We start from the raw sequence: 144179 nt of genomic DNA, 5'->3' as shown, positions 1-144179 counted from the left end.
AGACACAGATTGGCTGAATGGATACAAAAACAAGACCCTTATATATGCTGTCTACAAGAGACCCACTTCAGAACTAGAGACACATACAGACTGAAAGTAAGGGGATGGAAAAAGATATTCCATGCAAATGGAAACCAAAAGAAAGCTGGAGTAGCAATTCTCATATCAGACAAAATAGACTTTAAAATAAGGACTATTAAAAGGGACAAAGAAGGACACTACATAATGATCAAGGGATCGATCCAAGAAGAAGATATAACAATTGTAAATATTTATGCACCCAACATAGGAGCACCTCAATACATAAGGCAAATACTAACAACCATAAAAGGGGGAGATCAACAGTAACACATTCATAGTAGGGGACTTTAACACCCCACTTTCACCCATGGACAGATCATCCAAAATGAAAATAAATAAGGAAACACAAGCTTTAAATGATACATTAAACAAGATGGACTTAATTGATATTTATAGGACACTCCATCCAAAAACAACAGAATACACATTTTTCTCAGTGCTCATGGAACATTCTCCAGGATAGATCATATCTTGGGTCACAAATCAAGCCTTGGTAAATTTAAGAAAACTGAAATTGTATCAAGTATCTTTTCCGACCACAACGCCATGAGACTAGATATCAATTACAGGAAAAGATCTTTAAAAAATACAAACACATGGAGGCTAAACAATACACTACTTAATAATGAAGTGATCACTGAAGAAATCAAGAGGAAATAAAAAAATACCTAGAAACAAATGACAATGGAGACACAACGACCCAAAACCTATGGGATGCAGCAAAAGCAGTTCTAAGGGGGAAGTTTATAGCAATACAAGCCCACCTTAAGAAGCAGGAAACATCTCGAATAAACAACCTAACCTTGCACCTCAAGCAATTAGAGAAAGAAGAACAAAAAACCCCAAAGCTAGCAGAAGGAAAGAAATCATAAAAATCAGATCAGAAATAAATGAAAAAGAAATGAAGGAAACAATAGCAAAGATCAATAAAACTAAAAGCTGGTTCTTTGAGAAGATAAACAAAATAGATAAACCACTAGCCAGACTCATCAAGAAAAAAAGGGAGAAGACTCAAATCAATAGAATTAGAAATGAAAAAGGAGAAGTAACAACTGACACTGCAGAAATAAAAAAAATCATGAGAGATTACTACAAGCAACTCTATGCCAATAAAATGGACAATCTGGAAGAAATGGACAAATTCTTAGAAATGCACAACCTGCCAAGACTGAATCAGGAAGAAATAGAAAATATGAACAGACCAATCACAAGCACTGAAATTGAAACTGTGATTAAAAACCTTCCAACAAACAAAAGCCCAGGACCAGATGGCTTCACAGGTGAATTCTATCAAACGTTTAGAGAAGAGCTAACACCTATCCTTCTCAAACTCTTCCAAAATATAGCAGAGGGAGGAACACTCCCAAATTCCTTCTACGAAGCCACCATCACCTTGATACCAAAACCAGACAAGGATGTCACAAAGAAAGAAAACTAGTGGCCAATATCACTAATGAACATAGATGCAAAAATCCTCAACAAAATACTAGCAAACAGAATCCAACAGCACATTAAAAGGATCATACACCATGATCAAGTGGGGTTTATCCCAGGAATGCAAGGATTCTTCAATATACGCAAATCTATCAATGTGATAAACCATATTAACAAATTGAAGGGGAAAAACCATATGATCATCTCAATAGATGCAGAGAAAGCTTTTGACAAAATTCAACACCCATTTATGATAAAAACCCTCCAGAAAGTAGGCATAGAGGGAACTTTCCTAAACATAATAAAGGCCATATATGACAAGCCCACAGCAAACATCATCCTCAATGGTGAAAAACTGAAAGCATTTCACTAAGATCAGGAACAAGACAAGGTTGCCCACTCTCACCACTCTTATTCAACATAGTTTTGGAAGTTTTAGCCACAGCAATCAGAGAAGAAAAGGAAATAAAAGGAATCCAAATCGGAAAAGAAGAAGTAAAGCTGTCACTGTTTGCAGATGACATGATACTATACATAGAGAATCCTAAAGATGCTACCAGAAAACTACTAGAGCTAATCAATGAATTTGGTAAAGTAGCAGGATACAAAATTAATGCACAGAAATCTCTGGCATTCCTATATACTAATGATGAAAAATCTGAAGTGAAATCAAGAAAACACTCCCATTTACCATTGCAACAAAAAGAATAAAATATCTAGGAATAAACCTACCTAAGGATACGAAAGACCTGTATGCAGAAAATTATAAGACACTGATGAAAGAAATTAAAGATGATACAAATAGATGGAGAGATATACCATGTTCTTGGATGGGAAGAATCAACATTGTGAAAATGACTCTACTACCCAAAGCAATCTACAGATTCAATGCAATCCCTATCAAACTACCACTGGCATTTTTCACAGAACTAGAACAAAAAATTTCACAATTTGTATGGAAACACAAAAGACCCCGAATAGCCAAAGCAATCTTGAGAACGAAAAAAGGAGCTGGAGGAATAAGGCTCCCTGACTTCAGACTATATTACAAAGCAACAGTAATCAAGACAGTATGGTACTGGCACAAAAACAGAAAGATAGATCAGTGGAACAGGATAGAAAGCCCAGAGATAAACCCACGCACATATGGACACCTTATCTTTGATAAAGGAGGCAGGAATGTACAGTGGAGAAAGGACAGCCTCTTCAATAAATGGTGCTGGGAAAACTGGACAGGTACATGTAAAAGTATGAGATTAGATCACTCCCTAACACCATACACAAAATAAGCTCAAAATGGATTAAAGACCTAAATGTAAGGCCAGAAACTATCAAACTCTTAGAAGAAAACATAGGAAGGACATTCTATGACATAAATCACAGCAAGATCCTTTCTGACCCACCTCCTAGAGTAATGGAAATAAAAACAAAAATACACAAATGGGACCTAATGAAACTTCAAAGCTTTTGCACAGCAAAGGAAACCATAACCAAGACCAAAAGACAACCCTCAGAATGGGAGAAAACATTTGCAAATGAAGCAACTGACAAAGGATTAATCTCCAAAATTTACAAGCAGCTCATGCAGCTCAATAACAAAAAAAACAAACAACCCCATCCAAAAATGGGCAGAAGACCTAAATAGACATTTCTCCAAAGAAGATATACAGAATGCCAACAAACACATGAAAGAATGCTCAACATCATTAATCATTAGAGAAATGCAAATCAAAACTACAATGAGATATCATCTCACACCAGTCAGAATGGCCATCATCAAAAAATCTAGAAACAATAAATGCTGGAGAGGGTGTGGAGAAAAGGGGACACTCTTGCACTGCTGGTGGGAATGTGAATTGGTTCAGCCACTGTGGAGAACAGTATGGAGGTTCCTTAAAAAACTACAAATAGAATTACCATATGACCCAGCAATCCCACTACTTGGCATATACCCTGAGAAAAACCAAAATTCAAAAAGAGTCATGTACCAAAATGTTCATTGCAGCTCTATTTACAATAGCCAGGACATGGAAACAACCTAAGCGCCCATCATCGGACGAATGGATAAAGAAGATGTGGCACATATACACAATGGAATATTACTCAGCCTTAAAAAGAAATGAAATTGAGCTATTTGTAATGAGATGGATAGACCTAGAGTCTGTCATACAGAGTGAAGTAAGTCAGAAAGAAAAAGACAAATACCGTATGCTAACACATATATATGGAATTTAAGGGAAAAAAATGTCATGAAGAACCTAGGGGTAAGATAGGAATAAGACGCAGACCTACTGGAGAACGGACTTGAGGGTATGGGGAGGGGGAGGGGTGAGTTTTGACAGGGCGAGAGAGAGTCATGGACATATACACACTAACAAACGTAGTAAGGTAGATAGCTGGGGGGAAGCAGCCGCAAGGCACAGGGATATTAGCTCGGTGCTTTGTGACAGCCTGGAAGGGTGGGATGGGGAGAGTGGGAGGGAGGGAGACGCAAGAGGGAAGAGATATGGGAACATATGTATATGTATAGCTGATTCACTTTGTTATAAAGCAGAAACTAACACACCATTGTAAAGCAATTATACCCCAATAAAGATGTTAAAAAAAAAAAAAAAAAAAAACTGTATAATGTGAATCAGATCATAAGAAACCATCATTAAAAAAAAACAAATTAGTAACATTTCACAAATTAATTGGCTTATATTCTTCATAAATGGAGTTACAAAAAAATATGTATAAGTTTTGGAAAACCTGAAAAGTGACCAAAAGGAGTTATTTTATTTTTTTATTTTTCCCTTAGAAATTGTTAGTTTTTATATTTCCAGATTTCATAGCTCTTAATTGCATATATTTTTCACTAAATCCAATGTATGCAAGAGCAAGTGTAATGAAAAAACATTACTTCTACTGAAGACATTATGATTTGTACTTCTTACGGAAAAATTGAATTATAGTTGAAGAACATATGGTTTAACAAATAATATTCTGAAGCGTATATGAGAGATAGTGAAACATTTGTTATATATACTGAATCAACAGATTTTTAAGACAACTAAATGCATTTTAATTTTTTTGGTTTTCAGATGTACTTTTATGTTTTTTTAAAGTTAAAATTCATACTGACATGATTTTAAATTCACGTGCAGTTATAAGAAACAGAGAACCCATGTATAATTTATCCAGTTCCCCCCAATGGTAATATTTTGCAAAACTATAGTATAGTATTAAAACCAGGATATTTACTTTGGTACAGTCCATCAGTCTTATTCTGATTCCCCCAGTTTTACTTCTTCTCATTTGTGTATGTGTATTTATTTCTACACTAAAATTATACAGGCAAGACATTAAACAGTTTCAATATCACAAGGATCCTTCTACTGCCCTTCTTTAATCACCCCCATGTTCCTCCTGCTTGTTCCTACCCACTGGAGACCACTAAGTTGTCCTCCACTTCTAAAAGTTTTCCTTTCAAAAATGTTATATAAGTGGAATCACACATTATATATCTTTTGAGTTCTGTACTTTTCACTCAGCATAATTCCCTAGAGATTCATTCAAGTTGTTACATATATCTAGTTTATTCCTTTTATTGCTGAGTTGTATTAAGTGGTTTATGTACATATACATACAAATACACAGTTTGATTAACCATTCACCTATTGAAGAACATCTAGGAATATTACAGTTTCTTGGCTGTTACAAATGAAATTGCTATGAACACCTGTGTATGAGATTTGGTGTAAACAAAAATTTTATTTCTCTAGGATGAATACCGAAGAGGACAATTGTTGTGTAGTATAGCAGTTGCATATCTAGTTTTGGAAAAAAGTGACAAACTATTTGTAGATTGGCTATACCATTTTCATTCCCACAAGCAATGTATGAATGATACAATTTTTCCATGTTCTCATGAGTGTTTGTTTTTATCACTGTTTTTTTAAATTTATTCTTGGAAGTATGTAGTGATATCTCATTATAGCTTTAATTTTCCTTTTCCTGGTGGCTACTGATGCTAAATATCTTCTTCAGTGAAATGTCTGTTCATGTGTTTTGTCTATTTCTAAATTGAGTTTTTGTTTATTTTTCACTGTTGAATTTTTAGAGTTCTTTGTGTATTATAAATACTAATCCTATGGCAGATATGTAGTTCATAAATATTTTTCCCCAGAATGTACTTTATCTTTTCTTCTTCCTCACATTGGTTTTTTTAAAGCATCTACTGAGGTATAGTTGTTTACAATGAACTAATATATTTAATGTGTAAAATTTAATGAGTTTGGACAAGTACAAACACTCATGATGCTATCACCAAAATCAACGTAATACACAGAGCCAACACCTCTTACCTGTGTATGGTAAGAACATTTAACATGAGCTCCACCCTCCTAACAAATTTTAAAGTGTGCAATTCTGTACTGTTAATTATAGGCATTACATTGTATCGCAGATCTCTAAAACTTAGTCATTTGCATAAATAAAACATATCCATGGAACAACAACTCTCCATTTTCCTACTCCCAACACCTCACAACCATTATTGTATTCTTTGCTTCTATGAGTTTTAATTATTGCGATAATGTACTATTTGCCCTTCTGTGACTAGCTTCTTTTACTTAGTATAATCTCTTTAGATTCATCTATGTTGTTGAAAAATGGCAGAATTTCCTTCCTTTTTAAAGCTGAATAATACTCCATCATATGTATATACCATTTTCTTCATCCATTCATCTTGCAATGGACACTTAGGTAGTTGCCATATCTTGGCCATTGTGAATAATGATGCAATGAAAATATTTTTTTGAGATCCTCATTTCAATTCCTTTGGGTGTATATGCCCAGACATGGGATTGTTGGATTCATATAGAGGTTCTATTTTAATTTTTGAAGAAGTTCCATACTGTTTTCCATAGCTGCTAAGCCATTTTACGTTCCCATAAACAATGTTCAAAGGTTCCCCTTTCTCCATATCCTTGCCAACACTTGTTTGCTTTGGTTTTTTGATAACAGCCATCCTAACAGGTGTGAGGTGATATCTCAATGTAGTTTTGATTTGCATTTCATGATAATTAATGATGTTGAGCAGCTTTTTATTTCTTTCACAATGACCTGTTGGCCATTTTGTATGTCTTCTTTGGAGAATTGTCTGTTCAAGTTTTTGTTCATTTTTAATCAAGCTATTCGTCTTTTTTTGTTGCTTTTTGTTTGATTTTTCTCTTAAGCTGTAGGACGTTCACATGGGCCTTTCCAGAGGAAATGTTTTTAATTTTGATGAGATGCAACTAATATATATTTGTCTTTTATAGATTGTGCTTTCATGCCAAGACTATGAATTGTCCCTAGCCATGGTCCCCTGATATGTTCTCCCTTTTTTGTTTTTAAGTTGTATAGCTTTATGTTTTACATTTATATCTGTATCCCATTTGAGTTAATTATTTTAATAATGTATGAAGTTTATTATTTAATAATGTATGAAGTTTATTTTTAATTTTTAATAATGTATGAAGTTAGGTTTAAGGGTTTTTTTTACCTATTTTTTTAAATAAAAAATATAACTTATTCAATAGATAGTGCTGGAGAAATTGGTTATCTATGGATAACCAATTTCTCCAGCACTATCTATTGAATAAGTTATCTTTCCTCTACTGAATTCTTTTGTACCTTGTCAAGAATCAGTTGGGCACATTTGTATGGTTATATATCTGATTCCATTGTTCTATGTGTTTATTACCTTACTAAGAGCAACTCTCTTAATTACTGTAGCTACATAGTAAAACTTAATATTCAGTAGAATGATTATTCCACTTCATTCTTTGTCAAGAGTGTCTTAGCTATTCTAGTTTCTTTACATTTTTATATACATTTGAAAACAATTTTGTCTGGATTTATAAAACACTTTGTAGGAATTTTGATATCAATTGCATTAAAATCTATAGATCTGAATGACATATTTGCTATCTTGAGTCTTCTACTCCATGAACATGGTATACCTCCCTATGTATTTAGGTCTATCCTAATTTTCAACATACATTTCCTATACATGATTTGTAAATGTATATTTAAGTATTTCATTTTCTTTGACATAGTTGTGAATGGTTTTGTGCTTTTAATTTAGTTTTGGAATGTTCACTGCTAGTATAAAAAATGTAATTGATTTTTTTAAATGTTTGGTCTTTTTATGATCATCTGCAGAAGTGGATGAACCCCACATAAAGTCTGGGTCAGTTACTGAGACTGACAATATCAAATATACACCAAGAGGGTATGAAAAGGTTTATTATCACTGAAGACTCTGGGGGATCAGGCCAGGCATCTCAAGTAGGTCCAAAATGGCTTGAGAGATCAAGGAAAGAAGACTGGCCTGCATTTATATTGTGATTAGGGGATGGGGTCAGGGTAAGCATTGCTGAACACTGGAAGGGACTTGCATGGTTAGAATTCCCCACAGGCACCAAAGGAAAATCCACCTTGGCTTTCTCATCAGCTTATACAGATGTGGCTCACACAGAAAAAGGAGGGATGAGACTTAAAAGATGCTGCAGTCAAACATCAAAAATAAAGTCAGACTCCTCATTACAGTCATTATATCATCCAATATTAATATGCTCACTTTTAATTCTCCAAGTGTTTCTTTAGATTCCTTGGGCTATTCTACTTATACAATCATGTCACCTGCAAATAGAGACAGTTTTATTTTTTCTTTTCCATTATACATGCTTTTATTTATTTTCTTGACTTGTTGCAGTGGCTAGAATTTCCAGTGCTATTTTGAAAAAAGCCTTGCTTCCAATCCTAGGGGAATGATATTCACCACTACATATGATGTTAGCTGGTGTTGTAATGGATTAGAATGGATGATTTGTCAAATGCTTTTTCTGTCAATTAATATAATCATATGATTTTTCTTCTTTAGCCTGCCAATATTAAATGCCATTATAAATGTCAAAAAATCAAATATTTAAGTTTTTAATTCATAAAAATAATTTGTTGCCCAACCAGCTTGTCTCGAAATCACTTTGATTTCTTATTGAAGCTGTTAGGGCAAAACAAATGTTTATTCTTATTCTGACTTTGTATGATTCTTTTTTATCCAAGTATATTTCCTTCTTTACTTGGGTATATTTATGAAATTGTTGTATATTTGCCTTCAATATCTCTGTAAACATGTTATAACCTGTGCATATTGTAAAGCATAGTATCTCTTTGAATTGTTTTATTTCACCACAGTGTAGTCAAGGTCTTTTCAGAGTTAGTCTCCTTAAAAAAATTTGCATTATAAATAATAATAATGCAAGTGATGTTTTCACAAACCTAAAGATGGGCCATGCAAAGCTATTCACAAAATTATAAATAAATCTGATGGCATGCTTTTCCTGATTTTCTTAGTGGTATTTTAAAGTCATAAAATAGGTTTTATTTATAGTTCTACATATTACACTAACTGGAAGTTAAGTGAGTAATGGCTTACCTAGCTCTTTTACTAGTTATCAGCCCTGTTTCCTATCTTCTCTTCATATACAATCACTTATTAATGAGAAAAACAAAAAACTTTCCTTGGAAAAATTCTCTCCCAACCCTTCCTACAATTTAGGACTAAGTTGCTCAAGTTACGGTTTTTTATGGTGAGGTCTTTTTTCTGATAAAAATAAAAGCTTGCATTTAGTCAATATTCTTCTTGGAGGTGGATAAGACAGAAATTACTGCTATTTGGAACAAGCATTTCCTACCTTGGCTTCAGTTGACAAATGCTAAATCATTGATGAACACTGTGTAGGTGACTGTGTTGGCCTTTAGCAGCAGTGGTCTCCTGTGTGGTAGAGACAAGGAAGACAAACTTCTTACACTTAGTCTAAGGAAAAAAAGGGCAAATAAAGCATTGTTGTGTGTCTTCACTCCCTCTGATGTTTATACATATTTACAGATGGTTAAATATTGTAAATTTCTTCTCAGAACTGTCATGTACAATACCATTAGGTGACAAGTAGTCTCCCAAGTATGAACTGAAATTCCTGGAGCACTTCCATGCTAAATAAAGCTTTGTGTCAATGTCAGCTGTTCAAATTGTACTTAAATCTTTCCAGAAAGCAGAAAGATGATAATGTGAAATCATGTAAGTGCTCAGGGATCTCCCATAGTAATAAATCATAACTGGAAAACAAAGCAAACCCAGGGCAAAAATTGCAAAATAAAGGAAAGTGTGTCTTTGGTTTTCCCCCACTTTCTCAGAGTGTCTCTCTTCCATTTCTGGGTTTCTGTGTAGTCTAACTAGCTCATTTTTTTTTAATAGAACAGGGACCCAACTCTAGTACCCATGTGTATAGTGCTACTGACCAACAGGCCTTTCACCTTTTCTGTAGAGCAACGGTAATTTGCTTAACTTTAGTTAAATTTCCTCAGGGGAATATGCAGCTAAAATGAAAACATATATATACAATAATCACTGAATAAGTATTATAAACCTAGCAATACTAAAGTACATCTAATAATTGCTGATGAATAGCTTTATACATTTAAAACATAAAATGAGCATCTACAAGGTGCCAGGAACTGTTAGAGTTATTACCAATTAAATAGATAAATGTTTGAATTTATTGTTGATGGGACATTAAGAAAAAAATGTGTCTGTTTGCCCATCCATCTTTATATCTATCATCTATCTATATAGAGTCTTCTCTTTTCTATGTAATACATAAGGATGTTTTCTTAAGTTTCAACAGAATATGGTTTCTCTGATACCTTCAGACAATGAATGCAGAAACAACCTGGGATCATGTGAAAATCACTGTTGTTAATGAAAAAAAAAATGTTGATTCTGACAAGTAACATGTAGTAGTGATTCTTTAAAAATATAATTGTTTCTGCTTTTGCCCCTTAGTTTGTCTCTAAAGTTTAAAAGTTTTATAAAAGATTAAAAGGGCTGAACTCTGTCTAAGAATTCTAAGTTCTAATTTTACATTCTAAATGTATATTCACTACTCAGGCTGTACAGAAATGATAACATTATTTTCATTATTATAACATTATTATAACGTTATAATATTATACATGTTATAACATTATTTATATAACATTATAACAATGTTATCATTTGTTCATAACAATGTTATAACATTATTTTCTATAACAAATTCATCTTAGCTGAGAAGCACCTAATTCTGCTGATATCTGAAAATTCTTAATCTTAGCCCTTCTTTATCTCTAGAAGTAAGTTCTGTGAGAGCAGGGACATTATTTTGTTTCTAATAACATTGTAGAGGCTCAATAAATATCTGTATAATAAACTATTAAATTTGCCATTTTATAATAATCTTTACTATTAGATATGGACTCATTTATGCTTACAAACTTAGACTGTTTTGAGTATATATTTATTAAAAAGCCAGATTTAACCTGTGGCTTCTCCATTTTCATGAAAGATGGTCTCTTGTTGGGTCTCTAAATGGCAGGCAGAGAACAAGCCATCAGACATTGAATTTCCTCTCAACATATCTAGAATTTATGTTGCCATGACCCTCATTTCCCAGGCTTAACCTGTGCCATTCCCTACTCTACAGTTTACTTTCATTAGATCTATTCCCCAATGATCTATGCTCTAGCATTGTAAAGCCTGGCTGAGTATTCCAATTGAGCCTTTGGAAATGTAATATGTCTATGTCTATATGAAGTGTTCATCTCAAAACTGTTGATTTCAAATCAAGTACCTACTATAAGCTAACACATCACTTCATTAATTGACTTTTACTCTAGGTTCTATCCACTACTTCCCCAAGGGGAGGGAAATATCATTGTTCAAAGGCAAGAAACATTTGGAAAAATAAAAATATATTGATTAAAAGTTTTCAAATATAATCACATGATAATATTTAATGGAACATTGTAGTAGTTATCAAAAAGACTATAAGACATAAACTTTCAAATGACAAAGAGATACAGAGACTTTTGAAAAGAAAGAAAGTGAGAATTTTAACACTATGAGGTTCTTCAGATACAGGTATCTGATGCAAACAATCAACAAGATGTAATATATTTGAAAGAAGGCAACTTAACCAATAAAACCCACAACTATTAGCACTTGAATATTGATCTTATACTTTTGACTTTCTATTCCACCTAAAATGAATATGCCTCTCACATTAAAACACACACAAACACACACACATACACACACAGTTTCTTCTAATATTAGCTTTTTGCAATAATCATCTTTAAGCCACTGAAACAGACTTTTGAGACAATCTGATTTTATCTTCTGAAACACTGATTTCATGGACTGCTGCAGCGTTGCCCGCCCCCCACCCCTTTTAAGAGCAAGGTCACTATCTCATTTTTTATTATTTTGAAGAAGAATGAGAGTGCTGTTTTTGTTTGTTTTAGATATACATGTAATGAAGTCAAATGTCTTACAATTTTATACACAACTATTAGGAATTGTAAGCATAGTTTGATCATTGGGTCTATCTACTCATATGCTAATTGAAAGTGTGATTAACATTTCAATTTCCGTTACATACAGCTAGACAAAATACCCTAGGATGGGGAGGTCTCTTACTAATTCTAAATCGCACTGAATTGTTGAACACCTACTGGCCTCCTTAAATAATCTGTAATCACTCTTCTTATATTTTACAGAAAATAATGTTTATGATGCATTCCTGGTTTTTTAAGATGTATTTAACTAACCCACCCTTAACAAAGACCTATTAACAGAAATAGCTGGATAATACAACACATTAGCATTTTGTTCCAACTCCTCCTAAGTCATAAATTCCTTTCCAAAAAAGGGGAAAAAAAATGAAAACTTTCAATAAAAATGTGCTTCGACTTGCATAAGACCATTGTGTGGTCCATTGCAATGATTAAAGCAAAGTTACGTGGAAGGAATCAACACAGCATAAAAAGAGCAAAGTATGAAAAGTGCAGTTACTTATTCTGCTGCCAAATATATCCTGGCTGAGAAAGTACCAAAACCTAAAATTCTACATTGATTCTTAAAAGTATCACAACTTTCATTAGGCAAATGACCCATGCAAAATAAATCTTTAAAACAAATTCTGAACCAGCAATAGGCAATGGTCATGACAAGTGTGTTTTTTGATTTAAGTCCTCTTTTATCTATTTCATCATTTTTCTGATTGCTGGATGTGACCAGAAATTTGGGGAATACTTAATCACTGACAATGAGGAAAGGCAACAACCAAATAAATGCAAAGAGAAAACTAATATATGAAAAAGTGATACTTTCCTCTATGTGACTAATTCACTAATTATGAAAGTTCCCTAAGATTTTAAAGACCAAGAGTCAATTTTCTCATTTTTCAGGACTTATTTAACAAGGCTGATTTGCTGCCTGTTATAGGGTGCACCTCATTATCTTCCAAATTTGCATAATCACAGAATGCTTGATTAAGGAATGGAAGCTTTGAGTGTAATGGATATGCATGCATGATTAGCTGTAGGAGGGTATCTGTAATTATGTGGTGTATAAATATACATCTATATACTTTAAACCTTCACGATAAACACAACAAAATCTTGACATTTATTTTAAAATTCTTTTAGTCATAACTTAAAAGAGAAAAGCAATAGTATGTTTAAAAGAACCACTAGAATTCTTGATCACACTCTTCCAGAAGAAAAATTCGCATTATGATATAAAATTAATATTTACTGTCTTAAAATATTGGTGATTTTTGGAAAGTTATACGGAGCCTTTGTTTCCCAAGTTATTTTTGTGCTATGAGGCTAATGCAAATGAATATCCTAATTCATTAGGCATGCAGAGAGAGTACTGATAGGATGTGTATCTTAAATTTCTGTACTTCATATCTGTTTAACTAAATCCCAAAGTGGCACATAATACACTTGACCCCTCCATCACTCCCTGCCCTCTTATACAAATGCCCATAAATATATACCACACCATGACTGCTTCCAAATATCAGTGTGAACATCAAAACTCGCCAATTGGTAAGAAATAAATTGCCAATTGGCATATATTCATAAAAGAAGAATGATAGGGCTTCCCTGGTGGCGCAGTGGTTGAGAGTCCGCCTGCCGATGCAGGGGACGCGGGTTCATGCCCCGGTCCGGGAAGATCCCACATGCCGCGGAGCGGCTGGGCCCGTGAGCCATGGCCGCTGAGCCTGCGCATCCGGAGCCTGTGCTCCGCAACGGGAGAGGCCACGACAGTGAGAGGCCCGCGTACCGCAAAAAAAAAAAAAAAAAAAAAAAAAGAAGAATGATAAACTGCTATTAAATCTATTTCCATAAGTAGACTTAAAAAAGTCAATTAACTAAGACAAAAGAGGGAGGAGATATGGGGATATATGTATATGTATAGCTGATTTACTTTGTTATAAAGCAGAAACTAACACATTACTGTAAAACAATTATACTCCAATAAAGATGTGAAAAAATAGTCAATTAACTAAACTCAAATTTCAGCCGAACTCTAAATACTCTAATAATCATATTATAACAGAATTAGAAATTTATTTTTATGAGTTGAACTTTTTTCTATGTACTAGATGACTAGTATTTATCTATTTATTTGGATTCAGTCCATAAAAATATTTTATATTTATGAATATTTGTTTCCACAAAACATGTGATGTAGCATTTATCTTTGTTTCCTTTTCTATTATATATGTTGATAAAGAAAACTGACAACTACTAATAATGAAAGTTTTTTCTTTTTCCTAAATTATTATGAGGCATTTCACCTGTGATAGTTTAAAAAATACATTTTAAATAAATTTATCATTTTAAGAGCAATGTAAAAAATATTTAATGAAATTATTTCTTATATTTCTTTATATAGATTTCATTCTGAAGAAAGGAAAGTTACTCTACACATTTAATTAACTCACTTGCTGCCCTCTCTATTATCATGAACCACATACGACTTAGTTTCTAGCAGTCTTATATTTTACTGAAGAAAACCTAATAGGAAGTCAACCGTACATGTCATCTTAATTAGTCACCTCACTAAAGGGCTCTTATAATTCGCAAAACTGATAGTGAATTTCTTCCTAGGTCATTAATGTCATTTTTCTGGAGTGAGTTGATTCCTATGGTTTATGAATAGCTTTATGTGCAGAATTCAGAAAATGAAGGAAAGGAAGAATAAAACACTTTGAGTTACCAAATGCAATGCTAACTAGATCTATGATCTTACACAGTACTCTAATACCGATCTAGTTGAAGGAAAAATATTATAAAATAATAAGCAGTGAATCAACTTAGTTTTATTACATCTGTAGTAATTACATTTCTAATATTAATGTGAATACTGAGAATAAGAAGAAGAAGGAGGAGAAGGAGAAGTGGAACTACTAGGTAAAGGAGGAGGAGGAAAAGTAGAAGGAAAAGATGAAGGAGAAAGTAAAAGTGAATGAGAAGGTTAGCACTAACAAGCACAAAAATAAGTATGAAACACAAAAGCTTCAGTTTCCCTAGTGTATATTTTCTTATCATTGGATAATAATTTTGTCAGGTACTATGTAAAATCCCCTTTATACATGAAGCCATTGAATCCTCATGTCATCTATATATGGAACCATTGTTATCACTGTATTACAATAAGAAAACTGTGGCTTTGGTGAGAAAACTTACAGCTACTCAGCTGATCTTATTGCCGAATTTGAATTAATACCTATTTTTGTCAGACTCTAATGTTTGTGCTCTTTAACTATATTTTTTTTGTACATTCTTGGATTGTATTAGCCCATTAAAATTTATTTTGGTAAAATAAATCATAGATTGTTTATGAGGTTACTACTTGTCCATTTCACTTCCAGATAAAACTTGAGAACATTTATTCAGCTGTTTTTCTTCCTCAGATATCAAACATGCATAAAAATAAAATAAGAAAGAATTAAAAGTGAATAACAAATTACAGAAAGTTGTTTTTACTTTGATAATACAAATGTTTTATCAAGTATTACTTTTGTTTAATATCATTTTATTATATCAGCACTGCAAAACTATCTTCTGTCTAAATTAGTGGGCTTTTAAAATTTCTTATGATATTCTTGCTAATAAACCTCAGATCCCTTAAAAGAGTGATAACTGAAGGAAAAAGCAATATTATAATTAAAAGTCCTTTATTTGGGGGGAGCTAAAATTCCAAATAAAAGTAGTTACCTCTTAAGACCATATGCTACATAAGTTGTTCCTGTTGATGTCAACAGGAATTCTAATGAGGAAGTGGGTAACATATGGACGTGGCATTTTGTTAGCTAAAAAAAAAAAAATGTTTTTCTACATTGATGTTTGTTCAGAAGAGGGATTCCTAAAGCATAACACCAAGTTGCTGAATTTACTATTTTAAGATATCAGTGGTTAGACGGTTCAGTGTTAGATTTGAAACACAGAGATGTAACTTTACTGTTGCTCACCTTGTGACATTAGCATCCAAACTTTCTATTTTTAAGAATGATAATAAAAAGTTTAGTTGAATTTTTTATTGAGATAACTGGAATTAATTTTAAATAATTTCCTAGTCTACTGAAAACTGAATACTAAAGATTATAAACAAGGACTGAACATTTATAGTAGACATTTTTATATCTGTTAAAGTATATGTAGGATTCCTTGTGGTAGATTGATTGAAAAAAATCGTCCAATTCTCCTTGTCTCTTACTATCCATAATTGAGTTGATTCCACAAGAAGAATCTATGTCTCTACACAGTGACTCTGAGATAAACCTTTGACTTGCTTTGGCTAATAGAGTATGGCAGAAGTGATGATTTTCCAGTATCAAATTTTGGTCTAATGACATCATTGCTTTTTACTTCTCTTGGACTCCTGCCTACACTGCTGGAAAGAATATATGGAGCAGATCCAAGTCAATCTATTTGTCTCAGCTGAAACCCCAGAAACAGGAAAAAGCCTAGGGAAGATCAGCAAAGCTTCATTACTAACTTGCAGAAGCATGAGTGAGAACAAACTAGAAATATGGCCCAGCAAGCCTGTAAGCTTGTGAGCAAAATTGCAAATGCTTACTGTTTTAGCCACTGAATTTTGAGGTGGTATTGTTAGGTAGTACTATTTTGACAGTATGTTTCTACAACATTGCTTCCTCCCCCTCAAATAAATGATCCATCACTTCTTGAGTTAGCATCAGTTTTCAAAAGCCAGAGAATGGCAATGCACAAAAAGGACTAATCATATAGAATCCAAAGCAAGGAAATATGGCCCATAGAGCTAACATGTGTTACTATGAGGCAGCAAAATACAGTTGCTTATAGTATGTATAAGTTTTATACTCAGATAGATCTAGGTTCCAATCTGAGCATCGACATTTATAGACTGTCTATCTGTGTATGCCAAAAGGCCCTTCTGCTCCCTCTTGAGATAGAACCTGATTGCTTTCATGACTTCTGTTACTGTTGAACATTTTTCAAAGAGAAACTGATGCTTAAATAACTCACTTTGGGTTCTGAAGTTTTCCAATATAGAGTATTGATCCTGAAGCCAAAAAACATCTTGTTTACTCCTTCTTAACTTTTCGGTACTACTGCAAAGAGAAAATACATGAGTGAAAGACATGTCTTGTGTTGTATTTGATAAAAGCCATTGTAGAAAATACACATTTTAAAAAAGCTTTGACTACATATGAATGTGGAATGTCATTAAAATTATTGTAATTAGAAAAAAAATCTGTATCTCATCAGAAAAAAAATAGGTACAACACATATATCAAAAGAAATTGCTTTTGCTCTTATAGTAACTTAAGCCAATCAATGATAACACTTTCTATTCTCTGTAGATGCATAAGTATCATTCGTTTGTATTAAAGCAGGCCTTAGAAGACTGCATGATTTAAGTATACTAATTTTTTAGATGTTATAAATGGAAAGTTCATGTGAATTACTATACTTTGTGGTGTGTAACTTTTGCTAAAATTCACTGACACCTAGACAGGTGATCTGTGTAACAGCAGGGATATAACTCTTTGACACTGTATAGAAAAGAAACGTTGGCACTTTTGTCCCTTAAAACTTCTAGTTGTTTGGTGCAAGATTCTGAATGCATCAAAATTTAGAAAGAATAAGAATCTGAAACAAAGTTGTATCAAAATCATATATGCCTATAACAAAAAAGTCAGCACAGACTGAGAATCAAAGTGAAGGGGGATCAAAGGTATAATAATAGATGAAAAACTGTTTGAAAGTCAAAGCAGAAAAGATTTGTTGGACTACTTCTAGAAATCAAAATTAGCAATATATATCAAGGCACAATTTTTTCTAGTTATTCTGGATTGATCAAATGACCTATATGCTTCTTTCTTTACTTTCTTTCTCTCTCCTTTATTTCCTACTTTCCTTCCCTTTCCCTTTCCTTTCCTCTTCCTTTACTTGTTTGTTTTTGAACAGAAAATTTTCATACGATGGCTCATGTACCAGTTATCTGGAGTTTAACAAGGAGGGAGCCACTTTCTTCCATATCATGTAGCCCAGCTCCCCAGATGTTGTTTAGATCAGAAAGTTTAAAGAATAATTAAATTTTTTTTTTCTAAAACATTTGCCAATATGTATTCATCTCTAACTGACCCTCAATCTCCGGTGGACTACAGAACTTTCTTGGCATGATGAGTTCCTGGACTCCACGCCATTGTCACAGTTCAGCATACAGGAAGAAATTGCAGGTACAGCTGGCATGCACCCAGTACAAAAACAAGTCTTCTGGGAGCACTCAAATATAGTCTTGGAAGAGAGCTATTACTTTTTCTTAGGAAATTCCTAACTTAAAACTGCTTTTTTTGGATATCTTTGTTTCTTGTGACTTTGTTGAGAAACTAGATGTCAGCAAACCCTGGCTATTGTGGTTACCTGTGCTGAGTAAAAGTATGTTTGTTCCAGAGTGTAGAATTCATTACTTTCTATTTATTAATATACAAAACACACATGTACTTCACATCCTTCAACTGTAAATCTAACCAAATTTTAGTGATCTTCTTATTATAATTGTGATTATTTTTTCTCTCATATAATTGAATTAGTGAAATGTGGAATATATGTTAATACCAACATCTATCTTTTCTAGGTGCAGATTATGTATGTTGAACACTTTAACTCTCCTGTAGGAGAATATAATGCCTGCCGAAAGGCACAATAAATGAGTTAAGATGCTCATTTTACGCTTTAAACCTATTCCTTATGCTTTGTAAAAGAAAAGTAAATATATATCCTTAAGCATATAAAAAAAATCTATACAACAATTTTTCATGGAATCAAAAGTTCTATAACTTACTTTCATAGAATTAATAAGGCAGAACCATCTTTTCTTTTACACATCTCCATTTGATTTCAACAAATGCATAAATTTTGACTTAGCCAAATACAAGTGTTTCAAACTATAAAAGTCAGTCTTATACTATCAAACAAATGTTTATATCAAACCGTTCATTCAGTGATGTGAAATTTAGTTCCATGTACTCAGCACATTCGTGTTTACTTGAAACAGGTGACAAATGTATTAGAAAGAGCGTAGGCTTGTGATTGAAATTCTGGCTTCAATTCTCAAAACTCTGAATTCTTCAGCAAGTTTCTAAATTGCTCTGAGTCTCAGATACTTGGGGAAAATCTTAACCTCAAAATGTAAATTTCTGAGTATGTGTTGTGTGGCTAGCATAACTGAATAATCCATAGAAATTGATTGACACTCAGTAGGGAATCAATAAATGTTAGTTTCCCTCCTTCTTTCCCAATTAGAAATTTCTAAGTAGAAATTATAAGAAATCTATCTAAAACAATACCGTTATCCAGAAACACATGGAAAATCTAGAAATCCAAGACTAAATATAATGGCAAAAAAATCTGAGAAATGAGTTGCAGATAAATAGCATTATTTGCATGCCTAGTTTAATACATCAAGTGACTGCAATTTGAAGGAAGAACCATAAAAAGTGTTACTTCAGAAGGAAAGTGTGCACTTAGGAAAGTGTCTTGGAATAAGCATCTAAAAAAACTTTCCATCTTTTTTTATTATAATTTCTTTTGTTATATATTTATGTATTTAATCTCAGCTCTATAACTATGTTAAGAACAAAAATTATATGTAAATTTCCTTAATAAATCACTCACATTTATATTATAGGGCTTACAACAAATTTATTTTATTCTGGAAATTGTAGTAAGATTCATAATATTTCTTTGCTGCTCTTTATTTTTTAACATTATTATTTTTAATTTTGAATGTTAAATTTATGAGCCATTCAGTTTACACTAAAGTAAAACATGTTCTTTTTTTCTCTTCTTGAATCTGATAATATTTTTTTTCAGATGATCATCTAGAAGTATGTTAAGATTTGAAGATGCTAACATTATTTATAAAATGAATTGGTTCTCATATTTTGTGGGTCAGAATAAGTAAAACCACCCAATAATATGTATGCATGTATATATATATATATATATATATGTATATATGAGAGCAGTATACTGTATCATGCACCTCTTGTATATTTACTCTTAGATATAATATTTGACAAATATCTAAAAGCATAATTAACCTATAAACTAAACTATTTTTCAAAGGAACATAATTTAAAATCACAGTGAACAAGAAATATTGCAGGCACCATAGTATTTTAAAATATCAGTAAAGAACACAAATACAGTCCTTCACAAAAGAAGGACTGTGGTTCTAAAATTTTATTATTTATTAACGTTTTGAACTCAGAACTCATTTGACCACAGAGGTGTGCAACATGTTCTTTATGTTTCTCACCTTAGCTTATAAAACCAGTTTAACTGTCCATTTGTGATAAGAAACACAAAGATAATATTATATTGATTCAGTTTTTTTGATTGAAAGAAATAGGATCCCATTGAATTCATTTATTACAAAAGGAGGCATTGTTTAACTGTTACTTCCCACACCCTAGTGCAGGAGTAAATACTAACATCAGCAGTAAATTAGAACCAGGACTAAAATAGCATCAAGTTTCTCTCTCCCCATCTCTATCTTCTGCAACTCTCTGGGTACTTTTTTACTTTTCTGTCTCTGAGGAGCAAAGTTTTATGATTCCCAGTTTACACAACAAGACACAACTGGCCCAGCTTCCAAGTTTACATCTCTTCCATTCCATAGATACACTAGCCTATGGTATGAATATCTTTGTTCTAATTCCCAGGACAGGGAATTGGATTGGCGTTGGATGATGCCTGGCCTAGTCAGCCATATCCATTAGAGCAGTGTCATATTTTATGGATCTGGTGTCTCTAGATTTAATTCCGGATGTGCTTGGAGTATACAGAGCTGCTGGTGGTGTTTGTGGGAGGGATTAGAACTGGGAAGTCCCCTGAATATCTAGTCAACGCAACCTGAAAGAACCTTGGAGGGCAAAAGGGATGAGAATAGCCAGGTATTTGGTGGCAGTGGCCCAGTCAAGAAAAGAATTCATGACAGGAAAACCACAGCAGAAGGAGAACAGAAGAGAAGAGACGGAAAAGGAAATGAAGAGGAAAGGAAGGTTTACAGAATGTCAGCCCCTCACTTGTGCATTTCAGCTGAGGTCTTTTCATTGTGCTAAATAAAACCAGTGTTATAGCACCACACTTTGGTAAACACTGGCCCAGAATATGTCATCCTTATATTAAAAAATCAAATGATTTGCTTTCACAAATTTTCATAATAGCATAGGAGTTTTCCCATCATGAGCCTAGTAAAAATAGGTTGAAGAAAATTAATTTCTCATATATTACCTTTCCCAAATTGTGACTACAAAGAGACTGGATAAAAATTGGCTACATAGAATTTGTTTTATATGCTTTAGATGTAGATCTCAAACGGTGTCAGAACAGAATTCTCAGTATACCATTAGCATAACTTTCATTCCCCTGTAGGCTTCCAGCTGAAAATAAACTCCAGTCAGTTCCCTTATCTCTGTTCTCAATAGAAGGGAAAAGATAGCTAATCTTCAGTACAATTAGGTAAAGAGAAAAGATCAAGCCTTTTTCTAAAAGGACCGGATACCTCCTGCCAGAAAATTTATCTTTAAGTGTTATCAGGAGTTGTCTTAAAGTCAATCCCGAAATATAAGAATTAGAGGACTCTCTGGGCTGCATTGAGGAGACATAAATGGAGTGGCCTGACAATAGGATAAGTTGCGGAAAACAGCACTGGTCTTAGCACAATTATCTTGAATTACGAAAAGATAAATAAAATGTGTTAAATAGTATGTGCTTCATTTTCCCACTGAAGATCAACAAGGCTTGATGTAGGATATATCCTAAGGGATAAGTCAAATTATCCTACAACACTTGCCCTTAGCCCAATTATCCTACATTAGTGGCTCCCATAATTTGGCACGCATCCCAAGAACTTTGAAGCCTTATAAAAACTGAGCTTGCTCGGTGGTGCCACACCAGATTTTCTGATTTTAATAAGTTCCCAGGTAATAATGTTGCTTCTGGTTCTGAGTCCACACTTTGAGAACAACTGTCCTAAAGCCAAGTTGCTACTGAGTTCAAATATTAAAATTAAAATTTTAAGATTCATAGTGTGATACTTCCCTCATGTGACAAAGCTGAATGACAATTATAAGAAAAACAGTAATAATGATAATGGAGGAAAAATACTCTTTATTTAACCAGGGATCAAGATTTAAGTTGGTTCCTTTTGCACTGAGTGGTAATGCCCTATTATTTTAGTAGGTTATACTTTTCTGAAGAAAAATAAGGACTCTAAGAGATCTCTACTAATGCAAAAATATAAATGATACATAGAACTACTAATTTTCATATTATTCCTTAGAAATTATATGACAAATCTCAATCAAACTTTAGCAGGGGAATTCGTTAAAAATCAGGTTCTTGGTGCCCCTAGATGTAATTATATTAGTCACCTCTGGGCCCTGGAATCTATTTGCTTAGTAGGCAGCCAAGTGATTCCTGTGTATGGAGCTATCACACTATATTCTGGTTTATATCATCCCCAAATAACACTATGAGTTACATAGAAAGAGTCAGGTTATTCTTGTATTTTGTCGATAAGGAAATAGGAGCAGAATAATAATGCATTGTCCAATACCAAGGTTGTAATTGTTAGTTTCAGAACTCAAACTGAAGTCTTTTAACTTGGAGTTCCATGTTTCTATTCACCATACCACATCATGTTAAAACTATAGTGAGAATAGTATTCATAATGTCCAAGGGTATAAATAAATCCAACTGATATTTATACAGTGCTTTTATTTGTTGGTACATTTGTCAATATCATTTACTATTTTGGAATCCAAGATATTGCAAGTCTTCCCAAAGAGCTTATAATCAAAAGAGAGAGAATTTGAAGTTCATATGGAGTGTAACTGATTTTGTCTATATATTCTGAATAAAACCTCACAGGGAGGCTTCCCTGGTGGCGCAGTAGTTGACAGTACGCCTGCCGATGCAGGGGACACGGGTTCGTGCCCCGGTCCGGGAAGATCCCACGTGCCGCGGAGCGTCTGGGCCTGTGAGCCATGGCCGCTGAGCCTGTGTGTCCAGAGCCTGTGCTCCGCAACGGGAGAGGCCACAAATAGTGAGAGGCCCGCGTACCGCAAGAAAAAAAAACATAAAAACAAAAAAAATCCCAAAACCTCACAGGGAAACACATGGTTAAGCAAAGTCTTAAGACTAAAAGAAGAACTTAATAAAATGGCATGAAATGTGAGTTGTTTTCTATCTGCTCTGCTTAGAAAACTTTCTGTAAGTTATATGAAATAGATCTGGTAAAATGCCAGTGGAGAGTACTCAATTTACTTAATAAATACATATCACTTTCATCAAACTATTTTTTTTTTAAAGTTTGCAAAAATTTCTAGAGTTTTCATCAGTTCTCTATTTATAATTTGAAATATATTTCATCATATAAAATGTTTGGAAAATACAGTCATTTTATTCTAATATAGCATATTAAGTTTCGCCTGAAATTAATTCTAAATTTTAGTCCATTTGATCTCTTGACTCTTAGGAAAGAGGTTGATCTACATTTAACCTCATTCAGAAATAAACTTACTATTTTCTTTTCAGTAGCTTAGAGTTCAATGTCATGTGTATTCACTCATATACTAAGATTTTTGTTAACAATTGAAACTATGAGTGCAAGAGGACCACTTTCCAGTCCTCACCAAAGATAGGGGGTGGATCAAAAGGAGCTGTTAAATGATGATTAAACTCTTATATCCCTGCAAGCTCCCTCTGACTGGCTAATGGAAAAAAGCTGGTGAAAAACATTTTTCTCTGTTGTCAAGCCAACATTATATATTGTGAACACTATTTCAACTAGACTTCTTAGCAGTTTCATAAAAGAAGGCCATTAGGAATTTTTTCTCTGTGCCTTAGTCTATGTGCTGTTTAATTGCAATGTAACATTAAGAGTTTCCTTCTGCCTTGCTCAGTGATCTCCCTCTTTTTGAATTTATATTTCCCATATGTGTTTAATATTTCAAACAGTCGTAGGTAAAACCCAAAAACCATATTCATCACATGCAAAAAAATAATAATTATGTGCAGTCTCCAATCTATATCCATGGCTTGCACGCTAAGTATGGATTTTGTGTTTCACAATTCTAAGTAGACAAACTGGATATGCTTTAATCAATTTTGTTTTCATAGACTTTAGATCCTCTATTTTAATTAACATAATGAACAAATAATTTCTTCCATCTCATCCTTGTCTCCAAGAAGAGTTCATTAAACTGATTGCATTTATCTTCTTAAAGAGACACTTTCATTCCATCCTAACCCTGATTTAGTTTCATAAAGTTTAGTACTTAAGAAAGTAGAAGCATTGTAAAAATGTTCAGTTTTTGAACTTTTGATTCTAAATCCTTTAGTGAGCTAAAAAGAATTTTCCTTACTAAGCGATGCAGTGAGTCTCTATAAAAACCTCTGTGGAATAAAGTGTCAGTTTATAATTCCTTGGGCTTTCTAGTTTATGTGAAGCTCCTAGTCTTTCTGTTTCCATCCAGCAATAAGATTGTTACCTCCTGAAGTAGGTTGAATGGAATAAATTATTAGAAAACATTTCCTAGAATAAAGCCATGATTTTGTTTTCATTGTCATTAATCACAGAGTAATTAAAACTGTTCATCCCTACTCTCTATTAGTGTTACTTCATGATACCTAACGAATGCACGTACTAGTTTATATTACATGCTATAGTCATATGATTCCTAGACTCTGGCACTGACTTTACTGCTCACTGACATTTCTTACTTAACAAACAGCCTAAAATGCACCTTAATAACAACTTGTATTTTAACTTTAATTAGACAAAGTCATTTTTCTAAATACTTGGCAGTGTGGCTTAAGTCAACTTCTTAATTTGATGTAATACACAAAGCTATTGTGTAGCAAGAGAATTATCATTACACATTGACTCTTTCCTTGCTCTACTAGTAGGAATAAAGGGTTAGTAACCAAATATCTGTAATTAAGAAAATTCAGAATTTTAAAGGCTATCTATAATTACCTTTTCTAAAATTTGATTCATACAAGTTTTTTCTTTTGAAAATGTGGCAATATATACAGTTTATCCACATACAAAGATGATAAACTAAAGTGAAGTTTAAGGATGATTGTTTAGTGTCTGTATAAATTTGTGGGTTTTTGCTAAAAGCTTTTATTCTAGTCATAATCATTTTTGAAAATAATTTTGCAACCTTCTAGAATTTCATGTGAGTCCATTATAACATGAAAAATAGATTGCTTTTTGAGTTTAATAAATTTTATTTTTGGAGGGTTTGAAAATAAAATCATACCATCCATAATAGTGGCTTTCAGTTTATGCAGGAAATTTAATTTAATAAACATTTATGTTTAGATCATGACATTTAATGATGTAGGGAATCTCAATGTGTGAAAAGTATGACCCTGGGCTTCCCTGGTGGCGCAGTGGTTGAGAGTCCGCCTGCCGATGCAGGGGACACGGGTTCGTGCTCCGGTCCGGGAAGATCCCACGTGCCGCGGAGCGGCTGGGCCCGTGAGCCATGGCCACTGAACCTGCGCGCCCGGAGCCTGTGCTCCGCAACGGGAGAGGCCACAATAGTGAGAGGCCCGCGTACCGCAAAAAAAAAAAAAAAGTATGACCCTAATTTCAAGGAGTTTATAATCTTGGAAATAATTATAAATGTCTCACTGTAATGACAATGATAATGAGCAACAGTTAGAGATGGTTAGTTTGAACAACCTCACAATCACCTGACACGTAATTATCTATGTCACGGCCAATATTCAGAAAGTCATTGTAGGAAAGGCCTTCACTTGCGTTACATGTGAATAGCACAGACTTAGAGATTTTACTTAATTTATTATAAGTCATGAACACAGAAAGATTTTTTCCTTCCATGTTGAGAGTGTTTCTTCTATCTTGTTTAATATTCCTGTTTAATGTCCCTTGTAACAGTTCTCTTAAACATGTGGATCTTTTTAAGGAATTAATATACTTGCTTATACTGCATAGTGACAGTCTTGAAAGTCAACATGCTTTACTTTTGTGTGTGAGGATGGAGAGGGAATGAATTATTAGAAGCAACATTATTTTAAATTAACTTTTTAATTATTTTAGCTTGAAGCAGTGGTTTTATTTATTTTTTAAATTTATTTTTGGCTGCATTGGGTCTTCACTGCTGTGTGTGGGCTTTCTCTAGTTACAGTGAGTGGGGGTTACTCTTCATTGCAGTGCACGGGCTTCTCATTGCAGTGGCTTCTCATTGTGGAGCATGGGATCTAGGCATGCAGGCTTCAGTAGTTGCAGCTCATGGGCTCAGTAGTTGCAGCATGCAGGTCCTATAGCATGTGAGCTTCAGTAGTTGTGGCATGTGGGCTTAGTAGTTGCGTTGTGCAGGCTCAGTAGTTGTGGCTCATGGGCTCTAGAGTACAGGCTCAGTAGTTGTGGGGCATGGGCCTAGTTACTCTGTGGCATGTGGGATCTTCCTGGACCAGGGATTGAACCCATGTCCCCCACATTGGCAGGTGGATTCTTAAACACTTCACCACCAGGGAAGTCCAAAGCAGTAGTTTTAAAATGTGACACAAAGACAGCTACTGAGACACTTTCAGTAGGTCTAGAAGGTCAAAACTATGTTTATACACTACTAAGATGTCATTTGTCTTTTTCATTGCGTTGGCTTTGCCCTGATGTTAACAAAAGCGACAGAGGTTTAATAGGGTAAAGGTTAGGGTGAGGCAAGTGAGGCACTCTACTTGGATGCAAAATTTAAGGGAACACCAAAACACTCAGGGATCCATACAGATAATATTTTAGTGCAATATTTAAAAAATAAAAAATTATACAAAAATCTGTGACAAAAAAATAAAAATTTAAATAAACACCAATGCCATGATGAGTTTATACTGGGGTCTTAGGAAGAGTTTCAACGTTTCATTATTTTTAAACTACATTAATGTTCCGGAAAAAAATAATTATTAAGAATGCATAAGACATATATAAATACTTTAAAATATATAAAAACATACATAAAATTCATAAACACACAAACTTTTTCACTTTGCTTCAGGCTTCAATACAGCTTGTTCAGGCACTAGTGACTAAAATTGCTGGGTGTCTTTACCTGAATTGAGGTAGTGGCACAAAATTGTATTAGCAGTCATATTCTTCACCATCAGGTACTTGTAGAAAAAGAAAAACTGTATCTAAAAATGAGTTATCTTCAATGAGGCAGATTAAATCTTAATTCTTGAATACACGTTTTTAGTATCCTGCATGACAAACTGGGAGGTATGGTTAAAGCACTGCATACCAAATTATGATTGTTGTATCCAAGGGGGAAAATTTGAGTTGTAGGCCGAATTAGCTGCTTTTCTTGTTAAATACAATTTTTGCTCAAAAGGGTGGCCAATCAATAAACTAGAATGATTCAGAATTAAGCATTTAGCAAAATATTTCTTGAAGATTCAATACAGTGAGCCAGCCATGTGAAGGGAACCAAAATGACATAATTTGTTCTCAGTGATACACTTTAAGCCTCCATAAAAATATTAAAATATTTGGAAAAATTTTATGTGTCACTGTTTTGTAATAAATTACATCAGAATTTGAAAAAGTTGTGTAACTCAATGAGGCAATATTTTCTGAAGGACAAATGCATAATTTTGGATTAAACATATATTCAAAGTGTAAGATAGGCCAACGAATTTTAGTGTAACAGGGTATGGAAATTTCTTTCACATATTTTCAGATTCCATATTGTAACTAGCCTTTAAGAAACGACTACTTAGACAATTTGGGTACAATATCAAAGAAGAATTTCCATGATTATCTGGAAAGGTTATTAAACACTCTTCCTTCTCTAGTAATTTATCTATATGAGTCTACATCTTTACCATATACCTCAATAAAAACAAAACATCCCAATAGGTTGAATGTAGAAGTAAATAGAATAATCCAGTTCTCTATAAAACAAGACATGGAAGAAATTTGTAAAACTCCATGCTATCTTTTGTTATAAATTACTTTTTTGAAAATATGGTTAATTTTCATAAAACATTTAACATGTTTATGTTAATATGTAATCATTTATTATATGTAAAGCAATCAAATAAAGTATTAGAAATTTTCTGTTCTATTTTTTATTTTAAATTAAATCTTATACCTAACCATGTAGGACAGAATTGCATAGCCAAAGCACTGCAGTTGTGAGAAATCAAGATAAGTTGGTAGAATAAAGTTTACAAAGATGCTGTTACAAAGGTGCTGTTAAGAAATTTTGCTTAAGTCTTAAATAAAAAGTGACATATTCAGAAGTTTCAGGAATGTAACTCTCTTGGCCACTTGAGACATTAAAAGGGAGAAACTGGCAGCAGGGAAACAAGAAAATAACTGTGAGAATCTAGGTGAGTGATGACTGAGGCCTGGACAAAGTCAGTATCAGCAAGGAAGAGAGAAGTATTATACTAAAGGGATACTTATAAGATAAAGCCATCAGGAATGATTTAACACCAATTTGTGTATAGTTGATGAAGAAGAAGGGGGTTTGGTGACAAGCTTGATCAACTGCGTAGGTGGAGATAATATCTGAAATGTAAAATGTAAGATGTAGTCCAGTTTGGGTGGCTAAATAAAGTAAGCTTATGAATATGTTGAACTTGAAAAGACTATGGATAATCAGAAAAATAAAGCAGGTAAATACATATTTATATCTGATATTCCAAGACGAGATCTGGATTTGGAAGCAAGCAATTAGAAGTCATTAGGATTAAGTACAGTTGTAGGCATGGAAGTGATTAAGATTACCAAGGGGAAATTTGTAGATTAAGAAAAGCATTGAGGTCAAAACTCCAAACATTAATAGTATCTACACTCTTTACAAAGAAAAACAATAATTGTTCTCACTCTAAAATTCCAGAACTGATTTACACATAGTCCAACGGACATATACTAAAAAAGTTTACAGTATGAGGTGAACTTTTACAAGTCAATCTAATTCACTTCTTATTAAAGAAAAAAAAAAGGCTTTCTTTTTTAAACTGGGCCAATATAAATTTTGCTATGCAAAGTTGTATATCATCTCTTTGAAAAAAATTAACAAAATTTTTTTTCTCTCATGCACTTTTCTTGCTTTCTTTTTTTTAAACCTATTTCCTCTTTTACCTCAGCACTAAAGACACATAAATAGTGACTTCCCTGGTGGCGCAGTGGTTAAGAATCCTCCTGCCAATTCAGAGGACATGGGTTCGAGCGCTGGTTCGGGAAGATCCCACATGCCGCAGAGCAACTAAGCCCGTGTGCCGCAAGTACTGAGCCTGTGTCCCAGAGCCCGTAAGCCACAACTACTGAGGCCGTGTGCCATAACTATTAATGCCCGCACCTAGATTCCATGCTCCGCAACAAGAGAAGCCACCACAATGAGAAGCCCATGCACCGCAACAAAGTTTAGCCCCCACTCGCTGCATCTAGAGAACACCCGCGCACACCAGCAAAGACCCAACATAGCCAAAAATAAATAAATAAATAAATTTATTTTAAAAAATAAGACACATAAATAGATTTCACCTAAAGTTGATCTGAGCAATTCTTCTCGGAAGGCTATTAATATATGTTCTCTGCCCAGAATCTCCCTGTGTTCCTTGGTAAACACAGATTCCTGGGCCCTGCCTCAAACCAACTGAATTTTTTATAAGTTTTTAACACGATTCTTATATTGAATGAAGTTCCAGAACCACTGTTCCAGATAGTCACTGTTGTGTTTTTACCCACAGAGATCCTATTTGCATTTTAATACTTTGTGAGTAGGCTGGGTATAGATTTGAACCACTGGTTTATATGCTTCTCCTTTGTGACTTCTACAATGTTTTTAAACTTATTTCAGTTTATATGTCTTTTAACTTCCTCTGTAAGATATGATCCCAGTCTAACATGTTTTATTCTTTCTCTTAAGTCAGTTTCCCCTAGAAAATATAATCTGAGATGTATATATACATTTATGTGGTTTATTAGGGAGTGCTCTCAGGAACTATTCCTGTATGGAAAGGAGAAGCAGTTTTGAGTAGAGGGAGAAATTGAAATGCAATAAAGTTAAAACAAAGACCTCAGTCCATCCCATGAGATGCAAAGGAACTAGAAGGAACTTGCAGTTGTTTCAAATTGAAGCAATGAGACTGGTCGTTTGTACCTCCACATCACTAGTCATTGGATTTGAGAAACTCCCAGGAAAAGAGTATAACCTTGACTGAGGCAGCCTTTATCAGCAAAGGCCAACTTCTAGTGAGTGAATATGCTGTGAACTATCAATAGCTAAAAATCCTGGCAGTAGCTAAAAATGAGTGCCTCAGTCCTAAACGCAGGGTCTGGATGGAGAAGTACATAATCCACTACAGTATTAGCAGATAAAAGTTGATTTGTGAACTGTTTGTCCTCATAGACACACTCATTAATTTCTTATTAAAGTATTGCTCAAGAAATTCCTTCCTCATTAAGACAAGAAAAAAAAATAAAGATGTGAGAAGGGAAGAGTTTAGAGAGTAAAGGATATTTTAGAGAAAAAAGACTTCAGAAGAGAAAGACTCACAAAAGTTGTAAAACATATATAGAGTTTTCCTTTATCCATGATAGGATATATCGTGTATATACTGTGCCTTTTCTCATTCTTGTTTAGGGGTGGGAGGGGATGGTTTTTCACTGAAAAGGGGGATACACCTATGGCTTCTTTGATGTGGAATCATTCACTGTGTCCTGGATATAGGTTATTGAATAAACACAGATCGGTACTACCCAGAAAAAATAAATAAATAATAAACAAATAAATAAAAATTTCAAAACCTCCAACATTTTTTTTTTCTTTTGGCTGCGTTGCATCTTCATTGCTGCACTTGGGCTTTCTCCAGTTGTGGCAAGCAGGGGCTACTCTTCGTTGTGGTATATGGGCTTCTCATTGTTGTGGCTCCTCTTGCTGTGAAGCATGGGGTCTAGGCACAAGGGCTCAGTAGTTGTGGTGCACGGGCTAGTTGCCCCGCGGATATAAGAAAGTGTATATCTGGATAGTATATATGAAGGCACAGTATATACACTTTATATACAGAGTGTATATCTTTTGTCAATTAAAATGTTTAACATTCTTAAGATTTTGTAATTTCTGATAAAAACTGGTTAACCAAAAATATTGTAAATGATAACATTTCAGTGAAAAGAGGTGTTTCAAAATCTGGTTTTATTTAATATGAATATTTTGAGAGTAATATTTGCAACTGAGAAAGTTGTTAGCTGCTCCAAATATAGTGAATGCTTTTTCATGAGTATTATGTTTCATATTTCTTGCTTTTCAAGATTTGATGTGTTTGCTTCATTTAAGCACTGGTTATCAAATTTAAGTGAGGTTTGTGAATATAGTTATATTCATTAGTATTTTCATTCATTCAATAATAAATCAACAAACATATTGTAACTACAATGAGTAAAATTCTGTGTTGGGTTCAGCTGATATAATATTGCAATGAACAGACATAGGCCACAAAGACCTTGTTTCAATTGCAGTGATTTCCAAACTATCACTGACTGATATTTTTGTATGCCACAGTGAAAATGAATTACCAGAGAAGTGAAATAGAATACAAGGCCAAATTCTTTATTATTACATCCACCAAATATAAGATTACTCTGACAAATTGCTAAAAGACTTTCTAAACACTTACTTTCGATTTCTTTACCTATTTCATCTCAGATTAGTAAGAGTTTGTAGACTGGCAATGGGCCATGAATTACATTTAGAATAAGACTGTTCTATGAAACCTGACTTATTTGAGCACAGATGAGAATCCTGACCAATAAACTGCCAATTACAATAGAATGCTTTCAGTGTACTGAATAGATACCTAACCCAGACATTTGCATCAAAGGGAGTCTGCCTGGTATGAATGCTAAAGGTTACATGGGATTATGTATTGTCTGGAAGGAATGAATTGTCTGGAAGGAAGAGGAGGCAGAGTTTTCTGAGTAGAGGAAAACACTTGTGCATATATTGAGAAGAGAGGATTGAAGAAATTGGTAAGATGATATTAGTAAAGAATCTTACTAGCCCTGTTTTGAAATTTGGATTTGCCATCAGGTCAACGGAGAACTTTAAGGATGGTGCGATATAATATATGGGTATTCACTGGAAATATTTGGGGTAGTACATAGCATTTCTTGGAAGTACCATATTTCTGTTTTGATCAACAAGATGGATGATGGTACCAGTGACTGGAATAGAAAATTCAGAAGCAAACCATTCATAGAAGGAAGATGATGAGTTTTGTTTTGGACAGGTTGCGTTAGAACCACCTCTGGGATCTCCAAGCTGAGCTGTATAAAATTTGGTTTATAGTATATGTCTAAAGCTTAGGACATATTTAACCTAGAGTTACAGCTAGATATTTTGTCAACTTAAACTTGCTAAGGGAGTAGATGAGATTGCAAGAGTATACACAGTGAAATGGGGAAAGGGACAAAACACTGGACAAAGACCATTCAAAGTATTAGTACTTTTTACTTGAGAGGAACACAGTCAGTAACTACACACCCTGCATAGCAACAAACCATTACAATTCTGATAGGCCAACTCCAAATGCATGTTCTAGTAGTATTGGACTCATTTTCTTTCTGTAGTAATATCTTTGAAATAGCAATTTAATTTAATTGAAAATCTATGAATTTATTTATGTAACTTAACTTGTTTTCCTCAGTATCAGAGATATGAAGAGTAAAATACACTCTTGTTGAACTCACATAAATCAATAGAAGAAAAAACATATATATCTGATTTTAAAAATAGGCAAAATACATGAATAGACATTTTTCCAAAGAAAACATACAAGTGGCCAACAGGTACACGAAAACGATACTCAGCATTACTAATCACCAGAGAAATGAAAGTGAAAACCACAATGAGATATCACCTCACACTTGTTAGAATGGCTATTAATAAAAAGACATGAGATAACAAGTGCTGTTGAGAATATGCAGAAAAGGGAAACCTAGGTATTGCTGGTAGAAACGTAAATTGGTGTAGCCACTGTGGAAAACAGTATGGAGGTTTCTCAAAAGATAAAATTGGGACTAGCGTATGATCAGAAATCTCACTTCTGGTTATATATCCAAAGGAAAAGAAATCAGTATCACAGAGAGATACTTGCATCTCATTTTCATTGCAGCATTATTCATAATAGTCAAGACATGGGAGAAACCTAAATGTTCACTGATAGATGAAATTTTTAAAAAGTGGTATATATTTACAATGGAATATTAGTCAATGATAAAAATGGAAATCCTGTCACTTCTCATAAGACGTAAGAATCTTGAAGGCATTATGCTAAGTGAAATAAGTCAGAGAGAAGCAAATATTACACGATCTTACTTCTATGTGGAATCTAGAAGAGCCAGAGTCATAGAAACAGAGTAAATATGTGATTGCCAGGAGCTGGGGGCTGGGGAAATGGGGAGGTGTTGGTCACAGGGTACAAACTTCTCGTTAAAAGATTAATGAGTTCTGAGGATATAATGTATGGCATGGTGATTACCCTATTGTTGTTCACTTGAAAGCTTATAAGAGAGTAGCTCTTAAACATTCTCATCACCCCCTCCACACACACAAAATGGCAACTATGAGATAATGAATGTTTCGCGTAGAGTTATTGTGGTAATCATTTCAAAATACATACATTTCAAACCATCACCTGTACACCTTAAGTTATACAATGTTATACATCTATATATTTCAATAAGTCTGGGGAGAAAAGTCCTTGTCTTCCAGGGACTTCTTTTTTTCTTTTTGACATACTTATTTTATAAACAGAAAAAATGCAAGCACTAGAAATAACATAAATACTAACTTTGAAAGAGATATAGTGATAATATGTTGTTACTGGGGAGCAGAACAAGAGTATGAATCGGAAGATCAATTGTTTCTAGTTGTGATCCTGTTCCTCAGTAGTTTTATGAACTTGAAGAATTTACCTAATGTCTTGGGGTTCTAGGTTTCTTATATGTTAAAAAGAGTTGTTGGACTGTTTACCTTGTTTTTTTCTTTAAGGAGGACCTGGTAGGAGTAAAGTATACAGATTTTTAGATTCCACTTCAGAGCTACAGAACCATGTACAAGTCCCTGTGTCTTTGTCTTTTGAAGTAAAAGGCTGACTCAGGAATTAATGACTGGGAAATGTGAAGATGTAAAAACAAAGAATAGCTGTTGGGCTGGTAACAATTTAGACTATAAAGCTGCCACATAGAAGACACCAAACTCCCAGTACCCTGAAAGGTATAGATAAACGATTGACACACATTCCTGAGTTGGTTTTACAGGAAGCAGACCCCCATCAGATGAAAACTGCTGACAGCAAGAACATAGACCCTAAACTGGTTGGAACCAGAAGGGTGATGATGCTGACTCCCAGTTACCTCAACACCAACTAATCAGAAGAATGACCACAAGCTGATCATGCCCTGCTCCTTGAACCTTTACTATAAGACTCCTTACCACCCCCTCCAGATTGGGACACACTTTTGAGGGCATTAGCTCACTGTGGCTCCCTTTGCCTGGCAAAGTGATAAAGCTATTTCTTTATACTTCACCCAAAACTCTGTCTCTGAGATTTAATCTGGTTCCAGTGTACAGAGGCAGAATATCAGCAACACTACTAAGTATTCCCCATGATTGAGTCTCTCTAATTTTTTTCTTGAGGGGGTGCCTATACAACAAACACTGAAGTATTCCATTGCCCAGCATCTGGGGACATATGAAGTAAGTGACAACTGACATCATGTTTACTTAGTAGTCACTTCCATTATTCATAAATTAGAAAAAATGCAACTTCCTGAAATTTGAAAGAGATTATATAATTATATAAAATCCACCCTTTGTTTTATAATTGTGCTTCCAATTTTCTACACTGCTTTCAAAAGATTGTTATTTTTTAGTTTAATTGCTAATGAGTAATCCATATGGCCCATAAGGGTTGGAAACAAACTATAACTAAAATATTACTTTCCATTTTAATAATAAAGGGATATTTTGGTCAATTAACTTTTGATTACAAACTTTAATATATAGTATCTATATCAAGAAAATTTAGTTGCCTCTCTCCAAGGAAAAGTGGTCTCCACTCATGGATATTCCTACAAAATTTACACCATGTTAGCCATCCAAATTATTCAATCTTTCTTGATGTAAAGAAAAGGTATTATATGTAAAGCATTATGTTAATGGTTTTACCATCACTGATTACTCCCACCTTAGGAAGGAAATCTCCATTAATACAAAGCTTTACCCAAACTAAATTTAACCAATAAATTTGAAAACATGCTATTTGCGGACCTACAGGGAAATATGTGTCAGTAAAAACACAGTCTGAACAAGGCATTATTCTTCCAAGCAATTAATTTACAATAGAAACATAGATTCATTCATTCTATGAGAAATTATCTAATTGGAGAAGAAACTATTATCATAGGATTAGAATTACATACTTATATTTCTTGGACTTGATGTAGACTTTTATCGAAATATTTAAGAACATGTGTATGTGTGTATGCATGTGAGTGAATAAGAAATAGAAAAAGTGATAACTCTGCATTTATACCTGCCTGGCATGTGTATACTCTAAATCTTATTCATGGATCATCTAAAACCACTGGACCACTTTTGGAATATTCAAAAATTCTATGAATGATTAGCATCACTTCCCCACTGAAAAAATATGTTAACATCCATTTTATGAACACTAATTCAAAACAAAGGCAGAATCAAACCCAATTTATAAAATATATCAATTTTCTAATGCGGCATGACAAAAAGATTTTGGACTGAGCAGGAAGATGTATTCAATATTTTATTATATTTTGTTTTTAACATCTTTATTGGAGCATAATTGCTTTACAATGGTGTTTTAGTTTCTGTTTTATAACAAAGTGAATCAGTTATACATATACATATGTTCCCATATCTCTTCCCTCTTCCATCTCCCTCCCTCCCACCCTCCCTATCCCACCCCTCTAGGTGGTCACAAAGCACCGAGCTGATCTCCCTGTGCTATGCGGCTGCTTGCCACTAGCTATCTATTTTACACTTGGTAGTGTATATATATCCATGCCACTCTCTCACTTTGTCACAGCTTACCCTTCCCCCTCCCCATATATCCTCAAGTCCATTCTCTACTAGGTCTTTGCCTTTATTCCCATCTTGCCACTAGGTTCTTCATGACGATTTTTCTTTTTACTAGACTCCATATACATGTGTTAGAATACGGTATTTATTTTTCTCTTTCTGACTTACTTCACTCTGTATGAGACTCTAGGTCCATCCACCTCACTACAAATAACTCAATTTCATTTCTTTTTATGGCTGAGTAATATTCCATTGTATATATGTGCCACATCTTCTTTAGCCATTCATCTGTTGATGGACACTTAGGTTGCTTCCATGTCCTGGCTATTGTAAATAGAGCTGCAATGAACATTTTGATACATGACTCTTTTTGAATTATGGTTTTCTCAGGATATATGCCCAGTAGTGGGATTGCTGGGTTGTATGGTAGATCTATTTGTAGTTTTAAAGGAACCTCCATACTATTCTCCATAGTGGCTGTATCAATTTACATTCCCACCAAGAGTGCAAGAGGGATCCCTTTTCTCCACACCCTCTCCAGCCTTTATTGTTTATAGATTTTTTGATGATGACCATTCTGACTGGTGTGAGGTAATACCTCATCATAGCTTTCATTTGCCTTTCTCTAATGATTAACAATGTTGAGCATTCTTTCATGTGTTTGTTAGCAATCTGTATATCTTTGGAGAAATGTCTATTTAGGTCTTCTGCCCATTCTTGGATTGGTTTGTTTTGTTTTTTTGATATTGAGCTACATGAGATGCTTGTAAATTTCGGAGATTAATCCTTTGTCAGTTCCTTCATTTGCAAATATTTTCTCCCATTCTGAGTATTGTCTTTTGGTCTTGTTTATGGTTTCCTTTGCTGTGCAAAAGCTTTGAAGTTTCATTAGGTCCCATTTGAGTATTTTTGTTTTTATTTCCATTTCTCTAGGAGGTGGGTGAAAAAGAATCTTGCTGTGATTTATGTCATAGAGTGTTCTGCCTATGTTTTCCTCTAAGAGTTTGATACTGTCTGGCCTTACTTTTAGGTTTTTCATCAATTTTGAGTTTATTTTTGTGTATGGTATTAGTGAGAGTTCTAATTTCATACTTTTAAATGTACCTGTCCAGTTTTCCCAGCACCACTTATTGAAGAGTCTGTCCTTTCTCCACTGTATATTCTTGCCTCCTTTATCAAAGATAAGGTGACCATACGTATGTGAGTTTATCCCTGGGCTTTCTATCCTGTTCCATTGATCTATCTTTCTGTTTTTGTGCCAGTACCATACTGTCTTGATGACTGTAGCTTTGTAGTATAGTCTGAAGTCAGGGAACCTGATTCTTCCAGCTCCGTTTTTCTTTCCCAAGATTGATTTGGCTATTTGGGGTCTTTTGTGTTTCCATACAAATTGTGAATTATTTGTTCTAGTTCTATGAAAAAAGCCAGTGGTAGTTTGATAGGGATTGCATTGAATCTGTAGATTGCTTTGGGTAGTAGAGTCATGTTCACAATATTGATTCTTCCAATTCAAGAATATGGTGTATCTCTCCATCTATTTGTATCATCTTAAATTTCTTTCATAAGAGTCTTATAATTTTCTACATACAGGTCGTTTGTCTCCTTAGGTAGGTTTATTCCTAGGTATTTTATTCTTTTGGTTGCAATGGTAAATGGGAGTGTTTTCTTAATTTCACTTCCAGATTATTCATCATTAGTGTATAGGAGTGCAAGAGATTTCTGTGCATTAATTTTGTATCCTGCTACTTTACCAAACTCACTGATTAGCTCTAGTCATTTCCTGGTAGCATCTTTAGGATTCTCTATGTATAGTATCATGTCATTTGCAAACAGTGACAGCTTTACTTCTTCTTTTCTGATTAGGATCCCTTTTATTTCTTTTTCTTCTCTGATTGCTGTAGCTAAAACTTCCAAAACTATGTTGAAAAATAGTGGTGAGAGTGGGCAACCTTGTCTTGTTCCTGATCTTAGGGGAAATGATTTCACTTTTTCACCATTGAGGAAGATGTTGGCTGTGGGTTTGTCATATATGCCCTTTATTATGTTGAGGCAAGTTCCCTCTATGCCTACTTTCTGGAGGGTTCTTTATCATAAATGGGTGTTGTATTTTGTCGAACACTTTCTCTGCATCTATTGAGATGATCATATGGTTCTTCTCCTTTAATTTTTTAATACAGTGCATCACATTGGTTGATTTGCATATATTAAAGAATCCTTGCATTCCTGGGATAAACCCCACTTGATCATGGTGCATGACCCTTTTAATGTGCTGTGGAATTCTGTTTCCTAGTATTTTGCTGAGGATTTTGCATCTGTGTTCATCAGGGATATTGGCCTGTAGTTTGAGAGTGATAGATGTTATCTCTTCTCTAAATGTTTGATAGAATTCTACTGTGAAGACATCTGGTCCTGCGCTTTTGTTTGTTGGAAGACTTTTAATCACAGTTTCAGTTTCAGTGCTTGTGATTGGTTGTCCATATTTTCTATTTCTTCCTGGTTCAGTCTCAGAAGGTTGTGTATCTCTAAGAATTTGTCCATTTCTTCCAGGTTGTCCATTTTATTGGCATAGAGTTGCTTGTAGTAATCTCTCATGATCCTTTGTATTTCTGCAGTGTCAGTTGTTACTTCTCCTTCTTCATTTCTAATTCTATTGATTTGCGTCTTCTCCCTTTTTTTCTTCATGAGTAAGGCTAATGGTTTATCAATTTTGTCTGTCTTCTCAAAGAACCAGTCTTTAGCTTTATTGATCTTTGCTATCATTTGCTTCATTTCTTTTTCATTTATTTCTGATTTGATCTTTATGATTTCTTTCCTTCTGCTAACTTTGGGGGGTTTTTGTTCCTCTTTCTCTAATTGCTTTATGTGTAAGGATAGGTCCTTTATTTGAGATGTTTCTTGTTACTTAAGGTAGGATTGTATTGCTATAAACTTCCCTCTTAGAACTGCTTTTGCTGCATCCCATAGGTTTTGGCTTGTCGTGTTTTCATTGTCATTGTTTCTAGGTATTTTTTGATTTCCTCTTTGATTTTTTCCAGTTATCTCTTGGTTGTTAAGTAGTGTATTGTTTAGCCTCCGTGTGCTTGTATATTTTACAGATTTTTCCTGTAATTGATATCTAGCCTCATAGCGTTGTGGTCAGAATAGACACTTGATACGATTTCAATTTTCTTAAATCTATCAAGGCTTGATTTGTGACCCAAGATATGATCTATCCTGGAGAATGTTCCATGAGCACTTGAGAAGAATGTGTATTCTTTTGTTTCTGTATGGAATGTCCTATAAATATCAATTAAGTCAATCTTGTTTAATGTATCGTATCATTTAAAGCTTGCATTTCCTTATTTATTTTCATTTTGGATGATCTGCCCATTGGTGAAAGTGAGGTGTTAAAGTCCCCTACTGTGATTGTGTTACAGTTGATTTCCCCTTTTATGGCTGTTAGTATTTGCCTTAGGCATAGAGGTGCTTCGATGTTGGGTGCTTATTTACAATTGTTATAGCTTCTTCTTGGAGTGGTCCCTTGATCATTATGTAGTGTCCTTCTTTGTCTCTTGTAATAGTCTTTGTTTTAAAGTTTATTTTGTCTGATATGAGAATTGCTATTCCAGCTTTCTTTTGATTTCCATTTGCATGGAATATCTTTTTCCATCCCCTCACTTTCAGTCTGTATGTGTCCCTAGGTCTGAAGAGGGTCTCTTGTAGACAGCATATATATGGGTCTTGTTTATGTATCCATTCAGCCAGTCTATGTCTTCTGGTTGGAGAATTTATTCCACTTACATTTAAGGTAATTATCGATATGTATGTTTCTATTCCCATTTTCTTAATTGTTTTGTGTTTGTTATTGTATGTCCTTTCATTCTCTTGTGTTTCCTGCCTAGAGAAGTTCCTCTAGCATTTGTTGTAAAACTGGTTTCGTGGTGCTGAATTCTGTTAGCTTTTGCCTGTCTGTAAAGGTTTTAATTTCTCCATCAAATCTGAATGAGATCCTTGGTGAGTAGAGTAACCTCGGTTGTAGATTTTTCTCCTTCCTCACTTTAAATATGTCCTGCCTCTCCCTTCTGGCTTGCAGAAATCTGCTGAAAGATCAGCTGTTAACCTTATGGGGATTCCCTTGTGTGTTATTTTTTGTTTTTCCCTTGCTGCTTTTAATATGTTGTCTTTGTATTTAATTTTTGATAGCTTGATTAATATGTGTCTTGTCATGTTTCTCCTTGGATTCATCCTGTATGGCATTCTCTGTGCTTCCTGGACTTGATTAACTATTTCCTTTCTAATATTAGCTAAGTTTTCAACTATAATCTATTCAAATATTTTCCAAAAATGTGTATGAGACCTAGATAGACCTTTCTCCAAAGAAGATATCCATATTGCCAACAAACACATGAAAGAATGCTCAACGTCAATAATTATTAGAGAAATGCAAATCAAAACCACAATGAGATATCATCTCTTACCAGTCAGAATTGCCATCATAAAAAAATCTACAAACAATAAATGCTGGAGAGGGTGTGGAGAAAAAGGAACCTTCTTGCACTGTTGGTGGGAATGTAAATTGATACAGCCACTATGGAGAACAGTATGGAGGTTCCTTAAAAAACTAAAAGTAGAACTACCATACAACCCAGCAATCCCACTACTGGGGATACGCCCTGAGAAAACCATAATTCAAAAAGAGTCATGTACCACAATGTTCATTACAGCTTTATTTACAATAGCCAGGACATGGAGGCAATCTAAGTGTCCATCAACAGATGAATGGATAAAGAAGATATGGCACACATATACAATGGAATATTACTCAGCCATAAAAAGAAACAAAATTGTATTATTTGTAGTGAGGTGGATGGACCTAGAGTCTGTCATACACAGTGAAGTAAGTCAGAAAGAGAAAGACAAATACCATATGCTAACACATATATATGGAATCTAAAAAATAAAAAATGGTGAGGTAGAAACTAGGGGCAGGATGGGAATAAAGAGGCAGACCTCTAGAGAATGGACTTGAGGACATGGGGAGGGGAAAGGGTAAGCTGTGACAAAGTGAGAGAGTGGCACGGACATATATACACTACCAAATGTAAAATAGATAGCTAGTGGGAAGCAGTCACATAGCACAGGGAGATCAGCTTGGTGCTCTGTGTCCACCTAGAGGGGTAGGATAGGGAGGGTGGGAGGGAGGGAGATGCAAGAGGGAAGAGATATGGGGATTTATGTATAGCTGATTCACTTTGCTATAAAGCAGAAACTAACACACCATTGTAAAGCAATTATACTCCAATAAAGATGTTTAAAAAAAAAAGGAAAACAAAGCTGGAGGAGCAATACTCATATCAGACAAAGTGGACTTTAAAATAAAGTCTGTTGTAAGAGTTAAAGAGGGACACTACCTAATGATCAAGGGATCAATCCAAGAAGAAGATATACCAATTGTAAATATATATGCACTCAAGATAGGAGCACCTCAATATATAAGGCAAATACTAGAAGCCATAAAGGGAGAAATCAACAGTAACACAATAATTGTGGGGGACTTTAACACCCCGCTTTCATTAATGGACAATCATCCAGACAGAAAATCAATATGAACACACAGGCTTTAAATGACACATTAGAGCAGATGGACTTAATTGATATTTAAACAACATTCCATCCAAAGGCAGGAGAATACAAATTCTTCTCATGTGCACATGGATATTGTCCGGGACTGACCACATTCCAGGCCACAAAGCAAGCCTCACTTTCACTTTAAGAAAACTGAAATCATATGAAGCATCTTTTCTGACCACAACACAATGAGATTAGAAGTAAACTACAAGAAAAAAACCTGTAAAAAACGCAAACATGTGGAGGCTAAACAATATGCTGCTAAAAAACCAATGGATCACTGAAGAAATCAAAGAGGAAATCAAAAATTACCTAGAGACAAATGAAAATGAGAACACAATGATCAAAAACCAGTGGGATGCATCAAAAGAAGTTCTAAGAGGGAAGTTTATAGCAACACAATTTTACCTCAGGAAACAAGAAAAATTTCAAATAAACAACTTATCCTTACATCTTAAACAAGTAGAGAAAGAAGAACAAACGAAATCTAAAGTTAGTAGAAGGAAAGGAATCATAAAAATCAGAAATAAATGAAATAGAAATAAATGAATAGAAATAAATGAAAAGCAATAGCAAAGATCAATGAAAATAAAAGCTGGTTCTATGGAAAGATAAACAAAATTGATAAACTTTTAGCCAGACTCATCAGAAACAAAGGGAGAGGACTCAAATCAATAAAATTAGAAATGAAAAAGGAGAAGTTACAAAGACACCACAGAAATACAATGGATCATAAGAGACTACTACAAGCAACTATACACCAATAAAATGGACAACCTAAAAGAAATCGACAAATTCTAGGAGAGGTACAATCTCCCAGGACTAAACCAGGAAGAAATAGAAGATATGAACATAAAAATCACAAGTGGTGAAATTGAAACTGTGATTAAAAGACACCCAACAAACAAAAGTCCAGGACCAGATGGCTTCACAGGCGAATTCTATCAAACATTTAGAGAAGAATTAAGACTTATCCTTCTTAAACTGTCCAAAAAATTGCAGTGGAAGAAAAACTCCCAAACTCATTCTATGAGGCCATAATCACCCTGATACCAAAACCAGACAAAGACACCACAAAAAAAGAAAATTAAAGGCCAATATCATTGATGAACATAGACACAAAAATCCTCAACAAAATACTACCAATCCAAATCCAACAATATATTAAAAGGATCATACAACATGATCAAGTGGGATTTATCCCAGGGATGCAAGGATTTTTCATATCCACAAATTAATCAGTGTGATATACCACATCAACAAATTGAAGAATAAAAACCATATGATCATCTCAGTAGATTCAGAAAAAGCTGTTGACAAAAACTCTATAGAATGTGGGCATAGAGGGAATATAGCTCAACATAATAAAGGCCATATAAAACAAACATACAGCTAACATCATATTCAATGGTGAAAAGCTGAAAGCATTTCCTCTAAGATCAGGAACAAAACAAGAATGTACACTCTCATCACTATTATTCAATTTAGTTTTGGAGGTCTTAGCTGGCAATCAGAGAAGAAAAAGAAATAAAGTGAATCCAAATTGGAAAAGAAGAAGTAAAGCTGTCACTGTTTGAATATGACATGATACTATACAAAGAAAATCCTAAAGATGCCACCAGAAAACTACTAGAGCTCACCAGTGAATTTGGTAAAGTTGCAGATTACGAAATTAATACACAGAAATCTGTTGCATTTCTATACCCTAACAATGAAAGATCAGAAAGAGAAATTCAAGAAATATTTACCATTGCATCAAAAAGAATAAAATACCTAGGAATAAACCTACCTAAGGAGGTAAAACACCTGTACTCCGAAAACTATTATAAGATGCTGATGAAAGGAACTGAAGATGACACAAACAGATGGAAAGATATACCATGTTCTTGGATTGGAAGAATCAATATTGTCAAAATGACTAAACTACCCAAGGCAATCTACAGAATCAATGAAATCCCTATGAAATTACCAATGGCATTTTTCACAGAACTAGAACAAAAAAGCTTAAAATTTGTATGGAGACACAAAAGACCTCATAGCCAAAGCAATCTTGTGAAAGAAAAAAAGAGCTGGAGGAATCAGGTTCCCTGACTTCAGACTATATACTACAAAGCTATAGTCATCAAAACAGTATGGTACTGGCACAAAAGTAGAAATATAGATCAAGGGAACAGGATAGAAAGTCCAGAAATAAACCCACACACCTATGGTTAATTAATCTAAGACAAAGGAGGCAAGACTATACAATGGAGGAAAGACAGTCTCTTCAATAAATGGTCCTGAGAAAACTGGGCAGCTACATGTAAAAAAAATGAAATTAGAACATTCTTTAACATCATACACAAAAATAATCTCAAAATGGATTAAAGACCTAAATGTGAGACTGGATACTATAAAACTCTTAGAGGAAAACATAGGACTTCATTGAAAGAGATTATAACTTCCCTTAAAGTAGGTTTGGGGAGAAGGATGGCTATAAAAAGCTTTACAGAAATCAACGAACTTTAAGATACTGGTTATTTCATAATTATTTTTCATAATTCCTTTTGGAAAGGATCCTTGGTCACAGCATAATTCACTTTCCTAAAACCTAGCATATATTCATGGATAATTTTATTGATAATATCTTTTAGACAATTGAAGCATTAGAATTGAGAACACCTGGTATGATAGTTTGTGATACCAGCTGCAGCATATAGAAATACCTCTCTTTACAATATCACTGCACTAAAAATCTAGATTTCTAGTCATTCGTAATACACGTTTGTGTAATTATACTAAAATTATTAGATATTGTTAATGTTATGTCCCTGACACATTAAGAAATTTGTCTTTATTGGGTTTTGTTTTTACTTTGTTCAAAATTTGTATTAAAACATCACTTTCATACCGTAATACTAAGGTTTATGTCCTCTCAAGGAGATTCCACTATACTGAGCCCAGGATTTATGGAGCCAACTCCTTAACTATACTTGAGCATCACTGGGAGTGGTGAAAGATGTTACAGTTGCCTAGGCTGAGCTGTGTCAAAGCAAAAACAAGAGGAACAAATGGAACACTAGAGTATATGCTCAAAGAAGATTGAGAATTTTTAGTTTTCAATATTTTTCTAGAGGTTTTCTAAAATCACTATTTTTAAAAATATTTTCATTTTGGCTATAATATTCAAAATATGTTTTATAGGTTTGGTTTTTCCTGTTTAGTTGTCTTGGTATAAGCTAATTATATAAACAAATTGTTCTAAATTTTTAAATTCTTTGTTTTCTCTCTGGGATAGTTTCTGAAAGATGTTTTGCTTTAATTTCCCTGTGCCATAATATGTTAATTTTCTTCCTCTATTTCTTGTTGATGAATTGCTAAGGATTTTCCAAATTTATATAAGTGAAGACTAGTATTTACCAAATTCCTTATTAATTTTTATCTAAATGACATTGATGTGGTGTGGACATAATAAATCCCTGAAACACATCTACATTATATTCCTGCCTGCTTAGTAGATATCTATGGTCCACAAAATTCCATCTACATTCCTAATCTAATTGCACAGGATATGATCAAGACATATCTGCCTCTCAGAACTGTCCAAGTGTCTTGATGATTTTTATTTCTTGCTTACGATCACATTGTCAGTTCAAGGAATAGCATGTTTTCTTGATGAAGTTGAGTTATTTAGGGCATTATCAATTTTCATGAAAAGATCATTTTGGAGCTTCCCTGGTGGCTCAGTGGTTGAGAGTCTGCCTGCCGATGCAGGGGACACGGGTTCGTGCCCCGGCCCGGGAAGATCCTACATGCTGAGGAGCAGCTGGGCTCGTGAGCCATGGCCGCTGAGCCTGCGTGTCCGGAGCCTGTGCTCCACAACGGGAGAGGCCACAACAGTTAGTGGCCCACGTACCACAAAAAAAAAAAAAAGAAAAAGATCATTTTGAAACTTGAGCAATCAAACTTATTGTTATTTTAAAAATTCTGTCAAAGTATTACAGGGAAGATAATAAATACCTCTTATTTGCTGTAATATAATACTGTATAGAAAGAGGAAGTATAAAAATATAAATATATGTTGATAATTGTTGAGGTTAATGATGGATATGGTGAGGTTTTTTATACTCTTTTCTCTATTTTATATATGTTTGAATACTGTCATTATGAAAATAACAAAGGAAAAATTATCCAAATAAAATGGGGTTTATAGAAAATACTACAAATTAAATAAAATGAACATGAAAAATACCAAAAGCAAGCAGTAAAAATATTTGTAAACTTTGAATGCATTTATAGTATCCTACATACTAAATCTATGGGTTGTGTTATAGCAGACTTACTTCATTAATTAGGACTCAGTGTGAATAAGAGCTCCTTAAATATGTTCTCTACCAATAAGTTTTATAAGTAGCAATTATGTATTATTTGTGATTTTTGTTGTTATTTTTAAACGTTTTACCTGGTGTAAAAAGTCTTCTTCTCTGACCTACTCCACATGGAAAAGAGCTTTACTGAAATAAAGAAGGAGTAGACTTCTTTTCTTTCAAAGATGGACTGGGAGTTTTGGGTTGGTAGATGCAAACTATTACATTTAGACTGGATAAACAACAAGGTCCTAATGTACAGCACAAGGAACTATACTGAATATCCTGTGATAAACCATAAGGGAAAAGAATAAAAAAACAAAAGACCTCCCCAACCTAAAACACCAACACAATTATGACCAACACATTTTTTTTCTACCAAGCATTAGTGGGTCTTTCTTACGAAATGAATATGCCATTTTAACAGTAACATTATTTGAGCAGTTTAACTTAAGTATGCTAACGATTTAGTGTTTGGCTTTTTTAAATATTGAAATTATGTGGTTCTCTCCTACTTGACTACTTTAAAGTAATCTCTAGACCCGTGGTCAAAGATCTCCTTAAAGGGGGGCTGATTTGTTTCAGAAGCTTTTTGTTCATTTCTCCTAAAGGAAACTCAAGGCTTCAGAAAACCATATGGATTTCAACCATTTTAAATAGCCACAAGAAGAAGATTCAAAGGTTATGAGGGAAGCTAGGCATGATCTTCTCTGGGGGGGTTCTCAACAAACAGTATTGATTCTCATCTACTTCGATGATGTACTTCTGCCTCAAGGCAGAGGACTGGACCAGATGACATTGTAAGGTTCACTTCAACCCTACTGTTGGAAAAATAGCCTTGATCAAATAGCCTTGATCAGATAGTTATATCCTTTCCCACCCAGTCTCTATCTTCTATCAATATTTCTCCTTCTAATGAAAAATACTAGATTCATATTTGAAATAGAATATCCTTTGTTTCCACACATTTGCACTTTCTATGGTATAACTTGTGGATTTCACTACTTTTAAAGATAAGGAGAGGGCTGCTCTGGTGGCGCAGTGGTTGAGAGTCTGCCTGCCGATGCAGGGAACACGGGTTCGTGCCCTGGTCCAGGAAGATCCCACACGCCGCGGAGCAGCTAGGTTGGTGAGCCATGGCCGCTGAGTCTGCGCGTCCTGAGCCTGTGCTCTGCAACAGGAGAGGCCACAACAGTGAGAGGCCCACGTACCGCAAAATAAATAAGTAAATAAATAAAGATAAGGAGATAGATGTCTTGACTGAAATAATTATTGAAAGATTTACAGAATAAAATGCATATATGTGATGCTACAACACATTTCCAGACTACATTCAGTTTTAAAACACATTATTCTAAAAATGTATGAACTTAGAAGCAAAACTCTTTTTGACACCACTCTTGCTTTGAATGGAGAAAAATTGTAATTCTTATGAATTCAGCATTAATCTCAAAGTACATTCAACCAACACTTTATTCTCTCAAGCTAGTCAACAATTGTTTTAGCTAATTTTCTTTCTTTTTTACTTTATTGGGGAAGAAAATTAGTTTACCCACTGAATTACCTTCACAAATAGTCATTATTAAGGTACTTATTTCTGAATTCATTTTGAGCCTCTCCTTTAATCCTTACAAACTTCTACCCACAAATTCTTACAAGTCAGCTGGTATTCATCTTTCATTTTTGGTAATAAAAACAGTAATTTTTCTTGACATATTTTCTGAGAAGTTAAAATACAATGCAACTTAAATCTGAAAAGGCAATAACAACAGGAAGAGTTTGGAGTGTTTTCCACTAACAAATGCTAATGGTAAAGTGGATGGTTGATCTGCTCAATTGGAAAGTGAAAATTAAAGCAAAACATATATTTTTACATGGAACCTCCTGATATTTATCTCATTGCTATTGTCACTTGGCTATAGGTTGTAGATAGCATGTGTCATTTAATGCAGAGGCCTTACTTAATTGACTTATTGCCTAATTATAAGGTTAATTGGAAATATATTTTAGTGAAGAGTTCAAAACTTACTGTTGGATTACCAAATTTATATAATATTTCTGCCATTCAGTAGCTGGTGCCTTAGCCAACTCTGTTTATTATATTTAGAACTCATTCACAAACATACATTATGTGCCACATCCTATGCTAACCCCCAACAAGTCCCAATCAAAGCCCTTAAGAAAATCACAAAATGGGGCATTTAGCTATAGACATTACTATGTAATGGTATACTAAAAATAATAACACCCACTGGAATCAAGAGAGGATCAGAAAGCATGTTCAGTTTCTTTCATTGAAAACAGAAATAATCACAGCTACCCTGGAAAAAAGTTCCTAGAATTTTTATGGGTTTAAAAATGAAAATAGGGTTTATGTAAAAGCCCACTGTTAACTAAAAAGCACTGCCCACAAATTAAGACTTAGTAGCAATTCTTTTACAAATGAGTGTGAACTATTTACTATTAAGATAAAAGAATGAATTTAATTCACCTTGCATGAATCTTCATCTATATTTTTTATATTGTAAAGAGTAAATGGAGGGAGAGTTAAACTAACAAGCTGTAATGCTTCTGACCAAAAATCTGGTATTAACAAGCAAAGAAAGACTTGAAGAAGACCACTGCAAAACTTTGCTACATAATGAGGCTAATAGTTGAAAGAGAAGAAATGGATTAAAGAATGGTAGAAATTCCTGAAATTTTTCTTTTTTCTAGATCTGAGTCTCCTCACATAAATTCAGAAAATGCTACTTCTGAGAGCCTTACGCAGACAAGCTGTTATGCTTTCTTAGGTGACACTGTTGTAAATTGCTGGATTGAATGTTCCAGCACCAGAATCACACTTGTTTTATTACTCTGGATGGTGAGAACTGTCTCGAGGTGAAGAGAGTAAGCAAAAAAATCACATTAGTGCCCTCATTTTAAGTCTACTGTAGGCTCTAGCCTAGCTGTTGTGGGAGTTTTAGGCAGGCAGGGCAAGGGCACAAAACACATCTAGCAGAGTGGTCAGTAAATGTTAAAATGTTAACTTCTTTCCAGGGACATAATATAACAGGGTGAAATTTTAAAGCAGACAAAAAAAGAAAAAAGGAAGAAAATAATGTGCACTTTCCAGTGACATTCTATGAATGCTTAAAAAGACAAAATGTAGCTAAATGTTCACAGTGTCCAATTACTTTCAAAGCAGGGTTTAATTCACTAGTAAGAAGACATTTTTCACCAAGTCATATTATTCAGCTTGTAAATCTCCAGTGGGAATGACAACACTCAGGTGAGGGTGGGGATGGTGATAATAAAGTGCTACGGATGTGGGCACTAGGATTCTAGCATTCTGTGTCATTTAGGCAGTTGTGTCAGTACATTAACCTCTCAGGTCACCTGGCTGTTATCAAGAATTAATCAAAGGTCAAAGAGAGCATGAGTGTTTAAATCCAAAAGCAGAACTAACCTGTTTGGTTATATCTGGAAAAAGAGCAACTCCCGAATTCAAGCTGGGCCAAACTGGAAGGATGGAGACAATATCATACTGGCCTGGATAGGAAGAAGAGCGGAGGCCAGGAAAATCTTCTGAACACTGAGTTACTGAGTATGGATGCAAATTTTTCACCTCCAGTAACTAATGTATTTTACTATTGTGTATTAATATAGGTGAGACTATTTCCTCATGTAAAAATTTGGAACTTTGTAGAACATAAGGAAAAATATAAATTGATATGATAGGAATGCTTGTGACTTTCTCTATGTCCCAACTGAATAATTACACTCTTTTCTAAAAATTAAAATACTAAGCAATTCAAAACATACTTAGATATTTTCACAATAGCTGGACCAGAAAACAGTGTAAAAAATCATTTGCTAGAAGGTAGGCAATGCTCTTGCAGGGATTTCCTGAGCTCAGCATTTGTTTCACAACAATACACATTTCCCAAGTGAAAGGAAAAAAAAAAAAAACCAAAAACAGAAAGAGTCATATTAAAACTGATGATCTAATCTAGAAAATGCCTTTGAGCAATTTTAAGTCTGCCATTCACAACTGTATTATTTTAATTTACTTTATATGTACTAGGCTCTCACCATATGTTGTTGACTTCCAGTAAAAAAGTCAACCTTTAACTTCAATATAGGATGGAATCTTATATGGAGTCATTCGTTAGGAGTTTTGCTTCTTCAAATTAAAAAATATCATGTCTCGATTGAATTTTTTTTTTTTTTTTTTGCCGTACCTCTCACTGTTGTGGCCTCTCCCATTGCAGAACACAGGCTCCGGACGCTCAGGCTCAGCGGCCATGGCTCACGGGCCCAGCCGCTCCGCGGCATGTGGGATCATCCCGGACCGGGACACAAACCTGTGTGTCCTGCATCGGCAGGCGGACTCTCAACCACTGCGCCACCAGGGAAGCCCTTGATTGAACTTTTTACATTGTATCATTATGATATTTGGAGGACCTGAGTACATAGAAATATGGTCAAAATATGGACTACAGAGAAAATAACAGGAGGGAGCAAGGAAAAAAAATGAGCATCTATATTTTAAGAGGTCTCAAACTTTATTGAAAATAGGAATTGATTTAGGGTATATGACATACATTTTAAACTTTTTATTGAAGTAAAATATATGTGTAATAAAATACACATAAGTCCTGATGAATTTTTTGCAAATCAAACTTAACAGCTGTAACCAGCACAGAGATTAAGAACCCATCTCAGATTCCCTTACCTCCCTTCCGGGACCAGCACCACTAGCCTTATTTTTAATGCCATAAATTGGTTTTGCTTGCTTTTGTACTTTGTTTTAATAGAGTAATCCTCTCTTGTATCTGACTTCTTTTGTAAATTCATTCATATTGTGGTTTGTTGTTTTAGATCATTCATTCTCTTCGCTGGGTAGTATTCCATTCTACTTGAGATAAGTTACTTTGCTGGTTTCCAGATTTTTGCTATTGTGATTAAAGTTGCTGTGAAGATTCTGATCAATGACTTTGGTGAATATTTGGGTACAATTTTGCTTGAAATATAACTAGAAGTTGAATTGCTGCGTAATAGGGTACATGTATATTCAAATTTATAAGAAACTTCCATAAAGTTTTCCTGAGTGACTTTACCAAGTTGCACTTGTACGGTGTAACTTGTTTCACAGCCTCACTAATGCTTGATGCTTTCTATCTTTTAACTTTATTTATTCTGTTGAGTGTGTCGTGGTACCACATTGTATTTTTAATGGGAACTTCCATAATGAATGATGAAGATGAGCATCTTATAAATCTATTAGCCAGCTTGATTTTTCTTTTGTAAATTGTCTAGTCATGACATTAGTCCAGGCTCTATTCAACTGTTTTTTTTCTAATGATTTGTGTGATGTCTTTTCATAATCTAGATTTACATCCTTTGTGAGTTATATGTATTGTGGAAAGCTCTCCTCACTCCTGAGTTGCCTTTCCATTCCCATAATGATTACTTTGAAGAACAGAAGTTCTTTTGTTTATTACAGTCCAATCTATATACTTTTTCTTTTACAACTAGAGTTTTGGGACCTATTTAAGAAATATTTGCCTACTTCAATGCCGTGAAGTTGATTTCCTCTAAGCATTTTACTGTTCTAATTTACATATTTAGATCTGAAATTTTATTGAAATACGTTTTTCAAAAAAGGAAAAATTCCCTTCCATTACTTAATATAAATTTTTATATACACACATATACATACACATACACCCCATGCACATACACATCACACACTCATATGCATACATATTCATTCATTCCCTTAATAAAATCTTTACAGAGAGTCTACATTTATTTTGTTGTTATAAAATACACCTCTTCCTTTGGTATAGTATGCTTTTAATAGTTGTTCAATTTGCACAAGTCCAGTATAGAAAAGGCAAATAAGCATATCTCACCTTAGGTCTATTTTAAGAATCATCGATGAACTATTCAACTCATTAAAATTCACTATTAAATATCATATAACATGAAAACACATTGCCGTAATTTCTTAAAATTTTCTAATTAATTTTAAATAGTTAAAACTATTTGTTTTCACTAAGTTCTCACATTTGGCATGTAGACATGTTTATAAAATGATTAACAAAATGTAATATTTTCAATTGTTTAAATCAGCAGGTATTTTTCTACTAAAAAACAAAAGCATATTGATCCTACCCTCAATACTTTAAATTTTGTAAAATTTTAAATAAAAATATTTACTGTCATTTCAGACACTGGGATACTTATAAAGATTGAAAATAAGGAATGAGGTGAATTTTTGTTAATATAGCAACAGCTCTTCCCCTGAGAGATATTTTCTACATTAATTGTTTACATATATGTGAGCAACTAAAAACTGGTTCTTTGAAAAGATAAACAAAATTGATAAACCTTTACTCAGACTCATCAAGAAAAATGGGGAAAGGGCCCAAATCAATAAAATCAGAAATGAAAAAGTAGAAGTTACAACCAACACCACAGAAATACAAAGGTCCATAAAAGACTACTATGAGAAATTATATGCCAATAAAATAGACAACCTAGAAGAAATGGACAAATTCTTAGAAAGGTATAATCTCCCAAGACTGAACGAGGAAGAAATAGAAAATATGAACACACCAGTTATAAGTACAGAAATTGAATCTGTGATTTAAAAACTCCCAAGAAACAAAAGTCCAGGACTGGATGGCTTCACAGGTGAATTCTACCAAACATTTAGAGAAGAGATAACATCTATCCTTTTGAAACTACTGCAAAAAATTGTAAAGGAAGGAACACTTCCAAACTCATCCTATAAGGCCACCCTTAACCTGGTACCAAAACCAGACAAACATTCCATGCACAGAAAAGAAAATTACAGGCCAATATCACTGATGAACATGGATGCAAAAATCCTCAACAAAGTACTAGCAACCTGAATCCAATGATACATTAAAAGGATCATACACCATGATCAATAAAGTTGAATTTACCCCAGGGATGCAAGGATTTTTCAATATCCACAAATCAATCAGTGCAATACACCACATTAACAAATTGAAGAATAAAAGTCATATGATCATCTCAAAAGATGCAGAAAAACCTTTTGATAAGATTCAACACCAATTTATGATAAAAACTGTCCACAATGTGGACATAGAGGGAACCTACCTCTACATAATAAAGGTCATATATGACAAATACACAGCTAACATCATACTCAATGGTAAAAAGCTGAAAGCATTTCCTCTAAGGTCAGAAACAAGACAAGAATGCCCACTTTTTTATATATAGTTTAAGGAATTTAATGAAAAGTACAAAACCATCCTAATTAACATTGTTATAACATTTTAAGTCAATGATATCAAGGAGGAAAACTTTAAAATCAACTCAGAAAGTACTCTACAAAAATTCCAATGTCATAGTCTAATTCAAAGACTTCATTCGATTTAGAGAAACATTCATATATGATGTAAAAGCAAACTACCTGACTTTAAAAATAATGATTTACATGATTCTGCAAGGGTAAATTAAATGTATCTACTGAATGTTTTCTAACAAGTTTTAGTCTTTTAACACAGTCTTTAACTCTTTCAAGTTATTTAGTATTCCTATACAAGTTATCCTAAGAATCAAGATATGCCATGTATATATTTAAAATTGAATAACAAAAATAATATTTACTACTAATATGATGGAGAGACTGTCATTCAAAATCCAGCAACCCATCAAGGCAGCTTTGCTCTTTTACTATCAGCAAATTATAAGAATGCCCACTCTTGCCACTTTTATTCAACATAATTTTGGAAGTTCTAGATACAGCAATTAGAGAAGAAAAAGAAATAAAAGGAATCCAAACTGGAAAAGAAGAGGTAAAACTGTCACTGTTTTCAGATGACACAATACTATATATAGAAAATCCTAAAGATGCTACCAGAAAACTACTAGAGCTCATCAATGAATTCAGTAAAGTTGCAGGATACAAAATTAATGCACAGAAATCTGTTATATTTTTATACACTAACAAAGAAAGATCAGAAAGAGAAATTAAGGAAACAATCCCAGTTACCATTGCATCAAAAAGAAGAAAATACCTAAGAATAAGCCTACCCAAGGAGGCAAAACACTATTCCAAAAACTATAAAATGATAATGAAAGAAATTGAAGAAGACACAATCAGATGGAAAGAATACCATTTTTGGATTGGAGGAATCAATATTGTTGAAATGACTATACTACCCAAGGCAATCTACAGATTCAGTGCAATCCCTATCAAATTACTAATGCCATTTTTCACAGAACTAGAACAAATTTTAATTTTTTTAATTTGTATGGAAACACAAAAGACTCTGAATAGCCAAAGCAACCTTGAGAAAGAAAAATGAAGCTGGAGGAATCAGGCTCCCTGACTCCAGACTATACTACAAAGCTACAGTAATCAAAACAGTATGGTACTGGCACAGAAAGAGACATATAGAGCAATGGAACAGAATAGAAAGCCCAGAAATAAACCCACACACCTATAATCTATGACAAGGAGGCAAGACTATACAATGGAGAAAAGATAGTCTCTTCAATAAGTTGTGTTGGGCAAACAGGAGAGCTACATGTAAATAAATGAAATTAGAATATTCTTTAACACCATATGCAAAAATAAACTTGAAATGGATTAAAGATCTAAATGTAAGACCAGATACTATAAAACTCCTAGAGGAAAACGCAGGCAGAACAAATGAATGGATAAAGAAGATGCGGTACATATACACAATGGAACATTAGCCATAAAAAAGAACAAAATAATGCCATTTGCAGCAACATGGATGGATCTAGAGATTATCATACTAAGTGAAGTAAACCAGACTGTGTAAGACAAATATCATGATATCGCTTACATGCAGAATCTAAAAAAAAAAAAAAAAAAGCAGAATACAAATGAACTTACAAAACAGAAAGAGACTCAGTGATATAGAAAACAATCTTATGGTTACCAAAGGGGAAAGGATGAGGGGATATATTAGGAGTTTGGGATTAATATGTACACTACTATATATAAAATAGATAACCAACAATGACCTACTGTATAGCACAGGGAAATATAATCAATATTTTATAATAACCTATAAGGAAAAATAATCTTAAAAAGAATATATATATATATATGTATCTGAGTCTAAATCACTGTGCTGTACATCTAAAACTAACACGATACTGTAAATCAAGTATACTTCGATAAAAAGAAAATAATGTTTAAGGTAAGAAAGTAATGTTAAGGCATAAAAATAACAGAACTCTCAACAAAAAACTTAATGTATGTTCCTGAGATGTTTGCTTTTTCATTTTAAATGTTTTCATCATTTTTGTTGCTTATATCCTTGCTTTTGGTAGATTTAAAGCTCTTGCAAAATGTTAAAACAATAACATTTATTTCTTGTATTTTGTTTTCATTACCATTATTTCAAATATTATATTTGAATATTCTATTTCTAAGATAATTACATAATATTCTAAACTCCTAATAATAGTATAAGTCTGAACCTAGTTCTCATGTTCTTTAAATCACTTTTATGAACTTTATTTTAATTAAGAAATACTTTTTTATTGACTGATACCTGTATCAAATGTAACAAACTACCAAAAAGCATCAAGGCAATGCAAATATAAATAATAACAGAAATTTATTAATTTAAAAGGCAAAAGAAACACATTAAAAACATGAAGTAAAATAGAAAGAAAAGGAACGTTTTTAAAATCCTGTTTGAATACACCTAGAGATAGAAGAGTATACTCCTAGAGATAGAAGACTTTAAACCAGAGATAGAAGTTTATACTTCTAGGGGAGACGGGGGAAGATGGCGGAAGAGTAAGATGTGGAGATCGCCTTTTTCCTCACGGATACACCAGAAATACATCTACACGTGGAACAACTCCTACAGAACACCTACTGAAGGCTGGCAGAAGACCTCAGAGCTCCCAAAAGGCAAGAAACTCCCCACGTACCTGGGTAGGGCAAAAGAAAAAAAGAAAAAACAGAGACAAAAGAATAAGGACGGCACCTGCACCAGTGGGAGGGAGCTGTGAAGGAGGAAAAGTTTCCACACACTAGGAAGCCCCTCCGCGGGCGCAGACTGTGGGAGGTGGAGGGGGGAGCATCGGGACCGCGGAGTAGTGCACAGCGACGGGTGCGGAGGGCAAAGCGGGGAGATTCCTGCACAGACGATCCGTGCCGACCGGCACTCACCAACCCGAGAGGCTTGTCTGCTCACCCGCCGGGGCGGACGGGGCTGCGAGCTGAGGCTCGGTTTCGGTTTTGGACAGAGCGCAGGGAGAGGACTGGGGTTGGCGGCTTGAACATAGCCTGAAGGGGTTGGTGCGCCACGACTAGCCGGGAGGGAGTTCGGGGAAAAGCCTGCACCGGCCGAAGAGGCAAGAGACTTTTTCTTCCCTCTTTGTTTCCTGGTGCGCGAGGAGAGGGGTTTAAGAGAGCTGCTTAAAGGAACTCCAGAGACGGGCGCGAGCCGCGGCTAAAAGCGCGAACCCCAGAGACGGGCGCGAGCCGCGGCTGAGGGCGCGAGCCCCCGAGACGGGCGCAAGCCGCGGCGGGAAGCACGAACCCCAGAGACGGGCACGAGCCGCGGCTAAAACCGCGGACCCCAGAGACGGGCAGGAGACGCTGGGGCTGCTGCTGCCGCCACCAGGGGAGCTGTGTGTGAGCACAGGTCACTCTCCGCGCCCCTCTTACGCGGAGCCTGTGCAGGCCATCACTGCCAGGTTCCCGGGATCCAGGGACAACTTCCCCGGGAGTACGCACGGCGGGTCTCAGGCTGGTGCAACGTCACGCCGGCCTCTGCTGCAGCGTCACGCCGCCTCTGCCGCCGCAGGCCCGCCCCGCACGCAGTGCCCCTCCTTCCCCCATCCCCCAACCCCCGGCCTGAGTGAGCCGGAGCCCCCGAATCAGCGGCTCCTTTAACCCCGTCCTGTCTGAGCAAAAAACAGACGCCCTCCAGCGACCTGCGCGCAGGGGCAGGGCCGGGTACAAAGCTGAGCTCCTGTGAGCTGTGAGAGCAGGGAGGAGAGGGGGAGGTCTCTCCCGGCAGCCGCGGAGGCGGCGGATTGAAGCTCCACGATCAACTTGATGTGCCCTGCATTGTGGAATACCTGAATAGACAAGGAGTGATCCCAAATTGAAGAGGTGGAATTTAGGAGCGAGATCTGTGATTTTTTTCCCTTTTCCTCTTTTTGTGAATGTGTGCGTGTATGCTTCTGTGTGAGATCTTGTCTGTATACTCTTGCTTCCACCATTTGTCCTAGGGCTCTATCCATCCATGGTTTTTTTTTTTTTAAAAATTATTTTTCTTAATAATTAATTTTAATTGTAATAACTTTATTGTACTTTACCTTCGTTCTTTCTTTCTTTCTTTCCTTCCTTCCTTCCCTCCTTTAGATAGTGAATCACCCCAGGTTGAGGAGGTGGTCTCTGGGAGCAGGATTTATGATTTTTCCCCCTTTGCCTCTCTTTGTGAACGTGTATGTGTATGCTTCTGTGTAAGATTTTCTCTGTATAGCTTTGCTTCCAACATTTGTCCTAGGGTTCTATCCGTCCCTTTTTTTTTTTTTTCTAAATATTTTTTAGTACAATAACTATATTATACTTTATTTTATTTTTACTGTATCTTCTTTCTTTCTGTCTTTTTTCCTTCTTTCCCTCCTCCCGTCCTTCCTTCCTCCCTCCCTCCCTCCCTCCTTTCCTTCTTTGCTTCTTTCTTCCTTCCTTCCTTTCCTCCTTTCCTTCTGTCTTTCCTCATACTTCTACTAATTCTCTCTACATTTTCTCCTTCTTTCCCTCCTTCCTTCCTCCCTCCCTCCCTCCTTTCTTTCCTTCTTTGCTTCTTTCTTCCTTCCTTCCTTTCCTCCTTTCCTTCTTTCTTTCCTCATACTTCTACTAATTCTCTCTACATTTTCTCCTTCTTTCCTTCCTTCCTTCCTTCCTTCCTCCCTCCCTCCCTCCCTCCTTTCTTTCCTTCTTTGCTTCTTTCTTCCTTCCTTCCTTTCCTCCTTTCCCTCTTTCTTTCCTCATACTTCTACTAACACTCTCTACATTTTCTCCTTCTTTCCCTCCTTCCTTCCTTCCTTCCTCCCTCCCTCCCTCCTTTCTTTCCTTCCTTGCTTCTTTCTTCCTTCCTTCCTTTCCTCCTTTCCTTCTTTCTTTCCTCATACTTCTAATAATTCTCTCTACTTTTTCTCCCTTTTATTCTGAGCCGTGTGGATGAAAGGCTCTTGGTGCTCCAGCCCAGGAGGCAGGGCTCTGCCTCTGAGGTAGGAGAGCCAACTTCAGGACACTGGTCAATAAGAGACCTCCCAGCTCCACATAATTTTAAACGGTGGAAATCTCCCAGAGACCTCCATCTTAACACCAGCACCCAGCTTCACTCAACGACCAGCAAGCCACAGTGCTGGACAACCTATGCCAAACAACTAGCAAAACAGGAACACAACCCCACCCATTAGCAGAGAGGCTGCCTAAAATCATAACAAGGCCACAGACACCCCAAAACACACCACCAGACGTGAACCTGCCCACTAGAGAGACAAGATCCAGCCTCATCCAGCACAACACAGGCACTAGTCCCCTCCACCAGGAAGCCTACACAACCCACTGAAACAACCTTAGCCACAGGAGACAGACATCAAAAACAACGGGAACTACGAACATGCAGCCTGCAAAAAGGAGACCCCAAACACAGTAAGATAAGCAAAATGAGAAGACAGAAAAACACACAGCAGATGAAGGAGCAAGATAAAAACCCACCAGACCTAACAAATGAAGAGGAAATAGGCAATCTACCTGAAAAAGAATTCAGAATAATGATAGTAAGGATGATCCGAAATCTTGGAAGTAGAATGGACAAAATGCAAGAAACAGTTAACAAGGACCTACAAGAACTAAAAATGAAACAAGCAACGATGAACAATGCAATAAATGAAATTAAAAGTACTCTAGATAGGATCAATAGCAGAATAACTGAGGCAGAAGAACGGATAAGTGACCTGGAAGATAAAGTAGTGGAAATAACTACTGCAGAGCAGAATAAAGAAAAAAGAGTGAAAAGAACAGAGGACAGTCTCAGAGACCTCTGGGACAACATGAAACGCACCAACATTCGAATTATAGGGGTTCCAGAAGAAGAAGAAAAAAAGAAAGGGACTGAGAAAATATTTGAAGAGATTATAGTTGAAAACTTCCCTAATATGGGAAAGGAAATAGTTAATCAAGTCCAGGAAGCACAGAGAGTCCCATACAGAATAAATACAAGGAGAAATACGCCAAGACACATATTAATCAAACTATCAAAAATTAAATACAAAGAAAGCATATTAAAAACAGCAAGGGAAAAACAACAAATAACACACAAGGGAATCCTCATAAGGTTAACAGCTGATCTCTCAGCAGAAACCCTACAAGCCAGAAGGGAGTGGCAGGACATACTGAAAGTGATGAAGGAGAAAAACCTGCAACCAAGACTACTCTACCCAGCAAGGATCTCATTTAGATTTGATGGAGAAATTAAAACCTTTACAGACAAGCAAAAGCTGAGAGAGTTCAGCACCACCAAATCAGCTTTACAACAAATGCTAAAGGAACTTCTCTAGATAAGAAATGCAAGAGATGGAAACGACCTATAATAACGAACCCAAAACAATATAGAAAATGGGAATAGGAACATACATATCGATAATTACCTTAAATGTAAATGGACTAAATGCTCCCACCAAAAGACACAGATTGGCTGAATGGATACAAAAACAAGACCCTTATATATGCTGTCTACAAGAGACCCAACTCAGACCTAGAGACACATACAGACTGAAAGTAAGGGGATGGAAAAAGATATTCCATGCAAATGGAAACCAAAAGAAAGCTGGAGTAGCAATTCTCATATCAGACAAAATAGACTTTAAAATAAGGACTATTAAAAGGGACAAAGAAGGACACTACATAATGATCAAGGGATCGATCCAAGAAGAAGATATAACAATTGTAAATATTTATGCACCCAACATAGGAGCACCTCAATACATAAGGCAAATACTAACAACCATAAAAGGGGAGATCAACAGTAACACATTCATAGTAGGGGACTTTAACACCCCACTTTCACCCATGGACAGATCATCCAAAATGAAAATAAATAAGGAAACACAAGTTTTAAATGATACATTAAACAAGATGGACTTAATTGATATTTATAGGACACTCCATCCAAAAACAACAGAATACACATTTTTCTCAAGTGCTCATGGAACATTCTCCAGGATAGATCATCTCTTGGGTCAAAAATCAAGCCTTGGTAAATTTAAGAAAATTGAAATTGTATCAAGTATCTTTTCTGACCACAACGCCATGAGACTAGATATCAATTACAGGAAAAGATCTGTGAAAAATACAAACACATGGAGGCTAAACAATACACTACTTAATAATGAAGTGATCACTGAAGAAATCAAAGAGGAAATCAAAAAATACCTAGAAACAAATGACAATGGAGACACAACGACCCAAAACCTATGCGCTGCAGCAAAAGCAGTTCTAAGGGGGAAGTTTATAGCAATACAAGCCCACCTTAAGAGGCAGGAAACATCTCGAATAAACAACCTAACCTTGCACCTCAAGCAATTAGAGAAAGAAGAACTAAAAAGCCCCAAAGCTAGCAGAAGGAAAGAAATCATAAAAATCAGATCAGAAATAAATGAAAAAGAAATGAAGGAAATAATAGCAAAGCTCAATAAAACTAAAAGCTGGTTCTTTGAGAAGATAAACAAAATAGATAAACCACTAGCCAGACTCATCAAGAAAAAAAGGGAGAAGACTCAAATCAATAGAATTAGAAATGAAAAAGGAGAAGTAACAACTGACACTGCAGAAATAAAAAAGATCATGAGAGATTACTACAAGCAACTCTATGCCAATAAAATGGACAATCTGGAAGAAATGGACAAATTCTTAGAAATGCACAACCTGCCAAGACTGAATCAGGAAGAAATAGAAAATATGAACAGACCAATCACAAGCACTGAAATTGAAACTGTGATTAAAAATCTTCCAACAAACAAAAGCCCAGGACCAGATGGCTTCACAGGTGAATTCTATCAAACGTTTAGAGAAGAGCTAACACCTATCCTTCTCAAACTCTTCCAAAATATAGCAGAGGGAGGAACACTCCCAAATTCCTTCTACGAGGCCACCATCACCTTGATACCAAAACCAGACAAGGATGTCACAAAGAAAGAAAACTAGTGGCCAATATCACTAATGAACATAGATGCAAAAATCCTCAACAAAATACTAGCAAACAGAATCCAACAGCACATTAAAAGGATCATACACCATGATCAAGTGGGGTTTATTCCAGGAATGCAAGGATTCTTCAATATACGCAAATCTATCAATGTGATAAACCATATTAACAAATTGAAGGAGAGAAACCATATGATCATCTCAATAGATGCAGAGAAAGCTTTCGACAAAATTCAACACCAATTTATGATAAAAAACCCTCCAGAAAGTAGGCATAGAGGGAACTTTCCTTAACATAATAAAGGCCATATATGACAAGCCCACAGCAAACATCATCCTCAATGGTGAAAAACTGAAAGCATTTCCACTAAGATCAGGAACAAGACAAGGTTGCCCACTCTCACCACTCTTATTCAACATAGTTTTGGAAGTTTTAGCCACAGCAATCAGAGAAGAAAAGGAAATAAAAGGAATCCAAATCGGAAAAGAAGAAGTAAAGCTGTCACTGTTTGCAGATGACATGATACTATACATAGAGAATCCTAAAGATGCTACCAGAAAACTACTAGAGCTAATCAATGAATTTGGTAAAGTAGCAGGATACAAAATTAATGCACAGAAATCTCTGGCATTCCTATATACTAATGATGAAAAATCTGAAAGTGAAATCAAGAAAACACTCCCATTTACCATTGCAACAAAAAGAATAAAATATCTAGGAATAAACCTACCTAAGGATACGAAAGACCTGTATGCAGAAAATTATAAGACACTGATGAAAGAAATTAAAGATGATACAAATAGATGGAGAGATATACCATGTTCTTGGATGGGAAGAATCAACATTGTGAAAATGACTCTACTACCCAAAGCAATCTACAGATTCAATGCAATCCCTATCAAACTACCACTGGCATTTTTCACAGAACTAGAACAAAAAATTTCGCAATTTGTATGGAAACACAAAAGACCCCAAATAGCCAAAGCAATCTTGAGAACGAAAAAAGGAGCTGGAGGAATCAGGCTCCCTGACTTCAGACTATACTACAAAGCAACAGTAATCAAGACAGTATGGTACTGGCACAAAAACAGAAAGATAGATCAGTGGAACAGGATAGAAAGCCCAGAGATAAACCCACGCACATATGGACACCTTATCTTTGATAAAGGAGGCAGGAATGTACAGTGGAGAAAGGACAGCCTCTTCAATAAATGGTGCTGGGAAAACTGGACAGGTACATTTAAAAGTATGAGATTAGATCACTCCCTAACACCATACACAAAAATAAGCTCAAAATGGATTAAAGACCTAAATGTAAGGCCAGAAACTATCAAACTCTTAGCGGAAAACATAGGAAGAACACTCTATGACATAAATCACAGCAAGATCCTTTCTGACCCACCTCCTAGAGTAATGGAAATAAAAACAAAAATAAACAAATGGGACCTAATGAAACTTCAAAGCTTTTGCACAGCAAGGAAACCATAATCAAGACCAAAAGACAACCCTCAGAATGGGAGAAAACATTTGCAAATGAAGCAACTGACAAAGGATTAATCTCCAAAATTTACAAGCAGCTCATGCAGCTCAATAACAAAAAAACAAACAACCCCATCCAAAAATGGGCAGAAGACCTAAACAGACATTTCTCCAAAGATATAAAGAATGCCAACAAACACATGAAAGAATGCTCAACATCATTAATCATTAGAGAAATGCAAATCAAAACTACAATGAGGGCTTCCCTGGTGGCGCAGTGGTTGAGAGTCCGCCTGCCGATGCAGGGGACGTGGGTTCGCGCCCCGGTCCGGGAAGATCCCACATGCCGCGGAGCGGCTGGGCCCGTGAGCCACGGCCACTGAGCCTGCGCGTCCGGAGCCTGTGCTCCGCAACGGGAGAGGCCACGACAGTGAGAGGCCCGCGCACCACAAAAAAAAAAAAAAAAAAACTACAATGAGATATCATCTCACACCAGTCAGAATGGCCATCATCAAAAAATCTAGAAACAATAAATGCTGGAGAGGGTGTGGAGAAAAGGGGACACTCTTGCACTGCTGGTGGGAATGTGAATTGGTTCAGCCACTATGGAGAACAGTATAGAGGTTCCTTAAGAAACTACAAATAGAATTACCATATGACCCAGCAATCCCACTACTGGGCATATACCCTGAGAAAACCAAAATTCAAAAAGAGTCATGTACCAAAATGTTCATTGCAGCTCTATTTACAATAGCCCAGAGATGGAAAGAACCTAAGCGCCCATCATCGGACGAATGGATAAAGAAGATGTGGCACATATACACAATGGAATATTACTCAGCCTTAAAAAGAAATGAAATTGAGTTATTTGTAATGAGATGGATAGACCTAGAGTCTGTCATACAGAGTGAAGTAAGTCAGAAAGAAAAAGACAAATACCGTATGCTAACACATATATATGGAATTTAAGGGGAAAAAATGTCATGAAGAACCTAGGGATAAGACAGGAATAGAGGCGCAGACCTACTGGAGAACGGACTTGAGGATATGGGGAGGGGGAAGGGTGAGTTTTGACAGGGCGAGAGAGAGTCATGGACATATACACACTAACTAACGTAGTAAGGTAGATAGCTAGGGGGAAGCAGCCACAAGGCACAGGGATATTAGCTCGGGGCTTTGGGACAGCCTGGAGGGGTGGGATGGGGAGAGTGGGAGGGAGGGAGACGCAAGAGGGAAGACACATGGGAGCATATGTATATGTATAGCTGATTCACTTTGTTATAAAGCAGAAACTAACACACCATTGTAAAGCAATTATACCCCAATAAAGATGTTAAAAAAAAAAAAAAAAGAAGTTTATACTTCTAGAGATACAAGACTATACACCTAGAGATAGAAGAGTATATTCTTAGTGATACAAGACTTTACACCTAGATAGAAGATTATACTTCTAGAGATAGAAGACTGTACATCTAGAGATAGAAGAGTATACTCGTAGAGATAGAAGACTTTACACCTAGAGATAGATTATACTTCTAGAGATAGAAGACAATACCCCTCCCCCCCAAAAATAAAATAAAATCCTGTTTGAGGACTTTTACAGAAGTTAAAAAGTTGAATGAAATAGCAAGTTTTAGCTTTTCTTTGTGCAAACATTGAAGTGTCCATGGCAAAAAAAGAAACTCAGTATATTTGGAAACTCTTATATAATAGTAGCAAGTATGTCACTATTGGGAGAAAAAAATTTTATTTCTCACCCTGGGTTCTACATGGAAACTGGAATATATACACTTACACACAAAAACACTTATACACACACATTTACCTACATATACATATATTGTTGGATACGCACATATATAAATAGCAATATTTACATTCAAATGAAGAAAAATTGCACAATTATCTGAATCTTTGTATAAATAAGGTTTTCATATATATTGTACATGTAATAAAGTAATAATTCAACTAATATAGTAAGTAAATACAGTTTTTGCCAGTGTTCAAAGCCCCATTTCTGAGGGAAAAAGAGCTTTTTCTTTAAACTTAAATTTCAAAAGATCCTCCTGGTATCTTCCTCAAGTCTCCTTCTGGTGGGGAAAAAAGACTTTCTGACTAAATCTGTTTATCTACATTTGTTCAAATGTGTCTGGTGTGAATCTTATAGTGTAGGTACTTTGGTCAAAGTTTTATAGTAAAACATTAATTTTCCTTGTGATTTTTGACTTTCCAGTGAAATTGAACTTGGTGTTTATCCCCATGAGAACATTATTATGCTCTATTGTTGCTGCAGTCAATGTTCTCTGTTATTTCACAAACCATTCTTTAAGGAATATATTCTTTCCACTTACCCATAGTGATTTTTTTAAAAGGTAGTCAATTTAAATGTTTGGATGCAGTTTAAAAGATGAAATAATTTGATTGTGCCAGACTTGACCTTCAGTTCTACGCAAGTCAAATGTAATCTACCCTTCAAATGAAAACATAAATTTAACTACGTGGGATATTTCTCTTTAAGTTCATATCTTAATACACATTGTTATTTCCTTAAAATCATTCTTAGGAGTTGCTTACTTGGGTCACAGATTAGGTGCAAATACACACACACAGACACACACACATACCTCTTTGTTTTGTTATGATATACACATACAACTTTAAACAACGAATTTGGTTGGATAAAAATCTGTCATTCCTACTACATTATTTTATTAAGACAGTTGAGTATTGTTTTAGATTTTAGGAGACCTATTATTCTTTAGGTTAAGATTTAATCACTTCCTAACATGGGAGAACTGACAGATTACTTCTCAAGCAGTATTTCCAAGAGTAATCTTCAGTATAGATCAAACTCTTATATGAGAAAGCCAAGAGTCTGAATGACTAGCCAAGTATCCTCAGACAATAGCTTATATCAAGATCTTGAACATGTCTGTTCAAAAATATGTCTGATATATCTAATGAAAGAAGCCCTTTATGTATTTTGGAAATCTTACTCACAGTAGTTTGGGGCTTTTGGTTGCAGATTAGATAATAGTATCAATTTAATTTTGCAAATACAGATGAACTATTTACCACATACAATTTATTATGAATTGACCAAAAAGACACCTATCAAAATGTAAGATAATTTTTTTCCTTTTTCCTTTTTCTATATACAAGAAGTCCCCTTTAGAATGGCTGTCACAGCCCGTTAATATCAAGCACTCTATTCTTCCTGTTGCTATACAAGTAGTTTTATGTGTCCATTTCCAGAGGCAAATTTTAGCATTAGCAGACCCATCATTTGGTTCAAAAAAAAATTACCTCCAAACAAAAATAATTACTAGGTTTCCCATCTCAAATGAAAACCAAAATGATCTCTCTGATGAAACTTTAGGAAACATTACAAATATTTTGAAATGTTAAATTGAAAACTATAATCCAATAGTAGCTTAACTGAAAAATACTCTCATCAAATTTATGTATCACATATTGTTGACAGGGAGTTTTGCTTCAAATAGCTCACCTGATGAGATGGAAGAATTGTAAACTTGATATTTTAAATTTAACAGTGTGTTCTCATATGCATGAAGCTACAGTAAATAAAATAGTATAACTTATGATATGCATCAATGGTGAGAATTATAATGATAGTTTTAAATGTCAAAAGTAAATCTGAAGATTGAAAACAGATTTCCTGAAGAGAAAGTTACCAAGCATTTGTCACCCATTAAAGCAATGTAAAATGTACAAATCTGGTAGAAAATAGCAAAAGAGAAGACTATGTTATTTTGTTGAAGAGTTTGATAGTATTATATGATCTTGGTATTAAATGTTCTTTCTCGCTTATATTTTTATAGTTGTCAGTTTTTCAAACAATTTTTTTATCAAAGAAGTGTTTGGGTTTCAAGCCTCAGTGGCATTTAATTTTTTGTTGAAAATGAGTATGACAACTTTGCTAAACCCTAAGAAGAATAAGTCTCTTTTCGAATCCAGAGACATTTTTAAAAAGGAAGATCATGATTAGTTACTTCTACTCTGAAAACTGTTTTCATATTTATGGCATACTTGGATGTTTATATTGAGAGGATAAAGGAAATAAGACCATGTTTTATAGAATACAGGGTCTTGATTTTAATCAACTTTTTTTTTTTAAGCAGAAAGTGTTTATTTTTTTAAGTTGATCAAGAGCAGAGGAAGATAAGCCTTCTATTCTTTTGCATCCACAAAAAGGAACTATGTTGAATTCAACTAAGTCTCTAATGTAATTTTTCTTTCATTTGGCATTTCTGTATCATAGTCTAAAAAATAGGAAACGGCTATGATCATACTGTTAATAAACACTACTCCTAGTTAACCTCCTGTTGACCTATTACTAACACTACCCCTTAAACCCTTAAACAAATAAATGAAAGAACACCACAGACAAATTTGTAATGTCCTCCATAATTCACTTTGATTGACTACCTTTCCAATATATATTATTCACATGAACATTTGTTAGGGAGATTAAGTACATAATTATCCTGTATCAACTGGTAATTTATTATTTATATATAAATTTGTTAGGGGGATTAGCTATATAATTATCTTGTGTTAACTCGACTACATTTTTTTATACTATTCTTACTGAATTGTAAAGTAGCTTATAAATATGGATTTTGTTCAAATACTAGTTATGTGATCTTTGGCAAGTAATCTGACCCTTCTTACAGATGAGTTTCCTTATCTGTAAAATGGAAATAGACATAGTACCTTCCCAAAGGCTTAAGTAGATCAATATTTGTAAATTAGTTGGTTCTTTTGTCATTAGACTAGTAAGAAATTTACTTTGTAAATTAATTAATATGAGAAAATGGCACCTAATAATTTCCTCTAGAAATTGTCTAGGATGATATAATAGAATGATATAAAAATAATATTTAGGACATACAAAATAATGTGTAATAATGTCAAATTGATTTTGTTGCTGTGCAACTCTTGCCTGAAATCTTCCTTTGTTGTTTATACTTTATTCTTAATTTTCCAGGTTATTTTAGGTTTGTCTTCCTAGGATAAGTGGCTTTTAGAGCCACTGACAGATTGCTGCAGATGGAGAGGCAAATTACTACCACAATGTTGTTATCTCTTAATTGACCAGTAACAGGGGCTATATCATCATGTTCCTAGACACATGGCTTCTTCTGTGACCAGAATACAGTTGGCAATTGCAGCAGTGCCCTTACATAGAAAATATCCAATTAACTTTTCCATTCTATATCAGTTGTAAATTCTCTCTTCTGTCTGAACACTTTTGTTTCAGTCCTACTTGGCAATGGCAGGGGTGGTGCAGGCTGGGCAGGACAAATGACAAAAATAACTGGGAAGACTGCATCCTTGCTGAGATTGAACCAGACATTTTAAGGAACCTGGGTTGCATGGTAATAGTTGTCTTCTACCCTGCACAATGGCTCAGGTTTCTTTCTAGATTTACAAAGCAAATAAAATTACTATTGGTTCTCTGATGCAGTTTTGAAGCTAAACTTGTGGAAATGATAATCTCACTACGGCTCAGCCTTTTCTTTTACCTTTAGGCAGTCTCTTATCAATTTCCAAGACTTTATTCCTCAGGCCCATAAGAAGGAGCATTTTTATTAAATTAGTTAAAAGGTCCTTCAGTAAAAGCTCTAGGAATATGGTTTTAAATTTCACATTCATGAAACTTTCATCTATTTTTCCAAAACAGGGCTACAGTGATGGAATACTCATGCAGAGACTGTCAAGCCTCCACACTGGAGCCCCTGTTATGAACTTGATTTGTCAATCATTCATCTATAATTAACACAACTAATAACACTTAAATTGACAATTACAAGCTCACAATGTATTTCTGTATCCATAATGCAATTTTTCTGAGAGGGGCTACAGTTGATCACACATTGAAGAAGGTAAAAACTGGTTATTCTCTGGAATATTCAATTAGAAGAACAGCCAAAATAAGCCTCAAGCTGTCCGAAGTCTCTGGCATTAAGTCATAGAATAGTATTAAAGACTATAAATCAGCCTCATTCAGGAACAAGGAAAGCTGTTTTTATGTATGCTAGCATTTTTTTCCTAGAAACAATGACACAATTCTCACAGAGAACATCATTAATTTGTTTTACATATATGGTGAGTAAGTTCCCAGGCAAAATAATAATTTGTATTTGATTCTCTACTTCTATCAATTTATTACATTACTTTGAAAAATATTGAGTATTATACATAACTTTGAAGAAAAAACAATCATTCCAAAAAACTGTTTAAGGCAATCTCCAGTAATTTTTTTATGATACAAAGTCCAAAATAGATTTAATGAAAGTTTTGTTTGCTAGTACATATAATTATATGTTAATTATTGAGAAAGAAAAAAGTGATCACTGACATCCAGGAGCTATTCTGATAATATCAGCTAGGCTTTGGTGTTACTATGAACTGTCATGGCATTCACAGCTAAGTGTGAATGTTTTCCTCTTGAACATAAATAATTTGAAAGAACATCGACATCAGACCGATCCCTCTGACCGTGATGAAACAAAACAAAAATAATATCACTATGTAATCATGTCTGAATACAAATGAAACAAGAATATCATCAAGGAACAAAATAATAAACATCTCTTACTGCTGCTTGCTTATAAATTATGCCTTTGCCCCTGTCTAGTCTTCCCTCCCAATACTCAAGATTTAAAAATACCCATAGATTTACCAGGATTCTTGATAACATACAATCGGGAACAAATCCCCACTTCCTTAAATCTTCCCTTAATTTATCTGATGTGCTCTTACTGAGACTTCCTACAGCCCCCCAAGAAGTATCTTCTTCTTTGCTGCAATGAATAATAAATCTGACTTTTTAATCTATAGGTGTGTTTCAGGTGATATTTGGCTGGAAGTCATTGCCATGATATTATTTGGAACTTCATATTTCTAACAGGATACCTATGTGGCACTATGACTTTTATTTGAACAAATAAACAAATTTATGAACAAAATTATGAAAGACTGAATACAGTAAGACAGTTTACTGACAGAAATAATGATCTTATGCAATAGATGATTGGATTATTTTTTCTTTTAAGATGTGTTTTAAATTGGCTCTATATTTCCTGGGTCATGTTGGATTATGCTCCAAGTGTCGTGGTCTGCAGAGAATATTCCCACATATGGTTTACACTCTAGCGAGGAAAACATGTGTGCATAGCACTATGATTATAGGCACATTGTGAGTACTCCATGAAGTTTTAAAGGAACATGGAGATGGTAAGGGTGGAATGATTGTGTTAAGTTCCTGATTCAAGATTTGCTATAATACACATTTTGGCACTCTTCACTACACTACTTCTCTCAACCAAATACAAACTACTAAACGCTAAAGAATTGTAGGAAACCATGAAGCTCTAATACAGATTTTAAATTAAAAGATTCATAGTACAAAGAGAGGATATACAAGACAAATAAATATAATTAAAATCAATTTCATAAAAGATTAAAAATCAATCTGATGATTTATATGTAGTGAGAAAGAAACATAAAATAACAAGAGACTCAGAAAATAGTGGGTAGTTTTAGTCATTTCACTAACATCATCAATTTCTATTTTGTGGTCTAATACAGAAACAAAACAGAGGAACATGAATAATTTTTGTGATATTTTTCCAAATTTATGGAATCAAATTTATGAAACTAAATTTTTGTAATTTTTTCCAAAGTTACTAATGCATAACTCTTAATTTTTTCTTCCAAATTACATTTTTGGTATTTAATTACACAGCTAGAGTACAAGAAAAGTGTTTGGACAACTAGCATTGATCAGTAAGTAAACCAAAGTAGCTATTTTAATAGAGAGTATAAAAATCCTCAAGAAGCAAGAACATTTTAAGAATTTCCTTTTTTCAAATAATACAGGATTCGTGCTAAGGAAAAGTTAACCTACTGAAAACTAGTTTGGTTTTGTGTGCTTTTTTAAAATCTGTCTTTGTGGCCCATTTATGTTACATTTCTATTACAAACAACTGTAATGAATTTACATTAGTAAAACTGAATGGTGGTAGAGAATAACAATTAGTTTGTCTACGTAGGACTGGAGAAAAGTAAACATTTTTTCCTATTTTTTAATTTTTCATATTCAATATTATAGAAAATAAAATAATACATGACATTCTGTCTGTCATAACTGACACATTCCATATGTACAAGACATACATATCCACTCAGTGGACTTTATTTTTTGCTGGATATTTTGTAAAGCTGGCAGTAACTTTTATTGTGTTGCAAGTACTTTATCATTCTTTTCTGTAAATAAGACTGCTAGCAATTTTCTGAATCTGCTCTTAGCAAGATAATCTATTGAAAACTAGATGTTGTTTCAGAGGAAGTTAGGATTTTGCAACTTCTATTCTTACCAATGGGCGGGAGCCACTAAAAGAGAAAGATCTGAAAATGAAATATAAGAAGCTTCAAATAGACTGGCTGAATAAACTGTATTATTGATTTTTAAAGCTTTTTTTAATTATCATTTTGGTCAGTTTATATGGTATTCTGAAACTCTGTTTTTGCTAATACTATAAAAATTTACTTCAAGATCATGATAGAAAGTCGGTAATACTTTAAGACTTTTATCACATTAGTAACTTTCTTATGATATTAGAAATTCAATACAGGACAGAAAAGTCACTGAACCTATAGCTAAATTGCTAATATAATGCAGCACTTACCACTATGACATGAAATATGCATTTTACTCAATGCATTTCAATGCATTGAAAGCACTGAAATATGCTTTCAATTTTTCTTTTTTAGTCCTTTGAGTGATCTTTCTTTTGTTATATTTTTTAACAATAAATATACAATAATGTGTAAAAGTTCGCAAATAATAAAACAGCAGGACACTGATTCTTCTAAAGAGAAGAAAAAGGTTATCTAAGAACGAATTGTGCTTCTGGGTTCATACAGCAGAAAACTCATGTCCTAGAATACTTAAAAAGACAAAAAACTAGCATAACATTAAAAACTAAAGTTGTGACAAGATCATATTTTAGGATTTTATATTTACTAATTGAAATAGGAAGTATTTACTAATTGAAACTCAGATGGGGTGTTTTGAAAAATAATATAAAGGGTTAGTATCACATAGTTAATACTCTAAATGCATACCACAAACTCTGATACAAATGGGCTTTGTTTATTAGAAAAATGGGTGTATTATACAGAAAATTCCGTCTGAAGTGACAATTGAAATTCTTTCCATTTCTATTAAGTCAACATTTTGTTAAGTGACTAATCTATGCCAAGGTTCATACAAGTAATGTGACTTGTGATAATAAGCTGTTCTTTTACTAGATTTTTTCAGTAATCAAAATCCTCAATATACAAAATGTCATACTCATTCATTTAGTTTTTCATTCATCAAATATCTATGGTGCACTTACTGTATATCTTTAAACAGGTACTTTTCAATGTGTTTGGTATATAGTGTTGAACAAGATTGATAAAAGAAATGAAATGTGTGGAATATAATGAATTACTTTAGATAAGTTCTATGAAACCAGTGTAACAGCACACTATAATAGCAAGAGATGGGGTTGGTGACATGCAGGGAAGACAGAATAAGTGACCTTTGAATGGAGACCTGAAAAATGAAGAAGATCCATTAATAAAATAAAGGAAAATAATCACACAAAAACTAAAATTTTGACATTATGTATTTTGCTACAGAGGTACAATACATAATGCTGTTTAAAAAATATCTCTGATTTTAAAATAGTTTGAATCCACATGGTTATCAGAATTCTTTCTCATGGATCCCCTCTAATATGATAGTCAATAATACAAAAGGCATTAAACTAGTGCCTGCAATATAAATACCCAAGAGAGAATACCAGCAAGAAACAAGCTGATCAATGCAACAAAGCCAGGCAGTGAAAACACCAGGTATTGCTGAAGTCAAAGTACAGAGTGGGACTGAGAGCAGATAATTGATTGAAAGTGATTTTATAAAACTCATAGATCATAAGATTCTATATCCCCTCCAAAATCAGTAAACCTCCCTCAATTCAGCAGATAACTGGGGGACTGCTCTCTGGACAGGATGAACCAAAAACAGTATGGCTTGGTGACACCAGTATGGCTAAGGAAGGAGTAATGTGTTGTAGTGAAAAGAATGGCACCAAAAGAAATACCTACATAGGAACAATTAGAAGAAAATGGTAGCAATGCTTTGAAAATACTGAAGGAAAAAAATAATGTTTAGCCAGAGTGATACACTTAGAAAATTATCCATCAAGGTTAAGAGTACAATAAAACTTTTTTTTACAGATTTTGAATATTAAAAAAAAAAAATACTACCATTCACTTTTTCTCAAGAACTATCAGGTGCTATTATCCACAAACAAGAGACAGTAGCTGCATAATCAAACAAGCAAACAACAACAGCATCAACAAGAGAAACAATATAAAGAACAACAAAATGAAACATGAAGATGAAGAAACATGAGATGAAGAATACATGGTGTCCAATTCATATGGGTGAGGAAGAAATTCACCAGAAGACTTGAAAAGTAGAGTATTGAGGTAAGTTATATATTAAGCTTTAATAATGACCAGGGAAGATTGGTGAAGAATACCAATCCCCAGTTAGATGTCTTTCAGTAAATGGAAACTATTGGAAGTTATACGACACCTTGTTTTAAAAGTTATGGATATGTTTAATAGGAAATAAAACAAATTCAAAATGTTAGAAAATATGACAAACTTTATTTTTTCTCTTTAAGAATATCAACAGGATTTTTCAAATGGGCAAAAATGATAAAACTCACATGGTAAGGAGACCATAAAAGAATAGCCTGGGAAACAGTTTTAAAAGAATACTAGTGTCAGGACTAATAATGCAAACTTTAAATTCATTATAATGATACATTACATAAAACAAATTAAAACCAATTCATGAATAGACAGCAAATCAATGTAAAAGTAAAGAACATCCAGAAAAATATTCAAGTATCTAGAGAAGATGATATATGATATGATATAAAGAAGTTAATATATGATAAAGAAGGCATATCAGAGTGACAGAGAAAAAAATAAAGTGAAATAAAATGGAATAATTGACCAATCTCTGGAAAAATATATTCATCAAAAAGTTTGAAATCCACAAAGATTAAACCAAAAATATTAAACATAGACAATTTAAAACATTTTAACCAAAACAATGGGAGTCAGAAAAAAATTGAATAGTTTCTTGAATGTGTCAAATTCTATATTCTATAAATAAATGAAAACAACTTCCAGTTAAAAAATATTTTTAAAAGATAATTTCAGACAAACAAAAACATGTAATTTCATCACTGATAGGATAAAAATGGATACTCTTTCAGCTATGAAAATAAAGACTCAGTTTCATATAAAGACAGTAAATATGTGGGTATATATAACTAAATATTAATATATACAAAACTTTAAAAACTATGTGTTGTGAACTTTATAAATATAGAAGTACACTAATCTTGCAGAAAAATCAAGTAGGGTAAATATATAAATACGTATTAATATGTTCAAACTTATATTAGACTTTAGTAAGTCAAGGATGCATGTTATAATCTCCGAATTGTACTAGAGAACTAGAGAAATAAAAGGGAAAAGACATTTAAAAATTAACATCAATCCAAAAAAAAAAGAAACAAAAATGAAAACAAAATGGGTGTAAACAGAAAGTAAACAGTAAGATAATACATTTAAAATTAAATATGTTAATAATGAGGTCCAATGTAAATGAAGTATACGCTTCAACTAAAAGGAAAAAATTGTGGTGCTGGAAACAAAAAATGAAACTCATGTATATATGTTTTTGAGACACATAGATAAAATATAAATATGCAGAAAGATTAAATATGAAAGAATGGAAAAAGATCATGCCAACATTTAGCAAAAGAAAGCTTGAAGACCATATTCATATTACACAAATAGACTTCAAGGAAAGAAACACTATCAATGATATAGATATTTCAAAATGATGACAATTTGCTGGAAAATTGAGATAACTGTCCAAGGTGATGTCTAATACTGTATAGTCTGAAAATGCATGAAGCCAAAAAAAAAAAAAAAGATTTATTTGTGTGTAGAAAAAGAAATGCCCTGGATAATCCAAAATTTGTGGAGATTTTGACCTAAATCTATAAAGATAGTAATAAACAACCACTCATGTAAAGAACATACGTTTTAGTAAACATGTAAATGATTTGAACAATACACATGGCCATATTGACATATGTAAAATATTACACCAAAAGTATGTAGTATTTTAAAAATATGTATCCTGCATATTCTTTTCAAATTCATAGGGAATATTTACCAAAATTGACACTATATTGGGCCAAAAAATATTTCTGTTTTCCATGAACATAAAGGAATTAAATTAAACCCCAAAATCAATTTATACAAAATTGGGCTATCATTTCCATTTGGGCATATAAAGAGCTTGCAAGTTGTCACTCCCAATCTCACAACAGGAAAAAGGCTGAAGAAGTGAATACTAATAACTCTTTTCAGATCCATGAGAGAAGTTAAGTGGCAGGGCAAACTACTGCCGTGGAATTTGGAAAGGCAGGTGAATACAGATATCTCAGCTTAACAGGAGCAGAGGCTGCTAAAGAGATGGTGGGGGGGGGAGCAGCCATCGTGAAATGTGGCGGAAGCATTCTTTTTCTTTATAGCAAAGGCCTACACTCAAGGGAAACTATTTAACCAGAGCCCTAACCTATATGAGGGAAGGGCAATTAGTCAACTTCATCCTCCTTCAGCCTTCTTTCTGTTACAAAAGTGGAGTGAAAAAAAGGTAAGAAGTGTTCTTGAAGGTCACATCCCAAGCATTCTAGTTCACTAAGAAAAAAAAGAAAAAAGGTAATCATAAGATTATAGATTATACAGATTATTGTATACCTTACAAGCACACCAACAGGACTACAGCATAAGAGAATAAAAATACTGGATTAAAACTGAGAGAGCAGCATGACACATACTCCATTTAAAAAGGAGTTTCTAGGGAAACCCAAATACAACAGGGGAGACAAAACAATGACATTAGAGGAAATTGAAACCTCTGACATATACAGTGATAGCAAACGTTAAACACAGTTTAACTTGTGGATGAAAAATTAACCAGTCAATCTAAAAAAGAAATGGAAAACTTTATTCAAGGCAAATTTGAGAATTATAACCCAGGAAGAGCACCTCAGAAAACTCTGCACAGTCCATAGAAGTCAAAGCACAGCTATGTAAGTTTTTTGAGACAGAGGGCTGTACATTAAATGATGTATTATTGACAGTTTACACAACTCAGATATAAGTATCTTTGTGGCCCCTTACAAGATCAAGAAGGAATGTTATCTTTTAGGGAGCTGTCTTATTGATGCTTAGGAAAATGTTGCTCATTGTGTTTGATCAGGTATTTCTACCAATGGGGAGGTTTGATTGATGCATAATGCAGATACACAAAATGCACAGTGGGGGGAAAGGGGAGGCCAAAGGACAGAGAAAAATTTTCATGTTTAACTTCTTGTCTTGCCATAAAATATAAATTTTATCTCACAAATCCTTAGCCAGGAAACAGAGAAACCTCACACTAAATGTGTATTTACCTAATTTTTTATTACTCAATACACCATATCTGTCTTTCAGCAAAAAATTACAAGACATACTAAAAGGTAGGAAAAACAGTCTGAAGAGACAAAGGAAGCATCAAGAATCAGCTATGGGGCTTCGCTGGTGGCACAGTGGTTGAGAGTCCGTCTGCTGATGGAGGGGACACGGGTTCATCCCCCGGTCTGGGAAGATCCCACATGCCGTGGAGCGGCTAGGCCCGTGAGCCATGGCTGCTGAGCCTGTGTGTCCAGAGCCTGTGCTCCACAATGGGAGAGGGCACAACAGTGAGAGGCCCACGTATCGCAAAAAAGAAAAAAAGAAAAAAAAAAGAATCAGCTATGGTAGGGATTTTGAAAATATTAGACAAGGAATTTAAAATAACTATGATGAATATGCCAAAGGCTTGAAATCAGCAGGACCCTGTGGGGCTCCTGGGCCCAAAAGCCTTTCTGAGTCCCCCATTTCCTGTTTGTAGGAAACAGGCTTGAGCCTCCATGACCTGAGTTCCAAAGGGCAGATTCAAGCAGTTTTTAATCAGGGAAGGAAGGGGATGCAGAAGCAAGGGAGAAGCAGTCAAGAAACAATAGTGCAGCCTTGGGGCAGGGTCCTGGTAGATTACAATTAAAGGGTTGAAGAATGGTATACCACACTAACACTAATCCAACAAAGCTGGAGTAGCTAAATTAATTTTAGACAAAACAGACTTCAGAGCAAGAAAATTTATCAGGGATGATGAGGGGCATTAAATAATAATAAAGGAGTCAATTGTCCAAGTAGATACAATAAACCTTAATGTGTTTGTGCCTAACAAGAAAGTGTCAAATATTGGAGGAAAACTGATAGACATGCAAGGGTAAATAGATGAATCCACACATATACAGACACCTGATTTTTGACAAAGGAGCAAATGGAATTCAATGGAAGAAAAGATAGTTTTTTAGCAAACAGTGCTAGAATAGCTGGGCATCTGCATACAACAACAAAAAATAAAATCTAGACATAGAATTTATACCTTTGACAAAGCTGAACTCAAAATGGATCATAGCCCTAAATTTAAAACCCAAAATATAAAACTTCTAGAAGATAACAGAAAAGAAAAGCAACCCAGTCTGAAAAGGCTACGTACTATATGATTCCAACTAATATTGACATGACAAAAAGACAAAACTATAAAGACAATAAAAGAGATCAGTGAATGTCAGCAGCTGGGAAGAGTGGAGGAGGGATAAACTGATGAAACACAGTGGATTTTTAGGATAGAGAAATAATTCTGTATGCTACCATAATGGTGGATACATGACATGAATTTATGAAAACCCTTAACACTGTACAACAAAATAAGTGAGTCTTAAGGTAAATTTTAGAATTCAGTTAATAAAAATTAATTAAAAACAACAAAATGAAAATAAGTTGTATGTTTGGGAATTAAGAAGTAAACTCTGAATAACCCATGGTCAAAGAAAACAATAAAAACTAAAAAGTAATTTTGACTGAAGAATCATGAAAATATTACATATAAAATACATGCAAAGAAAATAAAGCCATGTTTATGAGGAAATTTATTTTAGTACACACTTTATGGTTTATAAAAATAGACCAAGAATAGCAAGTTAAACCCAGAGTATCTTAAAGGTAGGAAAAAGTAAAGAATATAGGAGAAAATAATAAAAAGGAAAATAAGCATAACACAGAGAGCATCCACAAAGCCCAAAGTTGGTAATTCGAAGAGAAAGAAAAAAGGGACACTGCTTCAGAGCCCATTCACATTAAAATTAGGTAATAAGATGATATCATGATAAAATATATACTATATATTTGAATATTTAATTAAAATGGACAATTCCTAAATAAATTCATTACCAAAATTTAAAAATGGAGAAATAGTAATTTTGATTAATTTTATATCTGTTGAATAGAACTGAGTATATCGCAAAGGAAAATAAAAACCCAGATAGCATCACTATAAATTTCAAAAAGAAAAATATCAACCCAGCTGACACCTTGATTTTGTACTTCTGGACTCTTGAACTGTGAGAGAATAAATCCCTGTTTTTATGAGCCCCAAAATTTATGGTAATTTGTTACTCCAGACCTAGAAAAGAAATGTAGAATTCATGAGGTTTGGAAATATTCTCTGTCTTTATTTAAGTTGCTGTTATATAAACCTTTACTTTGTTTTCTGTCTCTCTCTCTCCCTCACCAACTGTTATATTTCAAAGACAAAGAGAAAAAAATGTCATTTTACACCATGAAAATATTAGATGAAAACATGGGGATTATTATCATCATAACCTCAGAATGAGAAAAGCTTTCCTAAACAAGATATAAAATTGAACTGCAATAAAAATGATAAATTTGATTACATAATACTTTAAAATTTGCATTTCTTAAAATATCAAGGAGTCCAAAGTCAAACAATGAATCAGGAAAATATATTTACAACATGCAGGCAAGCACATACGCACACACACACACACACACACACAAACACACGCACCACTATAAACCCTTTTTTAAAAAATGCAAAGCCTTTACATAAATCAGTGTAATAAAAATACCCTATTACAAAAAAAGTTGGTAAATGTCATAACCAGCAAGCTTACCAAAAAGAAAAATAACTTAGGAATATGTGAAAACATGATCAACACACTTATGATTCAGTACATTGAAAGTTTTGTAAAGTATAATTCATATCTGTCAGATTAATGTTTATGATAACAAGAGGTGGGGGTGAATTTATATATATTCTCTCACATATTTTGGTTTGGAAACTTTATGTAGTATAACTTGGTAATGTCCTTCAAAATTAAAACAACATATACTCTTTTAGTGAGCAATGCTACTTACATGAATTTAGTCCTTACCCACAACTAAGGATTCTGAACTAAAAGATATTCATCACTACATTATGAATTTTTATGTGTGCATAACTATTTTAAAAATTGCTATATATATATATATATTTTTTTTTTTTTTTTGCGGTAAGCAGGCCTCTCACTGGTGTGGCCTCTCCCTTTGTGGAGCACAGGCTCCGGACGCGCAGGCTCAGCGGCCATGGCTCACGGGCCCAGCTGCTTCACAGCATGTGCGATCCTCCCGAACCGGAGAACGAACCCGTGTCCCCTACATCGGCAGGCGGACTCTCAACCACTGCGCCACCAGGGAAGCCCTGTTATATATTTTTTTAAGTGATAAAGTTTAACTATCCAAACGAAGTATTATTAACTTTAGTTTATAATCATAATTCTTTTCTAGCACTTGTTAATAAATAATATGTTTATTAAAATATTCCTAATATCTTATTTGATAAGGTGATGATTTTAGGGTAGTGTTTCTTGGAAGGCTTTACAAAATTACAATTTGTTTGACAATGAAATGTATTTCTTCTCAGGGAATAGAGATATTCTCAAAAGAATAATTTGGAACAGTTAAATATATCTTACAGGTAATTTGAATTGTCTACAAGGACAAATAAAATAAAATTTTATAAACTGCATCATGGAAACATAACTAGCCACAATTCCCAGCTGACAATCTAAAAAAAAAAAATTACTATCAAGTACTTTTGTAAAAATTCACTAATGGATTCAACTTAACATACATTATAATTTTCCCGATTGTAGCAATTCATCTAAGAATTGGAAATACACTTTAAGCTGTATAATGTATTTAAAATAGTTTTCATTAAGGAATATTTGTTAAATTGAATTAATAGTGTACAAGTATTCCCATAACTTGCAATGGTTGCATATTTTCCTCCAAAGTTCATTAAGAAGTTGTTCACACTTTTGCTATGTAAATATTATAAACATTGCTTAAATTCCAATAACTCATCAGAGTTTAATTTAGCTCATCAGAGAGCTATTAGCTTTAAAAGACTATGCTTATTACCATCATTCAACCTCTAATTCCCGAGTGTTTAGCAGCTATATTGGAGGCCACTGTAGAAATGCTCCCGAAGCCTAGAAGCCTGCCCCTGAACTGAGCTCTCAAAAGAGTAATTTTCAACCTTGGATGCACATTACACCCATCTGAGGAGATATTTTCTTTTAAAATCCAATAGCCTTAATTTCAGAACAATTAGAATCTCTGGAGGGGGTACCAGACATCAGAGATTTTTTTAAAACATCCGTGTTGATTCCAATGCGCAATCGAGTTTGAAAGTGATGACTCTAAAAGGCATTCCTATTTTACACTAACCCCTCCTCACTTTCAGAAACCATTGATCTTCTGAAAATTATCATTATTTTTTTCAACATCCAGTTTTCACAGCAACAAGAGACTCCTTGCTATGCCGATACAGTATACATTTGTAGGAACAGGCCATTGATTATCTGAGTATTTTTTTTTTTATCTATTGTACCTGCAGTCAAAAGCTACATTTAACTACTGTACATCAAAGGAATAAAATATTTTGCAACAGTAATCTCAACCTTGGTAATAGTTATAACTAAGTGGTCTTTCACTCCAAGCAAGAAAATTACAACTTCAAACTATTAAAATCATGATCAGAGTTGAGAAAGAGCATCTGCTTTAGCTTGTGTTAGAATAGCTACTAAATAAACTAGATCCAACTTTCCATTAGCCTTCTTCTGGTCTCTTGAGTCAAAATAGAATCTACACTTCTCTTATCCACACAGTTTGTGTATTCCCATTCTTATAACACTCACTAAGTCCTTCATTCTCACTTTCACTTCAATTTAAAAATAATTATAACCTTTAATTCTCCACTTATATAAAAAATGCTTAATCATCTTCCTTTATATTTCCTATCATTTGCCTTTCCAACTTCTTTTGTCTCCATTAAATATCTTAAATTCATGCTGTCTAGCCTATATGTCATTCCTCTACTTGTGTTTCTTGCCCATCTGATTCTTCTCTTCTCCACAGTTAAAATAACACTGAATTTACTATTTTAACAAGGATTAGATTACATTAGAGTAACTATCAAACAAGTTTCATGCTTGTTTCCTCCTAGAGATAAAGAGGAATCTTTGAGGAAGATCTGCCTCAAAATAATATCTTTGTGATCATCTTTATGAAATATGAGCATTGGCACATGGAGAAGGGGAATCAAACTCTAGGTAGTGCACAGAATAAAATAATTATGATTCTTTTTGTTTGCAAATGAGGGAGAAACTAAACTCAATTTGCTACATGTTAGGTTATTGGCTACTGTAAGCAAAGAAAAGTAAACAATGCCAAACACAAGTTAAAGCAGTAAGGACAGATTTTAATCAGTAATATACTACTGCAATAGAAAAAAACAGTATAGTGTGAACTGAATTCAACTTTGACTTATATAATGAGTTGACTGAAGATTTTAAAGGGAGAATGAAGGAATAGGGAGTGGGGTGAGCAGAGCTTGGTGGAATCAGGGAAGTAAAAAATTACAAAATCAACAAGAGACAGGCCTTGGTCCATGTGAAAGACATCTGGGTTTTCTAACTGGTGTTTATCTACACCAGGCTCCTATCCTCCCACAGAAACTGAGAGACAGGCACCCTATTTCCAGCTGTTGGTAACCTTGTGTACAAACAGTAAATTCTGTTGGCAACCTTATGTTTTCTCAGCTGACACTTTAAGGGAAGTAGAGTCATCCTAGGAATGTGGCCTTGGCTATTAAAAACTGTTCATGTTTGTTCAAGTCTTTATAGGCCAAGATTGAGGCCTAGTCCAGAAAGGGCTCAGAGGAACCTGGCTACAGTTTGGTCAAGGAGAGAATCTCACAAATTAGTGAAAAAAATTATCACCCATGGCTGGATCCAGCAGCTCAAATGACTTCATAAATATTAATCTTTCTCTGCCTCACAGCTCTGTTCCCTTTTGTTTTGGCTTTGCTCCTTTCCTAAGCAAAATGATTCCTCTTGGTGATTCCCTGAGCTCTAAGCTTTTCTAGTCACTTCAGTAATTCCAATCGAGAAGACCGAGAAGGTCTGCTCCTCTCCTAATCACTCCTCTCCTAATCACTCAAGCAAAAGCTCCAAGAGTTTGACACTGCCTGAATCATATTACTCTCTCTCAGCCAAAATACTCTGGGTGAGTATTTTGTGATGTTCTTGTCTGCTGGATTTTGTCACATGACTACCCCTGGATCGAGAATTGTACTTAAATTATGTAGGCTGAGCTTCTACCCTTTCCCTCTGATGGTCACAATGAATATGTTTTATATTTGACAATGCTGGTGTTAAGAGTCAATGCTGATGCTGTCAGTATACACTATGGGGTCACTTTCTTTAAAGATTATTTTGATAAAAACATTTTTTTACATAAAATGGAGAATAATTCAGATGGCAAGAAGAAAACTAAATCAGGTGCTCTTGACTGTTCCAGAACAGATGTTTCCCAAGACAATTGTCTCCTCCCCAGGGACTATCCCCTTAAACACTGCTACCATTCCCTCCCATTCCTATCCACAGTCCCCTGAGTAAGAGGCTCAAAATTTTCTTCCAAATAGTCTCTTATGACAGCCAGATTGTAAACTAGATTGGAATGTCAGTTTCCCAGCAGAACACCAAGATTCCCAATAGTATAGAGGTTGAATAAATACAATTCATGGCTATAACTTACGTGTTGTCCTCATCCCTCCAAACCTTAGGAGTTCAACAAGAATCGATTTTTCCTTCAGAAACATTCTTTAAAAATAGGAGATAAGATTTAAAAATAAATGCTGGGGTTGGAATTAAGAAAATATTATTTTCCTTCCTTAAGCATATTCTCACACCTGAAAAAAAGGTATTTTTTAAAAATTAAAATCATCTTTTATACAACTTTGTTAAAATTGCCCTCCCACTGTGAACCAACTTTCTGCAGTAATATTTTTAAAGTGTTCTGGAGCTAGGAATAATATTTAATTATGTGATTATCTTTCATGTGTGTGTAGTTAATTGTCCTTATGTCAAATGTAAATGATTTTGAACAATAAAAGTAAATGAGTAATGTTCTGGCTGTGAGCAACAGATGTCATGTGGATTTTGATTTCTTAGGCATTTATAAATATTTCTTTTCAAGTCCAGAAAAGCAATTAGTTAAGATTATAGACTAATAGCCATTCAAATCTAGGTTTAAGAATGAAAAGCAGTATGAATCACAGGACTGCAGAAAAGTATTTAGGGAAAAAAAATCACTATACTCATGTACTTTAAAATATATCAAAATACAATTTTTATAAAATATGAATAGCCTAGCTATAATTTCTTAGGAGGATTTATGCCACTCTCATATATAAAGCAGTGTCTTTCTCTGCCTCTGACCAATGCCTCATACGTCTTGCACATTGCAGACAATCTGTGTTTATTGAATGGTGTATATAAGAGTCAGAACAATAATAAGGTTTACTTTACTAGTTTAGTGGGCATTCTCTGTTAGCTGACAGGCATCCGTTCCCCTTTTATTTGAGAAGAGCACTTTATTTTCTTGTTGTGTTAGTTTCTGATATAGAGCAAAGTGATTCAGTTATATATATACATATATATATGTATATATATGTATATATATATTCTTTTTCATATTCTTTTCCATTATAATTTATTACAAGGTATTGAATATAGTTCCCTATGTTGTACAGTAGGATCTCTTTATCTGTTTTATATATAGTAGTGTATATCTGCTAATCCCCAAATCCTACTTTATCCCTCCCCCACCCCTTTTCTCCTTTGGTAACCATAAGTTTGTTTTCTATGTCTGTGAGGCTGTTTCTGTTTTTTTAAAATAAGTTCATTTGTATCATGTTTTAGATTCCACATATAAGTGATATCATATGGCATTTGTCTTTCTCTTTCTTACTTAACTTCACTTAGTATGATAATCTCCAGGTCCATTCATGTTGCTGCAAATGGCATTATTTCATTCTATTTTATGGCTGAGTAGTATTTCATTGTATATATGTACCACATCTTTTTCCATTCTTCTGTTGATGGACATTAAAGACAACCTGCTGAATGGAAGAAAATATTTGCAAATGATGAAGCTGACAAGGGCTTAATTTCCAAAATATACAGACAGCTCATATAACTCAACAACAAACAAATAAACAGCCCAATTGAAAAATGGGCAGAAGACCTAAATAGACATTTCTCCAAACAAGACATACAGATGGCCAAAAGGCACATGAAAATATGCTCAGCATTGCTAATTACAAGAGAAATGCAAACCAAAATTACAGTGAGATACCATCTCACACTGGAAACTCTATTTTTAGTTTTTTAAGGAACTTTCATACTGTTCTCATAGTGACTGCACCAATTTATATTCCCATCAGTAGTGTAGGAGGGTTCCCTTATCTCCACACTCTCTCCAACATTTATTAATTGTAGACATTTTGATGATGGCCATTCTGACTGGTGTGTGGTGATACCTCATTGTAGTTTTGATTTGCATTTCTCTAATAATTAGAGATGTTTAGCATCTTTTCATATGTCTCTTGGCCATCTGTATATCTTCTTTGGAGAAACATCTATTTGTATATTTTGGAAGTTAAGCCCTTGACAGTCACATTATTTGCAAATATTTTCTCCCAGTCCATAGGTTGTCTTTTCACTTTGTTGTTTTGTTGTTGGTTTGGTGCTGTGCAAAAGCTTATAAGTTTGATTAGGTCCCATTTCTTTATTTTTGCTTTTGTTTCTATTGCATTGGGAGACTCACCTAAGAAAACATTGCTACCATTTATGTCATAGAACGTTTTGCCTATGTTCTTTTCTAGGCGTTTTATGGTGTCATGTCTTATATTTAACTCTTTGAGCCATTTTGAGTTTATTTTTGTGTATGGTGAGAGGGTGTGTTCTAATGTCATTGATTTACATGTGGTTGTCCAGCTTTCCCAACACCACTTGTCAAAGAGAATGTCTTTTTCCCATTGTATATTCTTGCCTCCTTTGTCAAAGATTAATTGATGGTAGTTGTATGGGTTTATTTCTGGTCTCTATTCTGTTCCATTGATCCATATGTCTGTTTTTGTGCCAATATCACACTGTTTTGATTACTTTAGCTTTGTAGTATTGTCTGAAGTCTGAGAAGGTTATACCTCCACCTTTGTTCTTCTTCCTCAGGATTTCTTTGACGATTCTGGTCTTTTATGGTTCCATATAAATTTTAGGATTGTTTGTTCTAGTTCTGTGAAAAATGCCATGGATAATTTGATAGGGATACATTAAATCTATAGGTTGCTTTTGGTATTATGGCCATTTTAACAATATTAATTCTTCCAATCTAACAGCATGGGATATCTTTCTATTTCTTTGTCATCTTCAGTTTCCTTTATCACTGTTTTATAGTTCTTAGCATGTAAGTTTTTCACTACCTTGGTGAGGTTTATTCCTAAGTATTTTATTTTTTATGCAATTGTTAAAGTTTTTTTTTTTTTACTTTCCCTTTCTGATATTTTGTTTTTAGTGTAAAGAAATGCAACCGATTTCTGTATATTGATCTTGTATCCTGTTACCTTACTGAATTTATTTATCAGTTCTAATAGTTTTTGTGTGGGGTCTTTAGGGTTTTCTATAGGTAATATCATGTCATCTGCATATATTGACACTTTTACCTTTTCCTTTACAATTTGGATATCTTTTATTTCTTTTTCTTGTCTGATTGCTGTGGCTCGGCCTTCCAATATTATGTTGAAGAAAACTGGTGAGAGTAAGCATCCTTGTCTTGTTCCAGATTTTAGTAGGAAGGCTTTCAGCTTCTCACCATGGAATATTATTTTGGCTGTGGGTTTGTTATAAATTTCTTTTATTATGTTAAGATATGTTCCCTCTATTCCTACTTTGGTATGAGTTTTTATCATGAGTGGATGTTGAATTTTATCAAATGCTTTTTCTGCATCTATTGAGATTACTTACTTTGCTATTTATAAAGTTGTGGAGCAAAAGTAATTCTCATTTGTGTTTGTGGGAATACAAAAAAGTACAGCTGCTCTGGAAGTCAGTTTGGCAGTTTTTTACAAAACTAAACATAATCTTGCCATGTGATCCACCAGTGGTACTGCTTGGTATCTACCCTAAGGAGTTGAAAACTTATGTCTACACAAATGCTTATCACAAGTTTTCTAATCACTAAAACTTGGAAGCAACTAAGACATACATCAATAGATAAATGTATAAACAATCTGTGGTACCTTCATAATATGAAATATTACTTAGTGATAAAAAGAAATGAGTTATCAAATAATGATAAGATATGGAGGAACTTTAAAAGTATTTGCTGGGCTTCCCTGGTGGCGCAGTGGTTGAGAGTCCGCCTGCTGATGCAAGGGACATGGGTTCGTGCCCCGGTCCGGGAGGATCCCACATGCCTCGGAGCAGCTGGGCCCGTGGGTCATGGCCGCTGGGCCTGCGCGTCCGGAGCCTGTGCTCCGCAACGGGAGGGGCCGCGGCAGTGAGAGGCCCGCATACCACAAAAAAAAAAAAAAAAAAAAAAGTATTTGCTAAGTGAAAAGAAACTAATATAAAATTGTTTTCTAGTATGATTTTAATTATAGCACATTCTGGAAAAAGCAAAACTGTGAAGATGGTAAAAAGGTGAGTGGTTGCCATTAGTGGGGGTGAGTGGTTGCCATTAGGGGGGTAAAAAGAAATGAGTTATCAAATAATGATAAGATATGGAGGAACTTTAAAAGTATTTGCTAAGTGAAAGAAACTAATATAAAATTGTTTTCTAGTATGATTTTAATTATAGCACATTCTGGAAAAAGCAAAACTGTGAAGATGGTAAAAAGGTGAGTGGTTGCCATTAGTGGGGGTAGGGAAGGATAAATAAATGCAGCACAGGGGATGATTTGAAGACAATTTTTTAGAGCAGTTATAGGTTTATAACAAAATTGAGAGTAAGATAAAGAGATTTTTCATATACCACCTGCCAAGGCACACATGCATAGCCTTACCTATTGTCAAAGCACTTACCAAAATGGAACATTTTTAAGCAAGGATGGACCTACATTGGCACATCATAATCACTCAAAATCCAAAGTTTACCTTAGAGCTCACTATTGGTGGTATACTTTTTATGGGTTTGAAAAACTATATAATTACATCCATAATTATAATATCATATAGAGTATTTTCACTCTCCCCCCCCCCAAAAAAAAACCCCTCTGTGCTCTGTCTGGGCCTGTTGCTTTCAGTTTCAGAAGGTTTTTAATTATTGACACAATATCTTTAATAAATATAGGCCTTTTATCTCTTATTGAGTGAGTTTCAGTAGATTGTATTTTTCAAGAAATTGGTCCATTTCACTTATATTATCAAATTTGTAGGCAAAGAGTTTTTCCTAGTATTTTTTTATTAACCTCTTATTTCTCTTAACCTCTTCTTCAAAAGGTTATGTCCGCTCTTTCATTTCCAATACTGGTAATTTTTGTCTTCTGTCTTTTTTTCTTAGTCTGGCTAGAAACTTATCAACTTTATTGATCTTTTCAAAGCACCAGCTTTCGGTTTTGTCGATTTTCTCTATTGATTTCCTATTTTCAATTGTTACTGATTTCTATTCTAATTCTTATTTTTTTTCTTCTGCTTACTTTGGATTTAATTTGCTCTTCTTTTTCAAGTTTCCTAAGGTAGAAACTTAGGTGATTTTAGATCTTTCTCCTTTTCTAACATATGCATTCAATGCTATAAATTTCCCTGTATATATTATTTTCACTTTGTCCCACAAATTTTCATTTGAATCAAAATATTATTACAGTTTCTTGAGATTTCTTCTTTAATCCAAGTATTATTTAGAAGTGTTTTACACAATCTCCATATATTTTGGAATTTTCCAGTTTTCTTTCTGTTACTGATTTCTAGTTTGATTCCATTATGGTCTGAGAATACACACTGTATAATTTTTATTCTTTTAAATATGGTAAGGTGTGTTTTGTAACAGAATGTGGTCTATCTTAGTGAATGTTCCAAATGAGCCTGTGAGAAATGTTAATTCTGCTGTTGTTGGATGAAGTAGTTTATAGATGTCAATTATATACAGTTGATTGATGTTGTTGTTGAGTTCAATTACGTCCTATGGATTTTCCACAGGGGATTTTTAAGGCAGTCAAACTATCCCATATGATAGTAGAATGATGAATACATGTCATACATTTATGAAAACCAATAGAACGTACAACAGCAAGAGTGAACCCTAATGTAAATTATTGACTTTAGTTAATATCAGTTATTGCTCATTAAATGTAACAAATGTAACCTAGTAGTGCAAAATATTAATGGGGAAAATGGGATGGTGTAAGGATGTATATGAAAACTCTCTGTATTTTCTACTGAATTCTCCTGTAACCCTCTAACTACACAAATAGTTTAATAATTACAAAAATTAAATTAGAAACATATAAAAAAGAAAAGTGTAAGTGTATACACTTATATCCTATTAAATCTCTTCCTTTGGAAAATTAAGGGTCTATATATGAGCTTTTAATGTGTAAAAGTTTGCAGACGATGGAATTTTTACATGTGAAATATATAGTTTTTGTCTAAAAAAACCCCTTAATGTTAGATATATTTCCAAATATTTTTTTAAATGCCTTTTATCTAGCACCCGTTTCTTTTAAAAATGATTACTTTTTACTATTTTAAAAACTTACCTTAAAATGTTGGATTTCATTTTTACTTATTTTTATAAATGTTTCATAGTTATTTTACTAGCATACATATTCTATCTTAGAAAACACTGCTAATTTTGGAATGCTTATCTTACAGTAGAAGGAAAATAAGTCATCAAACCATAAGTTTGAAATTTGTTCGATATTTTACCAAATGCATCTTGATTTTCCTGGAATAGTCACAATTTAGGTTTGTTGTTGCAAAATCCTGCCCACTAAGTGACATCTTTTATGTTGAAATGTGTCCCATTTGGACAATAAATTATACAGTCATCCTCAATAAGAAGGGATAACAGAATGGCACTTGAGAGATAATATCATCTTTAATTAACATTAAGAAAGTTCTTGTCAATGACTCTGGCTTGTGTTTGACTCATGGCAGTGTGGCAGCATATTATGTGCCTTAACGTAGAATGTATATGTTTTGTCATAAGTAAGTTATATCAGATCTTATTAGAAACAATGATGGGAATTCCCTGGCAGTCGAGTGGTTAGGACTCTGTGCTTTCACTGCCAAGGCCCAGCTTTGATCCCTGGTCAGAGAACTAAGGTCCCGCAAGCCACATAAGCACGGCCAAAAGAAAAAAAAAAAAAAAGAAACAATGGGGCTTCCCTGGTGGCGCAGTGGTTGAGAGTCTGCCTGCCAATGCAGGGGACATGAGTTCGAGCCCTGGTCTGGGAAGATCCCACATGCCGCGGAGCAACTGCGCCCGTGAGTCACAACTACTGAGTCTGTGCGTCTGGAGCCTATGCTCCGCAACGGGAGAGGCCGTGATTGTGAGAGGTCCACACACCGCGATGAAGAGTGGCCCCCGCTTGCCGCAACTGGAGAAGGCCCTCGCACAGAAATGAAGACCCAACACAGCCAAAAATAAATAAATAAATTTTTAAAAAACCAAAAAATAAAAAACTGAAGCTCAGAGAAGGTTAGTCTAAAAAAAAAAAAAGAAACAATGATAGAAAGTTCGATTTTAGCAAAGAGTATATGTAAGTAATACACTGTTTGCCAGAATTTCTTATACAATTTTCTGGGTAATATATACCTCTCACCTAGTTTCTCATTTTCTTGGAAAGGGTTTTATGTGGGTCCAAGCTTGAGACTAGAGAATTTCACAAATAATAATCTGGTATGTTCTGACATAACTGGGTTCTGAATATTAATATGTATATATGTAATGAGAGTAGGAAAAATTACACATATTTTTCCTAGATTAACTTCCCATTATAATGATGAGAAAATGTTGAGAGTTGACTTACTAATCCAAGTGTCCCTAATAATGCTAAAGCTCCAAATTTCTGGGTCACTATGTGAACCACAGTTTTGCTAAGACAGTGGAACTTCTGTTTTTGGATGAGTTTTAGATAAGAATCAGTAAGCACATAGGCAATTTAATGCAACTACTTGGCTATAAACTGCATCAGTAGACATATGTTTCTTTAATGCGTTCACTTTAATGTGGTAAAAGTAATTCTATCTGCATTCATATGTATTAGTTGCTGTTTTCATTTAGCAACAAATTTTAAGTGTTCGGAATACTTTTATTTCGCCCTGGCTTTCCTCCATTCCCTGAGCTTGTAACAACTTATTCATAAACTAACAGGGAAGACAGCAGGAGAACAATGATCCATCCTCGATTAAACATTACACTTTTACATCAAGGATAAAGAGGGTCCAGGGAAATTAATCCTTTGCCCTAGGAAGTTTATTAAAAATGCTAAATCAGAAGTCGATGGCAGCTTAAATAGCTTGAAGTCTCTAGGGGAAATCTTCTAAAATCCTATCTGTTAAGGTAGGCTTGGTTCAAAAAGAGGCAAAGATCAAGGTAAGAAAAATAGCATAGCTATCAAACATTGCTGACCTTAAATGTTGACGTTAAGAAACTAAAGAAAATATTTACACAACAGACACTATATGTCAATAAAAATCTATTTAGTACTGAAAGCTTGAATTATTTTTTTGACTTAAAAACTTAAATATCTGAAACTACCTCTGAACAGAAAAAATAGAGTCTCAAGATAACAAATTGGTGCTTAAACATTTATATTCATGCATGATTAGAGCATGTCTCCTACAAATATCTGCTGCAAAAACTACACAGATTAAAATGTTTCTGCAAATAAAACATGGTCCCAGCTATATAATTTTTCTATTAAGGAATAAGGAGATGGAAAAAATACCCCTATATATATTGCAATTGACTCAAGTGTGTGGCAAGTCTCACAAATTGTGACATATATAAAAATATATTGTACTCTGCAGTGAATTTTAGATAAGGATCAGTTAATAAGCATTTCAAGACTAGTATAAAAAGTAGGTTTTAAAAACTCTAAGAGACATTACGAGTTTTTGCTCTGATGTGTAAAAATCTTGGAAGTCACCACTCACATACTTATAATAAGAAACAAACTAAACAGATTGATAACTAACAACTCTTGTTAGGTCCACCAGAGAATTGAGTTCACATAACAAACCACTGTCCTGAAAACTGTAGACACAGACAAATAGAGAATCACAGCTTCCAGGAAAGAGAAATCACTGGAACAAGTCATAAATAGGAACACTTAACCAGTAATTTGCAAATGACTGAAGCTGAATGTGGGCTGGCTTGAGAGTTAAAATCTCTTGGAGGCCCAGACTCAGGAAGCACCTCTGAACGTTCATGAGTTTTATCTCTAGGACCCCTACTAGGTTCTCTTGATGAAGGTCAGAGAAAAATGACTTCCTACTTCTGGTGATAGAGGAGGGGAGGGAATATAACAATTTTGAAATAGGCCATGACCATTATGTTCTCCATAACAAATTGCCCTCATGGGAAAATACTTTATCAGAGCCTTATCTAACCAAGGGGAAGAGGAATTAGACAACTCCAGCTTCCAGAAGACTTTAGGTCTCACACAGGGAAGAAAAAATGGCTAATAAATGTTTCTAAAGGTCACAGCCCAGGGACAGTGGCAGACTCCCAAAATGGATAATTAATTAAAAAATTATAGAATGGTTCTCTCCCCCAATACCTTACAACCACATCCAGGGGTTCAGTATAGTAACAGTAAATTATAACTGAGGTAGCTTCAAGACAGACTCTATTTAAGAGACAGTTTCTAGGAAAACCCAAAAACAGCAGTGGAGGAAAAAATAAGAGCATATAGGAAACTGAAGCCTCTGACCCTTCCAGTTACAGCAAACATTTAATGCTTCATAACTCCTAGCCAGATAAACATATAACCTCTCAAAGAAGGCCTATTTGCCTCAGTTCTTATGTCATGTACAACTTTCAACAAAAAATTACAAGACATTACAACAAAAAATTGCAAGACATGGTAAAAAGGCAAGAAAAAGTCGTCGTCTGCAGAGACAACACAAGCACCTAGAATCAGATAAGGGAGAGATTTTGGAATTATCAGACAGGGAATTTAAAATAACTCTGATTAATATGCTGAGGGCTTTAATGAAAAATATTGGCAACATGAAAGAACAGATGAGGAATGTAAGTGAAGAGATGGAAACCATAAGAAAGAATCAAAAGGAAGTGCAAGAAATTAGTCAGTGAAATAATTAAATAATTCCTTTGATGGATTCATTATTAAATTGGACACAGCTGAGGAAAGAATCAGTGAGCCTGCAGATATATGAATAGAAATTTCCCAAACTGAAAAAAAAAAAGAAATGAAAACAAAAAAGAACAGAAGAGCCAAAAACTATGGGACTATAATAAAAAGTGAAACATGCACATAGGGGGAATATCAGAAGGAAAACAGAGAGAAAAAACAGCAAGATAAATATTTGAACTAATAATTGCTGATAACTTTTCAAAATTAATGACTTACACTAAGAAGTCTGGAGAACGGCAAGCAGGGTAAATATTATTAACCTATACATAGGCATATCATACTTGAACTGCAGGAAATAAAAGACTCTTGAAAGAAGTCAAAGAAAAAAATGTTTTACTTTCAGAAGAGCACAGATTAGAATTACATCAGACTTCTCTTCAAAAGCAATACAAGCAAGAAGAAAGTGGAATGAAATATTTAAAGTGTTAAAAAAAACGCACAACAACAATAACCTAGAAATGTGTATCTTTTCAAATTATTCTCAAAAGTGAAAGACAAATACAAATGTCCTCATATAAAAAAAATGAGGGGATTTGTCATCAGTAGATCTGCCTTGCAAGAATGGTAAAATAAAATCATTTGTCTTTCTTATTCTTAATTGATTTAATAGAGCTATTTGTTCAAAATAATCACACCAACAATATAACAGGTGATTATAACTTATGGATAAGTAAAATAAATAACAGCAATGTTTTAAAAGATGGGGGGGATGAATTAGGAATATTCAGTTATAAGGAGAAAGGTCAATCACAAACAAATAAGAATATCAATTTGTAAAATCTAGGACCATGTCAAGGTAACAGAAATAATTTTGGTTTTGGAAAAGAAGAATCTTTTTGAGGCAGAAGAAAAGGAAACAATGATGTGTGAATACAAGAGTAAACTACATTTGAAGAGTGGTGAAATTGAGGGAGCTCATGCCAAATGACCTCCACCCTCAATGAATTAGATGGGATGACTTTCTGTTGAAAGAGAAGAATGATATTGAAAATGACATTAAAATAGAGGTCTAGGATGGGATAGACAAATTTAAAATATTTCTACAGGGAGAGAATTAATATGGGTTAACTAAACAGATGGCTAGGCAGAGATCAAAAGCTAGGGGAGATTAAATATCCATATTATAGTGAATACCTGTCACATGTTTCTATGAGCATTTCCAGCCATATAAGGCTGAACAGGAGCAAAATATGAAGTAAATACACAGGCAGAATATTTGCTTAGGGAGCACTATTTTTTATTTGTTTACTTGTCTAAATTTTAATTGTCTAAATTTCTGCTCTCTTTATTGGCACTACCTCCTATTTGTTTTCAGTGGTTACAATGAAATCAAAAGTACTGTCTCTAGTCTTCCTGGATGATAGATCAGAAAAGAAGGGAAAATGTAGGGTGATAATGTGTCTAATTTTTTTTTAAGTTTTTAATGATCTTACTCCACTTAGTATGTAGGAGCTGCAAGAGAGTACAGTACTTCCCCTACATATGAAAATTTAAGTTGCAAACTTTCAAAGATGCGAACTTGTGTTCACACGTCCAATCACGTAAGTTACTTCATGTGTCTGGCATGCATTGTCACGTGGGTGCATCCTCTACAAGTGGCTGTGCTTTACTGTACTGTTTGTTTGTTTTTTATGTATTATTTATGTGAAAAATATTATAAACCTATTACAGCACAGTACTATATAGCCAATTGTGTTAGTTGGGTACCTAGGCTAACTTTGTTGAACTTAGGAACAAACTGAACTTAAGAACGGAACGGAACTCATTTGTATGTAGGGGACTTAACGGTATTTCTTCCAGCTTAACAATGAGAAAAGGCCAAGTAATCCAAGTAACTTTTCTGAAACTATCAGACATAGGATGCCACAAGGCAACCAAATAAATTGAATTCCAAAGCATGACCCTCCTGGAAGAGATGACACATAGAAAGTTTTTTACGTTTGGAAAAGCATGGAAAATATTGGTTACTCTACAAAAGGGTAAGAAGAAATTAGCTAAAATATTAACTGATTCTTAAAGGCCAGATGTGGAACACTTGTTTGGAAAATCTGGGATCTCCAAACCCAAGATGACTTTGTAGGCCTCCAAAGGGTGCTCATAAGAAGGATTGGGGGCAAGGCAGAAAACCAAAGAGAACCATTCTCTATGATACAGGATACAGAGGTTATTAGCTCCTGCTTGAGAAAGACAGAAAGCCGTGCCCATTTCCCTCAGAACCATCTCTCATTGGAGCAAAAATCTGAGGCTGCTGGTAAAGGATAGCAAACTCTCCATCTCCCAGGGATGAGGAAAAATCTATTGATTCTGGGGGACTGGGTTTGGAAGAAGAAAAACATATCTGCATCTGAGGAAATATAAGAACACTCTCACCAATAGGATGCAAGTAAAGAGCCATTGTAGCTGGTGAAATGTTAGAATTAGGGTTGCTGGATTCAGCAAATAAAAATACAAGACTTCCAGTTAAATTTCAAACACAAAACAACTTTTTAGTATATTTTTTTACCACATGAAACATACTTGCATTAATAGTATATTCTATAAGACATACTTATACTACAAACGACTTACTGTTTTTTTTTGAAATTCAAATTTAACAGGGAATTTTGTTTTTAGCTGTCAACCCTATGTAAAAGCAAAAGACCTCTGTCCATGAGGGAAGAGCAAGAAATCCTCTTGTGCCTAGATTTTGTTTGCTCTATAGTCAAAATTCATGTAGTATCTGACATGTTTCAGTAGCTAATCTTCTGCTGTCACTTCTAACCTGAATTATTGGGAAAGTCTTTTAACCACTTTCTTCCTCACCCACATATAGTCAATTCTCGATATAGCAGTCAGAATTTGCTATTAAAACCTAGGTCACATCATGTTATTCTTAGCTCAAGTCCTTTGGTGGCTTCTGATAAGTAGAGAATCTCAGAAGAAAAGCCAAAGTTCTTGTGACCTACTAGGTCCTAAAATGTCTAGCCCCTTTTCTGTTGATTTTCTCCACCCCAGCAATAGAACCTCTTGCTGTTTATAGAATTTGCCAATCATATTAGGGCCTTCGTGCTTGCTACTCGCTCTGCCTGGAAGGTTTTCCTCCCCGTTATCAACACATGGTTCTCCTCTCATCTTTTGGATCTTTCCTCAAATGGTAGTTGTTAACTGAGGCCTTCTGTAACAGTGCTTTCCAAAATTATATCTCACCATTCTCATCCGTCACTCTCTGTTCTCATCATGTTTTATTGTTAGTCACCTAAGACATCATATATTTTATTTATTTATGTGTTTGTTTTCTATCTCCCTTCACTAAATGAGGATTGGGGAAACATGTTTTATTCACAGCTATGTCCCAGAATTTAGAAGAATTCATAGAAACATAAATGATGCTCAATAAATGTGTTAAATAAATGAAGCAATACACAAATGAATGAATTAAAGTATAAATGACCAAATGTTACTATCAAAATGACAATGTATTATTTTAGAACATTTATTATAATACTGATATGTAGAGATGTTGATTAAAACATGGTACATTTATATGTTGTTCCTTCTGAGTATTCATCGCATTAGAGTATGACTTTTCTTGACTCCTTAGGATACTGCAGTAACTCTCAATCTCACAATAAGTTTCTATATTGATATAAAGTGCTGCCTCAAATGGGTTAGACTGTAGGCTTTTAATACCAACATTCACCATGCTAAAATATATGCATGGCCTATAACTTCTGTGGAATAGTCTACATTGTGGAATAGGAGTGATCCCGAGGCAGAGCTTAAAATAAGCAAATAGGTCAAATGTTCAACGTACCTGCAATATTTTTAATTACTTGGCATATCTTTTTAAATGAAATGTTCAGACCCTTTCAAACCACTGTGACACTAAACTTAAATAGGAGGAATACCAGGAGCCCCATGTGTTTCATCTTTTTTAATGCTCCAAGTAAAATGAATCTTTTGATTTTTTTCATCCTGAAAATGTCTCTAAAGAGCCAGTGGTTTAAATGCAAAGTTCTTCCCTTAAGGAAAAGGTTCGAAGTTTTCATTTTCCAAGAGTAAAATATTACTTTCTCACATGAAAGTTTTGTCTATTTTATTGCTGGAGTTGAAAAAAGAAAAAAATCTCAGAACTTCTTTAATATAGCCCAATTCATCAAACTGATTCTTTCTTGCTCTAGGTTATTTCTCATTGATATTCCCTTTGGTTGCTAGAAATTTCTAAATTAGTGTTTCATACATCTATGTGGCACACATTATTTAGCTAACTATTACCTTTTATTTGTATTCATTATGTGTGTATGTGACTTTATCATTGCTCAGCATTATAATAACCATAAAGGAGTGATATATATTGCTATGGATACAGAGATAAAAGTATTTCATTTGAAAATCAGCATCTTCTCTTATTATAATTTGTTAAAAAAGGAACTTCATTAAACATAAAATGTCACTTTTTTTTTATCATTGTATGAGTGTATGAGTTTGTTTTTATTATGGTGTCAGTGAACAACTGCTTTCAGTATCTGTTTGCTTGTTTATTTAACTTATTTAAATCTATATGTCCTTTAAACTGTAAAATATTGCCTTTTATAGTTGAAAGAGAAATGAAGTAATAATGACAGTAATACCTGCATACTCTAGGTAAAAAATGTTTATGCCTTGTATAAATTATGTTCTGCCAAATTAATTAAAGTGGGAATTTACACCTCAGAATGACAATTTTTTTTCTTTTTAAATTTTTTTGGAGAATGTACATAACTGCTTTGAATTTTATCTTGTTACAAAATATAAACATGCCTTACTCTTGCATTCATTTCTTTAGATGAAGTAATAGCAAGATTCACTTTAAGAAGTATTTTCAATTCTAATTTTTATGAAAATATGTATTCCATACACATATATTGAAGGAACAATGAGCATAATCTCTACTGATTTCACAGGTGACAGTTTTTAATCATTAAATAGCATAAATCATTAAAATATAAAGAATATAGGCAATTTATTATTAAAAACAACTAGTATTAAATTTTAAAAATTTCTATCTCCTACTTTTTTACTTTGCAAAATTTAAATACATAGATATTCCTATACAATGATACCATTGCTTACTTTAAAATAGAAGTAATTATATTTACATTTAAATATATTTAAACCACAAACATCATCTTTACAGTTCTGGTGGGCAGTCTGTGATGGTTAATTTTATGTGCCAACTTGACTACATATTTGGTCAAGCACCAGTCTAGATATTATTGTGAAAGTACTTTTAAAATGAGATTTACATTAAATTAGTAGAGTTTTGAGTAAAACAGGTTAACCTCCATAATCTCCAACCTCATCCAACCAGTTGAAGGCCTTAAGAGGAAAAGGTTGAGGTTCCTCAAAGAAAAATGAATTCTGCCTATAGACTGCCTTCAGACTGCAGCTATGACATCAATTCTTCCTTGGTCATCTAGCTTGCCTGCCTGCCTTTCAGATTTTAGACTTATCAGTCCCTATGACTGCATAAGCCAACCTTAAAATCTCTTTCTCATACACACACACACCCAACCCACACACAAGCACACACACAAAAACATCCTATTGGCTCTGTTTCTCTGGAGAACCCTGACTAACCCACCCTCTTACAATAATCTTTATTGCAAACATCCTTCACTTATGGACTGTTGCCACCTCTCCTGTAGCCTTTCCCCTGGTCTTTGTTCCTCTGATCCTTCCCAAGCCACCAAAACTCACTACTTTGGCCATAGAAGCTTTTGTGGGAGAGAAATAAGACTTGGAATTTTTGGTGGTCTTATAAATTCAGAGGTGGAACAATGGAGGAAACTGGAATGATACAACAAATGATGCTCAAACTAACCCAGAAAATAATCATCTTGGTAGAGATAAATTCAGTAGCCAATTTCAAGAGAGGACTGCCTTTAGATAGAGTCACTATAAATTTTAAGATTATACCATTTTTTAAACTTTAAGGCTTTAAAGGGGTAATAATCCCATATTAGTATGAAACAGTTAAATCATATTATATTCTTCCTAAAATATAGCTAAATCAGCAGTCCTTAATTAACAGGAGTTTTGATCATATAGTAAGGCAGTGACTTTGAACTATGAAATACTTTGGAGCAGCTGAGTGGAATGGGTTGACTGGAGGTTACAGGGTGGGTGCTTTAATGATGGATACAACTCAAAACATTTTAGAGGAAGGAAACTGGGTAAGAAAAGGGTACTGGAATGGACAATAGATACCAATGATATTAGTAACAATGATAATAAATAATACCACAACTTTGTTTAATATTTAACCTATTCTCAGAAAAATAAGGAATCTCTGCTTCTTCCTTTTGATATATCATTGTTTTCTCATCCTAGTATTCAGAATTCAGTCCAGAAGTACGAGCATTTCATTTTTCTACATTATATTTTGTAGCCATTTAAAGGCTAAGCTGAGAACTGAATAAATTTAATATTTTTTCCATTGAGGTATGTGCTCTGAGTTATAAATAATCAACTTAAAATTGAATGCTAAAAACATAATTTATTTGTAATTTTGAGGCCTGCCAATATTATTATGTGTCATCAATCACTTTTAAGACAATGCAAAGTTAAAAATATTTGCCAACATTTTTGTTTATATCTTATGGATCTGGGTTCATAAAGACTTTGCATGATGATTTAATTATTCCAAACCATGAAAATCTCTACCAATATTTACCAGTGGGGTTTTAAAATTGAACAATATTGTTCCTGCTTTGTGATTTTGAAAGTTTGATTGCTATGGGAACATAGTTTTCACTTAGTTGTTTGATATGAAAAGTTCTTGAAATATGATAACATTCCATTTAGACATGAATTGTATCAAATTACACCTTTATAAAGCAAATAAAATTCAATATTTTTCAAAACAAGAAAGCATGTGGAAAAATTTAAAACTTTTTGAATATACATAATCGAATGAAATAAATTACTATTTCCTGAATATATATTCAGGAAGAGGAAATGAACACTGATTAGACAAAATATGAGAGTAAAATGGAGAACCTTCATTTAAAAGCCAATACATAGAGGAGGAGCTTCAAGATGGCAGAAGAGTAAGACATGGAGATCACCTTCCTCCCCACAAATACATAAGAAATACATCTACATGTGGGACAACTCCTACAGAACACCTACTGAACGCTACCAGAAGATCTCAGACCTCCTAAAGTTAAGAAACTCCCCACATACCTGGGTAGGGCAAAAGAAAAAAGGAAAAACAGGCACAAAACAATAGGGATGGGACCTTCACCAGTGGGAGGGAACTGTGAAGGAGGAAAGGTTTCCACACACTAGGAAGCCCCTTCGTGGGCGGAGACTGCCAGTGGCGGAGGGGGGAGGCTTCAGAGCCACGGAGGAGAGCGTAGCAACAGGGGTGCTGAGGGAAAGTGGAGAGATTCCCACACAGAGGATCGCTGCCGACCAGCACTCACCAGCCCGTGAGGCTTGTCTGCTCACCCCGACGAGTGGGGGCTGGGAGCTGAGGCTCGGGCTTCGGTCGGATTGCAGGGAGAGAACTGGGGTTGGCTGCATGAACACAGCCTGAAGGGGGCTAGTGCGCCATGGCTAGCCAGGAGGGAGTCCGGGAAAAGTCTGGACCTGCCAAAGAGACAAGTGACTTTCTTGCTTCTGTTTCCTGATGCACGAGGAGAGGGGATTAAGAGTGCCGCTTAAAGGAGCTCCAGAGACAGGCGCGAGCCGCGGCTAAAAGCGCGGACCCCAGAGACGGGCATAAGACGCTAAGGCTGCTACTGCAGCCACCAAGAAGTCTGTGTGCAAGCACAGGTCACTATCCACACCTCCCCTCCCGGGAGACTGTGCAGCCTGCCACTGCCAGGGTCCCGTGATCCAGGGACAACTTCCCTGGGGGAACACATGGCACGCCTCACGCTGGTGCAACGTCACGCCGGCCTCTGCCACCGCAGGCTCACCCCACACTCCGTGCCCCTCCCTGCCCCCAGCCTGAGTAAGCCAGAGCTCCCTAATCAGCTGCTTCTTTAACCCTGTCTTGTCTGAGTGACGAACAGACGCCCTCAGGCGACCTACAGGCAAAGGCGGGTCCAAATCCAAAGCTGTACCCCAGGAGCTGAGTGAACAAAGAAGAGAAAGGGAAATTTCTCCCTACCAGCCTTAGGAGCAGCAAATTAAATCTCCACAATCAACTCATGTACCCTGCATCTGTGGAATACCTGAATAGACTACGAATCGCCCCAAATTGAGGAGGTGGGCTTTGGGAGCAATGATATATATTTTTTTCCCTTTTTCTTTTTTTGTGAGTGTGTATATGTATGCTTCTGTGTGTGATTTTGTCTGTATAGCTTTGCTTTTATCATTTGTCCTAGGATTCTGTCTGCCCTTTTTTTTTCATTACTTAAAACAATTTTTTCTCTTAATAATTATTTTTTAAAATAACTTTATCTTATTTTATTTTATTGTACTTTATCTTCTTTCTTTCTTTCTTTCCTTTTTCTCCCTTTTATTCTGATCCATGTGGAGGACAGGCTCTTGGTGCTCCACCCAGGAGTCAGTGCTGTGCCACAGAGGTGGTATAGCCAAGTTCAGGACACTGGTCCACAAGAGACCTCCCAGCTCCACGTAATATCAAAAAGTGAAAATCTCCCAGAGATCTCCATCTCAACACCAAGACCCAGCTCCACTCAAGGAACAGCAAACTACAGTGCTGGATACCCTATGTCAAACAACTAGCAAGACAGGAACAAAACCCCATCCATTAGCACAGAGGCTGCCTAAAATCATAAAAAGGCCACAGACACCCCAAAACACACCACCAGATGTGGACCTGCCCACAAGAAGGACAAGATCCAGCCTCATCCACCAGAACACCAGCATTAGTCCCCTCCACCGGGAAGCCTACACAACCCACTGAACCAAGCTTAGCCACTGGGGACAGACACCAAAAACAAACAGAAACTACGAACCTGCAGGCTGTGAAAATGAGACCCCAAACACAGTAAGTTAAGCAAACTGAGAAGACTGAGAAACACACACAGGACAAAGGAGCAAGGCAAAAACCCACCAGACCTAACAAATGAAGAGGAAATTGGCAGTATACCTGAGAAAAAATTCAGAATAATTATAGTAAAGATGATCCAAAATCTTGGAAATACAATGGAGAAAATACAAGAAACGTTTAACAAGGACCAAGAAGAACTAAAGAGCAAACAAACAGTGATGAACAAAACAATAAATGAAATAAAAAATTCTCTAGAAGGGATGAATAGCAGAATAACTGAGGCAGAAGAATGGATAAATGACTTGGAAGATAAAATAGTGGGAAATAACTACTGCAGAGCAGAATAAAGAAAAAGAATGAAAAGAATTGAGGACAGTCACAGAGACCTCTGGGACAACATTAAATGCACCAACATTTGAATTATAGGGGTCCAAGAAGAAGAGAAAAAGAAAGGGACTGAGAAAATATTTGAAGAGATTATCATTGAAAACTTCCCTAATATGGGAAAGGAAATAGCTAATCAAGTCCAGGAAGCACAGAGAGTCCCATACAGGATAAATCCACGAAGAAATACGCCAAGAAACATATTAATCAAACTATCAAAAATTAAATACAAAGAACAAATCTTAAAAGCAACAAGGGAAAAACAACAAATAACACACAAGGGAATCCCCATAAGGTTAACAGCTGATCTTTCAGCAGAAACTCTGCAAGCCAGAAGGGAGTGGCGGGACATATTTAAAGTGAGGAAGGAGAAAAACCTACAACCAATATTACTCTACCCAGTGAGGATCTCATTCAGATTTGATGGAGAAATTAAAACCTTTACAGGCAAGCAAAAGCTGAGAGAGTTCAGCACCACCAAACCAGCTTTACAAAAAATGCTAAAGGAACTCCTCTAGGCAAGAAACACAAGAGAAGAAAAGACCTACAATAATAACTCAAAACAAATAAGAAAATGGTAATAGGAACATATATATTGATAATTACCTTAAATGTAAATCGATTAAATGCTCCAACCAAAGGCATAGATTGGTTGAATGGACACAAAAACAAAGACCCATATATGTGCTGTCTACAAGGGACCCACTCAGACCTAGGGACACATACAGACTGAAAGTGAGGAGATGGAAAAGATATTCCATGCAAATGGAAATCAAAAGAAAGCTGGAGTAGCAATTCTCATATCAGAAAAAACAGACTTTAAAACAAAGACTATTACAAGAGACAAAGAAGGACACTACATGATCAGCAAGGGATCAATCCAAGAAGAAGATATAACAATTGTAAATATTTATGCACCCAACATAGGAGCAACTCAATACATAAGGCAAATACTAACAGCCATAAAATGGAAAATTGACAGTATCACAATCATAGTAGGGGACTTTAACATCTCACTTTCACCAATGGACAGATTATCCAAAATGAAAATAAACAAGGAAACACAAGCTTTAAATGATACAGTAAACAAGATGGACTTAATTGATATTTATAGAACACTCTATCCAAAAACAACAGAATACACATTCTTCTCAAGTGCTCATGAAACATTCTACAGGATAGACCATATTTGGGGTCACAAATGAAGCTATGGTAAATTTAAGAAAATTGAAATCATATCAAAAATCTTTTCCAATGCAATGCTATGACACTAGATATCAATTACAGGGAAAAATCTGTAAGAAATACAAAACATACGGAGGTTAAAACAACACACTACTTAATAACCAAGAGATCACTGAAGAAATCAAAGAGGAAATCAAAAAAACATGTAAACTCAAATGACAATGAAAACATGACAACCCAAAACCTATGGAATGCAGCAAAAGCAGTTCTAAGAGGGGAGTTTATAGCAATACAATCCTACCTTAAGAAAGCAAGAAACATCTCAAATAAACAACCTAACCTTACATCTAAAGCAATTAGAGAAAGAACAAAAAAACCCCAAAGTTAGCAGAAGGAAAGAAATCATAAAGATCAGATCAGAAATGAATGCAAAAGAAATGAAGGAAGCGATAGCAAAGATCAATAAAACTAAAAGCTGGTTCCTTGAGAAGATAAACAAAATTGATAAACCATTAGCCAGACTCATGAAGAAAAAAAGGGAGAAGATTCAAATCAATAGAATTAGAAATGAAAAAGGAGAAGTAACAACTGATACTGCAGAAATACAAAGGATCATGAGAGATTATTACAAGCAATTCTATGCCAATAAAATGGACAACCTGGAAGAAAATGGACAAATTCTTAGAAATGCACAACCTTCTGAGACTGAACCAGGAAGAAACAGAAAATAATGGACAACCAATCACAAGCACTGAAACTGAAACTGTGATTAAAAGTCTTCCAACAAACAAAAGCCCAGGACCAGATGTCTTCACAGTAGAATTCTATCAAACATTTTAGAGAAGAGATAACATCTATCCCTCTCAAACTACAGGCCAATATCCCTGATGAACACAGATGCAAAATCCTCAGCAAAAACAGAATTCCACAGCACATTAAAAAGGGTCATGCACCATGATCAAGTGGGGTTTATCCAAGGAATGCAAGGATTCTTCAATATATGCAAATCAATCAATGTGATACACCATATTAAAAAATTAAAGGTAGAAAAACCATATGATCATCTCAATAGATGTCAGAGAAAGCTTTCAACAAAATACAACACCCATTTATGATAAAGAACCACAGTCCAAAAATGGAAAGAAGACCTAAATAGACATTTCTCCAAAGAAGATATGCAGATTGCCAACAAACACATGAAAGAATGCTCAACATCATTAATCATTAGAGAAATGCAAATCAAAACTACAATGAGGTATCATCTCACACCAGTCAGAATGGCAATCATTCAAAACTCTACAAACCATAAATGCTGGAGAGGGTGTCGAGAAAAGGGAACCCTCTGGCACTGTTGGTGGGAATGTAAATTGATACGACCACTGTAGAGAACAGTATGCGAGTTCCTTAAAAAAGTACAAATAGAACTACAATACAACCCAGCAATCCCACTACTGGGCATATACCCTGAGAAAACCATAATTCAAAAAGAGTCATGTACCAAAATGTTTCTTTGCAGCTCTATTTACAATAGCTAGGACATGGAAGCAACCTAAGTCTCCATCAACAGGTGAATGGATAAAGAAGATGTGGCACATTATATACAATGGAATATTACTCAGGCCACCAAATAGGAACGAAACTAAAGTTATTTGTAGTGAGGTGGTTAGACCTAGAGACTGTCATTCAGAGTGAAGTAAGTCAGAAAGAGAAAAACAAATACTGTATGCTACATGTATATATGGAATCTAAAAAAAAAAAAAGGTCATGAAGAATCTAGGGGGAAGACCAGAATAAAGATGCAGACCTACTAGAGATAGGGACTTGAGGGTACAGGGAGGGGGGAAGGGTAAGCTGGGACAAAGTGAGAGAGTGGCATGGACATATATACACTACCAAACGTAAAATAGATAGCTAGTGGAAGCAGCTGCATAGCAACAGGGAGACCAGCTCGGTGCTTTGTGACCGACCTGGAGCAGTGGGATAGGGAGGGTGGGAGGGAGGGAGATGCAAGAGGGAAGAGATATGGGGACATATGTATAATGTATAAAGTGATTCACTTTGTTATAAAGCAGAAAGCGAACACACCACTGTAAAGCAATTATACTCCAATAAAGATGAAGAAAGAAAGAAAAGAAAGAAGAAGAAAGAAAGAAGAAAGAACAGAGGAAAGAAAGAAAGAAAGAAAGAAAGAAAAGAAAAGAAAGAAAGAGAAGAAAGAAGGGAAGAAAGAAACACAGTTCATGATGAGAAAACATATAATTACATATAAAATACTGGGTAGGGGCTTCCCTGGTTGGTGCAGTGGTGAGAGTCTGCCTGCCAACGCAGGGGACACTGGTTCGTGCCCCAGTTCGGGAAGATCCCACATGCCACAGAGTGGCTGAGTCCCGTGAGCCATGGCCACTGAGCTGTGCATATCTGGAGCCTGTGCTCGCAACGGGAGGAGGCCACAACAGTGAGTAGCCCCACCTACCGAAAAAACAAAAACAAAACGAAAATAATAATACTGTTGGTGCACATATAAAAAATATAAAAGCCAATACATAGTATAAAAGAAGAAATATTTAGGAGTTAGCAAGGCCTTAAGAAATGTTCTAATTTAGTGTGTTCCACTATTTTAGTGCTCTTATTTATTACTTTCTCATTTTTTATATCACCTAGTAATTTTATTATCATTAACTTGATATTTCCATTTAAATCTAATAATCCCAGTTATCACTATCTAGTCTTGTTTCATCCTAGAAAATAGTGTCCTTGAAATCAGATTCACGTGTTAATTGTATTTTTGAATACATATTAGCCTGATTTTTTTTATGTACCACATAAAATTACTTTGTATATCTATTGCTGTATACATGCCACACATTTTGAAAAAAATTCTGTGGGAATTCTAACTGAAAAAAATCAAGGAAATAGTATCAAGCCTCTAGAATGTAGAATTTCATTGCTTGGTATTTTAATTTGTTCCAAAGGACAGCCCTAGTTTTTCCAGTTATTCACTCTGTATCTTTGATTGAAGTCTTCAGTCCATTTCCATTTAAAGTAGTTATTAATAGGTGTGTACTTATTGTCATTTTGTTTATTGTTTTCTGGTTGTTTTGTATTTATTTTCCTTTCTTTTCTCTTATTCTTTTTCCTTGTGTTTTGATGGCGTTCCTTATGTTATTTTTGTATTCCCTTCTCTTTATTGTTTGTGGATCAGTTATTGGTTTTTGGTTTGTGGTTACCATGAGGTTCTTTTATAACAACCTATGTATATAGCAGTCTATTTTAAGTTGATGGTCACTTAGGTTGGAACACATTCTGAAGGCACTGAATTTTTACTGTGGCCCTTTGTGTTCCTTGACTAATTATCATTGATATAGATAAATTTTACTACTTTTGTCTTTTAACCTTCATACTAGCTCTATAGGTGGTTGATGGACTACTTTTAACATAGGCTTGCCTTGTATAATGAAATATTTTCTTTCATAATTTTTTTTCTTCCTAGTTATGACTTTGTCTTTTTCGTTTAAAAGAATTCCCTTTAACATTCCTTCTAAGAGTTTAATGATGATTAACTCCTTTTTTTTTTTTTTTTGGTCTGGGAAACCTATCTTTTCTTCAATTCTGAATGATAAATTTGCCCAGTAGGAATATTCTCGGTTTTGCAAGTTTTTCTTTTCAGCAGTTAAAACATGTCATTACACTCCCTTCTTGCCTATATACTTTCTGCTGAAAAGTCAGCTCATAGCCATATGGGGTTTCCTTGTAAATAAGACATTTTTTTCTTTTGCTGCTGTTAAGATCTTCTCTTTATCTTTTACTTTTACCTTTTTATTATAATGTGTCTTGGTGTGGATCTCCTTAAGTTCACCTTGTTTTGAACTCTCTGTGCTTCCTGAACTTGGATGTCTGTTATTTTCACTAGGTTAGGTAAGTTTTAGCCATTAGTTTTTCAAATAGTTTTTCTGGTCCTTTATCTCTCTCTTCTCCTTCTGTGACCCCTATAATGTGAATGTTAGTATGCTTGATGTTGTCTCAGATGTCCCTTAAACTATTTTTTTTAGTTCTTTTTGCTTTTCTGATTGGATGATTTTCACTGCCCTGTCTTCCAGATTGCTGACTTTTTTCTTCTTCATAATCTAATCTGCTGTTGATCTTCTCTACCATAGTTTTGATTTCTGGTATTCTTCCATTCTGGTTAGTTATTTTTTATATTTTCTATCTCTTCTTAAACATTCATTGTGTTCCTCTATTCTTCTCCCGAGTTTGGTGAACATCCTTATGACCATTACTTTGAACTCCTTATCTGCTAGGTTGCTTATCTCTGTTCATTGAGTTTTTTTCTGAAGTTCTGTCTTGTTCTTTGGTGCAGAACATATTCCTTTGTCTCCTCTTTTGCCTAACTCTCTGTTTTTGTCTTTATGTGTTAGGTAGATCAGCTATATCTCCCAGTCTTGAAGGAGTGGCTTTATGTAGAAAATGTCTTGTTAGGCCCAGTAGCACAGTCCCTCCTGGTCATCAAAGCCAGGTGCTTCAGGAGTTTTCCTGGTGTGCTATCCATGTGTCCTTCTGTTGTGGCTAAGCTGCAATTACTACAGGTACACTAGTGTGAATGGCTGGCCTTGTGCCGGCTGATGCCACCTGCTGGTGTGGGTGGGCAGGATTCCGTTTTGGAAGGTCTCTGGTGCCAACTAAGCCTGCCTGCCAGATGTCATGTTGTAGAAGGCCACTTCGTAAGAATGTGTCTGGGGCAGTTCCACAGGTTAGCATCATGATGGGGCAAGCAGTGCTGGTAAGCTAGATGAAGAGAGTCAGAAGTGGCACCCACCAGGGCTAGGCCAGCTAAGCAGAAGGTGAGAAAAAAAAAATGTGGCCCACCAGTACCTCCCTACCTGAATAAATTTCCAACAGGTCCCTGACCCTCCAGCGCATGCCCTAAAATTAGTCAATGAATCCCCTTTATGTATGACCCAGATGATTTTCAAACTGCTGTCCCTGTACCAGGACTCCAAGCCAGTGAGTTTTTGCACTCACCCTTTAAAAGCAGAGTCTTGGGTTTCCTACAGACTTTCTGGAGGTAAGCCCCACTGGTTCTCAAAGCCAGTGATTATGTGTGCTTGTCTTTTTGGTGCAGGTCCCCAGGCTGGGGAACTCAGCCTGGGGACCTGCTGATCCCTTTCTCCTCAGGGAGAACCTCTGCTGCTGTGATATCTCTTCTGCCTGTAGGTCATTGTGTTGGGTGTGTGGGTCGTGGCCAGACTGTGTCTCTGCCCCACCTACTTGTCTCAATGTGGCTTTTCTTTATATCCTTAGTTATCAAAAATCTTTTCTGTTAGTCTTCAGGTCATTCTCAGAGATACTTGCTCCATGTGTAGTTGTAGTTTTGGTGTGCCCTGAGAGGAGACAAGCCCAGGATTTTCATACTCCACCATTTTTTTCCCTTCCTCATTAATAGTTAAGAAAAATGCCTATGGATTTACAAATCTCAAATAAGTTATTTAGCAGTTTTTACACTAATATTGTATAAGAATTATAATTATCTGGAATTATTTCTGAAATAAGCATAGGAAAAGTATTACTCTTAAACAGTTTAATAAGCCATTGAAGAGTAAAAGCTTTATGTCTGTGTCTCCTTTAGAAAGCCTTGATCTTTTTAACTGACTGTGTATATAGGGAAAAGAAATACAAGAGGTGTTCTTATCACAGTCCCTCTCCTACACTAGGTGATTTTACTTCCTCTTACTTTCCAGAGAAAAGAGAAGACTTTAGGTGTAAACTTTTGAATGTTTCATATTGCTAGTATACAATATGCTTACATTATTAACTTTTTGCTTCTGATTTGTTTTTTCTAAATCTCTTTTCTATGTACTTTGAATTCCATTTTATCATTCTATATGTAGAATTTAATCATTCTCCTCCTTCCTTAGTTTAATCCACATGATTAAAAGCATACACAAAAAGAAAAATAAAGCAAAACAAACATTAAAAACAGTTTATCTCTTAATATGTTATTTCCTTTCTTTCGTCTTGTCATGATATGAGTTTCCTAAGGGCCTAGCAAGTACTCGTGATCAATAGTTGTGTGTTTAATGAACAAATAAGTGCTTTCCCTTAAGGTAATCTGTTTACCTTAGAAATTTCTTACATTAAAGTTTAGAATAATTTAATCATAAATATATGGCTAAATAGCTTGTACAAAACAACTAATGTAAATATTGATACATTTATTATTAAAATATTAAATCAAAAGGGGAAAAATTGCTTAAATATGAAGAAACCACTTTACCATTTTACGCTACTATTCTCTTTTAAGTTAACAGTGATAAGAATTCATCAGTTTTCAGTTACTCATGTCTCTCCTGTTTCTTGCAACAATTAAAAATAGTAAAGAGTAAGTTAAATTTAAAATATTAGTATATCCATGAGACTGAGAGAAAAATTTCTCTCCTGGTTGAGGAAACTGTTTATATAAGAAAGAAATCATAAGATTGATGATATTATATAAAGTATGTTTAAAACATTATATACTTTAACATGGTATAATTTCCAAATATGATCTGTATATAATTTTTTATGGATGTGTCATTGTCATAAAATAAAATAACACAGAAACAATAATTCAGTTTAACGGTTTTGCCAATTTTACATAGCTATACAACCACCACCCAAAGCAAGATGCAAAATTTCCATCACCCCTAAAATTCCTTCATGTATTTTTCCTACAAATTCTCTGTCCCTGCCCCAAATTATACTCTCATTTCTAGTGCTATGGATGGATTTTGGCTGTTCTTATATTTTATAAATAGAATTAGTTAATACATGCTTTTATGTGTCTGGCTAGTTTCACTCAACACAAAGTTTCTGAGATTCAATTGTGTTGCTATTGCGTGTATTGGGAGTTCATTATTATTATTTTTTAGTACTGAGTAGTGTTACATTGTATGAATAGGCCACAATATTTTAATCTATTCTCTTGTTGATAGACATGTCAGTTGTTTCCAGTTTTGGTTACTATGAGTAAGTTGGCTATTAAGATTCTTGTATGAGTCTTTTTGTGGACACACATTTTTATTGGAGGTGGTAGCAGTGAATATCTAGCAATATAATTCCTCAGCCACAGGGTTGATATATTTTTAACTTCATTAGAAACTGCCAAACACTATTCCAAAGAGGTTACACCAGTTTACATACCTACAAACACTATATGAGAGTTCCAGTTGCTTCACATCCATACCAATATTTAGTGTTGTCAATATATATATTTGAAAATTTAGCCACTCTGTTTGGTATAAAGCAGTATATTTTTAGTGTTTTAACTGGGAATTTTCTGAAAAATAATAATTTTGGTGCCTTTTATTTGAGGTGTCCATTGAAGTTTTGGCCATGTTTAATGGATTGATTGTTTTTTATTTATTATTTATTTGTACAAGTTCTTTATACATACTCTAGAGACACATTCTTTGTCATATACATTTTTTTCCAAATTGTAGTCTGCCAACTCAACGTTTAATGGTGATTTTTAGGGAGCAAATATTTTTAATTTTGATAAAGTCCATTTTATCATTTTTTCCTGGTATAGTACATGCTTTTGGCATCTAGTTTAAGAAATCTTTTCCTATGCTAAGTTCCCATAGATTTTTAAAAATCTGGTTTTCTAGATATTTATGGATCTTGGTGCTATGGTTCCATCTATACCTCAAATTAATTTTGTATAGGGAATGAGACAGTGGTTGAAGTTATTTTATTTTCATATTGATATCTAATTTTCCAGTAATTTTTGTTAAAAAGACTTTCTCTTCTCTGTTGTATTGACTTGGGACCTTAACTGAAAATCAATTGGCCATAAAAATGTTGGTCTATTTTGAAACTTTATTCTGTTCAATTGATTGATTTGTCTATCCTTATGCAAATATGATGTTTTGATTGGCTGTAGCTTTACAGTAATTATTGAAATCAGGTAGTATATGTCTTCCAACTTGTTTTTGTTTTGCAAGACCATTTTGGCTTTTCTAGACACTTTATTATGTTAATTTTAGAATCAGCTTATCTATGTTTTCAATAAATTGGCTGGAATGGCAAAGAATCCATAATCAACTTAGGGAAAACTACATCCGAAAAATGTGGAATTTTCCAATCCATGAATATAATATATTTCTCCATTTGTTTAGTTATTCTTTACTTACCTTAGTAATGTTTTTGAGAATTTAGTAATTCGATACTGTTGTGAATTTTTTTTAATTTTACAATTTTTTAAATCATTTACTTATTTTGAGTCAACCATTTAGTACTGTCATTTCATTATCTTATTTTTCACTTTATTTTAATAGAAAATCAGCAATATTCGTATTTTGTTCCTATGATACAATTTGTTTTCTTTGGCACCATTTAACATCTGCCCTTTCTTTTCAGTTTTCACTACTTAGAGTATAATGTGACTAGGTGTATTTTCTCTTTATTAACCCTGCTTGGAAGTTATTGAATTTGTTAGATCTGTTTTCAGCCTTCAGTTTTGGACAGTTCTCAGCCCTTTTCCCTATATTTTTCTTTTCTCCCTCTGGGACTTAAATTGTAGTATACTAAACTGTTTGTTATTATCCCATGGATCTCAGACTCTCTGGATTGCTTTCATGACTATTTTGTCCTATTTTTCTATTTCATCTTCAAGGCCTCTCATCTTTTCTTCAGTTAGTCTAACCTGAATTTAACCTTTCAAATGATTTCTTCCTATATGATATTACATTCAAAAATTTCTAGCACTCCATTCAGTTCATTTTTATAGTGTCTATACCTCTGCTTAAATTTTGCATCTCTTTACACAGTTTTTTGCACTTTTTCAAATACATAATTTGATTATTCATACAAAATTATTTGAAAGTCCCTGTCTGGTAATTCTAATATTTGGATCATTTCTGAGACTGCTTCTATTGACCATTTTCTCTCTTGATCTTGGGTCATATTTTCTTGATTTTTTAAATGTATTTTATCATATTTGATTTTTTACTGAAAGTTTTATATAAAATAATGATGGAGACTTAAGTAAATAATGTTAATATCAAGAAAAGAGCAGATCTCTTTCTTGTTGTCCCAAAACAGTGGGGCTGAGTCAATCTAACCTATACTTATTCTGGGTCTGAGTTTTGTTGCAGGCTTAATGTGGTTCAGATCACAGCTGTTTTTTAAACATTTTGAGGATAGAACCCAGACCAGAGATCTGAACACAGAGGAGATTCCAAAGATCTTCCTTGTTTCACAATTAAACTTCTGTTTTTCAAATGTGTGGAAAATCTCATGCTTCTTTATAGCTTCACTGTCAGGTTTTTGGCTTTCTGTGGAAGTCTTTGAACTCTAGCTCTGCCCTCTGTTTTTTGTGTCTCAGTAAATCTTTTCCAATCTAGTTACCCCTTCCTAGCTTCTGTAGGGCTCCAGCTCTATGCTGTGTGGGGTACTTTTTCTCTCCCAGTTTTATTGAGATATAATCGACACATAATATTGTGTGAGTTTAAGGTGTACAACATTCTCTAGGAGCATATCTCTTAGTTCACTTGCCAACCCCTCAGCATTTTGAAGGTGAAAGCCTAGAGTGCCTGAGGTGTTTCTCTTTGTCCCCTTAACCCTGAATGACTAGAGTCTTTTTATAACTGAAGATTTAGAGAGCTATTGAGGGATTTCTCTCAGTACTCCTGTCTCCTTCACCACCACCATGTATAGTGAAGAACAACAAGTCAAGGAGAACATGTAGATGCAATTTACTTTTTGTGGGATGTTCTGAATTCTATTCTGTCACACCAGCCCACATACCACTATTAAATGGGTGCTAAAATTCAAGTAGTGTCTCTTCCACTTCTTTAATGGCTTCCTTCTCCTGAGGATCTCTACTAGGGATAAGTTGTGAGTCTGTTCTCGCCCGAATAGAACCTGAGATTGTCTGGAATGTATTTGTTTTCAGTTGTGTTTGTGTGTATATGTGAAAGAGAGACATTAATTTTATAATTAATTATGCAAAATCATAATTTTGTAGCTTGAGTTATTTCATTCTTAGTGTGGAAATGACCATCTCATATGAACCTCCATTTCTCAAAGCTTATTAATTAAAAATATTTTATCCATAATATGCCCATTACTATTAACAAAATAAATAGATGGAATAAAATATACAGAAATTTTATATATACAAAGAAGTGTATATAGACAGATTGGGAAAATATTGAATGAAAGAACTTTACTTTGCCATTAATATACTTATCCTCTTGAAAACTGCAATATGTTTTATCAATGCATCTTTTAAAATATTGATCTATACATGGTAAAAAACATACTTTGAATACTGAAATGCTATTAGCTAAATATAGAATATCCACAAATGCCCCATATATGGTTTTACCTTATTTGCATTTATTATTATATTTAAACATTGTGAAATTATATGAGATATGTACAATTGTTATTTTGATTTTACAAATGAGAAAACTGAGGAAATTGGAAAGGCAATATTTAAACACATTTGATTTGATTTGGTTTATTATTATTATTATTTTCTTCTAAGTAGAATGTACTATTTCGTGGAACTCTAAGAAAGAATTCTTTAGGGCATGATATAGTTAATTTAAGATAGATATACTTTAACAAATAATAACAAATTGACTTGTCTAAATATAACATAGATATGAGCAAAATTGCCTTTGGTAATTTTTTCTAGAAATTCATATATTAGATTTAGCTAATTAAGCATGGCTATTTTCATACAACATAATTCAGTAAACCTATTATAGTAAATGATAATATGTTTATGTCTACTCTGTCCCACTTTTCCAAATGATTATTTTCTACATAAAAGTATTATATTGAGTCACTAAGTATATTTATTTCACCAGAACACTGACATCACTGTGCATTAATAAGATCAGTTAAAATCCCTTTATACTTTAAATAAAGTTGTATGTTTTAAAGATACAGGCAAAGAATTAAATTTCTGGGAAATTCTGTATCTTAGCCGTTATGTGAGTTAAATTTCAGCTGGGAAAGTCAATTACTTCTTTGGTGTTCTATATACGTATGTAGGCATATTATACACAAAATAACAGCTAGATTTGGAGCAGAAAATTAACCTCAATGATAAAGTCTAATGAGGTGGTCATGGGAGGGAAAATATATTAATCAGAATATTCCACTTTTAGTAATATACTGTGCTATACACCAAATTTATATTTTCCCATTTTCTAAGTTCAGTTAGATCAGGTTTCTCAAAATTTTGTACCTGAGGCCAATACGGTGTTTCTCAATATGGAATTGGAGTTCAATTTCACTGTAGGTGAATTTTAGTGATAGAAAAATAGTTTTCAAGTGAAATGGATAAAATAATTTCTGTTCATGTGACAATAAACATAATATTAAAACTAATGATTTCAGATCTTTGAGAGGGATTATATGGTTTACCCAATGAACACTAAGGGATCTCTATGAGTCTTGGTGATTGACATTGAACTTTAGTTCAGATTCTTTATCCAATTATCTTTATTTTTTCTTTCTCTATTTATAATTATTTAAAGCAACACACAGTTAGAGGTTGGGAAGTTGTAGCAAGTTCTTGGTGGCCTTACCATATGAATTGGATTATTTGACATGGACTTAGAAAATAAGGAGATATTTATTCTTGAAAATCTTTAACAATCTTATGTAATATGCTAACACAATGTGTATGTTAGATTCAAATTAAGTGTTGAGGATTTCAATTTGCAAGTCAGAGTCTAATGAAGCTTTAATCCATCTTTATTTATATTTAAATGGTGAAAAGAGTCTCCTCATTCCTGTGGCATATTTAGAATTTTTTTTATATACCCAATAATTCATCACAAATATATTATCTAAAAAAAGAAAGAATGAGTTGTAGAAGACGCCTCCGGGCTGGAACGGTGGTGTTTGGCAATATGGTAGTAATAATAATAAACTATTGTATTCACACGTGCTTTTATACTTATCAAAGCTCTTTTATCCCTTCCCACTATTGCAGGGGTTCTATTAGCAAATTTCTCACTCAGCTAAGAGTTGCTGATACCTTAGTGTTACTTTGATATTCAAGAGCTGAAGAGCTCATTTTAAATGTCCTGCACTTTCTATTAATTGAGAGAAATTTCTTCTTTTTAGAGGCAAAAGATGATGAGCCTTTGCCTTTATAGAGCTCTCCTTTTGCTTTGATCTGCTTTCTGCCACCACCGCCCCCAACACACACACACTCACACACACATCTAGTCCTTTTGCCTGCCCAAGGCTTCCTCATCTTCTAAGATTAAGTCGTAGTGTTACCTCCTCTCCAACAACATCCTCTTTGTAATTCCTCTCAAGCTGGGTTAGGTACCTCTCCTCTGTACTGATACAGCTCTTTGTTTATGCCTGTAACAAGCTTAGCTTATTTGCAGTCCTATATATTTTTTAAATTTTCATCCCTTTTTACTGACTATTTTTAAAGTATTTTAAAGGTTACTTTCCAATTACAGTTATTACAAAATATTGGCTCTATTACCCATGTTGTACAATACATCCTTGAGCTGATCTTACTCCCAAAAGTTTGTGCCTCCCACTCCTCCACCCATCTATTGCCCTCCCCCACCTCTCCCCACTGGTAACCACTACTTTGTTCTCTATATCTGTGAGTCTGCTTCTTTTTCGTTATATCTATTAGATCATTGTATTTTTTAGATTCTACATATTAAGTGATATCATACAGTATTTGTCTTTCTCTGTCTGACTTATTTCACTAAGCATAATGCCCTCCAAGTCCATCCACTTTGCTGCAAGTGACAAAAATTTATTTTTTTAATGGCTGAGTAGTATTCCATTGTATATATATACCATCTTCTTTATTCATCTGTTGATGGACACTGAGGTTGCTTCTATATCTTGGCAATTGTAAATAATGCTGTTATGAACATTGGGGTGCATGTATCTTTTTGAATTAGTGTTTTTGTTTCTTTTGAATATATACCCAGGAGTGGAATATCTGGGTTACATGGTAGTTCTATTTTTAGTGCTTTGAGAAACCAGCATACTGCTTTCCACAGTGTACGGGGGTTCCCAACAGTGTACAAGGGTTCCCTTTTCTTCACATCCTCACCAACATTTGTTATTTCTGTTCATTTTGGTGATAGCCATTATGACAGATATCTCATTATGGTTTTGACTTGTATTTCCCTGATGATTACTGATGTTGAGCATTTTTTCACATGTCTGTTGTCCATTTGCATTTCCTCTTTGGAAAATGTCTATTCAGTTTTTCTGCCAATTTTTTAATCAGTTGTTTGTTTTTTGAGATGTTGAGTTGTATGAGCTGTTTATATATTTTGAATATTAACCACTTGTAGGTCATATCATTTGCAAATATTTTCTCCCATTCAGTAGATTGTATTTTCATTTCATCAATTATTTCCTTTGCTGGACAAAAGCTTTTAAGTTTAATTATGTCTCATTTGTTTATTATTTGTTTTTATTTCCTTTACTTTAGGAGACAGATCCAAAAAAGTATTGCTGCATTTTATGTCAAAGTATGTTCTGCCTATGTTTTTCCTCTAGGAGATTTATAGTGTCCAGTCTTTCATTTAGGTCTTCAATCAATTTTGAGTTTATTTCTGTATATGGTGTTAGAGAATGTTCTAGTTTCATCTTATAAAATGAAGCATCTTCTCTGTGGATTTTAGTAATGGCAACTTCCTGGATTTGGTATTTTACTACAGCCATGTAAGATGTCAACACTGGCGGAGGTGGGGTGATGGCTGAACAGGTCTTCCCTGTACATTTCTTTGCATCTTCTGCAACTTTTAAAAATTAAAGAAAAAGGAATAAGAAGGAGGAGGAGGAGAAGAAGAAGGAGAAGGAGAAGAAGAAGGAGAGGAGAAGAGGAAGGAGGAGAAGAAGCAGTTTTTCAAGGTCAACCATGGGGAATATTTTGTCTGCATCTCTATTCAGGACTGTAATGAACTGAACTCAGTGTACTGCTGCAGGTTACTAGAAAATTAAAATCCAATTAGGACAGTGCCGTGAGCCTGGCAAAAGGGTATATTAGAGCCCTGACATAACCCTTGGGCTTGGTAGAAGGAGGCTGAGCAGAGAATGTAAAGCATCACCTTCTAAGCATAGAAACCACAGTAACAGTTTTTTAAAAAGAAAGAATGACTCAAGCTCTTACTTTTCAAATTATTGCTATCAGATTTGTGCTTTAAAACAGCTGAATATCTTATCCTCAATGTTAAAAAAGAACTATTTTTATCTGGGAAATTATAGGTTCTTTCTATACAGGATATTAAAATTATCCCTTACCACACAATATAACAGGTCACCTAAAATAACTGAAATGGACTTTATTTTTGTATTATCAGTGCAATAAGTAAATATTGTACATCTTCCCTTAGTACCAAAATGCATGTGAGTACTTTTCCCTTGGCAGTCAGCGTACTGACTTGGTGCTGTTGATATAACTGTACTATTAAATAATGTTTTTCCAGTAGTTCATTTTTTTTTTCCTCTCCTAGCAAACTATGCCATGTTAGTAGGCTGAATGATACTTCTTTAATTTTGGGCTCTTGCCTGCCATTAGTGACAAAAATTTACCAATTTTGTGCTGGAAAACATTTCATGATTATTCAATAAAACACAAACAACAAACAATAATTATAACAATGATCTCTGTGCTTTGTTCTAAAATGATGTGTAACCTTTTTTAGTTTTTTTAATTGGGCTATAGTTGTTCTACAATGTTGTGTTAATTTCTACTGTAGAGCGAAGTGGAGTTCCCTGTGCTATACAGCAGGTTGTCATTAGTTAACTATTTTACACATATTAGTGTATATATGTTAATCTCAGTGTCCCAATTCATCCCACCTTCCTTTCCCCCACTTGGTGTCCATAACTTTGTTCTCTACAAAAATGATGTGAAACCTTAATGAGTATTGACAACACTGTATAATATATGGGTAAATAGGAAAGAAACTGTGACTAGATAGGTGGTCTAATGCATAAAATTTTAAAATACATTGTTTTCTCTTTTTACAGTTTTTGAATTTCTTGTGCAGAAATATTTGTTTCACATATTTCCTTATACCAGAATGTAAAGATTTACATTCTGTTTTTCCTGAGTTCAGTTTATTATTTGCTTCTATACTTTTCTGTGTAATATTTTAAAACTATGATTATGGATAATATTAACACATCTTATGCTTTAATGAATACTTTTAAAGTGATCTGTTCATTTGGTGAATTGGAACTATAACATCATATTTTTAAGAATCCACAAACTTAAGAAATATGAATAATGGCAAATGGTAAATAACATCAACTTAAATAATCTTTTAATTGAATGTTAACAAGGACAAAATAACCAATATGTAATTTTTACTGTCACATGAATTCTTTGAAAAACTAATAACTAAGCATGTAGTAGATTTTTTATGAAACTCAATCATTTACTAGCATTTCAAATTTGTTTAACACTTATGGAAGATAGTATTTTTTTCCTAACTGAGATATATGTAAGTCAAGGGTCCACTAGTGACTTAGAATAACACATGACTACTACTGTTATTTTAATAGTAAATTATTACTGAGAATTACCTACACATTTAATAATTTAATTTAATTTTATAATTTACTTTAGTCTCCAAATTCCCTCTACAATTTGATCAAATCACTAATTCATTGTGATTTATTTCCAATTTTTATTGCATTTATTTTAAGCAGTCCTGTTTAATATTTTCCAATTGTCTTGGTCATTTTATAGCATATTGTTCTTATTCATAGCTTAGCTGTGTTAAATTCAAGAGATCATCAGGGAGTCTTGTCTCCCATACTGCTAGTAGTGGAAATTGACATACACAAGTTTATGGCACCAGATTTAAGATACATTTTTTATCTTATTACATTAAAATGTTTCAGATACACCGAATAGAAAATGCTAATATATTTCACAGTTTAGAAAATTCTATATAATGTGGAATGACCTAGATACACTGGAAAAGTATAAAACTAAAATACATAAAGTTAGCAAATAATTGAAAGTACTAGACATTTCTAAAGTTATATTTGTCTGTGATATAATGCTACTTAAATCTCAATCTTAAGAAGTCTATGTGTAATTACAAAAAATAATGCACATTATATTTTTCTTTTTTAAGAGTTTTCAACCTTTTAAAGATGTAAATAAAAAAACAATTACTAAATGTTGATACAAGTGACACCATCATTTTGTTTTTTTAAGGATAGGCAAAATGGCCAATTTTCAGGATACATTATTAACATTGTACCAATACAAGATTATCTTAAATCATGTTATATATACATATAACATACATTAATATAAAATCTCCAGTGTTACTATGTAAAAGAGCAATGATAAAAACATGGATGAGAGAAAAATGTTAAAGAGGCAATGCTATATTTAATCAAATGACACTGATTGTAAGTATATACATGCTTTCATTTGCTTTCTTTATTAAAAACAGTTTATTCAAAGTATAGTTCCTATACAACCCTAGAACCAATTTCTACCCCAAAAATACATTTCAATAAGAGCTCACTCACATGCATTTTGCACAAAGCTATACTTTAGTTTTGTTTTTCAAGATTATTCTCTCATGTGCAGCTGTGTAGGAACAGATATTTGTGTAATGGTAGGCATTAAACAACAAACCTTCCAGGCATAAACTTTTTTTTTTTTTTTTTTTTTTTAAACATCTTTATTGGGGTATAATTGCTTTACAATGGTGTGTTAGTTTCTGCTTTATAACAAAGTGAATCAGCTATACATATACATATAGTTCCCATATGTCTTCCCTCTTGCGTCTCCCTCCCTCCCACTCTCCCATCCCACCCTTCCAGGCTGTCACAAAGCACCGAGCTAATATCCCTGTGCCTTGCGGCTGCTTCCCCCCAGCTATCTACCCTTACTACGTTTGTTAGTGTGTATATGTCCATGACTCTCTCTCGCCCTGTCAAAACTCACCCTCCCCCTCCCATACCCTCAAGTCCATTCTCAGTAGGTCCTGCGTCTTTATTCCTATCTTACCCCTAGGTTCTTCATGACATATTTTTCCCTTAAATTCCATATATATGTGTTAGCATACGGTATTTGTCTTTTTCTTTCTGACTTACTTCACTCTGTATGACAGGACTCTAGGTCTATCCATCTCATTACAAATAGCTCAATTTCATTTCTTTTTAAGGCTGAGTAATATTCCATTGTGTATATGTGCCACATCTTCTTTATCCATTCGTCCGATGATGGGCGCTTAGGTTGTTTCCATGTCCTGGCTATTGTAAATAGAGCTGCAATGAACATTTTGGTACATGACTCTCTTTGAATTTTGGTTTTCTCAGGGTATATGCCAAGTAGTGGGATTGCTGGGTCATATGGTAATTCTATTTGTAGTTTTTTAAGGAACCTCCATACTGTTCTCCACAGTGGCTGAACCAATTCACATTCCCACCAGCAGTGCAAGAGTGTCCCCTTTTCTCCACACCCTCTCCAGCATTTATTGTTTCTAGATTTTTTGATGATGGCCATTCTGACTGGTGTGAGATGATATCTCATTGTAGTTTTGATTTGCATTTCTCTAATGATTAATGATGTTGAGCATTCTTTCATGTGTTTGTTGGCATTCTGTATATCTTCTTTGGAGAAATGTCTATTTAGGTCTTCTGCCCATTTTTGGATGGGGTTGTTTGTTTTTTTGTTATTGAGCTGCATGAGCTGCTTGTAAATTTTGGAGATTAATCCTTTGTCAGTTGCTTCATTTGCAAATGTTTTCTCCCATTCTGAGGGTTGTCTTTTGGTCTTGGTTATGGTTTCCTTTGCTGTGCAAAAGCTTTGAAGTTTCATTAGGTCCCATTTGTTTATTTTTGTTTTTATTTCCATTACTCTAGGAGGTGGGTCAGAAAGGATCTTGCTGTGATTTATGTCATAGAGTGTTCTTCCTATGTTTTCTTCTAAGAGTTTGATAGTTTCTGGCCTTACATTTAGGTCTTTAATCCATTTTGAGCTTATTTTTGTGTATGGTGTTAGGGAGTGATCTAATCTCATACTTTTACATGTACCTGTCCAGTTTTCCCAGCACCATTTATTGAAGAGGCTGTCCTTTCTCCACTGTACATTCCTGCCTCCTTTATCAAAGATAAGGTGTCCATATGTGCGTGGGTTTATCTCTGGGCTTTCTATCCTGTTCCACTGATCTATCTTTCTGTTTTTGTGCCAGTACCATACTGTCTTGATTACTGTTCCTTTGTAATATAGTCTGAAGTCAGGGAGCCTGATTCCTCCAGCTCCTTTTTTCGTTCTCAAGATTGCTTTGGCTATTCGGGGTCTTTTGTGTTTCCATACAAATTGCGAAATTTTTTGTTCTAGTTCTGTGAAAAATGCCAGTGGTAGTTTGATAGGGATTGCATTGAATCTGTAGATTGCTTTGGGTAGTAGAGTCATTTTCACAATGTTGATTCTTCCCATCCAAGAACATGGTATATCTCTCCATCTATTTGTATCATCTTTAATTTCTTTCATCAGTGTCTTATAATTTTCTGCATACAGGTCTTTCGTATCCTTAGGTAGGTTTATTCCTAGATATTTTATTCTTTTTGTTGCAATGGTAAATGGGAGTGTTTTCTTGATTTCACTTTCAGATTTTTCATCATTAGTATATAGGAATGCCAGAGATTTCTGTGCATTAATTTTGTATCCTGCTACTTTACCAAATTCATTGATTAGCTCTAGTAGTTTTCTGGTAGCATCTTTAGGATTCTCTATGTATAGTATCATGTCATCTGCAAACAGTGACAGCTTTACTTCTTCTTTTCCGATTTGGATTCCTTTTATTTCCTTTTCTTCTCTGATTGCTGTGGCTAAAACTTCCAAAACTATGTTGAATAAGAGTGGTGAGAGTGGGCAACCTTGTCTTGTTCCTGATCTTAGTGGAAATGCTTTCAGTTTTTCACCATTGAGGATGATGTTTGCTGTGGGCTTGTCATATATGGCCTTTATTATGTTTAGGAAAGTTCCCTCTATGCCTACTTTCTGGAGGGTTTTTATCATAAATGGGTGTTGAATTTTGTCGAAAGCTTTCTCTGCATCTATTGAGATGATCATATGGTTTCTCTCCTTCAATTTGTTAATATGGTTTATCACATTGATAGATTTGCGTATATTGAAGAATCCTTGCATTCCTGGAATAAACCCCACTTGATCATGGTGTATGATCCTTTTAATGTGCTGTTGGATTCTGTTTGCTAGTATTTTGTTGAGGATTTTTGCATCTATGTTCATCAGTGATATTGGCCTGTAGTTTTCTTTCTTTGTGACATCCTTGTCTGGTTTTGGTATCAAGGTGATGGTGGCTTCGTAGAAGGAATTTGGGAGTGTTCCTCCCTCTGCTATATTTTGGAAGAGTTTGAGAAGGATAGGTGTTAGCTCTTCTCTAAACGTTTGATAGAATTCACCTGTGAAGCCATCTGGTCCTGGGCTTTTGTTTGTTGGAAGGTTTTTAATCACAGTTTCAATTTCAGTGCTTGTGATTGGTCTGTTCATATTTTCTATTTCTTCCTGATTCAGTCTTGGCAGGTTGTGCATTTCTAAGAATTTGTCCATTTCTTCCAGATTGTCCATTTTATTGGCATAGAGTTGCTTGTAGTAATCGCTCATGATTTTTTTTATTTCTGCAGTGTCAGTTGTTACTTCTCCTTTTTCATTTCTAATTCTATTGATTTGAGTCTTCTCCCTTTTTTTCTTGATGAGTCTGGCTAGTGGTTTATCTATTTTGTTTATCTTCTCAAAGAACCAGCTTTTAGTTTTATTGATCTTTGCTATTGTTTCCTTCATTTCTTTTTCATTTATTTCTGATCTGATTTTTATGATTTCTTTCCTTCTGCTAGCTTTGGGGTTTTTTTGTTCTTCTTTCTCTAATTGCTTGAGGTGCAAGGTTAGGTTGTTTATTCGAGATGTTTCCTGCTTCTTAAGGTGGGCTTGTATTGCTATAAACTTCCCCCTTAGAACTGCTTTTGCTGCATCCCATAGGTTTTGGGTCGTTGTGTCTCCATTGTCATTTGTTTCTAGGTATTTTTTTATTTCCTCTTTGATTTCTTCAGTGATCACTTCATTATTAAGTAGTGTATTGTTTAGCCTCCATGTGTTTGTATTTTTTACAGATCTTTTCCTGTAATTGATATCTAGTCTCATGGCGTTGTGGTCGGAAAAGATACTTGATACAATTTCAGTTTTCTTAAATTTACCAAGGCTTGATTTGTGACCCAAGATATGATCTATCCTGGAGAATGTTCCATGAGCACTTGAGAAAAATGTGTATTCTGTTGTTTTTGGATGGAGTGTCCTATAAATATCAATTAAGTCCATCTTGTTTAATGTATCATTTAAAGCTTGTGTTTCCTTATTTATTTTCATTTTGGATGGTCTGTCCATGGGTGAAAGTGGGGTGTTAAAGTCCCCTACTATGAATGTGTTACTGTTGATCTCCCCTTTTATGGTTGTTAGTATTTGCCTTATGTATTGAGGTGCTCCTATGTTGGGTGCATAAATATTTACAATTGTTATATCTTCTTCTTGGATCGATCCCTTGATCATTATGTAGTGTCCTTCTTTGTCCCTTTTAATAGTCCTTATTTTAAAGTCTATTTTGTCTGATATGAGAATTGCTACTCCAGCTTTCTTTTGGTTTCCATTTGCATGGAATATCTTTTTCCATCCCCTTACTTTCAGTCTGTATGTGTCTCTAGTTCTGAAGTGGGTCTCTTGTAGACAGCATATATAAGGGTCTTGTTTTTGTATCCATTCAGCCAATCTGTGTCTTTTGGTGGGAGCATTTAGTCCATTTACATTTAAGGTAATTATCGATATGTATGTTCCTATTTCCATTTTATATATTGTTTTGGGTTCGCTACTATAGGTCATTTCCTTCTCTTGTGTTTCGTGTCTAGAGAAGTTCCTTTAGCATTTGTTGTAAAGCTGGTTTGGTGGTGCTGAACTCTCTCAGCTTTTGCTTGTCTGTAAAGGTTTTAATTTCTCCATCAAATGTGAATGAGATCCTTGCTGGGTAGAGTAGTCTTGGTTGCAGGCTATTCTCCTTCATCACTTTCAGTATGTCCTGCCACTCCCTTCTGGCTTGTAGGGTTTCTGCTGAGAGATCAGCTGTTAACCTTATGGGGATTCCCTTGTGTGTTATTTGTTGTTTTTCCCTTGCTGCTTTTAATATGCTTTCTTTGTATTTAATTTTTGACAGTTTGATTAATATGTGTCTTGGCGTGTTTCTCCTTGTATTTATCCTGTATGGGACCCTCTGTGCTTCCTGGACTTGATTAACTATTTCGTTTCCCATATTAGGGAAGTTTTCAACTATAATCTCTTCAAATATTTTCTCAGTCCCTTTCTTTCTTTCTTCTTCTTCTGGAACCCCTATAATTCGAATGTTGGTGCGTTTCATGTTGTCCCAGAGGTCTCTGAGACTGTCCTCAGTTCTTTTCATTCTTTTTTCTTTATTCTGCTCTGCAGTAGTTATTTCCACTACTTTATCTTCCAGGTCACTTATCCGTTCTTCTGCCTCAGTTATTCTGCTATTGATCCTATCTAGAGTGATTTTAATTTCATTTATTGCATTGTTCATCGTTGCTTGTTTCATCTTTAGTTCTTGTAGGTCCTTGTTAACTGTTTCTTGCATTTTGTCCATTCTACTTCCAAGATTTCGGATCATCCTTACTATCATTATTCTGAATTCTTTTTCAGGTAGATTGCCTATTTCCTCTTCATTTGTTAGGTCTGGTGGGTTTTTATCTTGCTCCTTCATCTGCTGTGTGTTTTTCTGTCTTCTCATTTTGCTTATCTTACTGTGTTTGGGGTCTCCTTTTTGCAGGCTGCACTTTCGTAGTTCCCGTTGTTTTTGATGTCTGTCTCCAGTGGCTAAGGTTGTTTCAGTGGGTTGTGTAGGCTTCCTGGTGGAGGGGACTAGTGCCTGTGTTGTGCTGGATGAGGCTGGATCTTGTCTCTCTAGTGGGCAGGTTCACGTCTGGTGGTGTGTTTTGGGGTGTCTGTGGCCTTATTATGATTTTAGGCAGCCTCTCTGCTAATGGGTGGGGTTGTGTTCCTGTTTTGCTAGTTGTTTGGCATAGGTTGTCCAGCACTGTGGCTTGCTGGTCGTTGAGTGAAGCTGGGTGCTGGTGTTAAGATGGAGGTCTCTGGGATATTTCCACCGTTTAATATTATGTGGAGCTGGGAGGTCTCTTGTTGACCAGTGTCCTGAAGTTGGCTCTCCTACCTCAGAGGCAGAGCCCTGACTCCTGGCTGGAGCACCAAGAGCCTTTCATCCACACAGCTCAGAATAAAAGGGAGAAAAAGTAGGGAGAATTAGTAGAAGTATGAGTAAAGAAAGAAGGAAAAGAGGAAAGGAAGGAAGGAAGAAAGAAGCAAAGAAGGAAAGAAAGGAGGGAGGGAGGGAGGGAGGAAGGAAGGAAGGAGGGAAAGAAGGAAAAAAGACAGAAAGAAAGATGATACAGTAAAAATAAAATAAAGTATAATATAGTTATTGAATTAAAAAATATTTAGAAAAAAAAAAAAAGGGACGGATAGAACCTTAGGACAAATGTTGGAAGCAAAGCTATACAGAGAAAATCTTACACAGAAGCATACACATACACCTTCACAAAAAGAGGTAAAGGGGGAAAAATCATAAATCCTGCTCCCTGAGACCACCTCCTCAATTTGGGGTGATTCGTTGTCTAAAGGAGGGAAGGAAGGAAGGAAAGAAAGAAAGAACGAAGGTAAAGTATAATAAAGTTATTACAATTAAACTTAATTATTAAGAAAAAGAATTTTTTAAAAAAAGTCATGGACGGATAGAGCCCTAGGACAAATGGTGGAAGCAAGAGTATGCAGACAGGATCTCACACAGAAGCATACACGTACACATTCACAAAAAGAGGAAAAGGGAAAAAAATCATAGATCTCGCTCCTAAATTCCACCTGTTCAATTTGGGATCATTCCTTGTCTATTCAGGTATTCCACAGATGCAGGGTATATCAAGTTGATTGTGGAGCTTTAATCCGCTGCTTCTGTGGCTGCTGGGAGAGATTTCCCTTTCTCTTCTTTGTTCTCACAGCTCACAGGAGCTCAGCTTTGGATTTGGCCCTGCCTCTGCGTGTAGGTCGCTGGAGGGCGTCTGTTTTTTCGCTCAGACAGGACGGGGTTAAAGGAGCTGCTGATTCGGGGCCTCCGGCTCACTCAGGCCGGGGGTTGGGGGATGGGGCATAAACTTTTTATTTTTCCTAAAATTCAGTTCAGTAGATTGTATTGAATGAATAACATGAGAAAATGAGAAAGTCTCAGTGTTAGGACATTTCCTACTCTCATAGATTTTATGAGTTTCCATAAACTCTCATAGTTTCCATGGCTTTCCTCCTACATGAACAAATAGAGGACCAATCCACATGTTCCATTCCCAAGGAAAGATACTTAATACATCATACTGAGTTTGATTTCCATACAAAAATTTGGCCTAAGAAAAGTAAAGTTCTTCCTATAGCCTTGTCTAATAAGTGAAATATCATTAAGCCAATAAATGGTGCAATGTTTTAAAACTTTGAAATCTAGTATGAAAGCCAAAACGTGGGCTGAAAGTCACTCACTTTCATACAGTTCTTTTGTGAAGTTAATAAGATAAATATACCTGAACACACAAAAGAAACCAGAATCCTATTATTTTTTATAATTCAATAGTCACATGCACTTGTAAGCTGAAACCTAGTGGCATTTAATCAGTTATCATTATTTTAAGTTAACGATACAGTTTATAGTTTATATGTTTAGCATGGTTTATAGAAACATCATCTTTTCTTGATTCTAAATATGCCAGAAAGGCAGACATCCTTTTCTGCATTCTAGAAATATCTAAAATAAAGTATGGATTGTTGTTTTAGGTCCCTGTACACAAAAATGAATTAATACCAGAAAATAAGCAGAAGTTAATTATTCTTGAGATACAGCTGTTGAAGTAGTATGTCATGACTGACTTTTTATCTCTGTGTGTGATTGAGGACATCTAAAAATATTGCTCTTTCTTTGATTACAAAGTGAATTTGTAACAAAAAAATCATATTTATAATTATTAAAGGGAAAATATCTTTAGGGAATTTTGCTCCACTCTTCTCCCAATATAAGAGGAACAGAGGACCTATTCTTCCCTCCCTTACTTTCTATTTTTGCCAGATTCTCTTTGCATGACTTAATATTACTAGATACCCATTTTTAAATTATAGATCTCCCTGTTTGGTCTCAAAAGTTCAAATATTTCTTTGTTCCTATTTTTAATTTACCTCACTATTTTTTAATATATTTTAATGCTCCCCTTTATTTTACTATATTCAGTTAGCTCAAAACAGTCCACTTCCCAGTCATTTTCCCTATTCTGTAAATGACTCTGGATGATACTTGGATTAAGAACATTCACTTCTTTTATAATGGCAATTTCTTCCTCTGTATAGTATCAGTGTAAGTGTGTGACTGTTGTTATACAGTTAAAGCTTATCAAATAGGCCCCTTTATGATTGATTTCTACTGTAATTGATGTTTCTCAGAAGGTACATTCAATGAAACTTTAAAGGAATTAGAACATTTGAAGTAGTAATGGTTTTTCTTGCTGTGAAAGGAGATGATCTAGTATTGCCTATATAAAATGTTCTAGGATTAAGTTTCCGTACAATTTCTGCTATATTTTAAAAAAATTTTTATACTAAAAGAGAATCATCTTGTTATTTCTACTAAACAAGGGAAGAAAAATAAAATGATTTGTCAAGCTGACAAAACTATCTCAGCATTCAGTTTGTAAGTTGGCTCCAGTGTCAGAGGATTGCAGCATGGAAGGCAGACGGGCTGAAATTGTAACAGAAATTTAAAAAAAACATGTTGTTGCTTGAAGCACTGTGATGTTAATTCACTACCCAATAAATGCAGCAAGCTTCCACTGAGACTGGCAAGCCTAGAGAGAGAAACAACATGAAGATATCTATGTGAATAGTTGCTTAGCTAATTATGAACAGTGGCTGATTAGAGATGTGCAGGGTGATTCTTCTACCAAAGTTTTATTCCCTACACCTGTACCTCTGAGTCCAAATGTTGTTAGTGATATAAAAACCCAATGATTTACAAGATAACTTCCGAATGTATAATACCATCAAAATATGATTAGTGCCCATTAAAATGATAAATATATTACAGGCTGGGCTCTCACAGGATTTCTGATATTCTGCTGTTTGTAGCTCTGGATAGCATAAATCTCAGAACATACTCCTCTTCTTAGAACTCTCCAGTGGCTCCCCACTGCAACCAGAATAAATATATCAACTTATATTCTGTTCTGCAAGCTACTACGTGTTCTGACTGATGCCTGAATCTCTGGTCTCATTTCTCTCCTTTCTTCCACTTAGTCATTACATTTCATTCCCACTGGCCTTTAGTGTATCCCTTAAACATGCTCAGGTATTTTATCCTGTGATTTTTTCATTTTGGGTTGTCCTTTTACTACTAGAGCTTCACAACCCTGGCTTCTTCTCATCTTTCAGGTCTCCAGAGAGACCTTATCCAATCACCATTGCTAAAGCAATTCCTCCATATACTTCTTTCCCCATGTTATTCTTTATTACATTGCTCATCTCTTTTATTTTATAGCACATAGCAACAACTAAAATTTTATTTGTTAGTGTTTTTATTGTCTGTATTCTCCTCACCAGAATTTTAGCTCTAAGACCTAAGACTGAGGGCTCTATTTTGTTTACACAGTAGACACACAAAAAATTTTGTTCACATTGGACGGAAAATAAACCTACTACTATTAATGAATTAATTTATGAAATTAACAAAAGTTTCATATATACTCATGAAAATTTCCACTATTAAAATGACTATTAGAGTGAAGGGTAGGAGCGTAGACAAGAATAATGTCACCATAAATTTTATTGGACTTACGGTTTATATAAGTACTTCCAATCCCTTATTTAGTCTAAAACACTAGTATAGTAATTTTAATTCCTAAATATGTTTTTGTATTTCTTTTTTTAAACTGTGTTATAAAAAAAGATGAAATGTGGTTTTGTTTGACAATTTTTGTAAGATGAAATGTGGTTTTCTTTGACAATTTTTGTAAGAGTTAGAGGTTCTGTCTCTCAAAAAGCAAATGTATTTAAATTTGAAATAAGTGCTTCTGATGACATTTAAAAGACAAAAATATAAAAAGACCTGGAATATGGGTACTTAGGGGCAATAATAACAAACATGTGTACATCTGCTGAGCTATGTGACAGGCACTCACAGTTCAACACTCTCTGAAGATATAAATTTAGTTAATTATCGAGGTCAGTAATCTCTTTCCTATTTCACAGTCTAGAAAACCAAGACATTGTAAAGAAAAGTAACAGAGTCATATTTAAAGAGTTAATATGGGGAATAAAGACACAGACCTACTAGAGAATGGACTTGAGGATATGGAGCGGGGGAAGGGTAAGCTGTGACAAAGTGAGAGAGTGGCATGGACATATATACACTACCTAACGTAAAATAGATAGCTAGGGGAAAGCAGCCGCATAGAACAGGGAGATCAGCTCGGTGCTTTGTGACCATCTAGAGGGGTGGGATAGGGAGGGTGGGAGGGAGCGAGACACAAAAGAGAAGAGATATGGGAACATATGTATATGTATAACTGATTCACTTTGTTATAAAGCAGAAACTAACACACCATTGTAAAGCAGTTATACTCCAATAAAGATGTTAAAAAAGTTTTTAAAAATTAAAAAAATGAAGAGTTAATATGTGTTAGAACTGGTATCTGAAATTTCATAGGCTGATCTCAGAGGTTGAAAAGCTGATTTGAGAGTAAGAAAACTAAGAGAAAACATCCCCCATTTCCTTCAAAGAATAAAATCTTAAGAAATTAGTTTACTGACACAAATCATAATAGTCTCTGCTGCCTTTTTTTATTCAAAATGTATGGAGTAATGTTTGCAGTTAAGTAAAAAACAAAACTCAGCTTCCTTTGCAAATGCAGAATTTAAACTCAATATAACCATGCACAATCCCTCTGCTATTGATGGCATATTTGGTGAATAGATTGCTTCTCTTTTCTATAAGCCATTTGAGTTTTTTCACTTGTTGCACTGAGATGTTTAACTTTCAATTAAAATCCTGCTAAATTAAAATCCTATGTGAGCAATGGATCAATGTCTATAATTAATAAGTCATTGATAAATAACAGTTTTTGCCACCTCTAAATATTTCCTCATCAGTTCTATAGCAATATTATACTTAAATGCATATTTCCTCTGAATATTTTCCCTATATGGTACTGTGAATTAAGTTTAGCAACATAATTTACTATTTATGTAATCATAAAATATTTTATTTTACAACATGCATTTCTTAATCTGTAACTCATATGGCCATATAACCACATAAAACAGGGATGTGTGTGTATGCGTGTGTGTGTGTGTGTGTGTGTGTTTGCGTGTGTGTGTATTTCCTGTTCCTTTAGAGCTGTGAAAGCCACTAGTATGTATGGTAGTGGATAGGAATGTAACCACATCACAAGCAAGTCCTTCTCTCCTATAATTCACTAAGCCTTATGCTTATTAAAGTTATTTAATAGAAATTTCTCATTGATCTCTCAAAATGATTCCCTCCACTTTCCTTGAGAAGCTGACTGAAAACAAGAACAAGAGGACCTCACTCCATGCTAATTTATTTAAATTAAGCCTAAATGCTTATCTGTTAAATAGTGTGATACTACTTCTGCCAAAAAATTACCAGAATAAAAGCAAATTACATAAAATATGTAAATATTTGAAAATCAAAAAAGAAAATATAAAAATTGGCCCAGAGTACATAATTTGCACAGTAATTATAATGCAGGTATACTAATTTAAATAAGATATTTTTTCTTTTCTCTATTAATTAGTCTATATTTTTGTATTCTTAGGTGTACTGCTTGAAGGTATATTCAACATCAAGTATACATATATGTATTCTATATATCATATCTTCATTATTCAAGATGATTAACTTTGAAAATATGAGCTTTATTTTGTCTTACTTACAAGATCAGTCAATAGAACTTACCTTTTTTTCAGCCCTAGGTGGGAAGAGAAGGGGATAGGTAGGGAGGAAATAAAGTCCAAGAACAGAGGGTTTTTTCTGGCTCAAGCCTGAGTTTTTTTGGTAACAAGTCTGAGCATCTGCTAATCCAAGATCTCAGCACTGATCCCCAAACAATGGTGGATTTACACTCTGGCCTCAATTTAACAAATCTGACAAATCAAAGTAAGGATACTAACATGGAATCAAGACAATTAATGATTATAAAAATTGTTTAATTACTTTGAAGAAAATTAATTCTCTTAGTCTTTTTTAGGTTCAATTCCTAGAAACAAAGCCTGAGTCTGGGATTCTAGCACGTGATATATAGGGAGAGTGTGTTTTGGAAAGCAATACAGTGAAGGGAAAAGAGTTGAGCAAGATTGTGGACCCAGAGAAAGCCTTTCCTTGGTCTGCTCCAAAGGACAGGATGACTTTTGAGCAAAAATCACACCCAAGAATTGTCCTAAATTTTCACCCCTTGCGCCATTCCCTTGCAGGAATGCAGAGACCCAGGAAAGCAATTTCCTTAAACCTAGTACTTGTGACCAACACCAACAGCAATACAGGAAACTTAGTAGAAATGTGAATTCTAATTCTTCACTCAAGATCTGGAAGTGGAATCTGTGTTTTTACATTCCTTCTAGAATATTCTCATGTCCCCTAGAAGTTGAGAACCTTTGGCCTAGAGCAATTCCTTTGGTAATTCTACAGGAAAAGAAAAGCTATTTTGAGCCAGTAGCAGCTCAACTTACAGCAGATAGATTAATTTGTCTGGTGAAAGGGATCTGCATGAGGCACTAAAAGCATCCACTAAACTTTCTACATATTGTCACCTATTATTTTTTTATTTTACAGAAAACAATATTGAGGAAACTGTGGATGAAGACATGAAAAGAGAACCTCACAGAATAAGAAATGTATTATCAGTAAGAACTACATCAACTATACGACATCTCTATCAGCCACCATTTTCTGTTACACTACTATCTTTCCAAAAATGTTTGAAACATTTAACAGTTGAATTAGCCATTGAAGGAAACACAGACAGCATTCAGTGATTACAGAAAAACATTTTGAAATGGAGAGGGAATAAATAACAATCAATTTTAAGGATAGCTAAACCTCAACTAAAATGTAGTCCCCAGCCAAAACTAAGCGTTATACACACATATCCACAAAAAGACCTTACAAACTTCTAAATGTATGACTTTATTTATACAATGGGTTTAAAGAAAATAACTCTTAAACAGGCTAATATTCTCTTTGAAATCAATACAATTTTCTATACAAGAGGAAGGAAGGAAAGAAGAAAGGAAGGGAGGAAGAAAGGAAAGGAGGGAGGGAGAGAGGGAGGAAGCACAAAGAAAGAGAAAGACAGAAAATAAGAAAGAAACAAAAAAGAAAGGAAGGAAGAGAGAAAGAGAGAGAGAGAAGAGAGAAAGGGAAATTAGTTTATCCTAGCCAGTGTTTTTACTTACACAGGAAACAGGATAGGCCTCACTACCTTGGCAGTTTTCTTGTGTGCTACAACACAATTAGCGGTCAGTAAGAAAATTTTAAAAACTGGATATTCTTCTGAAAGATTTAAGATAAGCAAAAAAATGTGTGTTTCCTTTTTCCAAAGGGTTTTCATACAGGTTCTCTGGTTCATCTCAAGTAATTACCTTTTTGCCCACACCACTGTCATCTGTTAATTCAGATGGCTATCTAATTCAGATCTCTTTTCAAGCAGTAATTCCACATGGAAGACATATCTCACCCTCCAGACAAAGCCGGCTCTCTTAAAGCATGTGCTCATTGGGCTTCCCTGGTGGCGCAGTGCTTGAGAGTCTGCCTGCCGATGCAAGGGACACGGGTTCGTGCCCTGGTCTGGGAAGATCCCACATGCCATGGAGCGGCTAGGCCTGTGAGCCATGGCCACTGAGCCTGCGTGCCCAGAGCCTGTGCTCCGCAACGGGAGAGGCCACAATAGTGAGAGGCCCGCGTACCACACACACACAAAAAAAGCATGTGCTCATTGTACAATGGACCATTCATCTGGGGCATTTATATTTGCTAGAATTTTAAATCAACTTGTGAATATTTTATTAATATCTATGTTGTCTATGAGACTCTAAGCTCCAGTATGACTCCAGGTAAGAAGTATGACTCTTTTTGGCTCATCACTGTGTCCCAAGTAAGGTCAGATTCCATTTTATACATAATAAATATAAAATTAGGAGTAAAAAATATACACAAACATTTTAAATTTTAAAAATAGAAAAAAATAAATACAAACATTTAGTAGAACATCACAGAATGCAAAAAAGAAAAAAATCCAGACCAGCTTCTGACACCATGTATTTAAAACCATGTTTATCTCCCACTGCCCATCAAATTTATTCATATCAAGATATTGCCTCTGGCACTACATCTTTGTGGCATGAATTCTGGGTAATTGATACAGGTTGGGAGAATTTTCCTAGGAAACTATTCTTGTACAAGGATACCTAGCAAAAACTGAACTGTGTAGAAATGACAGTGTATCACTTCAACTTTTTCCTTAGTTAGATCCCCATATATCCCTAGCCAACCCAATGCTACTCATAAAGAGAAGTATAGTGGACAGAAAATCAGAGTGGTTAAAAGACAGCAGTCTTTCCTGAGTGGAAATCAGAATGGAAAAAGATTTCAGTCATATTTCTGCAAAATTTATGAAAATGACATGACCAAAATTTACAAAAATGACATGAATCCATTGCTGAACAATTCCCAGAGCCTTGGATAAGGTCTTAGAGAGGTGAGGCACCGCAATCAGGTGAGAGGTCTAGAGACTTAAGCTTCTTTATCTTCCCAATAAATCTGCCTCTTATCATTAGCTTCATGTACAATGCCCACTCCATAGTAGGTTGTCAATAAATATTTGTTAAATAAAAGTCAAATGATAGCAATGTCTTATTGCCCCATCTCTTTCCTAAAGCACCAATCAAATAATATAGTGTTTAAGCACTAAAATTTAATTCAGAACAATTACTATTTTGCATGCTATACTGTTTCCCAACGGGGGTTTCATATTTCCAAGTAAGTAGTTTGAGTCTAATGACTTACGCAAGCACATTGATAGATAACTTTGGAAAATATTTCTTTCTAGCACAAGATTATTCAAGATTTCTAAGAAGTTAGTACTGTCTTTTATTGAGAAATAAGAAAATGATATAATTAGTTTTAAAAACTAATAAGGGTATTTTGCCTCATGGGGTTTATATTATCATCTTCTAAGGATGACTTATTCTGACACATTCCATATCTTCACAACAAGCTGAAAATCAATCCAATAGAGTTAGCTGTGATTACAAAAACAAACAAAATGGAGCTGACATCCGTAAAAAGGATTCTTAGCACTCATATTCAGAAACTTTTAACCTAAGTTCTATTATAAGAGCTCCCACATAAGAAACTAACTCAAATTATGTTTTTGAGGGGGAAAATAAAGAAAATAAATTTTGGAAAATGATATTCATGGATCTCTCACGTTTATTCATTTATTGTGAGTAAAATGCCAATTGGACTTTTTTTCCAGATTATCTTTTCAAGGATCTTTGTATAGCAAACAGTCTTGGAAGATAGAAATAGTGTCTCCCTCCAAAGCAAATGATAGTCATGTTTATTGTCAATTACAAAAAAAAAATTCAGTCTATGAGCAGGGCTCTTCTATAATAACATAACCCACTGGGTATGGAGGTCTAATGTAGCCTGGCCCACACTGTCCTGTAGAACTCAGGCTCTGATCCAGAAGTCTCGAGTCTTCTATCAACATCTATGAAACTGTGGCAAGCTAACTTGTTTAGGCACTTCATAGTTCTTGACAGCAAGTCAAAATGAAATTTTGAATAAAAGGATGGGGGGCATGTATGTATAATTCTCAAGAACCCACTTGCCATATGGGATATGATTTCCACTGAATATAAAGAGTAGGGGCCAAGTGGTGGATAATCCTGAGCAAGAACCTGATATGTTCCTAAACATCTGAATCCACTGTTTCTAGAACACCAGGGACAATCATAAACTGGATTCCAGGTTATGACATTTGCCAAGCTAACTAAGAGTGAAAATAATTTTCAAAATATAATATTTATAAATGTTAATGAGAAGCCTGGATTGATTCAGTTAAGGGTTTAAATTTTTAAAAAGCCTAATTGTTTCCCCCTACAATATATATCTTTCACATTACTGGAGAAACTAATGATATCTCATCATCATCATGTTATGAGCTCAAGAAAAAGGATAAGAAAGTAGCAGATACTTTTACTTGTAATATTTTACAAGGCCCTTACAAAAATTCAATATATGGCAATGCACATAAACATGCACATACATCTGTACATGGACATGTGCACACATGTGCAAACACATACACACAAAGAAGGTGGAATCAGCTATTATAAATTCCTAGGCAGCCTGTTTCACGTCCCTTCATAATCAAGGCAATTGTCTAAATTCTCAAGCAGAAGGTATGAACAAACTTTACCATAAACTCATGAGTACTTTTTTTAATTTGAAGTTTTTAATTCCATGTTTCTACTTTCCACTCTCATTTGTGATGATAACCAGTACGCAGGTAAACCAATACTATTTTATAGTCCAAAGTATAGGCAACAGGTGATAATACTACTTGATCCTTGCTTGCTGGTTACTGTGGTAAGAATATATTTGCTTTAATTTAACAAGTGTTTGGACTTATTTGTCATACAGTCTTTTAGTATTACAGAAATTATTATATGATCTTAGACAGTTTTATTGGAAAAGGGGCTCTAAATAAGCCAAGGAGTTGACCAGCGGATCCCCCAGCTACCCAGTCCATTGATTGGCTTCATTCTTGCACAGATATGCCAGCTCATCAAATGGGAGCCCCTAGGCAAGAAAAGATATACTGAGTGACTACTAGTGCCACCATATGCTGGGCCCCATCTTTGACAATAAGTGTGTTCCTGAACAAAAAGTATTCTTTTATTAAAAGTATTAAAAGCAATCAATATCAAATATTTCTCTTTTTATGTGGTAGTTGTTTGGGATCATTATTGTTGCATTTTGCCAAACTATAAGAGGATAGGGAGTCTAGATGGCTGGAGGGCAGGAAGCATGTAAAATATTAAGAGCTAGGCCTATTCAATTAGCAAACAGACTGAATAAGACAACTATTCTGGGACAAAAGAAATTTTTCCATATAAATCATCATAATAAAAATAGTATGTTTGCTTGTCTTTGACTTCTGTATATATATGTCTCCTCAAGAATATGTGGAAGTTATAAACATCTGTTCCCTAATTCATTGTCTATATCCTGGCCATTTCATTCTTAATCTCCCACCCTTAGCTATACTGCTTAAAATCACCACAATGAAAAAGACATGAGAGAGTCAAATGAGCAAATGGAAGAAGTTACCCAGTAATTCTTACCATCTTGATTTTCTGGTTGTTTCCTTCAGAGACCCAAAAATGGTAGATTAGATTTCTCTCTTCTCACTTTATTATTTAAGAGTGACACCTATGTCCATATCCCCCAAGCAACGTTATAGAGACCTTTAAACTAGGGAATGTAACTGAGGCTGTATATTCAAGAACAACAAAGTAGTAACAATATTCTCATTTTTGATTGAGTAGTTTGCAATGTGGGGACACTAGGGACTAAATTATTCCCAACTGAGAGCTCCATCTTGATCAGAAATAATTCTATTGGAACATTTACTCACAATATGTCTGGTGAACTAGAAAACAATCCTAAAATCCCTTTCAAATGCTAAGATAGAATGAATCCACATATACTCTTTAAGAAATAGTAGATTCTTTGTGACTTGGAACAAAATGGCTTTCTTCTCTTGGTACTCAATTAGCTGTCAAATACCAATGATAAAGGAAGAAGGAAGAGATAGGATATACAGATCCAAACAGAAAATAATCAAAAAGACTTTGTTGCTGAAGAGTAATAGATATTTTTGTTTCTGTTGTTATAGTTTTTTAGCTCATATTTATTTTCACATTTATGGCTTCCTTAGACCAATATTAAAATCAATTTATATTTTCTGAGTACATTTCAATAGGTAACCAGAAATATTCTTAGTGGAATAGATTAAAAAGCCTGGTGTTTAAAGTGAGTGAACAAAATTCAATAGTTGGTATTTCTCAAAGCAAATTTCATTAAATTTGTATATTTAAGTCATTGGGGGATTACTAAAAATGTAGTCTCATGGGAAATATCCCAGAATTTCCTTACCACCTTTTCTGGAACTATGGATCAAGTATTTTCATTTTAATGTATTACCCAGTTGATTCTTAACTATACTAAACGTTGGCTATCTATATGTTCACATGATGCAGAATCAACATCATTTACTTCTAAAAACTAGACTAAATCATTGTTAGTCTAATAGTCAACAAATTTAATAATTATATTCTAAACATATTTCAACTAAATTCATTAATTGACTCACTCATTTATTTTTTCCACAATTATTGAATGTCTACTATGTGTTACACACTAATGTTAAGCATTGGAAATAAGAAAGTGAGAAAGATAAGGTCACTGTAAAAAACAGAGTTCTACTAAAAAAACAGAGACATTAATCAAAAAATGTAATGTCACAATGTGAACAGGAGACAGGTTTATATATAGAGACAGGTATGTTTTAAGAAAGTTTAACCAATAGTGTGATTTGACCTTGTCAGAGAGGTTAACCTAATCCTCCCTGTGAAAGTGATGATCAAACTGAAATACAAAGAATGCATAATGACTAAACAGACAAAAAAGGATTTGAGGGGATATTAGTCTAGGCCCAAAAAAATCAGACTGTGCAAAGTCATGTGTTAGTAGAGGGCATGGAACTTTCATGAAAGAAGAAAAAGACTACCGTGGTTTGTACAGAGAGCAAAGGAAAACATAATCATGATTATCATAGATTAAACTATAGATGTTGGTAGAAGCCAGAGTAGGCTGGTCATTTTTATTCCTTGTTGCGGTGTTGAGTTTGTATTCTAGATGTCATTGGTAGCTATCCAAAAATTACACAGATGACATGACCTGATTGCTTCACAAAAAAAATATTTGCAGATGCAGAATGGAAAAAATACTAAGAAGAGAAGTATCAGTTTTTGCTGCACAAGAAACCACCAAAAACTTAATAGCTTAAACAGTCATTATTTAGTTCAAAATTCTGTGGGTCAGTAATTTACACTGGACTCAGCTGGGCTTGCTCATGCATGTGCAGTCATCTGCCAGTCAGCTAGATGGCTCTATTTCTAGAGGTTGGTTGTCTGTTGGCTGGTTTAACTGTAGTGATTGAATTATGCACGATTCACCATCCAACAGGCTAGCTAAGGCTTTGTCACATGATGTCAATGGAAGGGATCTCAAGAAAATAAAGAAAAGACAAGCCTGACTATACAAGTGTTTTTCAAGGCTCTCTTTGTGTATGCCAACTAAAGAATGTTGCTCACTATCTGGTTCTACAAGAATGAAGTAACTAGCCACTGCAGTTCACTGACCTTCAACACACCCTGAAAGTTCAGGGTGGAGATCAGGAATGAGGCACTCTGTGCTCTGGGAAAAACTGGCAAGAACAGACCATCAGATAGTTAGATATTTACAGGAAACAATTTTATGAACCCTATTTCTTGCATCTTCTCATACCTAGAAAAGCATTAAAATCATTAATGGAGACATCTGCTCCTCTTGACTATCAGCAACCTTCTACAGAGATGTGTGCTTGATTGCACGTATCCTCTTCACCAAAATCATATATATACTGATCACCCCCCAAATTTTCAGAGCAGTTCCTCAGAGCTATCTGACAGATTGTCTCCAGACTATAGTCCTCAGTAAGCCCCCAATAAAACTGAACTCAGGGGCTTCCCTGGTGGCTCAGTGGTTGAGAGTCCGCCTGCTGATGCAGGGGACACAGGTTCGTGCCCCGGTCCACGAAGATCCCACATGCCGCGGAGCGGCTGGGCCCGTGAGCCATGGCCGCTGAGCCTGTGTGTCCGGAGCCTGTGCTCCGCAACAGGAGAGGCCACAACAGTGAGAGGCCAGCGTACCGAAAAGGAAAAAATTAAAAAACTGAACTCACAGCTCTCAGGTTGTGTGTTTTTTCAGTTGACATGAAGTAACCAAATTAAATCACATGCCAAAACCCAGAGTTAGAATGAGAGAGCACAGAAAAATTACATGGCAAGGGGGTATGAATAAAAAAATTTATTGTGGCTATGTTTCTAATCTACCATAGCAGGAAACAGTGGACACAAGTTATGAGGTGACTGCTAAACACCAGTTAAATGACTTGTATTGGGGAGTGCCCACAGTTTTCCTCCTAGACTTGAGAGATATGCAGAAAAAAAAAAAAAAGTAGTAGAACTTGATAACTGGATTGGATACAGGGAGTGAGAGTAAATAACTATTAAGAAAAAGAGTCTACATTTATGTTTTGCACAGCTACAGACTTGATTGTACCACTCATGAGATAGAAAGGTCTATAAGACCATGTTTGTGATTGTAAATGCATATTGAAATGAGTTGGCTTGAAACTTCAAAGATGAATTAAATAGGCCTCTGGAACTCATTAAATATGGGTATAAAATTCTTACTAAAGGTCAGACTTTTGATAAAACTTTTGTAATCCATTAGTAGATACAGTGAAATTGAAGCTTTGTATGTGTTTGACATCAGTTACAATGTTAAAATAGATTGAGAAAATAAGAGTGTCTAGGCTTTCATCTCGAAGAAATCTAATGACAAGTAGGAAAATGAATGCCAAACAAAGACAAAGCAGCAATCAGAAAGAAAGGAGGAAATCCAGGTGTTTTTGTTTTAGGAACCTCCTGAATAGAATATTCCAGAAGGAGAAGTGATCAACATCTTCAAAACTGCTGAAGAAATGAAAAATTAGAATTTCCCATTGGACTTAAGCACCTGGGATTTTAGCACAACCTGCTTTGGGTGAATGTGGGGTGAAGAAATTAGATTGGCAAGCACTAAAGTATAGGGAGGTAAAGAAAGCGATACAGTAACTTCCAGGAAAATGTGGTATATATGTATACACACACATAATACACACAATGTGGGCTTTTATGGTTTTATAGAACTACCATAATGAAGAGAAGCGTTGAGGGATATGATGAGAATAGATTCAGAGTAGGTGATAAGAGAAGAGACTTAATAATGTATCATATTAACAGCATTTAACATTTAAAATGGACTTTTCCTAGATATAATGTAATTTCTTCTTCCTCACAAATTTATTAGAAGTTGGGCAAGTAAGGTCTACCTTTATTTACTGATACAGAAGCAGACTAATTGCTTTTGCCCAATATCATAACGCAGGTAAATTTCTGAAATGACCACAGTTCTTTAGACTAATAATACAGATCTCTTTCCATTATACAGTGTTTTCTCCTATGGAAATGTGGCAAACACAAATAATGAGTGTTGCAGAGAGGTATTCCCATAAGAAAGAGGACAAAAATGTTAACAGTGGAATGGCTACTTGTCTACTGGGCATAGAAGCATAGTAGTAAACAGCATGGGTATTGGAGTCAGACTGTCTGCATTGAAATCATGAATCTGCCAAGTTAAAAACAGTGTGATCTTGGGGAAGATACTTAACTTCTCACTGTGCCTGAGTCTTCTCATTTGTAAGATGAGGATAATAGTTGTCTTCTTATAAGGATCAAATAAGTTAGTGCAATGAGTTTGTTGACATGATATGCCTTTTACCTCCAATAGGAAATTTTTATTTGAAGTACTAGAGAAAGACATTTTAAAAATCAAATTATTTTACTAAAGAAAGGCAAAGCTCATCTATGATTTGCCATTCTTAAAGAGTTGTAAACAGGTGTAACTTTTGTTAATTTATTAATTTTATAGAGACATTAGTAAATCAGAGAATCGAAAATCACTTCTAAAAATAAAAAATGGACACTTGAACTTCAAAGTTCATAGAGAATAAATAAAAAAGGAAAATTGGAAGAATGCTTTTAAAAATCACAAAAGAGAAAGTCAATAGCATAAGGAGGCTTAAGTTATTTCCCAAGGTGTTATGGAACCATACAAACAAAATGTGAAGAGAGAACCATTTGGAGACATTAGCAGTAAAGCTACCTTTCCAAACTGCATGTAAGATGAACTAGTTTGTAAGATACATTAAAAGGTTTAAGATATGAATACTAGAAATACACAAACAAATGTATTAAAATAAAAGTAAAGCAGTCCCAAATTTTTGTTTAAATATGGACAAATTAACCTTGGTTTTCTGAAATGATTTTAACCACTTTCAGTGATTTTATGCAGTACTGAGCATATTTTGAAATGCCTCTCTTCTAATCCCAAATCAGATCAATCTCTAACCTGGCATTATGTCAAACAATTAGAACAATTTGATACTGTTAAAATAGGTCAGCCTAAGAGTCCATTCAGAATGTTGAACTTAAAAGAAATATTTTTAGGGAATGTGAATTGGTGCAGCCACTGTGGAGAACAGTATGGAGGTTCCTTAAAGAACTAAAAATAGATTTACCATATGATCCAGGAATCCCACTACTGCACATATATCTGGAAAAAACTCTAACTCAAAAAGATAAATGCACTCCACTGTTCACAGCAGCACTATTTACAATAGTTAAGACATGGAAGCAAACTTAATGTCTATCAACAGATGGATGGATAAAGATGTGGTATGTACACACACACACACACACACACACACACACACACACACACACACACAGAGGAATATTACTCAGCCATAAAAAAGAACAAAATAATGTCATTTGCAGCAACATAGATGGGCCTAGAGATTATCATCCTACATGAATATGTGAAGTAAGTCAGACAGGGAAAGCCAAATATCATATGATATCACTTACATGTGAAATCTAAAAAAAAAAATGATACAAATGAACTTATTTAAAACACAGAAATAGACCAACAGACATAGAAAACAAACTTATGGTTGCCAAAGAGGAAAGGGGGGAGAGGGATAAATTAAGAATTTGGGATTAAAAGATACCCACTACTATATAAAAAATAGATAAACAACAAGGACCTACTCTATAGCACAGGGAAATATATTCAATATCTTGTAATAACCTATAATGGAAAAGGATCTGAAGGGTAAGCCAAGACGAAGTGAGAGAGTAGCATTGACATATATAGACTACCAAATGTAAAATAGATAGCTAGTGGGAAGCAGCCGCATAGCACAGGGAGATCAGCTCAGTGCTTTGTGACCAACTAGAGGGGTGGGATAGGGAGGGTGGGAGGGAGGGAGACACAAGAGTGAAGAGATACGGAGATATATGTATATATATATAGCTGATTCACGTTGTTATGAAGCAGAAACTAACACACCATTGTAAAGCAATTATACTCCAATAAAGATGCTAAAAAAATGTTAAAAAAATAATATATATGTATATATATACACAAACATATAACTGAATCACTTTGCTGTACACCTGAAACATTGTAAATCAACTATACTTCAATAAAATAAATACATAAATAAATAAATAATAAAAGAAATAATTTTTAAAGCAGATAAAAATACAAACATCTTGAAAGAGCTCTACAAAATATTTCTATTATATGTATACATACATATATATGATATTACATCCTATATTATATAGCACTTAAACATTTTATAATTATACTGGATCACATAATTAAGGTTGTAGGGACTGGAATATCATTTTAGACAAGGAAATTCAAGCTATACCAGCTTATGACCTGCTTACATTTCCACGAGAAGGGTCAGATTTTTAACAGGACCTTCTGGACCTGAATGAAAGTCCTTTCCATGTTTCTTCTCACACAACTGTATGATTATATTTTGGGTTGTTTGTATTTTTTTGTTTCTTTGTTTGGTTGGTTTGGTTTCTTCTTCTGATGTAGCCTGCTAGGTCACCAGGTTATGATGACAGATTGTTGTCAGAGGAAAGCCTGACTTCTCCATTCCACCTCTGCCATGACAGAGTGTTCCCTTCTCTGGGAACAGTGCCAGTAAGGGTGACATTAGAAGGGAGACTTATTTCACTTGAATGTTAAACAAACAAACATGCAAAACCCCAAAGCAATATATGCTATAGTACTCCTACTTGCTAGTATATTGATAATTTAGGTCAGTAAAAAAGCAAAAGATCTAAGAATTAATCTTGCTATAGCATCAACTCTTTCTGTTCAGGGCTAACCCTCATGCCAAAGTATCTTATTTTAAATGATAAAGGCACATGGTTTCTTACAATCATTTGTTGGAGATATCACTGCTTTTATTCTCCTGACTATGAAAAGTACATTTGTTCAAAGTTTATTTCAAAGGCCCAGAAAAAATACCTATAATCTGTGGGAACCACTATGAAACCCCTAGTCACCTGAGCAGTAAATAATCAGTTTGGGACCACAAGGAAAGTGGGAACCCAAAATTCAAAAATGTGATTTCTGGGTCAGACTTTCTCTTTCTTAGTATTATGTATGGTAGAATGACGAGGACATCTCTAAAACATCCCCAATCTTTCGTCCCCGCCTTGTTTTTATGTATTAGAGTAAGGTCAGGCTCTCCACATCATCTGCATTGATCTCAAATTAACCAGACTTCGTACGTGTGAGAAGAAACTTGCCACTAGAACCTGACTGGAGGAAAGAAGAAGGGAGGAAAAAGGAAAGAAAATGATTGCATTAGCCATCTATTAAGAAAAGAGGGGCAAGATTAAACTTAGATGCTATGGAGTCTGGAAAGCAGGAATTGTTTTTGTTTGCAGGTATTCCTTGTTTCTATGTGTATGTAAGAAACCAAATGAAACAATTGTAGGGAAAAATTCCCTTCACAGTTTGTTTG

This window comes from Phocoena sinus, chromosome 3, assembly GCF_008692025.1.
Source record: "Phocoena sinus isolate mPhoSin1 chromosome 3, mPhoSin1.pri, whole genome shotgun sequence".
Lineage (NCBI taxonomy): Eukaryota > Metazoa > Chordata > Mammalia > Artiodactyla > Phocoenidae > Phocoena > Phocoena sinus.
This window is presented reverse-complemented; position numbering follows the sequence as displayed.